We start from the raw sequence: 144,179 nt of genomic DNA on the forward strand, positions 1-144,179 counted from the left end.
ACAAATATTTGAGTAACCACACCAGTTTTTTGACTGTTAAAGACATTCTCAGATATTTGAGTTATAAAACATTGGGCCCGTTTACATGGCTATCAAAATCAGATAAAGGAAGTAATCAGATTACTGCAATAATCATATATGATGCATCTGCATGTACCTCTGAAATACAGTAGTGACAAAACTGTGTATATTTACTGGTACAGATTTATTTCAGAGAATGTACAGGCATGGTGACGTCACCTAATATTTTGAGAACATTTAGCGTTTATTAAACATGGCGGTCCCATGGTCTTAGTGTTAGCTGCTAATGGGAGAGGTACATCTGAATTTGGGAAGTCATGATAGAGTAGGATCACTGATGTGACTCATAAGCAAAGGTATCAAAGAATCAATCTATAGAGATTTGGGTTACATTGGATTAATAATATATTATTCAATTAAATTAAACCTCGCAATATGTTTAGTTGATTTATGTCATTATCGCTACAAATGGGCCTTTTTTCAAAATAAAAATGCACCTTATTTGATTACAAGCTTTTTTTTTTTTTATCAAGCTCACAAGATGAGCTCAAAAATGATTGGTGGATTTTTTAAAATTAGGTCAGAATCATTAAGTGTGTTTTTGTTACTCCTAAAATTGTTCAAAACCTAAATATTGAAACCAAAAATGTCCACATTTAGAAAAAAAAACATCACTACAAAGTTTGTATGCTCTCATGAAGAGTTTTTTTTCACATATACTGATGTAGAAATAGAAAAAGTGTAACGGAAACACTTTTTTAGCGTTTACATAGCAGGGCCACTTAACCAATTCCTTCAAAATAAAAAAGGGTTCTTGGTGTCTTTTTCATCCTCTGATGAGGACAGCAACGAGATAGCTGCTCCAAACCATAAAATGTTCCTCATCTCCATCCTCCTCAAAGTGGAGTCTTGCAGGACAATTTTACAAGAATTAAAACTTATTATAAACACCAATCAATAAAAACACCGGCAAATTGCAACAGTACTTTGTCAAAATTTTTGGAAATATTGCTTTTATTTCGTAGAATATTATAATGGAAACGCAGACATTGACACCAAGTTGAATCAAAGTAATGCAAACAATTCTGTTTGCATTACTTTCCCTGAAGGAAAAGGCTTCTTTCCCATATAACCAGCAGTTTTGAGGTTGTACTTAAGCATAGGTGTAAAGTTGGGTGTCTATTCCCCGCTGATCCGCCTTTATGTCCTTTATCATGTAGCGTTTCGCTGGCATTATGAAAGCTCTTGAATTAAGCAGAGTTTGTCAAATGTCAACCCTCGCACTCTTTACAAAGCTGTAGCCCCACATAGTCCTCATCATTGGAAGGCCTTTCTTTATGCAGCGCATTATTCATTGATGAAGAAAGTAGCAATGTGCAGTGACGAAATACAGCGATGCATCGTTGAATCAAAACAAAATGAAAACAAGATAATCATAATCGAATCGTGAGACGAGTTATGATGCACAGCCCTGTTATGCAACAAAATAAAAAAGAGGCAGGGCTGCACCTAAAATGTATCTTTTTAAATGTTATTATAATTATCTATATCCATATATATATATATATATATATATATATATATATATATGTGTGTGTGTGTGTGTGTGTGTGTATGTATATATATATATCCATATATATATATATATATATATATATATATATATATATATATATATATATATATATATATACGTGTATATATATATATATATATACGTGTATATATATATATATATATACGTGTGTATATATATATATATATATATACGTGTGTATATATACATATATATATATGTATATATATATATATACATATATATATATATACATATATATACATATATCTACATATATATACATATATCTATATATATATACATATACATATATATATATATATATATATATATATATATATATATATATATATATATATATATATATATACATATACATATATATATATATATATATATATATATATATATATATATATATATATACATACATATATATATGTACGGATTCTGGGCCTCTCCACTCTTCCTCCAGGCTCTGGGACCTTGGTTTCCAAATGAAATGCAGAATTTGCTTCCATCTGAGAACCAGTCCAGTCCTTTTCCTCCTTATCCCAGGTGAGATGATTCTGTCATTGTCTCTGGTTCAGGAGTGGCTCGACACGAGGAATGGGACATTTGTAGTCCATGTCTAGGATCTGTGCGTTGTGGCTCTTGATGTACCGAGTCCAGCTTCAGTCCACTTCTTGTGAAGCTCCCCAAATTCTTGAATGGATGTTGCTTGACAATCCTCTCAAGGCTGTGGTTCTGCCTTTTGCTGGTGCACCTTTACCTTCCACTCAACTTTCCATTTATATGCTTGGATCCAGCACTCTTTGAACAAGCAGCTTCTTTAGAAATGACCTTTAATGGCTTTCCCTCCGTGTGGAGGGTCAACGGTCGTCTTCTGGACATCTGTCAGGTCAGCAGTCTCCCCCATGATTGTGTAGCCATCTATACAGACTGAGAGACCATTTAAAGGTTTAGGATACCTTTGCAGGTATTTTGAGTTAATTAGTTGATTAGGATGTGACACCACGACTTTCTAAGATTTAAGTTTTTCACAATATTCTAATTTTCTGAGACGCTGCATTTTGGGTTTTTATTATCTAAAAGCAACAATTGTCAAAATTTCAAGGATTGACTATTTGAAGTGTTTCACTCTATGTGTAATGAATCTATAAAATATATAGGCTTCACATTGTGAAATGGGTGACAAAAAATATGAAACTTTTTTTTCTAATAATATTCTGATTTTCTGAGATGTACCTGTAAATAAACTGTAGGGATTGAACAATTTTTTTCCATCAACAAATGTTTACGTCTACAATATTATCTGTGTTCAATTCCATATTGATTAGAATACATCCTCTATATTCTGACTAAACTGACTAAAAGACACTTCTGCTGCAATTGTTGCCACTAGAGCTGATTTTCTGGCAATAAAACAAGAAGTTAAATAATGAAGTTGAAAATAACACAATTGTTTACATGTTTATGGTGTTTGTCAATATCAGGACATTAAGATAGATTTCTGATAGAAAAACTCGGAGTTCAGAATTATCTGACTGCTTTTGTTCATTGATGAAGAAATATATTGTGTAGTGATGAAATACAGCAACGCATTGTTGGATCAAAACAAAATGAAGACAAGATAATCATAATCGAATCGTGAGAGGAGTGATGATGCACAGCCCTGTTATGCAACAAAGAAGCAGCAGGGCTGCATCTAAAATGTATCTTTTTAAATGTAGTTATATATATCGATCAATATTTATTTTTATTTTTATAGTTTTTCTTTATTGTGCAGCCCTACTTGTGAGTTAATAAAAAAAACAAAACCTTGAATTGATATTAGGCTTAGCAATTAGATGATTAAAAGTTTTTAATATAATCCCTGTTGTTGTTACAGACTGTACATTAAAATGTTTTTTTCATTGCAATCATCAGTCTGCTGTAAATTTCTCTAGATGACAATTTGCTTTCACAATTTTTAACCTTTCATGGCTATTTTTCCAAATTTCAGATATTTAACAGCCTAAAAATGGTTCAGACCTGATGCACAATTAGCTTTTTAGCTGTAATATTAAGCATATTGTAAATATTATTATTAGTAGTAAATAGATGTAATCATTCAGCATCTTGCAAGTGTGTGTAGCACTCACGAGTTGTTGTCAGGAAATGTTTGTCAGTGTAAGATCAGCAAGTTAATGGGCTAGCAAATCCCCTAGTGAGCAGCTTTCACTGCAGTCTGACAGATGGAGGAGCAGTGCTCTGCTCCCAGCTCTGCAGACCTGCTTCCACTGACGGCCGCCTTGCCACGGCCATCTGTGACCCACCAACCCCTTCTCTGCGACTCCCCAATCAGTGCAACCATTTCTATTAACCCCAGGCAGATCACAGCATTAGCCATACTGGGAATCTGCCTTCACTCCTGCTGTGCCCCATCTCCATCGGGACAGTTGTGGTTTGAGCTCATATTACAGGGTAAACATGAGACATTACCCTCTCTGGCTTATCTTTATTCTTTAATATTCGATTCTGCAGCAAAAATGTACATTCATGCACATTGGTGCACCATCTGCTGCCTCTTAATCTAGTATCGAACACGTTGAGGGTTGCAATGGTTTACCAAGGTAACTTATAATTCACCGTCTCAGTTTAGTTGAACAATTAGTAGTTAATGAAGCTCTAATGAAAATAAATTGACTCATTATTCTGAAGCAGAGTATTTTAAGAACATTTTTCATTATAATAAAATGCAAATGCTCACATGTAACATTATGGCACCTGTTAAGCCCACCTGGTCTTTTTAGAGTATCTGCTTTGAAATGACCCTTATAAACACTCTTAGTATTAAAATAAAGCTAAAGTTTGTAAGATTTCATCAGATGTTACTGTATTAAAGTATTGGATGTTTGATTAGTCAGCATTAGTATCAGTATCAGTATGTTTTTGTTTTACATATTAACATCAGTCCAATACATAAAACACCGCCGATATTAACAACCAATATTTATTTCCAGCTGGTTTTGTATGTGTAGGAGGTGGAGGGGCCCGTGCGGTATTTGTTTGGCCAAGTGAAATGATAAATAAAATAAAAAATTTGTTTTTAAAGTGCTTTCCATGCACAGGGCAACACAAAGTGCTTTACATTATAAAAGCAATGTATTAATTAAAAATCTTTACTTCACACACAATCACACATACATACACGCTAACACAGCACATGTACATTCCCGTTACCCCTCTTTAGCCCAATTTGCATGAATACAAACTCCCATTCCTCAATTACTGTCTCTTAACTGAAGGCAAAACTATCGATAAGACACTCGGAGAGCGCTAACCTCCGCCAGGGGCAGCAGTTCTCCCCATATTGTGACATGTATAATAAATATTGGCCCGACATTTATTGTATCCAAATTTGCATTTTTTATTATCTTTTTTTGCCTGTCTTTTTTTTATTCTGTCACTTTTTTTCTTACTACACATTCTCCACAATAGATGAAATATTACGATGTTTTTTTCCAAAGTGCTCCGACCATTTTCGTTGGAGTTACGCGCACAAATGTTGAAAAACTGGCCCAATGTCACAATGTTAAAGACTTTTTAAAAAATTCCTGGATCCAAACAGTGATCCAGATCACCACCAAAATTAAATCAGTTCCTTCTTTTCACATTTCCAACAACTCCTGAAAATTTCATGAAAATACATCCATAACTTTTTGAGTTATTTTAAACACAAGCAAACAAAACGCCAGTAAGAACATAACCTCCTTGGCGGAGGTAATAATATAATAGTAATAATACTATGATATTAATGCTGCACAGCATTTTGGGGTGTTTAACTGACAGAAACAACGTCAGCAGTGTGGCTACTTATTCAGGGAGCCAAAAGACGACACTTAAAAAGCAGTAAGCAATACTTGTAAAAGTAATGTGAGAAGGATGCCACGTCTAATCATTTAACACCACCAGTTTGATATGTCGTCTAAAACTCCAGCATCTGAAAGGTCACAAACAATGGCAGGAAGCTAATGCTGCTAATGCTAATGCTTTTTGTACGATTTTATTCAAATTAACATTTAGGGGGAAAATATCACTGTCTGTAAATATCGATTACCAGCCTTAATGACAATTTTAATATTGGTAAACTTTTCATCAGTGCATCCTTTGTTGAAGTAAATAGGGATGGAAAAAAGGCAAAATTGGAAAAATGTCTTCATATACATATGTAACCTCTTTAATATTGTGCTGCAAAAACCTGAAGAAAACCATGAATCAACATGTGGACATCACCAGTGTCAATATTCATGGCGCTGAAGTGAAACAGAGCAAAGTTGAGATCCTCGCCATTCGATGAGGAATCTTGGACACACAACTTTGTCCCGTTGTCTTTAGAATAATCACCAGTATGTCGTCAGCATATACTGCATCAGCAAGTCCGTTTGTTCTGAAAGTCAGCTTTGTTTGGGGTGTTGTGAATATGCAAACAAATCAAAGAGGTGGACTCAGTCTACCTACAAACACAGGTCTGTTACAGTAGCACCAAATACTGGAAGTGGACTACAAAGCAAAGTACACTGTTAGTTCAGCACACGGCATTGTGGGTAAACACAGCCAGAACATAAGCACATGCGAGATGACAGACTCTTTCTGGGAGAAATAACTCATGGTGAGACGTCAAAAAGGTAAAGTTTTGATAGAATTACAATCAACCCAATACCGCTAGGATCTGATGGAAGTCCATTTTAGGTGTTTAGTACTAGAAACATTAACCAAAATATGAATGTTGTGTTGCGTTTTCTGTTTCAGTAACTCTGGCAGCGAGTCGAACATGTTATGTAAAAGGTCTGATGAGTTTTAGTAGTACAGTGTAAATGCAATCTGAGTACCAAAGAGTGTTGCTTCTTGATAGAAACGTTATTGGTAAAGACATCCGATGTTATCGACCAATATCGGCTTTAAAATGTGATACTGGAAATTATCTTTATCTTTTTTAGTGACAAATTTTACACAATATGCATAAATTATACATCAAACTCTTCAGTTATGTCTCGTCTCACTCAAAATGTCAAAATAGGAGCAGTATCATGTTATGTTTTTGCGAAATTGTTTGCATTTTATCCATTGGCTTCTACATTTCTGAGTCAACCTCAAACGTTAAGGTTTGACGTCAGTGAGCGCACACTTGATGACATTATCAATCAATATCGTCACGTGCTGCATAATCTTGTATGTGGACTCATCCACGTGTCTTTGAGTTGGAATTTTTTCAGTGTCTCCAGACATTAAATTTGCTGCTTGTAGTGACTGAAAAGTGGACGTAATGCAAACTGGAACCAAGACATCCAAACTGGTGAACCATTGACGGCTTTTTTACCTGAAAAGATTTGTTTTTTTCTTTTTTTCCCCCCACAAATATCAATATCAATTAATATAGGTATTAGAAATTAAGAATCAGTATATCAGAAAAAAAGAAGCCAACATCGAACAGCCCTAATTATTGATAATAAAAAGTAAAAGTTGGACTCACATTAGCAAAAATAAATGAGAATGCATCTGCTGCTGTATCAACCAATAAGCAGAAAGTGTTACATGACTTGTTGACAAAACCAACACCTGCAGGTGTGTGTCATATAAAGTCGATGCCTCAACAGGAGCTTTGATCCTGCAGGTGTAGCTTACATACATCAAACATGGAGTCGTGTGAAGGTTTATCAGATCCACATGGCAGCAGGGCGGCTTGTGCTGAAATTTCAAGTCTGCTGAAATGTCAAGTCTGGAGTCAACCTTTAAATTTTAATGGAAGCTTTTGCTTCTCAGTCCATCATGTGGCTTCTTTTTTCCTCTCACTTTTGTCATGAATTTTATATAGAAGAGCAGCAACTTAATATTAAATCAGGATTACCTCCATTATCAGTTGGAGGTGATGTTTTTTTCCGCAGTCCATGTTAAATATGCAACCAAAATGAAATAAAATGGAAAATAAATACTATGAAAAATACTTTATTAATCCCCAAAGGGAAATTCAGTAAATAAATAAATACTAAAGGTTAGGTTTTACAATTTATTCTCCGACTCAGACCAGTTAATCTCTTTTTTTATATATTTCTACCAGGCAATTTTAAATGATCTGATTTTTGAAGGAGCTTGAGGTCAATTAGGTTGTGTTAGTTTGGTTTTACAATCAGAGCTGGGATGAAAGAAACTAAAGGAGACAGATTTCCTCTGCATAGTCTTACATTTATGAATTATTTTGATGATAAAGAGCAGACTGTAATCGGGTGGCGGTAACAGATTTTAACCTTTCCTACCAGTCTGTGGTAACTAAGCCACTTTCTCCTCTTAAATCAGAGTTGTAGCGTACCGGAGGTGTCCCTTCTCAGCTTTTTAACCTCAGAAATTATGTGATCGGAGATAACTGATGGATACTCTGTTAGCATTGTCGTATGAAATAAATATCAAAATCTGGCTTGCTGCTCCTTGTCCACAGAGGCCATTCATTATTCAGAATTCTGCCCTATCTATTCCTCTCCATCAGGTCTGATCAGATAGCAGATAAAGGTCCCTCCTCCTCGTCCTCATCTTTTTTCTCCCATCTTGTGCCATCTGCCAGCTGCTGGTGGAGGGATGAATGTGGTGCAGATTAAAGTGCACTGCTTCCCAGGGGATTTAAATTTTTGGTATTAGAGGTACAGAGACAGGGAGTGGCCATTGTGATGTTCATTATCGTTAAAATTTCCTTTTTCAATCAGTTGTTGCCCAAAAACTTTCTAAATAAAGGATATATTATTTAAGTATCTATGAAAACAAATTTGAAAAGTCTTGGATATCAGGTAAACACCAGTATGTGGCCTAAAAGTGATGAAAGTAGCTGTGTAGTTGGTGTTTTATTGCACTCCGGGGTTGGTACCGATGGAGCTTCCTATAAAACCTTTTTATTTTCCCAAACTAATGTAGTTCAGGCCACTGGAGCCAACAAATTGGAGCACTTTGGGTTTTCTAGAGGGGCTCATTGTCATGGTTTGATGGAGGTGTTGCCCCAAAATGCAGAAACTAGATGTTTTACTCAAAAAAAAAATGTAACTTAACTGAGAGCAAGCAGACACAGGAAGCAAACAGAACTAAACACAATGGACCAGCAAACAGAACTGAAACCGAGGGCTATAAATACAGAGAAAAACCAAACAAGAAACAGGTGGAATGAATAAACTAACGAGACCAGGTAAATCTAACTGGGACAAAGGCTACACAGGAAACGAGACAAGGGAACTAAACAGGGAAAAACTACAAAAAAAACCCAGGAATCTGGAACTCAGAAGACAAACAAAACATGACAATCATACCTTCCTTTTTTTTGTTTTTACAGTAATCTATAAATATGTGCAATCAGACAGCACTCGCATTGTTGGAAACCAGCAGGTGAGGTTGTTACTAACATATTTTCCATTAATCTGTTGGGTATAATGGCCTGTCTAACAATATCTACAGAAAAAGACGTTGATACCTGCTTTTAGCTGAAAAACACATTTTGAAAGGGGTTTTTATGGGCTGTGGGATGCGCCAGTTCATGGAATCTACATAGTTTTATGCGCACACAGTGTGTACATGTATAGAAATTCAATCCCTGCACAGACAGCAGAAATTGACCTATGTGCTGATGAGACAATTCTTTGACAAAACAAAACAAACAGAACAACAAGAGCTGAGATTACCCCGGCCATGAAATGTCACAGCAATACAACACGCCATAATTAACTGCAGTGTTTCACAATTAACCACAACACAAATACAAAAGCCACAATGATCCACAAGCAGCAAAACAACAGAATTACCCAAAATGCTCTACAATTAGCTGCACCACATCTGTAAATGTCCAAGCATATTAAGCAGGTTTCAGTTGTTTTTATTGAGCCGTTTCGAGCAAGCAAACAACTGAACCTTTCTTGCCTCCTGCTGCTTTTTCTCCTCTGTTCTAAGATTTAAGAAAAAGAAATTAAACCTACTTCGACGTATACAAGTCTAAGACCTGTTTACATACTTGTAGATATGGTACCAGTAAACATCTAATCCAGGGGTTTCCAAAGTCACTATTTGAAGGCTGCTGTCCTGCAGGTTTTCAATCTATCCCTGCTCCAACACACCTGGCTTCCATTAAATGGATCCAAAAGCCAATAAAGTTCTGCACTGATTAGTTTGAGTCAGGTGTGTTGGAGCAGGAAAACATGGAAAACCTGCAGGATTGTGGCGCCCAAGGACCGGAGCTGGTCACTTCTGGTCAAATGCCTCATATAACTAAAGAAAAACAAATAAACTTAGATAAATAAAGATCTAAAATAGCCTAAACTGAAATGATAGATGATAAATATTTAATTATTAATGAGAGATAAATAACTCCTACACATGGATTCATCCAAAAATCTATCAGTAATAATGCTAGCGCAACAGACAGTAAGATTCTTGAACCAGAAACCGCAGCAGATTTTACCACAAAGAGGTACAAACAAAGAACTAAGAAGCAGAAAGGAAATCAGGAAATGGTTTAATTTCACTTCAGATCGATATAGCTTCTTTATTTTCCAAGGATGATTAACGGCACATAAACAGTGAGGTTTGCCTGCATTTCTCACATATCTCTAAGTAAGCTCACGTGCATCTGAAAGCTGTGTGAAATACCAACCAAGGCAAACTTAATGATTGTCTCCCAACCCTCCATGCTCCTGTTTCTGACCTTCAAATGCTCCCAGAGGAGAGAAGATGAAGGAGCGTGGAGGCTTTTCAGAGGAGCAACAGGACGTCTTAAGGGGATATGGAACGCCAATCCTGCACTTGGAGTTGATTTAGAAGTAATTATTTGTTTTGTCACACATAGAGTTAATTCTCGTCTTCCAAAAATAAGAAGATAAATTGAGAAAATGGATGTAAACAGCCGTGATAATGATGTGGGTTTAAAATGATGCCTCTTAGCTCTCTTCCTCTGCATGCCTCTCTGGTGGAAGGAGTGAGATAGATCACGATGATGTGATTGTGTGCAGGTTGTCAAACCGGATTAGAGGCGACTTCATCAGGTCCACTTTGCTAGTACAGGCTTGGACTCCCTTTTTCCTTCAGAACTCGTATTCCTCAGAGATTTTGCTCCATATTTACATGAAGCATCACACAGTTGCTGCACATCATGATGAGAATCTCCCGCTCCAACACATTCCAAAGCTGCTCTGTTGGATGGAGATCTGGCGACTGTGGAGGCCGTTGGAGGACAGTGAACTCATCGTCATGGAGATGATGTGAGCTTTGTGACATGGTGCATCAGGCTGCTGGAAGTTTCCATCAGAAGATGCTACACTGTGCTCAGAAAGGGATGGACATGGTCAGCAGCAATACTAAGTTAAGCTGTGGTGGTTAAACCATGTTGGTACTAAGAGGCCCAAGGTGGACCAAGAAAATGTCCCCCACACCATTACACCGCCACCAGCCTGAAGCGTTTTCACTGGGAAGGATTGCTGTAATGTTTCCATCAAATTATATCCTCCATCAAATTATATTGTCCAGTTCTGGTGAGTCTGTGTGAATTGTAGCCTCAGTTTCCTGTTATCAGCTGACAGAAATGGCACCCGGCTTGGTCTTCTGCTGCTGGAGACCATCTGCTTCAAGGTTGGATGTGTTGTGTGTTTAGTGACGCTGTTCTACATACTGGTTGGAACGAGTGCTTATTTGCTTTTCTGTTGTCTTTCTATCATCTCCAACCATTTTGTCCATTCTCCTCTGACATAAAAAATATATTCTGGTCCAGACAACTGTTGTTTATTGGATATTTCCTCTTTTTCAGACCTTCTTTGTAAACCTTTGAGATGGTTGTGTGTGAAAATCCCAGCAAATCAGCCGTTTCTATAATATCAATAACCACACCGTGTTTAGTTACTTAAATCCCCTTTCTTCCTCTGTGTGATGCTCAGTTTGAGCTTCAACAAGTCATCTTGACCATGTGTACGTGACTAAATGCACTGAGTTGCTGCCATGCCATTGTCCAATAAGATATTTGTTTTCCTCATGAGTTAAATTTCTTGTTTTTCTGTCTCTCTGTCTCCCAGGTTGTGTTATGAGTGGGGTTTCTTTGAAGATGAGTGTGTTCTGAAGCCTGGAGTGAAATCACACCTCAGTAATGAGCCACAAATACCAGGAAGACGCAACGGGGGAAGCAGGCGAGGAGCACACGGCGGCCGCGGCCCCTCCCAGGAGCAGGCAGTCTAACGGTACCACCGGCGAACCCCACGTACGTCGGTCATGGAGGCCATGTCAGATGCTCAACCAGGATGGAGAAATGAACCCCCACCATCACCATCATCATCACCATCCTCATCGTCACCACCAACACCACCCTGCAGGTCGTGGACCGCCTCGTCACCGCCGGCGACCTCCATCTGGACAAGGCCAGAGCCCAGGCCAAGCTCAGAGTCCTGGTGTGACTTCTCCTGGGGGCCCTTCTGAGAGTCCGGACGCCGAGCCACGTCCTGTCCAGCAGTTCCGTCCTGCTGTAACCCGCTATCGTCGTCATGGTGACCCTAACCCTAGATTCAGAAACCACAGACAGAGGCAGCACTTCAGAGAGACCCAGGATTCTTCAGCTGGTGTAGAGGAAAGAGATGCTCCAGCAGAGGTACCGGAGCAGCCGTGCTCATCAGTCGACCCTGCAGTGCATCAACCGCAGGATAGCGCTTCTCCTCACCAGACTCCTGTTGCCGTGGTTACCCCGACTAACCTCTCACCCGGTCCTGCTGCTCAAAATGAGCATCTTCACTCTGAAGACGCTCCTCCTCAAGCAGAGGAGGACCTCCATGAGCACGAAGCACCGCAAGTAGAGGAGTCAAACGACAATAAAGAGGATGAGGGCGAACGAGAAGACTTCCAGTCAACCGCAGCATCCACCGCCTCCAACCACGACAATGCAGAACAAGCTGAAAGGGTCGAGGTGGACCGGAAACACATGATGGACAATGTGGAGGAGGATCCTGCTGCTCAGGGAAGCGAAATCACAGATCTCTGCTCGGACACGGAGAGCGTTGCCTCTTTCAGTATGGACGGACCCCTCCACAGCCCGCCACCGCTCCAGTCACCAACTCCTCCCTCCTCCCCTGACGTTCCACCATTCCCCCAGGTGGACCACTTCAGCGAGGACATCAGTATGAGCTCTCTGCCAGACAATGATCCTCTACCTGAGGAAGAAGAAGAAGAGGATTGCTCCGAGTCGTGTTCCCTGTCCCACTCCACCTCCTGCTCTGAGTCTTACCCAAAAACCTATGCAGACTTCTACACAGAGTCCCACCAAAAATCTTATGTAGAGCCCGTCTATGAGTCGTACTCCGAGCCCAAATCCCATCCTAATTCCTTTCCTGAGCCTCTAAAGACCTCCTACCCCGAGTTGCACAGGGAGCCTCGTCGCCAATCCAATCGGAGGACTGAGCCCAACAAAGCCCAGCAGGAGTCTCGGCATAGACTGGACAACGTACAAAAAGGAGCCCCTTCCTCACCAACGAGGCAGGTTCGAGATCGCTGCTCCCGCCAGTCCCCTCCAGACCGCTCTGTCGGCTGCCGCTTGCACCATTACGACGGGCAGTCTGACGGCGAGGGGGACAGCGCAGATAAAAGCCCTCTCGCTAAAAGTGGTAGGCAGGCACTCAGACAACCACAAACCCAAACCAAGACCCCGTCCCCCGGGCAGATCAGCGTGAGCGAGGCCCATCATGAGCGGAGCGCGGTGGGGAATCCATCAGGCGAAGTTCCAAAGGGCTCCGTAGACGCCATCAGCTTGGCGATTAAAGACATCAAAGAGGCGATTGAGGGGGTGAAGACTAAAACTGTGCGCTCCCCCTACACGCCGGACCAGCCTGTGGAGCCGATCTGGGTGATGAGACAAGAGATCAGCCCAACGGAGGATGCATACGCCACAACTGGCCATGTTAGTACGACTCCACCTCACTTTAGTTTGGTTTCTGACTATTTTCTTCGCTTCCATTGTCTTGTTTGTGGTATCTAACCGGACATTTCTTCTTATCTCTCTCAGTCTTCTCCTCAATCCCCTTCTCAGTCTGCTTCAGAGTCACCATCCCGCTACACCTCCGTTCCCCTTCAGGATCAAGTCAGTCCTCTGAGAGCCGAGTCGTCCAGGAGCATCAACCCACAGCACTACCACCAACAGCAGCCCCAGCATAACCATCAACACCACCACCAAGGCCACCAGTCCCAGCAGCGGGACGCCGCGAGGACGTACACGCAGCCGCAACCGTACGCACCGCTGAATCAGCACCAACCGTGCCAACGTCAGCAGCAACAGCCTCAGCAGTCGCAAACACAAGCGCAGTCCCAGTCACCCCAGCAGAAACCATCTGTCCAGGAGGTGAGTTTGACTGGAATCGTCCGCGCAAAACGCAGATGCGGAACATAAATGCCTGAATACCAGAAACTTTAGAGGAAGCTGACATGAATTTAAATAAGTTTGGAGAGTGATGCGGTGTTTGAGCAGAAATATTAAGGATGTTTTTTTGTTTTTTTTTTACTCCTCAGATCCGCAGAGCTCTTCCTCCCTTTCCCACATTTGTCGACGGTGAGTGGAGTCAATAAAAATCATACTTTGATCCTCCCCTGATCTTTTAATCTGAGAGGATCAATGAGAAGACTGATTAGCAGATGTGATGTTCACCAGTCAGGACTACACCTCAACCATGTGGGTTATGGGTGGGGGGTCTGAATTATTATCCTCCCCCTGCCACCCACCAGATGGTGTCTGAAAAATATAAACAATTATAATATGCGATAAAGTGGATGATAGAAGGATGGATGAGGGCGATAGCAGGATGGAAGGATGGAGATATGATTGAGGGGTGAGTGATTGAGAAAGAGAGGGAAAGTATGGAAGGATGTTGAAGGGAGGAAAAGGGTCAAATGGGTAAGGAAGAGGGAGGATGGAAGGATAAATGAATGAGAGGAGGAACAGCAAACAGATGGATGGATGGATGGATGGATGGATGGATGCAGGCATGAATAGATGGATGGATGCATGGATAGATGGATAGATGGATGGATGGATGGATGGATGCATGGACGGACGGATGGATGGATGGATGGATGGATGGATGGATGGATGGATGGATGAATGGATGGATGGATGCATGGATGGATGGACAGATGGATGGATGGATGGATGGATGGATGCATGGACAGATGGATGGATGGATGAATGGATGGATGGATGCATGGACAGATGGATGGATGGATGGATGGATGCATGGACAGATGGATGGATGAATGGATGGATGGATGCATGGACAGATGGATAGATGGATGGATGGATGGATGGATGCATGGACAGATGGATGGATGATGGATGGATGGATGCATGGACAGATGGATGGATGATAGATGGATGGATGGATGCATGGACGGATGGATGGATGGATGGATGGATGCATGGACAGATGGATAGATGGATGGATGGATGGATGCATGGACAGATGGATGGATGGATGGATGGATGCATGGACAGATGGATAGATGGATGGATGCATGGACAGATGGATAGATGGATGGATGGATGGATGCATGGACAGATGGATAGATGGATGGATGAATAAGGAGGAAAGTAAGGATGACATTATCCCTAAGTTAACAGGTTAACTTCATTAGTTACCAAATCAAATCTAAACTGTAGTATCCATCTGTATGTGTGTGTGTGTGTGTGTGTGTGTGTGTGTGTGTGTGTGTGTGTGTGTGTGTGTTCATGTGTGTGTGTCTAACAACTACCTGCGGTCCTAACAGTCCCAGGACCGTGTGACCCCGAAGACCTCATCGATGGCATCATCTTCGCAGCGACCTACCTTGGCTGCACTCACCTGCTGTCAGAGAGAACGCCCACAAAGAGCGCCCGCATGCAACAGGCGCAGGAGGCCATGAGCAGAGTCCGGGTGAGAACCAATGAAACGAAAAACTCATTCTGTGTTTGCATCACGACGGCTGGAGAAGAGTGGAGGCGAGAAAGAAAGAATGAAAGAAAATCCTTTTTCCAGGTTTTCTGCTCAAAAGCAACACATTTTACATTGTTTGTTATTGTTAACCAACAACAGTTAATCACTGCTTAGTTTTTTATAAAAACAAAGAGGTCAAGATGCACATTGAAGTTCATCTTATCAAAAATAGCTTCACTTGAAAAAAAAAAAACACCGAGCAGGTTGGACGTTAAATATCACAGCTTCTTTTTGCTTGGAGGGTTTGCTTTTAGACCCCATTATTCCTGGCTGGAGCCAAGCTTCGCTTCACATTGCTCTTTTCAGGTCCAAAACCTCCTCAGCAGGCGATGCCGCCAGCGGGCGAAACCTCTCCAGTTCAGAGTAGAATGCGTCATCTTCGGATCACTGCTTCTGATCCAGAGTCTTACAGCAACGTCTCCTCGGCTCCACCGGATCTTACATAAACTGCTGTACAGAGCTCGCTCCTGCAGTCACAGTGGATGATGTCAAACACACATCACGCAAGAGGGGAGATGTTTTTAACTTTCATTCTCTGAGATCAAATGGAGAGTATCAGAGACACGGTGGAGCTGAATCCAAAGGGATTTTTGTTGCTTTTTGCATGAGAAGAAGCGGCAGAGATGATATTAAACACATATAAAGAACAGCTTGGAAATCCTGCTGAAAATTCCTGTTATTGTTACGTCCAAAAGGCATAAAGTTAAAGGTGACACTATTATTTTTTATACACTTTTAGAGTGATAAATTATAGGTAGTAGGTAGCACCCTACAGAAGAACGGGACAACTGGATACGTCGTCTTTTCCAGCCTCCTTTAAACATCTGAAACCCAATTTGAGTTGTTGTTTAAAAACAAGCAGACATTGTTAAAGCAATTTCTGCTCGCAGCGCGTCCCTTCTGCTTTCTGTCCAGAGAATCCTAATTTCCATCCGGCGAAGTGACAGAAACGCACACACAGCAGCCACACGGTGAAACGGGCAAAAGAAGTGCATAAAAAATATGTTATGACAGATGAGTCAAAGTGTGTAAGCTGTCTGCGGAGCGCAGCGTGAAACACTGATGCGACTGCTCGTCACAGAGATGCACTGTTGCATCCAGCACAGGTCAGAGGTCAGGCGTGACACCGCTGCGCTCGACCGCCAGAGCTGCGCCGCGTCTGGGTGCTCGGACTAAAACACGTTTAATCATTTCATACATCTGATGAAACGCTGAAAATGGACATTTTACCACTTTCAGACACACTTAGACGACTTTCAGAGCGATGGAGGAGAAGAACGTCTGGAATCTGCTGTTGGAGGTTTGTTTTTTTGTTTTTTTAACCAAAACAGACGTAAGAATTCTTCACCTCAATGATCAGCTGCTAAAACGGGATATATTGATCATCCATCCATCCATTTTCTTAACTGTCTAGTCCAACTTGGGGTTATATGGAAGCTGGAGTGTATCCCAGCCATCACTGGGCGAGAGACAGGTACACCCTGTAGGGTACATATTGATCAGTGCTATTATATTTATTATATAAATGCTATTATATTATATATTAATGCAGTGTACCCCGCCTCCTGCCCAAAGGCTGCTGGGATAGGCTCCAGCTCCCCCACAACCCTTGATTGGACTGAGCGGTTAAAATAAGAAATGAATAAATGAACATTAATAAATAACGTTGAATTATTTAAGTTTTTTCAGTTATTTCACTTTTTTGCAGAAAATATTCGAAGGTTCGGTGTGTAAATACAGTAAAGTCAGATTATCCTGGTTATTACCAGTGCTGGGGTAGTTCATCAAATCAAATCAAATCAAAAGATACTTTATTCATCATTCAGGGTGGGGTCTGGTAGAGGTCCTACATGAAGCGACCTTGAAGCAGACGTATAAATCAGCCGAAGGGTCACCAAGCCGGACCTAACTGGAAGATTTATCACAAAGAAACGTTTGATCATAAAGAGAGTAGAGGCGATCTCTGCTTCCTGAACCCAAACTGGGAGCTTCTCCCACGGATAGAAATGCCGCCTCTGGTTTTACTTAGAGAACCTCCACAAACCAGGAGAACATCCATCTGTAGTCCTGCTGAATCAACGAGCATGTATGTCTCTGAGAAGGCGCCGTCACAGCCTCGCTGCGATCACATCTTTGTTGCATCCGACTCCTAAAACTTCCCGTAGAAGTAAAAAGGAAATAGAAAGAGACAACAGCCTCCTGCAGATCTGGCCCAAAACCTCACACCGTCATACTCTGCATCTCTACTGCACAGTGTTGTGAAGAAACAGAGGCAGAAACACACACACACACACACACACACACACACACACACACACACACACACACACTTGCAGCAGACGGTGCTTTAGCTGTGCAAGCATGAAGCTGCTGCAGAGTTATAATGACTCTGACAATTATCCGCTGTAGTATCAGTCATTTTATTGTCCCTGATGGGAGACACGGTCTGCCGAGAAGAAAACGTTACGACAAACTATAAAAAAAATCTCACAGTCCGGTGAAATCCGCCACCATAAAAAGCTTTTCCACTGAGTGCAGAGGAGTTTCTATCTCTTTACTCCCCCTCTCGTGAGGTTTGCGGTATTAAACCATCAAAGCTGCAGACTTAAACTCTGATCCTCAGCAGGGCTGCAGCGTTTAGCAGCTCCCAGACGGTTTCTGCTCTGACTGTAATAATGTCGAGGTGTCGTCGGGATGAAATCCAGCTGCTTTGGCTTGTTGAAGAACAGCTGCAGATCTACTTCAGTCTCAATGTTACTGATTGCTTCGTATGTAACCTTCGTATGTTTTTAGTTTTAGTTCGGTTTCCTCATCTGGGCTCGTTTTTGATTGGTCGGGTTAACGTAACGATCAACTTGACCACTAGATGTCAGTAAAGAGTCTCAATTATGAGAATATCAGACAGTCTGGAAGATAAACCCTCAATTGTTTGATATTCTCTTAACTCATCCTGTTATTCATCTCATCTTGTCCTCTTTCTCTTTCTGGAGAAGCCATTTAGTCTTTTTATTTCTTATTTCAGATGCAGGAACACAGAAGCAGTTAACATATAATAATTTTTCTCCCATTATTCATACGTCTCCATTTAAAGTCCTTTTTCAAACAACATGCAGATTCTCAATATTATTGTTTTACAGCTAATTCCAAGAAGTTTTTAAGCACTCCTATTTTCACTTACAATTGTGTGTCATTTAAAATATCAGGTTTATAGAAAACGTAACCTGTAAATATCCTGAAACGTCATCACAAACCATAAAGCTTTTGGGTTTTTTTAAAGCCTGTATTTCTTGCATACTATGGTATCAGGTGCGCTGAACAAATGCAGAAGGTTTTAATTCATTTATAAACACACAACACATAATAATCTCCTTCACACATGCACGCCACCATGACCAGCAGTGAAGAGGCCCGTACCAGAGGACCTCAGAGTCTGCGAGGGCTCATAGTTTAAGAGAAGGTGTAGCGTTTAACATCTACAATGCACTACTGGTTGTTAATGAACTTACTACGTGTTCTTCCTCAACAGTGATCACTCCTCTCTGTTGTCCTTGGGATCAAGTCGGTATTTATTATCTTTCTGTTGGTTTTGAGATATAACAGAGTCAATCAACGGTGTCAAAAACATGAATCGTACAGTAGAAGAAATGTTTGCCTCTCTCATTAACAACAACCGTGCAGGTAAAATCATGACCCTTAAATAACGCCCGCTACAAGCGTCATGATACGTGATACGACCCCCCTGGTGGATGGCAAACTTATAAAAGAAATATGGCTCCTACAGAAGGTCACATTTTTATGGTGGAGATTAGTCTTTTTACCATCTGTATTCAGCTTTTTGACTCTCTTCTCCATTATGGAGTTCCTCCATGAAGCTCTTTTCTCTGTCTATAACCTCGTTGGAGCAACAGACTCTAAAACATCTGTATCTCTGGAGCTGAACTCATCTACAAGCTTGTTAGTTGTTCCAGAAGAAAATGGAGGCAAAGAGGAGATGGTCTGAGGGAATGACTGGTAGTTTTCATATTAAACATATTTTCCTCAGTTTTAGCATCTTTGTGAACTGGAGCAGTACTGTGGTTTTAGACATTTTAAAAGCCTTAAAAGTGATGAAGTCAAGCTTGTGCCTCTTATTGTCCGTTGGCTGTGTGATCCACGTAGAGTCAACTCATAGTTATGACACAATATGTATGTATTTACCATAGACTATATATGAAAGATGGACAGAGCCTCTGGTGGGTAAAAATGAAACCTATGCGGAAGTGTGTAAAACTGCAGTTCCCCCTTCATCCACTAGGGGCTCCAAAACAGAGCAAATCCCCATAGACTCCCATGTTAAAAAGACCAACTTCACAGCAGAAATAAACATGTTTACAGCCTGGTTCAAAAATCCATTTTAGGTTTAATAGTTCAGGTTTACCTTCATGACAACTGTGGAGGGAGTGAATTTTTTTCTAAAAAGTAATTTAATCTTGAAGTTCGGCATATTTAAAGGCGTGTCCTTTTGATTGACAGGTACCCAATTTCCCGCTTCAAGTAAGAATAACGTAGAACAACCGCGGTTTTTAGCCAGTTAACAATGTGAATTAGCTTTAGCCCGCTTACCTCCGTTAGCTGGTTAGCTCCTGTTATCTCCGGGTTAGCTCGGTTAGCTCTTAGCTACAGAAAGCTTGGAGTTCGCTCGATGTCAATCATCCACCATGACGCTCCCATCCCCCCTCTCAGCTCCATCTCTTTGCCCATATTTGTATTTTCCTGGCGAGACGACGCACATGCCTCTACAAAGATGGCGATGGTCGGAATCGCCCACCGAGCTTCAATTCAGCTCTTCAGAAACCTATGGGTGATGTCACAGAGGCTCCGCCCATCTCTTTACATACAGTCTATGGTATTTACACACACTAGAAATGATGCGCTGCTTCTGAGTTTAAAGTCTCAGCAGACCGGTATGAAATCAGAGAGCTAATGGTGGCACAAGCCTGAAACACATGAGGTCCCTTTTCTGTCTTCAGGGAGCGTCGTGTCACATTGATGATGAGGAAACTTTTGATAACGGTTGTTGCTGAGGCCTCTGGCTTCCTGCTGATGTCAGATGTGATAGACAGCAACATCACTGTCTTCCCACAAATACACTCACACACATAAACACATTGCATACACCTATTTGCTTCTTTTGTCCCTTTATTTGGCATTTGGAGACGGTCGGCGGTGACCAAGCTGTGTCTCAAAGCGCTGCCTTCGTGTGTGTTTTTCTGACGTGTTCTGTTTTCTAAACCCTGCAGGCGGCTCAGAAGCAGGCGAAGAACAGGAAAAAGGTGAGTTGATTCATTCTGCTTCTCCGTGATTGCATGAATCACGTCAAAGTTGACTCGGCTGTATGGGAAATTATGGTTGAACGATGATGTGGGTGGAAAATGGCCACGCAGCCCAAAATAGCCTTTAGACTCTCCCTAACCTCAGTCTGTTGCTTCTTCTTTCTTTTTGTTCCTTCCGGCTGCAGAGCCCCGACGGCGAGGCTCCGTCCACCGCTGAGGTCGACCTGTTCATGTCCACGCAGAGGATCAAAGTCCTCAATGCCGACACGCAGGTATAAAAATAGTGCCTTCCGTCCCTGTGACAGGGTATGCCATGATAATTCTCCTTCAACAAAACACAAAGCACATTATCAGGATTGTGTGTATAGGAGCCAGTTGTTTGACTGTAATTCACCTTGATGCTGTTATGGGGGGTGGGGGGGCGCGGTTAAAGTGCTGTTAACGGGAGACGTCACTGGATCATCAGATGTTTTGGCCCGGAAAGGTAAAGGGTTTTAGATTGCAAGTGTACGAGCTGATGTTTGTTTCCCACAAAGACACTTTAATGCGCAATCAAATGGAAAAACTGACAACTGAACTGGCAACTAGAGGGAAAAATCAGTTATTACAGACAGTTTACAGCGAAGTAGTGCATCGGTAGCCGGGTATAGACTTAGCTCCTTTAATAGTGTGTGAAACTGGTCCATTTAGAGCCTCTCATGTGTTTCTGGCCACCAGGAGTCTTTGATGGACTTGCCACTGAGGACCATATCCTACATCGCTGACATTGGTAACATGGTGGTTCTCATGGCGAGAGGCAAAATGGTCCGTTCCCGCAGCGCCCAGGAAAACCTGGACCACACAGCTGAGCAGACCACCATGACCAACGATGACAGAAGGCTGTACAGGATGATCTGCCACGTTTTCGAGTCTGAGGATGTGAGTTTTGGCTTTTTATGTTAGAACTGAGTCACAACATCTGGTACGAAACGGCTGTAAAAGTTTTATATTTGAAGTTTGGTTGATGGTATTAAAACTACCTGGTCACTGTGTTCTTGGAGGAATGTCAGTGTCTCATATCTGCACTGGGTCTGCAGAGAGGTAAAGGATGTGTAGTCTTGCTTGTCACAGATTTAACCACTGCTTCAGGTACGTCCAGACCACGGCTGTTACTTGTTCGATAAACATACATAAAATGAGGAAAATGGCAGCCGTTGCTATTAATTGTTCTTGATAAAAAAAAAATATCCTAGTTTATTTTTTATTTCTAGTACATTACGGCTGTTTTCTGATCGCTGTTCACAGAACAAATGGTAAGTTTTCTATAACGCGATTAAAAAATGAAAACATTTTAACCTTTTCAGTAACGTCACAGACCACTTTTATTGTACTGGAAAAAGAAAATTAATCATTTCATGTCAGCAACACAAAAAATGTAAAAAAAAAACCCAAAACAACAAGATGTAGAAGATACAGTTTTCTGAAATATCCAACTGGTGAGGGTGTCATTATTAGCTATAAAAGCAGCATACAGCATAGTCTCAAACTCTAATGTCTCATTGCTCACAAATATGTGCCAATCTTTGTCAAACAACGTTAACAATAAATTCCACCAAAAAAACCCTAATTTGAAAAATCAGTTTTTAACCCCGTCAATGGAAAATTATAGGAAAAAATTCAGGGACCCTGATGACATCTCAGCATAAGAGCAGAGGCTATTGTTGAATAGCCTTTCAGTAATGAAGCTATAAAATGAGAAACCATCACCATTGTTAGCATCACCACATGGACTCAGGAAGACCTTAGAAAATCATTTTAATCAATCACAGCTCACCAACACATCCACAAATATAAACCTGAAACTTTACACAAGAAAGACGCCATATGTTACCAACAGGTCAGGACTTAATGTCTGGCCTTCAGGTCAGACTCCTATTGAAACTATATTATGATCAGTGGCTGGAATCTTGTACCCAGGAATAATGGAAACAAACTCATCTGAAAAACTGTAATAACTAGAACCAGCTATTATTGAAATAATACCAAATGTGAATGCCCATTTATTGAACTATGCTGAATGATTAAAATGAAATTGCATAAGTATAAGAAATTGACAAAAAAAAAAAAAAAGTCAACCGACATTTTGTCTAATTGGCCAAATTTGGGATTTGAACCCATAACCTCCTGTTTTGAAGCACACTGACTTTAGTCACTACACCATTAGGACTCACACTTGCATTTAGGAAAAAAGTGTTGAAATTTTTTCCTATTAGCATGGGCATGTCTTTTTTTTCACTTCCAGTAGGGTGTAATTAGCAAAAACATGTGCGAGGTTGAATGCCTCCATGGACATTCACATTAATTAGTATCCTCCCTCCATAGACTGTATATAGAGATGCAAGTAGCCTCCGTGACGTCACCCGTAGGTTTCTGAAGAGCTAATTTGAAGCTCGGTGGGCGGTTCCTACCATCGCCATCTTGGCATGTGCGTCGTCTCACCCGGAAAATACAAATATGGGCAAAGAGATGGAGCTGAGAGGGGGGCTGGGAGCGTCATGGTGGATGACTGACATCGAGCGAACTCCGAGCTTTCTGTAACTAAGAGCTAACCGAGCTAATCCGGAGCTAACAGGAGCTAACCAGCTAATGGAGGTAAGCGGGCTGAAGCTTAGTCACGTTATTAACTTGAAGCGTGAGATCAGGTACCTGTCAATCAAAAGGACACGCCCCCTAATGCCGAACTTCGAGATTAAATAACTTGTAAACAGGCGGGTTAGAAAAAAAATTCATACCCCCACACATTGTCATGAAGGTAAACCTGACCTATTAAACCTAAAATGGATTTTTGAACCAGGCTGTAAACATGTTTATTTCTGCTGTGAAGTTGGTCTTTTTAAAATGGGAGTCTATGGAGATTTGCTCTGTTTTGGAGCCCCTAGTGGATGAAGGGGGAACTGCAGTTTTATGCACTTAGGCTTCACTTTTAACCACCGGAGGCTCCGTCCATCTTTCATATACGGTCTATGCCTCCCACACATTGTGTTAGTTTGAAACTCTGAGTCTGATAAACTATACGCAGGAGCTCAGTTGTTCCACAGGGGAAAGATTTCAGTCCAGTGATCCCCACAGGATGACTCACGACAACTGTGACTGTTGTCAAGCGTTGCTAAGCTGTGACTGTACCGAAAGTGCATTCAAGTGAGAATTTGTCTGAAAAAGACTGCAGTGAAGCTGCATAAGCTCCCAACAGACTACTGCTGAATGTTTTGTTTTTCTTTCATCTCTTTTTTAAATTGCATTCAGAGGCTGGAAAGAAAATCAATAAATTTTTCCACTGTTCAGCAAAACTACAGTGTTAGAAGAGAATTTTTCCTGACAGAGAAAGCTGAAAAAGGTTTCTGACCAGGATGAAAATGCTTTAAAACCCTGGTGAATAAAGTCCATGGAGTCAAACACCTTTTACATCTGGACAAACCAGTTCAAATAATCAATTATAATAATTTAAAACCACTTTATATTCCCGAAGAGCAGTGAAAATGTTGTAGTAGTTTTATTTTAAAGAAATAATCATTCCTTTTCTGTACCCTTTAATCTAATTTGGGTTCACGGGGAAGCTGGAGCCAATCCCAGCAATAAGCAGGCCAGAGGCAGAAATAATATAATAATCACTCATATTTATCATTGACAGCTGTCATCTTTCTGTCTGGCAGCTACTTAAAGAAGCCTCTGACTGAACTCACTGTTGCTTCCTTATTCTGTCATGTAGAGGATGTGAAGAACTGTCCATCATGTCCTACAGCTTATGCAGTGGTCTTCTACGGGCAGTCAGCTCCAGAAGCTGCAGACCAGTCCCCAGCACAGAGCCAGCCAGATAGCAGACATGTATAGGCTTAATCTGGACTATTTATGACTCAGGTATGGCAACATCTGTTGAGTGGACCAGATGTGGTCCAGATGTCAGTTTTCAGCCTCTACATTGGTTACTGTGGGCTACACATGGTTGTCATGTAGCTGACCTTTAGTAGCTACACTCCAATGGAACCAGCACCATAAGCCAAGGCCACATATGGGCCAAACAGTACTGCAGATGTGGGCCATGTTTGGACCAAATTTATGTTTGCTATCTGGAAACTCTACTTTCTTACACGTAAACTCATAGCTCAGAGTTTAATGACCCTTTTCTGTTATGTCCAACTTAAAAAAAAAAAAAAAAACACTATTAGACCTTCTTCTTTTTGTTTCCTGCTAACTTTGTTGTCTCAGTCTGCTCCTAAACAGTGTAAGCAGCGTACAGACATGCTGGAGTCCAGGAAATACTCCTTCACAGTGAAGCACATAGTTATACATTTTCTGTATTCCTTATTAGCGTCCTACTTATTAGCTTAGCGCACATTCATTTTGTTAGCTACCAATCTCATGTGTTTCATCTCATTGTTCATTCATCAAATTTAATGAAAAACACTGTATTAATTCATAATTAATTTCCAGTCATCATCTAGTTCTAAAGAGCAATGGCTGCTGTTGTGTAGAGGATGTGAGGGAGTCTATAGTCTATATTAAATATATGTTTGTGTATATATATATATATATATATATATATATATATATATATATATATATATATATATATATATATATATATTTTATTATAGATTTTATTATAGATTTATATCTATCTATATAATCTATAAATAAAACTAAAGAATAAATATACATATATAACATATGATTATTACTATTAAATAAAAATAATAATAATGATGATAATAATAATAACAAAAAATACTGTATATATATATGTATGTATGTAGGTGTGTATATGTACACAGCAGCAGCCTTCTTCATGAGCTTGTTGAGTCTCTTTAACTGGTTCTGGTCCTTCTGGCTGCAAAGCTGCTGCACAGCCTTCCTCCGGGGTGAAAATATCTCTTAATGATCAGACCAACAACTGTTTGCTGCCACCTAGAGGATCCTTTTAAGATGAATCATCCTGTCCTCCCGTTCTCAGGCCCAGCTCATCGCTCAGTCCATCGGGCAGTCCTTCAGCGTTGCCTACCAGGAGTTCCTCAGGGCCAACGGCATCGACCCCGAGGACCTGAGCCAGAGGGAGTACAGCGACCTGCTCAACACTCAGGACATGTACAACGACGACCTCATCCACTTCTCCAAGTCAGAGAACTGCAGAGACGTAAGTCTGCCAGCAGGTGGCAGCACGCAGGAGGGTTTCATTCACCTTTTCTATTTCTAGAGCTGGATTGCAGCACATTTCTGTTCGGGTCAGTTGGATTTTACCTTCCAGCTGTTTCAAATGAACATCTGGTTAGGAGTTTTCTGCACAGCTGTGTGACCGCTGTGCAGAAAATCTCTTAAAAATAACCTTTCTAACTTCAGCTTGAAGGATGAGACGCTCATCCTGGTCTGACCCCAGACCTTCCTCCTCGTCTTCCCTCTGCACATCTCATGTGGATTTTACTCTTTAAAAACAATCTCTCTGCATCCAGATTTCAGTCTTCGTTTCTGCGCAGGTTTACATCGAGAAGCAGAAAGGCGAGATCCTGGGTGTGGTGATCGTGGAGTCGGGCTGGGGCTCCATCCTCCCCACCGTCATCATCGCCAGCATGATGCACGCCGGCCCGGCCGAGAAGTCCGGGCGGCTCAACATCGGAGATCAAATCATGACCATAAACGGGACCAGTCTGGTGGGTTTGCCTCTCAGCACCTGCCAGAGCATCATCAAGGTGAGCGGCTGATCTATAAACTCATCAATCAATAAACTGATTCTGTTGGATAAATGAAACATCGACCATGATTCACTTATTCATGAGAAAAATCCTCAGAATAAAAGTCGACCGCTGTCTCTCCAGGGTCTGAAATCTCAATCCAGGATCAAGATGAACATCGTCAGGTGTCCTCCCGTTACCATGGTGCTTATCCGCAGGCCGGACCTCCGATACCAGCTGGGCTTCAGCGTCCAAAACGGCATAGTGAGTCCAGCGCTGGTTGCTTAGCAACAGGGACGGAGCAGCATCATTCCCCTCGGATGAGGGTTGATCTAATCACGCTTGTAACTGCAGATCTGCAGCCTGATGAGAGGAGGCATCGCCGAGAGAGGAGGGGTCCGCGTTGGCCACCGCATCATCGAGATCAACAGCCAGAGCGTCGTGGCGACGCCTCATGAGAAGATCGTTCAGATCCTGTCTAACGCCATGGGGGAGGTAAAGGGACAATCCGTGAAGTTTATCTTCGCATGTCTGGCCTCCGTCTCTTCTTCTCTTAATGTTATTCATTGTTGAAGCAAATTGAGCTTCATATCCGGGTAAAAGCGAAGCTTCTCTTCTTCCTCATGTTGAAGAGACGAATGTTGCTATGGACCATCTCAAACTACCACAGAGTTTTCTGATATCAGCCTAAATTACAGATACATATTCCCAAATGAAACGAGTTTTATCGACACCAAACAGGTGTGAGGGTGAAGCTGAAGCTGGTTCCTCATCACACCGGTGTGACCGCAGATCTGAGGATCATTTCTCAACACTGACGCTCTGCTTAATCTGTAAATTCAGACTTAAGAGGAAGACTTCTCCTGCTCTAATAAAAACAGAAGGATGCATGGAGGGCAGATCTGAGACTGAGGCTAACGTCTGTTGATTCAGGCACCATGTTCCCATCAGGGTTATTTGCTTGTTTATTTACTAACTAGCTGGTTAATGTAACATGATTTTTAAGTAACCAGAAAGTTTTCAGATAGAGAAGTTTGCATACGCAATGCCACTAGTTATATGTTATATATCATGTGAAAGGAAGGAGCTGTTATCCTACAGGGATCGGATGTTGCTGCCGACAGCTCCATGGGGATTAACCCTTTCAAACATACCGAAGAATAAACAAATATAGTCTAAAATTTCATACATAAATACTAAGTTTCCTGAAGTCTGTTTTTATAGAATATTTCTATTATAGAAATACGATAATTTATTATGTATAAATATTTCTGTAGAATAGATGGAATAAATAAACTAAATAAAAAGTCAAATAAAACTAACAAGTCTGTAACATGTTGTTTAGAGATAAAACTCGATTGCAGATTGTTTTTCTTTTACATCCACCTGAATAACAATTCAGGCTAACTGGGAAGCTTACGGGTGTGGGAGGAGCTTTCGGTTTATCAGGAGCTCATTCTGAGCTAAACAGAGTGGAGAGGTAGGAGTACAGAGTGGAGTGTAGAACGAAGTGTGGTTTTTTTTTTAGCTGGAGATCTTTTGGAGGCAAGATCAGTGTAAATATTGTACATACTGTACATATTTTCTCACTGTAAGTATTACTGCACTTTGGTGGATTTACTGGGCGATTAATAAGCAGCCTCAACCCAAGATCCAACTGTGCCATATTTTTGGGGAACAAGTCAAACATGAACCCCACCACATCAATGTTTTTACTGTGTTAGATGTGTCACTTTGACCTGAAACTACTGAGATTTATTAACGTTTGGTTGGGAATTTTAAAAAAAAAAGGAGGGGGGGGCCTGAGTTTAGCACAATATAAAATTTAAAATGACATCTTCAATTCAAAGATCTGAAATGGTTCTTTAATTTCATTGGGCAAATTTAATTCTGTCCCTGTTGCAGGAAAAAAAAAGCAATCAGTATCAGTTATCATATACGGAAGATGAGAACAGCCATTATTGAAAACTTTTTTTTTTTTTTTAAAATATCCAGACAAGTTTTTAAACTTTCTATCTAAAACTCAAAAGATCTGTCGTTAAGAAAGAAAAAAAAAATTGGTGACAGCCTCTTATCAACTTAACATCAACTACGAATGAAACCAGGTGCTAACTACTATGTTTTTAATCTCATCTTGCTGTTTTCGAGCAAACAAAACTCATTATTCTGTAATAACCAGCCACACTTAGTAGATAATGAAAAAACAAAAGGCAAATTTCTTGAGATAATAACAAAAATTGACAAATCATTTGAAAATTAGCTTTGAGATTGAAAGAAAGTGAAACCCCATCCCCAATCTCAAAATTAAAGCATCAAAAACTAGAAAAGCACTCGGAGAGCGCAGACCTCCGCCAAGCATATTGTGATCAACACCAAACATAACTTCAAAGTGATTCAGAATCCAGGATCTCTTCCAGATCTCCACCAAAATGTAATCATTTCTTTGTCAAACCCACAACATATCCTGAAAATTTAATCAAAATGCATCTATAACTTTTAGAGTAATGTTTCTAACAGACAAACAAACTCAAATGAGAACAAATGTATATCGCTGCTCTGAGCTTTTCTCTTGTAACTCATCATTATAAAAAAGTTATCAAACTAAAAAAAACTGATTTTGTTTCTTCCTGCTGCAGATCCACATGAAGACGATGCCTGCAGCCATGTACCGTCTCCTGACAGCGCAGGAACAACCAGTCTACATCTAAACACACACTTCTCTCTCCTCCCACCGTGTCACTCAGTTAGTCTCTCCTACTGTCCACCCCTATCGCAGTTGTTTTAAATCCCCTCCTCGCTGTGTCCTCTTTGATATCACTTGACTTGCCTTAAATCTGTACATTTGACTGTCATGTGAACATGTACATCTCCAGTCTGACAGCAGAAGGCAGATCATCTCACTAGGCCGAGTGTTAATGTGGCATTTTATGTTTGACCAAAGAGACTTTTGTGGGTTTTTTTCTTGTGCATATTTAGGTTGCAAACAGTCAATATTAGCTTTGGTTAAATCGCTGTAATATCTGAATGTACTCTAATCATGATGGACCTATAAAATGTCAGGGTGGCTCGAGTGACAAAGACCTTTGAATGGGAGCGGTGAAGGTAAAGAGGAATGCATGTAATATTCTGCTGAATAAACTGAGGAAAAGGCAGTAAAACTGGTTTGTGTTGTTTTTTTTTTGTTTTCAAATGGAAAAATAGAAAATAAAAACAGTTCTATGATGATTGAACAAAAAAAAAAAAAAAACTCTGAAATGAGCTTCATTAAAAAAATAAATAAAAATAAAAATTTACAACTCTTCATAATCTACATTCCACACCCTTTTACCTCCAGAACAGTTTTATTTTTTGGTTTCATAGATTCAACAAGGCACTAAAAACATTCCTCAGAGATGTTTCTACATGTTGACATGAAGCATCACACAGTTGCTACTTGCTGATTAGAATCATTAGACCAGCATGTTTTTCCATCTTCTATTGTTCAGTTCTGGTGTGTGAATTGTCGTCCCAATATAGCCCAATTGTAGCTCCTATTCCTGTCCAGTTGGTTTCTGGAAATTCTGTATTTGATCCTAGTATATATATAACACAGCGTCATAGTGTGCACAAATACAAACACACTGGGGTTAATCTGGATGTGGAGATGAGCCTGCTCCACGCCACATGAACATAGTTTATTGGGTTTTGATCATAGTCTTCAGATCATCAGGTGTGCCCTGAGAAATGACCCAATTTCACCTAATTGGTCTAAAAAGCAGCTCTGTGTTCATCCAAACAGGCCCCAGTGAAAGATAATAAAATTCCATCTTCTCATGTTTATCAGCTTTCTATTAAAGAGGCTTTGACAAGATGGACTTTATATTAATATGGACTTTTTTCTTTAAAAAAAACAAAAACAAAACACATTTAGGTTTGTGGTGTGCCTTGGCTCAAAAATGCTTGAAAAACACTGGTCTATATAGATCGATTGCTGATTGAAACCAAGCAGCAACTTCTGGCAGCAACAAAAAACTGCAGTTCCCCCATCGTCCACTAGGGGCTCCGACACGTTTAAAAGACCATTTTCACAGCAGAAATTAATATACAACCTGATACAGAAAAACCAGTTAAAATCTTAGATGTTTAATCTTGAAATTTGTCATAATCCTGTTGATTGACAAGTAACCGATATCCAGGTATTATGTGTAGCACAACCGCAGCTATTAGCCGGCTAATAGCGCCTTAGCTTTAGCCCGCCTGCTTCCGTTAGCTAGCTCTTAGCTACAAGCAGGTTGGAATTAGATGTCAGTTATCCACATCATGGAGGCTCCAACCATCTTTTTATGATTGTTTTAGATGTACAAATATAATGGGAGTTCAAAACCACATGGAAACATAACCAAAACCAAACCGAGTGTCAACATAAATGAGTAAAATAAATGTTTGATCATAAGTTATGACAAAATTAAAATTCAGTTTAAAAAATATATATAACAGAAAAGCCTTGATTCCCCAAAATACTTCACTGCAGCTGATTGGAGTTTTATTATTTGGGGATCAACAAGGCCAAAAAAACAATTACAAAAAGTCAAGATTGCAACCTTTGGAGGCACATCTGTTCAACTTCAAGGTATCACTTAACTTCAGAAGTGTAAAACACATCAGCAACATAAACCCCTTCCTCATCATCACTTTAAGCAGTTTATACAGCTGTGATGTTTCAACACTTCAGATGCGTTTAACCTACTGCTAAAGAAAACAGGACTGAAGCAGAAACCGACACGATAGAGACAACAGTGTAAAAAAAAAAAAGAGATTTATTTACTAGAATTTTCCAAGAGTGAGCTGTGAAACACTCAGATCACAAACTAGAAAATAGAAATCACAAACTAGCAGATATTAAGAAGACACACAAACCAACATGATTGTCACCACATTCCCAATACTCTGGTGTACAAAGACCTGACTACTGTGGGTGTGTTCAGTATAAAAATATAAGCAATAAAAATGTGATTGTCTCTGGTTGAAAGCAGCTAATCAGGACAAGCAGACCGTGGCCGCACCATTTAAATCCACCTCAAAACTCGTCCCGTTCAGGACTTCTCAGTGACTTTAATTTAGAGACACTTAAGACTTTGTAGTTAGTAGGAACCTTTTTGGAAGAACTTTCCTGTCGTTTAACTCCAACAATATAAGTTCTGTAACAGCAAAAATTTGCTCTGTTTAAAAACCTAAAAGTATTTAGTTAGTTATCATCCAATGTTTGGTCCATTTTCCAGTTTGCTTCCGATCTTTGAGAAATGCCTCGCCTGGATACAGAGGTATTATCCTTAGCTGAAACGTGAGCTACAAGGCACTTGACAATACGCTGTTTCCCAGAACACACACATCTTTCGTAGGAACAGTGCACTGCGGACTCGGGTGGTCCGGTGGGGAATGTGGAAGCCAGTCAGAGACATCCGGGCAGGAGTGACCAGAAGAGGACGGTTAATACCCAACGCAAAACTTTGTACGTGATTCAAGCATAAACAAACAAAAACAGAAAAAAAACAAAACCAAGTGTTCGGAGTTTCCCCAACCACTGCGTTATATTTGGAATTTAAATTAAAGCTGCGACAGAAATCGGATTTAATAACTGTGCTTCAGAGCTTTTAGATGCAACGATGTCACTGCCTGTTGTCATGGTAACTGTACTTACACCACATCTTACAAACCTTTAGTTTGCGGCTTTGTCACAACACCAACAATCATCGCATTATTACATAATATTATTTGACGTCAATTTATAAAAACAAACATCGAGTGTAAATCCGACATTTGGTCTGATAAGAAATGACGGTCTGCAACTTTTTCGCAGAATATCAGCATCAGGAATAATCCCAATAGTTAATTAAAGGTAATTATTGTGCTGTTAAATGTCCAATATTATTTAATCTGAGCCAAAAAAAAATCTAAACTGCTGAGTGGAGACCTAATATTTCATCGTAAGGCTGGTTTGTAGTTTTACCACAAAACATGAGCATAAATGATGATCACTGACATATCTGTATATCGACATGTTGATTGCTTCGTAGTATCGTTATTTAATCTCAATGTTTGGATGTTATCAGCCGAGTGGACACCTGACGTTTTATTGTACATGGTTAGCAGTTTCGTGACGATACATCGGCAGTGGCGAAAATCACGATACTAAAATAAATACTGACAACGTGCCGATGGCATTATTTGATCTCGGCTGATAAAATCAAAACATTATTGAGTCGAGACCTGAGTTAACCTCCTACTTTGATCTTTATTCAAGGACCAAACTAAAAAGATGAAATTAGTTTGGCCATAAGTATCGGGATTACATCATTATCGCGCAGGCTGTGTGGTGACAATAATTAGTGAATACTCGCAATCTCAACCCTGCCTTACGAGTGAGCTGCGACGGATAAAGTTTGAAGGACTAATAAGTGAAAGTTAAATGTGTTTTCCTTTTTAATCATCGCTCGGTGGCTTTTATTCAGTTACACTGTTATTATGGAGCTTTTGGCCAATAATGGCAAAAAAACAGTTTGATTCCTAACAAACAGGGAAAATCCAAACATGCAACTTTTATTTGTTAAAATGATGGCGACAGGATGAACCAAGAGGAACTTAGAACTACTGAGTTTTGAGAAAGTCTTATAATGAGCTTGTATTTGAAATTTGTCTTTGTGAGTTCTGGAAACACTTAAACCCAAACAAAGTGCTTCCCAACAGCCTACTGGGATTATTAACTGAGGTTCTGACGGATGTTCCCCTCTCTGGTTCCATGGTAGTGGTAACACACGAGGGTCGAATGAGATCCGAAGCGTAACGGAAGAAAGCAAAAAGCTCAGAGACAAAGACAGAATATGTACATCAGAACATCACTTGCATTACCAAGAAAAAAAAAAAAAACAATAAGAAACAAAAACAAAAACAAAATCCGCCATTTTTCCTTCAGGACATAGCTGGACGCTTGTGTTTCTGTACAATATTTAGTAAACGACAGCAGTGTGAAATCAGACTTAAAGCAGACGCCTTGGTAGGAAATGTGAGTACGAAGAGTTCTGAGGGTTTACGCCAACCCAAAAGCAGCCAAAGCCGTAACCATGACGACAGGCTTGTAACAGCAACGCAGGAGAGTGAGGGTGAAGCCGTCATGTCCTGGGACCCTTACAGCTCAGTGTCTTTGTATTTCTGAGGATTGTAATATCCTCTCTTGGTCTGTTCGGCCAGCTGGCGGCGGTAATCGGCCTCGCTGTCCTCGTGTCCTCTCGTCTCTGAGTACATCGGCCTGGACATGGTCTGTGGCTCGGCGTTTGAGCTTGAACTGAAAACACACATGAAAACAGCAGCAATCCAGCAGTTAAACACTCCACCCAACGAAACTTTACATCCTCTACGGTTCAACTTCAGAGAAGAGACGGAGGCTCTCACCCGATTGGCTGAGGGCGGTTGAGGTTGGGCTTTGGTAGTTTCATTGGGACGGCGTAGATGTCTGGATGCTTCTGGGCAATTTCCAGCTACACAGAGAAACAGGGGACCCAGATATGTCACAGTTAATACTATTGGAAAAAGGAAAAACAAAACACTGTCTGACATTGTGACTCATAAGAACAACTAGGAGAATCGTGTTGGCAGCTAAGCCCGTCTACCTTAAAGCACGACCTGTCTGCATTTACAAGCACGTCACAAGTTTATAGGCTGCCTGTAGCTCAGGTCCTTTTCTATAGTAGATAAGAAGATCACTTCCCTTTCCAGGTCAAAAGACAGTGAGAGAAAAATTCCACGGTCCGACATTGTTCTGCTCTGACACAGTCAGGTTCTACAACTACTTCATCGATGCTCCGACAACTCTGTGTGGAAACTTTGACGCCTGAAGAGTTTGGAAGTTTTATGAAGTGTACTTCATAGTCTGCATTAAATGTTCAACAGATACAAACAGCAGTGAGTTTCTTTTTCTCACATTATTAATCAAGTAGAAAAATAAATGTACATGTCAGCAACATGCAACAAAACTCAGGAGGAGACACAAAGAACTTTGGAAAACTACAGAAAATACCATAAACGGCTGAACTGGTAACAGGTGAGGGTGTCAGGATTGGGTATAAAAAGACAATACTTAAGTCACTGGCTCCCAAACACGTTTGATGTCTTTTTGAACCCAAACATTCACTGCAAAAAACGGCAAAAGAAGTCGTCTTTGTTTTTGTTGTTTTCTACATTTGGCTGATTTGACCGAATGTGTTTGTCAAAACTAGAGCTGCACGATATGTTGTTTGAGCATCGTTATCGCAATGTTTGTGTGTTCAGTGGTCACATTGCGGGTCCTGCAATGTAGGAGGCAAATTAAGTACAGTGTTCATTCACGATCATTCACGGCAAACGTGGATTGGAGCTCGTCCATTTTGTTCATGACGATTTCAATGCGGGGAGTCGTTAACAAACAGGACAGAAATGCTACGTTTACATGTTTTAATTCCTGTTTAATTCCAAATAAAAAAATAATTCTGCTTTAAACTGATGAAAAACGACCATGTAAACACTTAATTCTTAATGCAAATTTTAATTCCAAATTAAACTTAATTCCGATTTACGTGGCTGGTTTATTCACATCTTAATTCCAAACTATTTAATTCCACTGTCATATAAACCTTAATTCCACTCTAAGTTAATTCAGGTCGCCTTGTCCTGTCCTGATGTGCGTTTTTTTGCCTCCTTTGTTCGGTGGTCTATCTTTCTTCACCTTCTCAGTTGCTGCTAAAAGTGAAGTAGTATGCTCGTGTTGATCTGGTACTTCAAAGTTATAATAAAAATAGCAGCAAAACTGGTACTTATCATGTAGTTTTTACAAGTTACGACTGAAAAGACGAGAAGCAGGCAGCCAACTTTGTTTATTTCCATCACGTGCGCCCTTTGTCCAATCAGAACCCTTCCTAACCCGCCGCTCTAAAGAGAAATTAAGTGAGGACGTGTTTCATGTAAAACTTCATTCGGAATGAATATTTTCATGTAAACTCGTAGGAGAATATGTTTATTCCGAATTATTTAATTCCAAATTAAAAAATATCATGTAACTGAGCCAATGAAACGTTTCCTCAGGACCAGGCACAATAAAACAATCAATAAAAGATTAACTATCAAATAACGACAAAAACCAGACTTGTATCATTTGCAAAAAGAGGTACTTGACAAAAAGATTATCAGGAGTACAACAAAACTTAAAGTCACTTGTCACCGGGGTCATGTGACCAGATAATTTCCAATAAAGACGGTGCAGTATGGCAGAAACAGCAGCAAAATACAAAGTTGTACAGTGAATTAAAAAAAGGAAATGAGGGAGAAAGGCTTAAAAAAGCCCTGGCAAATCCTCTGCAGCAAATAACGTTACATTGATACCTTCCATAATCTGCAATTCTCGTAAAATCTCATCAGCCGATTGTGATTTTACAAGAACTGTGGCTTTTGTGCTAAACATCGTTCTCTATAAATACCTACAAATCGCAATTTTTTGTTGAAATTTTACAAAAAGTGCTTTTATTTTGTAAAAAAAACTCATGGAAACACACTGTGTGACGGTGTGGGAATGAATCAGAACACCCAAATATACTGAATTATGAAGCTACACGAATCAGACAAGCTGAACTGTGTTCTTACTGACACAGAACGTAGCACCATTTCACATCTTCAGTTCCCAAATGATGACAAGTGTGTTATTAAATACGCCTGTTTCTCAACATGTGTTGCTAGCATCAGGTTTCCTGTTTGTTCCTGTATTCTAACAACGGTGAAGTTTTCAGATGAAGAATACAACACTTCTGCAGCTGAAAGATTAAAAAAACCATCACTGACTCGAGCATTTTCAGCCTCCTGCAGCTCCAGCAGCCTCTGAGCTCGCGCCAGGTGGTCCATCTTCTCAAACGCTTTAATCTGGGAGAGGAGAGGTCTGCGTTAATTAATGCTGCGCTCCAGATAAGAAGACATGAACACATGCTGCACATCCATATGGTTCACATGAAAGCTACACGAGATGCCAGAACACTGTTACAACTGATGAAGAGCAGTTATGGGATTTTGAAGGAGGGTTGCGAACACACGGTGAATACAGACATTTACCTGATTACCCATTCTCTAGTTCGTATTAGGCAGTGAAAGCAAAAGAAGAAAAAGGAACAGAGATAATTCACTAAGTACAACGTAAAGGAGAAAGAGACGTAAACGTAGGAGAAAAAGAAAGAAAAACAAGAAATCTGTTGAGCGGCTTCGTTACGATTGGTCGGACACCAACCTTGCCCAGGAAGGATTTGTTAGCAGGGTCTTCCTCCTCTTCCTCGCCCTCCTTCCCTGGGCTGTGGTCATCAGATGAAGGGGTTAGACGGGCGATGGAGGGCTTCATGGCTACTGGTGGGGGAAGCGGCCTGTTTCCGCCTGCTGCGTCGCTGCTGATGGTGCTGCTGGAGTGCGACTCGTAGCTCCGTGTTGAGTCGGTCCGAGTCTGAGGGCGCACCTGCAACAGGAAACGACTTTTGTTGCAACTCATCATTCGTCCAATGAACTTGCTTCCTTTACAGGCGGTCCACTGAACGTCCCTCAGGAGGTTTTAATTCTGTAAAATTTTAGGGTCCTTGAAACTAAAATGATGAACATCTTTCTCCATTGTAAGGAAAAGTGTTGCTGTGACTTGATCTAACAATGTTGAGCCAACAGAGGACCTGTGCTGGGTGGTGGAGAGAGAGAAGACACTAAAATCTTTAAGTTATCTCTCTTTTTGTATTTTATTGTCCAAAAATATTTTTTTTTAATATATGTCAACTGTTAAATTAGCCTTATTTTAAGTTAGCAGAAAGTTCAAAGATGCAGGTTCTGCAGTGCTTGTCAACAGCAGACATGTCTCTGTTTGTCCAAATTATCCACCCAGAGAGTTTACATCTGTTAAGTCAGCTGTTTATGTTCTACCAGGTAGGCGTTGCTTTCTGAGCCGTTGCTAGGCTACAGCCGCAACAGCCCAACTCTTTCATGGCTTCATGCCTTCAGATACAAATTCTCATGTTATTGCATGTTGTTGCCACTTGGGGGCAGTCTGAGAAACACGCGGAACGACCGAGACGGTCTTGGCTGCAGCCTGGAGAATGAGGTGGGGCTGGATATTGGGCGGGGTTGGATGTCCAACTTAACATTTAGCCTCCTCAACATTTTGATTGGATAAACCCTAACTCTAACCCGAACGACACCCATTTGACATCCGACTCCGCCCATTTTATTCCAACCACGCCCACTCAACATCCAACCCCCTCTCCTCAACATTTTGATTGGATTAACCCTAACTGTAACCCTAACAACGCCCAATTGACATAACCCCGCCCATTTACATCCAAATCCGCCCATTTGACATCCAACCACGCCCACTAAATGTTCAACTCCGCCCAATATCCAGCCCTACCCCATTCACCAGGCTACACCCGGGGGTTATTGGAACGACCTGACGTGGAGGAGGAGGTGACTCCTGGTTGTTTTGAAAAACATTATTGGCTCTATTAGCGTTAGCATTTAGCAAAGATACAGAAGATCATTCCTGCCAGCAGCCATCAGCCTCCGTAACAAGACCTCCTCAATTTAAATATTATATACTACAATATTGAATTTCCCTTTGGGGATTAATAAAGTATTTTTCATTCATTCATTCATTAGGTGGATGAGTGCAGCTGCTGTGGCCATGCCGCCTGTAGGTAGCGTCCCCTCGTCGCCATTGACTTGATGTGTACAAACAAATGGAGATGGCTTCCTTACAGACAGAACAATATTTAGCTGGAGGTAAGGGGGGGAGGGGTTCTCACCTTTGGGGGTTCAGGGACAAAAGAAGGGGGAGGGCTGGGCTCTCTGTTGAGCATCTCTCTGCTCCCTGACCTCCTTATACGAGCCTGGGGTACAGGGTGGGACCTCTACATGAGACAGACGCAGGAGGGTGGACGGGTTAGGTAACCACACACAGCTACAGCAGGCGAGGAACGTTAGAACAGAAAAGGCGGCGTGCTGAATCGACGTGGTCGCCCCACCTCATCCGGCATCACAGGCTCTGATGACCGACTGATGGCCGACACGGGCTGAGGCTCGTCCAGCGTCTCGTCCAGCTCGTTGTCAGTGTACGCCCCGCCCTCGTCTGCCGTGTCCTCGTAGTCGCTCGTCATACGGCTGTCCATGCTGAGGTAGTCAGCGCTCATTGCAGACAGGTAAGACATGCGGTCGTCATGGAGATCCAGGTCCTCCTCTGAGCCGTCCAGCTGAGAAGAGGAGAGGAAAATGAAGAGAGTACAAACAAAACAGCAGATCCTCTTTCCTTCAGTCTGACGGCAACGCTGCTGGACTCACCTTGCCCTCAGACACCCACACAGCTCTGCCCTGCTGCTGCTGGATCGACTCTTTCACGCTGCCATACCACGCGTCATTGGCTGAGATAAGATCGATGGTTGCTAGGGGTAAAGAAAAACAAAACAAGCAATAAGTCTTGTAATCTCACTTCCCGCCAAAATGATCTTCTAAGAGCCATAAATTAATCACATTTAAGATTATGTGTCTTTGATTTCTTACTCAGTCACTTAATCCTAAAAATGAGTCATTTTCCAAACATATTAAATTAGATTATCTGACTGATTCTGCATCTTTCATGTTAAATCTCCAAGACCTTCTAGTAGCAATTTACACCACAGCAAAAGTGAACCATCTTCAAATAAAAAGGGGTTAAAAAAAAAAAAAAGACAATAATCAGGTAAAATAAGTGTCAGTGCAGGGAGATGCTGCTGAGATTTGCTAAAATAATATCCAGGCAAGTGAGGAATATCTTAAAACAAGTTGCAAAACACTCATTTAAAGTCCACTATTATACGTAAAATCACTCAAACCAGCCTGTTGATGCCTCTGTCGGTCTTATTTCTGTCGCATTAAAAGAAAAGAAGCTTATAACATGAGAAACTAAACAAGAGTTAAAAAAATTGATCTCGTCGTGGAGAAGCGGTTGGCAGGAACTGTGTGATGCTGCCGCTAAAGGCTAGCTATGTTTCCATGGCAAATTTCGCAAAATATAAGCGATATTTCTAAAATTTTGTCCAAATACAAATGTGATTTGCAAATGTTCTTATTGAATGCTGTTTAGTACTGCGAGCTTCCACTTTGAGGACGATGGAGACACAAAACGTTTTGGAGCAGCCAGGTCAGCCAGACGCCATCTTTATCTGGAGTGAACTGGTCACATGACCCTCTATGTCAGGTCTGGTGATGTGTAAACGTTATACACTTTTATATCGACACATCTGAAAAACCACCATAATGAGAAGTAAAAAGGTTTTAGCGATTTTTCTAAATTTAGTTTCCATTAACAGTTTTTTGTGATATTTGCAGATACATGCAGACTCTAACTCAAGGAGATGCTCATAGTTAGGATAAGAGCATCTCCTGAGGTGGAGTCTGCATGTACGGGACCCAACTATCCAGGTTCTGCTCATTGCTCTTATAGTTATGGGTAGTCTAGCCATCCATTACTTATGTAGCAATGGGGATGTTACCTGATGCACTGAGAAGTACCTCGCTCTATTTCTCTAATGTATAAATATATTCCAATATTGCCGTCTCTAACTTATTTCTCCTTTTTTCCGCAGGTCTTCCTAAATAAGTGCAGTTGTACATGTTGTTCTGTCTTTCCTGTCGTCTCCACCCCAACCAGTCGAGGCAGATGGCTGCCCTCCCTGAGCCGGGTTCTGCCGGAGGTTTTCTTCATGTTAAAGGGGAGTTTTTTCCTTCCCACTGTCACCTCGTGCAGCTCAGGATTAGGGAACTGGATCGAAGTCATGACTCGATGCAATCAGTTGGTTTCTATTATAGGATATGTATGAATTGGCTTGAAATGATGTGTATGTAAAGTGTCCTGTGACAACGTTATTTTTTTCCTGCGTACTTCCATTGGGAATGGAAACGTAGCTACTGATGGGCATCCTGCCATCACCAGTGTGGAGTGAATGAAAGTGGCTTCAGTGGGTGTCTTGAAAAGGGCTGCATAAATCTAACCCGATATTATGTATTTCATAACCAAAGCAGAAAAAGTATTATGAGCAATGACTAAATAAAACCGTCTAGTTTGTCGTTTTAACATCTTTCCCCTCCAAGCGAGGAAGAAGCAAGACTGAAAGAAGCATGATCTCATTTCAGGAAATCTCATCTAACTGCACCAGCAGATCTTTCCTTTTGGTTCCAGTCCGAGTCAACAAAGAAATTTGTCTACCTGTGAAGAGGTGAGAGCAGGTCTTCCTCAGCTTGACGGCCTGTTCGTACAGCTTGCGTGCGCTTCGGTTGGATCCCGGTATGAGGCGGTTCCTCATGGCCTTCACTCCTTGTTTGCTGTCGGGGTTCAGGAATATGACGATGGGATACCACTGGGTGTAGTTTAGGGTGTCCACGGCTTTGGGAGTCACATCTAGCAGAGCGTGGCGGTCCTGGAGACGCAGCAGGAGGATGGTAAATGTTACACGACGTGACGTATCTCTTCCTGAGTGGATCAATCCTTTATTTTTACTGTACCTGCTCGATGATCTGTCGGATGGTGTTTAATCTCACCACGCCGGAGCTTTTCTCACTTCCTGCGTCTTTAGGCTCCGTTTCTGAAAGGGGGAAAAATAAAAACGGTCACGTAAAATGTTTTTCTAGACGATTTTTTTTTTTTTTTTTAATCAACATGCAGGTGGAGAGGAAACTTACTGGCAATAACAAATTCGCCTGGAATGTCGTTGGATAATTTCTCATTGACAGCATCAGAAATTGGCCCAAATATCACCACAGGTCTCTTGAAACCAGCTAAAAAATGACAAACACAGCATTTACAACTGGTATCTATGGTAACCAAACCGGTAAGAGCCGGTGTGTGTGTGTGTGTGTGTGTATACGATACCTTCACGCAACACCACCCTCTCGTAGGCGGGGAATCGTGTGGCGACTGGAGCGGCGCTCAGATCCTCTCGGCTCTTACGCAGGTCTTTCTTCTTCATTGCTCTCTGACCTCTCAGCCTCCAGAAGTCGCCTCTGTCATTCCCCGACGCAGCCCGCGCGGCGTTCTGGACGTTAGCCATTTGTTCCGCTCTGACAGACAGAAAGCATAAAACTCTGAAAACTCTGACCCGACGTTCTGGAAGAAGTTCAGGAATCTCTGGTGTGGTTCAACTACTGCTGTAGTTACTACTGCATCCACCTCGTAGGCTCTGCTTCCCAGCAAGTCGTGGTGCTTTAGAGGTGTATACGTTTCTGCTTATTTCATTTAAAATCTTAAATCTGAGCCGGGTTTCATTAGTGTCGATAAAAAGCAAAGAATTTTACAAAAAGATGTCAACATTCATTTTCTCACTTCACCATGCCAGAACAGAGGAATCTAAATGTCGTCCTTTCTCACCACAGAGATGACAAGTTCATGTAAAAAATAAATAAAAATAAAGTGACAGTGGACTTTCTAAATGTTCAACGTGCAAGAATTGGTTCATAAGTTCTTATAATATTTGCAGTCAATGGAAACAAGGTGAGACAAACAGTTAATCCACTAAATCTGACCTTTATATGGGCCGTGTAACAAAACCATTTTGTTTTGAATCTTCAACTCAATTTAAAAAAATTAACTTACAAAAGCTGCTTTAAGATAATATGACAACTTTGCATCTAAAATATCACAATTTGTAGAAGGTAGTTTAATTCTGTTAAAAAAAAAAAAACCACAACCAAATAACTATAACAATATATGTATATAGATATCTATATAGATATATATATATATATCTATATCTATATATCTATATAGATATATATCTATATATATATATATATAAGGAATCATATATATATATATATATATATATATATATATATATATATATATATATATATATATATATATATATATAATAATACCTATAAAAACCTCACAACTGCTAAACAAACTAATCCTTTTGATTCATGAATTACTGAGAAACTGTCATTTAAAATTTTTTTTTATTTATTTATACACACTAAAGTTATTTATTTTGTAATCACAAGTTATTTAAAATTTTTAAAACATATTTACATACATTTACTTACATACATTTTAACAATAAATATTCTATAGAAATAAAGCTTTATCTTTATATTTTCCTGTTTAATCGCTGAAGCAAATTTAGTAATTAAATGTATGTCTACATACAGAATTTATCATATTTATCAGTTTATTGGATGACTTACTAGTATCTACAGAAGTGGTAAATGTACAAATACTATACACATAATAAAACAACTACACAGCTGAGGTGCCCGCTGTAGTGGACATGATGCATAAAAGGGTTAAATGAGACAACTTTTGGTTTAATAACAGCACAACTGGAGTTTTTTGTACAAACTTTAAATAAAACTTTCCAACAAGCATTCAACACACCTGCTCTTGTTGGGGATGATTCCTTTCTCCAGCAGCTGGTTGTCTTTGTCCGTCCGGATGGCCAGCCAGTGGCCCAGCTTGCCGTCATAAAGTGTGTCGGTCACTTTGAAGATCTGTCCTCTGGAGAAAGGAAGACTCTGAGGAGCCTCCTTCTCGTACTCGAAGTGGGTCCTGATGAAGAACGAGTCGCCTCGGCCAGACGCCAAAATGTCTTTGTACACTGAAGAAAAAACAAAAATCATTCTAGAATAAAAATAATTATTAATAATAATGATAATAATAATATTATTATTATATCATTATTATTTTATATTTATCACATTATAATAATCATTAGAATTATTATTTTGTTGAAGAGTAAAAAAAAATATTTTTTCAGAATTTGTGACTAAATTTCAGAAATATGTTGTTTTGTTCATGTTTTTTTTTTCAAATAAAACAATTTTTCAATTTTTTTGAATTGACAAAATACATAACATAAAAATAATTGTGTTTTATCTCCAACAAAAGTTTGATGTGCTCAGCTAGAGGTAGTAATGAAAATAATGTTAAAAATGATGAATAAAAAAAATATAATGTATAAAAACAGAAGAAATTAATATTTGAGAAAAGATCTCATTAATTGTTTGTAAAATAAAAATGAAGAAAAGCAGCATGGGTTATCTCCCTACACATCTGCTACTCAGTCAGTGAAAGTTTTTAGGTTTTCTGAGAATAAACTGATGAATAATCTCGTGACTCTCCAGTTTTTCACCTTCAGGTTTACTCTGAGCCAGAATAGTAACATCGTCTCCTTTTGGGATCTCCAGCAGGAAGAGGACGGCATCTTCACGCACCATGCCTCTGAAGTCCACGTTGTTCACCTGAATCACACAACAAACAGAATAAAGTAAAAGATCATAAGAATCCTTAAAAACCTTCAGTGTGAATAAACCACGTCCTGATCGTCTCTTTATCGTCTCACATCTTTCATCCTTTATATTTCTGACCATCATCTTAAACATTTCCAGTGTCTGGATGTCAGTTTGCACCTTCATGATCTGATCTCCTGTGCGGAGACCCTCCTGCTCGGCTGCACTGTCCTCCTGAACACCAGCGATGAAGATGCCGACATCATTTCCTCCAGCCAGCCTCAGACCTACGCTGTCTCCTTTCTTGAAGCGCACCATCATCGTGTTCGGTCTGGACAAGTAAAAAACACAACAAACTAAGTCAGAAAAATGCTCCAAACTACCAGTCTCTCTGAAAAAACCTTCTTTATCTTGTAAACAACCCACCCGTATACTTCCTGGTCCTCTTTGCTGGGCTTCAGTGGGACCTTAGGAGGTGCGTGAACCTTGGTAGCCATGGCGACAACTGCAGCTACACAAACAACAGGAAGTTAACTACTGGTTTAACTGGGGAACTTCAGGAGCAGAACAATGTTTACCAGGTGGCGTCTCGGGTCGATGCTCTTCCCGCTCCGCCTGCACAGGCGACGAGTCCTCAGCCAGTCGGTCTGATCCTCTGAACGGCGTTGGCATGGCACCCATTTTCGCCAGCCTGTTAGGAGGCTCCTCTCTGATGACACAAAGTCAAATTTATGAATGAATCTTCAACAAGAAACGTCGTTAACTGGTTTTTAGACACAACAGCAAACAGAGGTGATCTTTAAAAGGACCAAAGGCGAGCAGATCCGTCATTAAACCTCAGACCAGGAGGAATAATTCACTAGTATCATTATGCCTTTTTTCAATATTCACGAGGTAAATCAGAATAATTCAGCTTTATTTTCCTGCTGTTTGTAACAAAATAAACATAAACCAGGTGGAACTTGTTTCTTTTGTGTTATTCTGTTGAGATTTCTGCTAAACAACATCTAAAGGATGGTTTGTTTTCTAAATAAAATAGTTAAACTCTACTCAAAAACTTTAAAATAAATATGTAAAATGAAATTAAATGAGATCTTTCAATTCGAAGGTTTTATGCACGAGGACATTATCAAAATAAATAAACTAATTTATCTGACTCACCAGAAGCCTGTACTATGAAGTCTCTCTGTTACCTGGTAGACTTCCCCAGACATCCAGGGTCTGGATAAGCTAGGCTGGTTATCAACCCGGTAATAAACCTGCGTTTTTCCATCAATATCAGAGTGCGCGCTCATAAAAGGGGTGGAGTTTGCAGCCTCTGACCAATCGCAATCATGGAGAAACCCTGCAGAGCTGCAACGTCACCGTGGAGGAGCAGACATTCAGAAATACGAAGAATTCAAACACATCATCCAGGCCAAACGCAACCCTATCGCCGTAGCAACAGCCAGGACAGAATGCAGGCAGAACATACGTCACTGTTAACGTGTCAATTCAGCAGGTTATATCATAATTTATAATAACAATTTACAGCCCGGACGTTTCGGGTGGAGCTTCCTCAGTTTCTTCTTTATATCAGGTTTTAGGTTCAGAACCACCTTCTCTGCACATTTTATGTTGCCATGACGGCACAAGTGGCTGCTTGTGCGTTCCATAAATTCATGGTTCTGCAGTTCTGCTATGTGTGAAATTTGTAATTAAGCTTGATAATTCAGATGCATTCCTTGTGGAGCTGAAGGGACTGGTAACAAGTCCAGAAGAAGAAGAAAAACATACTTCAAAGCTCACTGACAACACTGTTTCTTCATCAAAAGGATGCGTCTATTCCCTAAAAACTCTCTCTCCCCTCTCCAGATCTCCACCAACCGCGTAAGAAGGGGCGGGGCACTTTTCAAGAGAACTGATTGGTCAGGAGGTTGTGCTTTTATACTCATTGATCTCTTATTCTGAACACAATCTGCTCTGGAGCAGCTCAATCGTTCCGCATCGCCCCGGTTCAGGTTACCGTGGTGATGTACGCCAGTGAGAAGCGAACCAGCATCGTAGGAAGGAAAACCCAGCGTTAACCCTGAAGTTACCTCGATAGGAGAAAATCCAGCTTTGTAATGCAGGTCTTTAACAGTTTAAATAAAACCTCAGATGGACATGAAACATCACATCATGTCCTTATTAAATTCCGCCAACTATGCAGAAGCTGCAAGTAAAAACTACCTTTTTATGAATTAACATCTGAGAGAAAATAACTGAGCAGCGAAACATTCAGTAAGTCATGAGAAGCAGGAACTTTTGTCCATAATGTTGCTTCAGTTCAGTGAATTTTTCACAGCCCTCTGAACGTCCCACCACAGCGGGCCGATCAGGTCCAGGTCTGGACTCTAACTGGATCACGTCAACATCTTCATTCTTTTATCTTTCTGCTGTAGATCTGATTTTCATTTTCATGTTTCACAACAGTTTCAGCCAAGCTTTATCCGCCATCGCTTCACTAACTTTTATCATCCAGAAGAGTTCATGGTCCTGTAGCTGCTGAACTCCACATCACCATCCCTCCACCACCGTGCTGGTACGAGGCGTTTGTGCTGATATGCTTTGACGAGGTCGCCTTAGGACCTAACATGTCTGCTTCAGTCTCTCCTGTCTAAAACACATTCCTCCACAGGTTCAGATGCAGCTTTGCAGACCTAAACTTTGCTGCCATGTTTTGTTTTTAGCTTTTTGAGAGAAGATATTTTTTCTGCATCCTCTCTAAACAAGCTAAACATGTTCAGTCATGAACTTTAATATCCAACAAGCTGAACGAGGCCTGGAGAGTCTGAGATGTAGCCGTTAGGTTTGTTGCAGTTTCTGAGTGTCCTGCAGTCTGAACTGGGAGTGAACGTCCACTCCTGGGGAGACTGGAAGGTGTTTTCAATGTTTTCAAAAATCACCTTTGACTTTTTATAATGATGGACTCCAAAGTCTGAAAATGAGCTTATAATCCTTCCCAGACTGGTGGGAACCAATCGTTTCTCTCAGATCAGTGCTGATGTCTTTAATTCTTGGCTTCTCGCACCTGAATTCTGCAGAGCAGAAAACTGAGAAAACTGATCCTGCAGTGATCACAGACGAATGATGATCAATGATTTGTGTGTATAGATTAACAGCACCTGGCCACTACCTACCATGTCTAATCACTGCTTCTGCATCTTGATTCAGATCTGATAAATTATTGACAACAGGGTAAATATGTAACACAAATAGGGATATCAGTATCGGCTCAATACCAAGCCTGCATACTCGTACTTGGTATTAATAAAAGTGTACTGATACCACAACCGAAACCACACTAGTCGAGCCAGTGCAGATGTGTTTGATGAAATGCTTCAGACATGTTTTAAAAGAAATAAATGCCTTAAATGCTAAATGTGACATTTTTTGTTACACTAAAAGCCAGATCTTTGTTTCCAAACCACACATTTATAGTTGTATTTAGGTAAAATGTTTTAAAATCAAAATAAAACTTGTTGAAATTGTTCGATCTGTAATGTTATTATATTTGTATTGATGAGGTAACTTAAGGAAGGATGGGTCATTTATTACAACCTAATGAAATCTTACACAGTTATAACAGCAATAATAACCATAGTCACAATAATGTTCACATAAAACAGATTTGGTATTGGCAAATATCGGTATCGGCAGATATTCAAATTTCAGATATCGGTATCGGAACTCCCAAAAAGTGGATCGATGCATCGCTAAACACAAAGTTATTAATTAGGGTCCGAGCCATACGAAGTATGGCAAGGCCCTATTGTTTTCCAAATGTTTATCATTCTCCTCGTTCTCAGCACAACTCGGCCATTTTTGACCCCCTTAGCCCCCGTGAAAAGTTGCGAAACTTGGCACACACCTCAAGCCCGGCGAAAATAGCAATATTCTAGGGTCCGCATGCACGCCAATTAAAAAATGCCTCGACGGCGCCCCCTAGAAACACCAAAAATGGCCCCTAGAATGGGGTCAAAAAAGTTTAGTTTGATGTAGGACAACGAAATTCAGTACACATGTCTACCAGGTGAAGACGACTAAAAAAGTAAATGAAACACCTGTTTTCATGGCAACAGGCTGTCCGCCATCTTGGCGTTTGCAGCCATTTTTTTGCCCGTTTTTGTCAATTTGGGCGCATCGCATTTGAATGAACTAGTCTGAGGGGATTCATGCTATTGGCTTCACATTCGCCATGGAGCTTCGTGACAAGATGGGGACAAAAAGTTATTCAAATCTTTCTGATAGGAAAAAGCGCGTTACCGTGGCAACCCATGGAAAAAAGTGTCATGAAACACGGTTCACTCATATCTTCGCAGAAATACATCCGATCGGAACCAAAATTAAAATAATTCATGTTTGGTAGGTCCTTAACGCATTGTCATATGTATTGTCGGGGGGGGGGGGGGGGGGGGGGGGGGCCTGATCATCTACTTTGACCTAGGGCTACGAAATTCGGTACACATGTGTAACAACCCAAGCCGAGTTAAAAAGTGCATTGACCACCTCTTATCATGGCAACGGGGTGTCCGCCATCTTGGTGTTTATGCTCATTTAGCACTGTATGTGCATTGTTTTTTAACAAACTAGTTTTGGATTCGTGCCTTTTATTTCACATCCACCCGGAAGCTTTGTGGCGAGTTCAGGTGGAGGGTTCGGCATGAGGCGAGGACCCGATGGATGCCGCTTGCGTCTTTAATTATATTTATTTTTCATTAAAACCAGGTTGTTGTTTTTACGTTGTATCCTGTTAAAATGTTTACTAAAACTTGCAACTTTCTTTTTTACCATAAAAACAGGCTTAAAGACACAAACTTCATTCTAAGATGTAAACTGTATAAAGAGATAAAAGTAACGTCGTAATGTTTAATAATCTAAGATACCAGCTCAAGAGCTGCGACAGGGTTTCCCTTTCTCATTTCATCATTAGATGTAGGAGCTGTAAACACACAAATGCAGCTTAAGCAGCTGAAACTGGTCGTCCTGAGGCTGCAAAACCGAACCAATCCATCAGAGACGGCAGGAAAAGCAGGAGTGGAGGAAAAATAACAAAGCAGCGGGTTAGCGCTGCAATATTAAATACCTCAAGCGTCCACAGAGGAGAAGAGTTTTGCTTTCTGCAGGATCATTTCCATGATACACAGATGCTTATACATAAAACATGTTTTGCAAGTTGGGAGTTTCTGAAGGCTAAAGAGTGGAACATTTATCAGAGGACAAGTTGACGTAGCTACGCTAAAGGTCTGGAAAAGCATCTTTTTTCAGTTTAATAGGGACGAAAATTTTAACAACCTTGTCTTGTCTTGCTGTGCATGAGATACGTGCATGAGATACGTGCAGTACAGATGATGTTTGCAAACACCAGGAAGCAGCAATCCTAACCCGGCTAAATGCCACAAAATAAATGTGATTTAAACCAAAGTTACTAAATGGGAATGTATGAAAAACACCGTCCACTTCGGAGCTTCTAATCCTAAAGCACGCGCGCACACACACACGCACACTCATGTGAAAGCAGAGACTCTGCTGGTTGCAAAGACGTCGCTGATGGATCAACACTCTGGGAGCTAGCAGCCCGAAACAGAAATCAAGTCTTGTAGGGGTGTGACGATATGCTTTTGTCCCGATTCGATTACGTTTTTTTTGGGTGCCGATTCAATTTAAATTTCGATTCTCACAATTTTTCGATATTGCTGATTTTTGGAGATTAAAAACAAAATAAATGTATAAAACTTGTGTTTTTGCTCGTCATTTTTCTTGATTTTAATTAGAAAAAAAAACATCACAGAAGCCAGATCACCATTCTGCTACTATAATGCCCAAGAAGACAAGTAAAAAGATCAATAAAAACAATAAAAATGACAAATTTTATAATGGATTATTTTTATTTGTTTGAAAAGAAAATCAATTTTTTTAACTATTTTAAAATTGTGAAGCAAAAAAAATCCCAATTTTCGATTTTTTGATTTGATTTTTCCACCCCGAATGTCTTGCTTTGTCCTTTTTGTGGTCAAAACTTTAATTCAAGCTCTAAAAAAGGACTCTTATTCTCCTACGACTCTGCTTTTGTTTGTAATGAATCATGAAGGTGCTGCTAGTTTCCATGGCGATGAAGGATGTTTGATCGTGAAACATTTACTCTTCCTTTCATATTATAAAAGCCTTCCCTTCTACCTGGATCCTCAGTGTTTCTAAAGGGATTTCTGGGTCTATCCATGGAATTTATTGATGCTGAACACTGACAGGTGTTCAACTTCAGCATCGGCCGATGCTTCCTGAGACATTAAGAGATTAGCATCTATTAAAACACCTGGAAAACTGCTCAGCTGCTCTTCAGACGTCACTTTACTCATTCCTACATGAACCGGGCTGCTGTCATCTGGTTTCAGTGACACTTGAGAGGTTTTCTTTCACCACACAACAAATATCTGTTGCGTTTCAGGTGAATTTACAGACTCAGTAACACTTATCCTGATTCTGGTACTTCTGCAGTAACGTCACCCCGCTTTCCATTTAGACCAAGATCACACACTCAGCTCTCATAGATGCCAAGATAAAATTTCAGGGAGGCAGATAAACTAAATACCTGGGTTTGTCTCTCAGCCTCTCCGTTGAGGAGTGGGAGGAGAGGTCAGAGTGGTGTCCCCGTCTGTCGTCCTGTGGAGAGTAAGAGCGGTACGACTCGATCTCAGAGATATCTGCAAAACACGACAAACCAGATGAAAAGTGTGACCTTTCTGAGGCCGAATGAAAGAAAGGAACCCAGTAAAAACACTCGACTTTCACCTTGATGCTCGTGTTTAGTAATATACATGATAATTTACTCCACATTGACGGCCCAAAAGCAGATAAAACAAGGTGGTTCCAGAGAAAATAAGGCCAGATCGCTACTTACAATTAAAGTACTCCGGGGGAGCTGTATTCATTACCAGATCCGAGGATCTTAAACGTGACAAGGAGAACTGAAACTCAATGAGGTTTTTTAACAATTTAGCATCCAGGTGGAATATCTCAGTCACATATCAATGCAAAACAAAATGCATACACAGATGACGAGTCATTTAATGCTTAAATTCTCTGACATGCTCCATGATCTTTACAAAGAGGGATGCTGAAGCCTCCAACCAGCAGAAAGCAGATGGCTGCTGCAGCAAGAACCTGAACATAATGAAATTCTGTCATATCCAACAGCAGGATTATGATTGGGGATTAGATCACCCTGCTAGAGGCCAGTGAACACTTTCACACATGAAAACACACACACACACCAAACCAAACGAAGTGGGTCATAAGTCTTTGGGCTATTCCCCCCCCCCCCCCCCTCCCCTCCCTCCCTGCAACGAACAATCCACTCACACCACTTATCTAGATTGGTTGTGACCAATCAGAGCATGCCATGTGGTCATGTGACATTAAAACCAGGTATAAAGGAGTGAGGAAACCATGAGGGTGGAGGAATTATGATGATCGTTGGTGAATCTCTGGTGTTAGTACTGCTCTCCACATGAAATAATATTTAAATACAACTAAAAAGTGATGTGAGTAAAACCTTTATTTAATGAGCTTAGATTGACAGATACAGCAAAATTTAATTTCAACAAAGATTTTTTTTTTTTTTTTTTAAATCAGATGATTTCATATGAAGTTCACATGCAGTGGGGTTTTCTATATGATGATGAAGATGATGATGATGATGACAGCCACTCGCCAGGTGTGCTTTCACACTGGATAGGTCCTGCTGCTTTTCAGTTTCGAATGTCTCTCACCATCGAGCTCCGAGTCGCTGTCCACCATCGGCGGGACTCGGATCAGCACCTGTCGCCTGTCTCTCTGCACTACCAGCTGCAGCCTCCCGCGGGACTTCTCGATCAGCTTCCCCGCGTCGCTCAGAGACAGGTTTTCCGTCACCGTGCCGTTGATCTGAGAACAACAGGGTCACATGATTAGGATCTTGGAATTGGCTGCAATGAAATAAGGAAAATAATTAAGTGCTGAGCTACCTTCAGTATGATGTCACCCTCCTGCAGGTTGCCGCCTCTACCAGCGAGGCCGGTGCTGGTCATCTCCTTGATGAAGAGCTGGCTGCCCAGACGAAGACCATATTCTATAAAAACAAAATTTTTGTTAATTTTGCTTTGTATCAAAGATTCATTCTGACAGAAAAAAATTAATTTTTGGTCAAAATTTTGTCATAATTTACTCATCTGACTTAGTTTTATCCAAAATCTACAGTGGATTTAGTTTAGTGTATTATTGTAAGTATTATAATAGTGTAGTATCATAAGTATTATAATATTATTATAAGTGTATCTAATATCTTTAAAGGTTTTTCTAGATTTTCTGAAATCATCATTTACAGCTGGACAGAATGACATGTTAAAGTGCCAGAGTTTTGCGCCTCCTGAAGACGGCTGATTCAGAACCAGTTCTGCATGCTGTCTCTTCTCTGAGTGCTCTCCAGACAGTAAAAGTCAGTCCAATGTTGACTCGTTTCATCAGTTATTCTGTCTCTTCTCTCTCTCTGTTTTCTTTAAGTGATAAGTGTAGTTTTTCAGCCTCGGGACTCCAGGAATGTGCAAAATGAAACATTGTAACTTGAGAAAGAGTCGAGTCACAGATGTTTAAGGTTGGAAATGTATTTAGTGTTGCTTTGATGCTTGATGGCCTGAATTCAGTTGTTATTGTTTCAATCCCAGTTTTCTGTAACTGAAGAAAGGAAAAAAAAAAAAAATTCCTGACACTGATGTTTTTAAAATTTGTGCCATCACTAGCTGACAACTCTTTCCTGTACTCTCCTCTCCCAACTGGTCAAGTCAGATGGTGATCCTTCCTGTTTCTGGTTCTGCTGGACGCTTTCTTTCCTATTAAAATGGGAGTTTTACATCACTGCCAAGACGTTTCTCAGGATGGGGGATTGAATCAGAGAAGATTTGATGCAATTTGTTGGTTTCCTTACTTGGGTAGTTAATTTTTGTGGATTGGCCGATATGATATATAAAAAAAAAAAAAAAGCAAAAACCCTGAAAATGAAGGGAACTTAAAAAAAACAAAAAAAACAACAAAAAAAAAAACTTGTCATTGTTGTTAAGATTATTTCCATTCAATGATTTTAAAATCCATTTAAATCATTTACAAAACATTTAATCTTTGTAACACCCTTCATCATTTTATAACCCTTAAATGATCTTATGTATTCAAGGTTCTCCATTGGCTTCCTCTTTCTTTAGATGTATTTCTTTCTTTTTTTTCTTCTTTTTTTTAAAAAAATAAACAGAGGCCTAACTATGGTAACGGGACCACCACCAGACAAGACCTTGTGGTATCTCTTAGGGTGCATTCACATCAGAATATTCCACTTGACTCAGTCCGGTTGGGACTCGGCTCAGTTGTAGGGGGGGTGTATCCATGCAGGCCGAGGTCACTTTAATACTGTATTAAACCCACCTTTAGTCAAACGAGCCAAACCATTAGAATAATATATCTTCATTCTCGCCAGAGGTGGCGCTGCTCGAGTATTTAGCAAAGAGAGGACAAGACCTGGATGAAGAAGAAAAAAACTTCCTCCACTTGCAAGCTAAACATGGAGATGAAACTATCGCTGTTTTAGGTTTTTTATTTTGTCTGATGCAAGTATCCTGCAGAAATACACTGAACAACGGACGCAGTACGAACACCAGATGAGGCAGAGGACCCTTAACGCCATTGATGAAATACGACACCACATACAAGAAGTGACTTTCCACTTCTTCCATAAATGGAAGTAAATTAATTTTTTTGTATTTATTTATTTGGTTTTTAGCACTTTTGAAACTATGACAACTACTGGTAGGTGAAATAAAACTAAAAATAGCGGTGACATTATTTACATCTGATGAAGTCGATCCCAAAGCGAATCAGTTATTGATCACATGATGACTGATGACCTTAGATCAGGGGGGTCAAACTCCAGTCCTTCGAGGGCCGGTATCCGGCAGGTTTTTGTTGTTTCCCTCCACCAACACAGCTGATTCAAATCAAATGCATCCAGCAGCTTCTTGTCAACCTGTTTTTAAGTTTTGGGCAGGTGTGTTGGAGAATGGAGACAGCAAAAACCTTCAGAATACCGGCCCTCGAGGACTGGAGTTCGACACCTGTGCCTTAGATGCTCGGTTTGCGTCTCACCTTCGTTGGGATGATTCTTCAGCAGAAGCACATTCAGAGGTTTCTCCAGAGGCTCCAGGTCCCGTCCGGGGCGGGGCAGAGGGATGGGTGCGGCAGCAGGAGATGGCGAGCGGTCCAGGCGGTCCCTGCTCCCGCTTCTTTTCATTGGATCGTTGTACCTCCTCGGGTCGCCTGTTGCGCGGTCACGTCCCCGTTCGAAGCTGTGGTCGCGCCCATGTGCTCGTCCCGGGCTGTGGCCGTCTCGACCGTAGCGCAGGTCAGGGCTGTGATTGCGGTCCAGAGCTCTCTCGCTGCGATAGCGGCGGTCTGGACTGTACTCCCGGTCCAGAGTTTGCTCACTACGGTACCTTCTGTCCGGGCTGTAGCGGTCCAGCATCTGGTCGCTCCTGTAGCGGCGATCGGGGCTGCGCTCCTTGTCCAGAACGCGACCTCTACTGCCGTCTCTTCTGTACTGCCGGTCCGGGCTGAGGTTTCTCTCTGAGCTCCTGCCTCGCTCCTGCCGGGCATAGTCGCGCTCGCGGGTTTGGTAGCCAGAATCCCCGTAGCCTCCCCCGCCTCGCTCTTTCTCCAGGCTGTGGTCACGCCCACCGCTGCGGGCGCTATACACGCTGCGGTGGTCCTGATCGTAATAATCGTCATTGTAGTCATTGTTGAAGACTCTGTCGTCGGGGGAAGAAGGTCGGTTCAGCAGGTTGACAGGAACCTTCCTGGGCCTCTTGACGGTCTGAGTTTGTTCACAAAGATTCAGAAGAAATCAATGCAAGATGAATCTTTTATACTTTATAAATAAAAACAAATGTTGCACTTACAATTTTTGCCACTTTGCCACACTTCCTGAGGGTCTGGACCGCGACGGCGTGGGTGGCCCCCTCCATGGGTATGGCGTTCACCTGCACAACTCTGTCCTTCTCACTGGACACAAACACACTGACATGAGCTAAACTAACAGCAGAAACCTGGTTTATTGTGCTTTGGGTGAAAACTCACAACAGCAATCCATCACCAGGCCCTCCTTGCAGGACGTCCGACACCACAATGGACGTCTCACCAGTCTCTTCATTCGGGTTGTCTCGACCTCCAGACACGGCGATGCCAAAACCCATTTTTGGATCCTGTGAAAAAGGAGGGAAAACATAAGGAATCTAGTTGGAGTGAAGCAGTTCGGCACATATAGAGCGCCGTAAAAACATAAGAGACCACTGGAAACCGATCACTTCATCAGGTTTCATCGTTAACAGGTGCAGGTACGGTCAACTGAACAAGTTTCCAGATAAAACTGTTGTTCTTTACAGAAGAACTTGAAAGGAAATGACTGGATGTCAAAATAAAGGGGTAGCAGTGGCTCAGGTGGTAGAGCTGGCCGTCCTGTGACCAGGAGGTCTGCGGATCAAATGCTGCTCCCCTTTGCTGTCCCTCCAAAGGCAACAAAAGCCGGTCACTAGTAGAGCATTGCATCTGGCAAGAAACATGTGCCCAAGTACAACTGTGCCGATGATTTGTTGTGGCAACCCCACTGGTGGCAAAAGCCAAAAGGAAAACAACTGTATTTGAAAATAAGGGAATGATCTGGTGCTTGCAGAACTTGATTAAAAAAAAAAAAAAAAAAACTGATAATATTTTGAGTGAATAGTATTCAGAATCGATTATTGCATTTGTAATCACGGCTCTCCAACAGCTTCACGTCACTGTTGGGAAACTTTCTATCGCTCTTTCTGCAGAAGAATCAAATGGCTCAGCTTTACTTGATGGTTTGCGACCATCCAGCTTCCTTTTTTCAAAAGGAAAACATTTTTCTGCTCGTCTGGGTTGGAAAATACAGACTTAGCAGAAGTAAGCCAATATTTATCCAGGATAACTTTGTTTTTGGCGCCCTGCGATGGACTGGTGAGCTGTCCAGGGTGTACCCTGCCTTTCGCTCAAAGCCTGCTGGGTTAGGATAATGGGTGAACTTTATAATGCCAAAAACAAACACCACCCATCTCACCCATCAAACCAGACACCATCCTAGCTGGTGTCTGGTTTGTAGACCAGTCCATGTCTCCGCCTAACCATGAGACAACTGGTTGTTGGACAAAACTGAAAATTGGACTCAAGAGTAGACAGTTTTACTCCAGTCCTCTACAGTTCAGTGTCACAGCTGTGGTGGAGGGGTGGACCCAAAGGCAGGGTACGGAGGCAGGATGAAGACGTTTTAATACAGAAAACTTAACACAACAGTAAACAAACACAAAGGACCAGCAATGGGAACAGAAACCAAGGGGTATAAATACTGGGAAACCAAACAAGACACAGGTGTAAAGAATCGACCAATGAGTCCAGGTGCAGCTAATGAACAGGAACAAAGGCTAAACAAGAAACAAGACACAAGGGAACTAAACAAGGAAGAGTACCAACTAAAACAGGAAAACAAATGGAACCAGCGAGAGGATTTGTGAAGCGCTGGATGCTGCAGGTTTAAAGCCTGGATCCGATGCCATGCGTCGCTCCTTTGTGATTTGCTAATTACAACATTTTGAATCAAAATCTTGATTAAGTGACGATAAATCGTTTAGCTCCACGTTGGCCTCGGTCAGATGGTTGTAGCCAGCAGAACCTTTCTATTGCAAAGTTTGGTTGAGGACAGATAATCTGAGCTCGCCGTGACTGGTTATGGATTACAGCAACCTGATTGGTTCTTCAGAAGGCATGTCAAATGTGGGACAATGGTTTTTACTCGTCCATCTGACTTATAGTTTCAGACTTGCCGAATTAATCCATGCATGCAGATTTTATTTGTACCCGTGTTAGTTGTTACAAAATGCACGTCTCAATTAGCTCCCACAGTATTAAACTTTTTCATGCGTGAATTAATAAAAGAAACAATGCAACATTTTTTTTTTTTTTTTTTTTAAATACAGTATTTTACCTCTACGGAATAATACCTTTGTTTATTTGTGATATTTAGAATTTATCATGATTTACGATTTATTTTATTGTATTCTATAATATCTATAAGATAATATATAATCATAATTATATTGTGTACATCTTCTATAAAATATAGCTGTATATATTTTTTTTATTTATCATTGCGTAATTACATTACGTTCAATTATATCATATTTTTTTACTCTCCAATGAGTGGAAACTTATTGGATGACTCACTAACATCCACTGGAGTGGTGTATTTACAAAAATACCATCCTCATTCATGAATATGCAAGAAAAAAGCATGTAAATAGGTGTCCACTACAGGGCTACTATGCATGAAAGGGTAAACACACACTCTGATTCGGTTTGTTTCACACTGACAAAGGCGTTTTATGGCTTTTTCATTCATCGGTTTCCAACCGTTCTCACCGTCCATGCCACTCCACTCTCAGTTCGCCTCCATGTTTCTCCTCATGTCAGCCTGCAGTTCTGCAGAGATGACTTTGCAGGACGGATTTTATTTTGGGTGATAATATTCAGATGCTGATTTAAGTATTCTGGTCATATTCCAGAGTTGAACGCAGGTCTTCATCATGTCAGCAGTGATTCTTCATTAGCATTCATCTGCACTTCACTTTTCCTTTTTTTTACAAATAATCCTCATTCTGACGGCTTCTCGCTTCTTTAGAAATAAATTATTCTACCTGCTTCTGCTCCACTTTGCCCAGATGAGATTAAGTTAGAGATTTGATGACCCTGTCTCTTTATCCTCTCCCCTCCAGCCGTATTAAAAAAAAAAAAACAAAAAAAAAAACACAATTCACCACTTCCCTCTGTCTCTAGCAGATGGCTGTGGAGGCAGAGGGGGGGTGAAAGTCGGAGCAGACAGGCAAATACCAGAAGATGAGCGATCCTTTTTCTGCTAATACAGTAATAAAATAACCATTTAATGTTATTAAAACGTTGGAAAACCTGGATGCTGCCATAAAGTCCATTTAAAGTGACCTGAAGGTTTAATTGCAACCCGAGAACAAAGCCGTCATGAGTCAGACAACTTAAAAAAATTACTTTTTTATTAAAGTAAAATGATGAAAATCTCCAGTGTGAGGTAAAAGCAGCTTTAAAATGACCCAGAAGTGAACCAAGAAAGGCCGGATTTCAAAGTGCAGCGCGTTTCATTTTATCACTTCTCTCACACATCATTTTCACATGATATTAATTTCACAATTTTCACCTAAATATGGTTTGTATGGATAAAAGACCTGGTTTAGACCAACCATTTCACTGGTACACCTTTACTGGCCACTCACTGATGTAACAGGACTGTTTTTGTTGCAGAATCATCTGCTGCTGGAGGAAATTACGGCTTCTAACAGTAAGTGGATTTGCAAGTGGTCTGGATTTGCTGGATCTATAGTAGGGGTGGGAAAATCAAATTTAAAAATAGAATATTGGGATTTTTTGCGTCACAATTTTAAAGTTGATTTTTTTTTTTTCAAGTAAAAAAAAAACCATTCTAAATTTTTTGTCATTTTTATTGTTTTAACCTTCATCACACTACATGAAAAAATAATTTTTTCCTTATAAAACTGCAATATTTTTCACTAACAGAAAAAAAACATGCCTACCTGTTTCAAAAGCACATATCTTTGTTTATTGTTGTAATAAAGAATGAAAAAATATGTTCATAATGTCTTTTTCATTGTCTTTTGCATATATTTCTTGTAAAAAAAAAAAAAAAAAGAAAGAAAAAGTAACACACAAACAAAACTTTATTTACAGTTTTTCTTTGGAAGTTTTTACTGGTGAAGATCTGGGGTGTATTCTACCAACACGAATCGATCGTCCTGCTCTGTCCACCTTTGCATCTTTTACATGGTCCGCATATCGATTAGTCTCGCGGACAAACAGAGCAATGGTCTCTTTGTTGAAGAAGAGCTCAAACAGTTTCCCTTCAGACACATCAGTGTCTTCTAAATGTGGCACTGCAGGTTCACCAACAGCGAACTGTGTTGCTGTATTTTGGTGCATTCATGCGCCGGCAGCGTGTTGAAGGATAATTCATCTTTTTTATTGTCTTCTTGGGCGTTAAAGCAGCAAAATGACGGTCTGGCTACTGTGTTGACTTTTCTAACTGAATTCAAGAAAAACGACGAGCAAAAGAAAAGTTTTGTACATATGTTTTTTTTTTGTTTTTAATCTACAAAAATCAGCAATATTGAAAAATTGAGAGAATCGCAATTTAAATCGAACCGGCATCCAAAAAAAAATGGGAAAAGCATATCGTCACAGCCCTGATCTATAGCAATAATCGCAACCTGAAATGATTATTAACAGCAAGAATCTTTGTTATCCTAAAACAACACTGAGGAGGGTAAAGCAGTGACAGAGGCCTAGGTTGAAGTAAATAAAAATAAAATAAATCTACCAGGGTCTCTAGAGTCGAAGGGGAAACAACTTATCAAAACAAAACGGAAAAAACAACTAAATATTGAAATATCTCAGGAAGTTTGGCATTCTGAATGAAGAGCACAGCATTCATCCACAAATACGAAGAAGTGGAAGACATTTTTGTTGGAAAAATCCGATCAGTTTCTTCGTTACGCCTCGAACCATCCCAGACACGGGAACAATCTGGAAGCCACCCCCCCAGATGTTCTGGCTAAAACCTGAAGCCTTTAGGGAAGATGCGTCCCGAACTGTGCATCATTCTGGGTCACCAGATCTCCAGTAATGTTTAACCAATTCTGGGTCTACAATGAAAATATTGTTGTAAATAATTATATAAAATACTGTAAGTGGCCTGTAAAACAGAGCTGGAATGAGCTCTCCATCAGTAGATGGATGCAGTTACGGATGTTTATGCAATGGAAAAGTTGGCTTTTTTTGAAAAAAATAAAGTTTATTTTTTAAAAACATGAACAAAAGATGCTTTCCACCAGATTCAGCCTTCGCTAGTTTCCATCTGCAGCCCTTTCCAGCCTGAGGACCAAAGGACGTTCCTTTCTCAGGACATAGGAGAAATGGACGACCTTCATCTTGAAACCTGAAGACGCCGCGAACTGCTCACATCGACGGATCACAAGACATTAAAAACTCTACATTACGCTTCAGAAACATCGCACATGATCTGTCTGATCCGTCATTTAAAAGTTATTTGGATTGAGATGCAGCTGAACCTGTTTTTCCCCCAATCAGATCATAGAGGAGAAGAATTAATCCAGTTTTCTGTGTTTACTAAAAATAAAAGCAACAGATTTCTCCTCCTTATTTGTCCACATATGACCTGTGAGCAGCTTGCAGATCCCCGAGTCGGCTGCAAACTAAACGTGTGAATCGTTTTCTGGCTTTCTTTGCTGGTAACGTCATGAAGTCCAAAAGTTCCTTTCTGCCTCCATTTATATCCTCCGTCACCGTTTCTCCTTGACGTCTGAATATGATCACACTGCTCAAATACTCTGCAACCAGAGGAGATTTAATCTGTTGGTTCAAGCCTTTATTGGTAAATGGACTGCAGTAATAAAGCTCCCTGATCAAAGTGCTCTATTGTACACAGTTCTAGTTGATGCTGCTGCTCGTCGGTGTTCGACTTTAAGCTGCAGAGAATCACGATCAAACAGCACAATGAGAGTCCAGCAGGTGCTCTCAGCAGCAGAAGCAACACATTATCTGCTGGAAAACGGCAGAAGAGATGAAAAAGTGGCCGAACGGAGCCGAGTGACAGCTGGCTGCGGACGGGTTGACATGCAGGGGTCACATGTCTGCGGTAGGAGGACATTTTTTTTTTTTTTTTTTGCACTAAATCTGCTTTTCCAGCTTCAGCGAGCTGCAGGAGAGACAATGAGCTCATCAGGGTGATTACCTCAGCTCAACTGGTTTCTGCTCACACAGTCGCACACGTGACTTTAACAGCATCAGACCTGGATTTGGATTTTGGGCTGGCGATGAGATGTGGTGCAGATTCCACATGTTTAAAGTCAAGAGGATGTTAAAGCACGTCAGTGGAGACGTGGCGGCTCCAACCGTCTTCATCAGGTTACGATGAAGCTGTTTTTAACCATGGAAAGCTGATGATAAATGTCACGGTTGATGGAACGACTCCTCGGTCTGAGCAAAGATGTTTGTTTCTCTTAAGTGAATAAAATGATCATTTATCTCACTTATGAGCTTCTGCAGGTACAGAAATACAGAATATTTATACAAGCTGCAGAAAATGTCACATTTTACTCTACAAAAAAACTTATTTTTGCCTTTTTTTTTTTTTTACTTGTCTAACTTCTAGATGCTAAACTTCTATGAGGATAAAACTTATTAACTTTTCCTTTTATACATTATTTTATTTGAGATTTTTGACTGGAAATTGTTAAAAAAAAAAAATATCTGCCCTTGTGACTTTGGTGCCTTGATGTTTCAATATTTTTTAACTTTTTAATGTTGGCACTTTGTTGGCACAAATTTTTTTTTAAAATTTTTCTTCTTTCTTTTTTTTTTTAACAATAAGAAAAAGAACTAAAATTTTTTTAAACAAATGGTTTAGATAATAGTTTATAATTTAGTAAAAATAGTTAATTGGTCAAAACTAAAGCAGTTGTGAGACTACGATGACTTATTTTAAGTATTCTGAAGATAAACTAAGAGAAAACACGGTAGGTTTATTTTAGTATTTTTCCTCACAAGATTTATTATTATCACTGAGAAATTTATTCTAAAAAATAAAGGTTTTAATGGATAATCTAAAGAATTAATATATAATAAATCTAATAATTCATTTAATTTTTTTAAATTAAAATAAAGGACATCTAAAATCTGGTGGCTTTCCATTTCCCTCTGCTGTCTTAACACACAAAAATATTGGTTTAAAAGCTCTGCAGAGCGTTGGGGCCAACAGCTCAATGTTTTTACGTTTGGGTTGGGTGTGCAGGTGCAGGAGGACTCACCCGGTGCAGGGTCACCGTGTACTGCTCCCACACTGTCTCCTCCATGACTGGGTTCTGCAGAGAGAAAAGGAAAAGATTACTATGGGTGGTCTCATTTCTCAGAACAGATTAACAATGTATTATGTGATGTAACAACAAAGCCTGTTCATTAGCCTATGCTTTTGTTACACAACCAGGAACCACAGGAACAATGACAGGTCTCTGGTGGGCTGCAAACGGCAAGTCTGTCAGTATAAACTTTTTGTTTTGCTCATTAAATATTCATTTGAACACTGAAACGTCATCAGCCTTCTTTTAAAAAAAAAAGAAAAAAGAAAAAGTGTTTTAAATAATCCAGGATGAAAGCGCATCTTTGTTTCATGAAGCCGACAAGTTGCACGAAGCAGAACCTGCTAAAAGTAGTTTGTTCACAGATGACTAAAGCGAAAAGTCCTCCTGCATGAAAATCAATGCAAAAGAAAAGAAAAAAAAAGGTTTCTTTCATCTTCACAAAACTCCTGATGTCATCCTCCGTCCTTTGAAAAATGAAGTCATTTTAATACCAAATAATCTCTTTTCCAACACTTCAAAGCATTTCTACATCCCACATTTCAAACAAAACTAAATACAGCTCAAACAAAAAGGGTCCATTACAGTGCCAGTCGGGTCCAGCTGCCCGGCCAAGACCCAGATCTGATCAAATCTGCGCGACGGTAGCAGAATCTCACTCACGAGTCCCTGCAGGATGCGGATGGTCTTGACCGCGTGGGCCCATTTCCTGTGCAGGCTGAGGACGGTCTTCATTGCCGGGGCGCTCTTAGTTTTTTCTCCCTATCTCCGTCTGTCCCTGCTCACCGCCAGCGGTGCTCTGGCAGGCTGATGTGCGCCACAGCCTCCTCCATGGCCACAGCTGCACAACCACCAGCAGCTCTCTCCCTGCATCTGCCCGCCTAACTGCCTTTGACGTAAGAGGGATTCTGCTGGCCTACATTCAGCACAAATCCCACCGTCTGCAGGAAGTGTAAACATGCAGACGCACCGAGTCCTGCGCAGCCACGCTCTGATTAAACGTTTACATGTTCTACAAATACAACAAAACATGCGGTTTGTTCTGGGTTTCTCCGTCTGCTTGGCGCTGAAAATCCATCTGCTGCGCCGCGGACGTTTAAAACCCTGAAAGCAACAAGATCAGAGTTCAGATCTGAGTTTGTACAACAATGAAGGTTTCTTCTGATGTGGGTTTTTGGGATAATTAGATTGGAAAATGAAGTGCTGAGACGTCAGGCTCAGGCTTAGTGAAACAAGGGCATGAGTGGTGCTGGCAGCACACCCATCATAACCCATTTTTTTTTATCTTCTGAACAACATGGGGAAACATTGGGACCAGTGCCAGGAGCAGACTGCAGAGCGCCAGCAGGGCTGTGCACACTGGAAAACACTGAATATTTCCAAAACAATTGCAACTAAGTGTCACAAAAACACCCCACAAGAGAAAAAATACAAGGCAGGAGAAAATATTAACTCATGAAAATAAAAGAAATCATTTTGAATAACGCTTTGCACAAGGCCAAAACAGTTTAGCCCAGTCTGTCTCCTTGTTCTGTGCGATATGACTGTGATGGCTACTCGCAGGCAGGCCTCCTGGATAAGTCGTAGTCTCCTGAGTGTGGACCATTACATAACAAAGCACAAACATTTCCACTAATGAGGAGAGAGACTGAAATACTGGGTCATACTCGCAGGATGTGACTTAGAAAAACAATTCTTTAAAGGCAAAACCTCAGGAAGCTGCAGAAAAACGAGCCTTGTTTACGTGATAAAACATGCGAGCGTCGGATTCGGGTGGAAACTGACTGGAAAGGTAGTCACGGATGTAGATTATATTTCCACACGTTTAATCCTTTACATCATTGTTTAATTCAGCGCCGTTTCCCTGACAAACAGAACAGGGGAGCAAATGAGGCGTTTTTTGTTTTTTCTTCTTCATTTAAGAGATTATAAACACATCCATGTCCTCAGATCAGGCTGAAAAACGTTTCAGCTCCATTTGTCGTCCATCAAGTAATTTGATATTTAAATAACCTTTTCAGCTGCAAATCTCCATTTCTGAAAAGTCAGAGTAGGGCTGCTCGATTATGACAAAATTTATAATCATGATTATTTTGACTGAAATTGAGATCTTGATAATTTAACACAATTATCCAGTATTTATAAACAACGCTGTGCGTCATGGTGTTCCTGACTCCGTCTCGTGCATTATAACCGTCTAATGCACGGCTCAGAGTTGTTTAATCCGCTTTTACCGTTTATATAGGAACTATTTTACGTTGGCCTCGATGTACGTTTTATACCAAACAACCGCTGTCAGGCGTTTCTCTCATTCTCCTGTTAAAAGACAGCTGATCTGAACCAGCTGGTTAACGCGTTGCTATGGCAACGCCACCTGACGGAGGGATATTACAGTGTTTAACTTGCTGAACTATGTATAGGAAAATAATGCAGCCAGTTGTCACTGACAATGGTATAAACTATGTTTAGGTGAACTTCCACAACCTACTGCAGTTATTCTACATTGACCTGCAGCCGGAGCCGACTGAGACTGGCCGCCTGGGAGTGCTTTAGGACGGGAGAGGCTCCCGCTGCTCTTTCCTTACAGTAACTGCAGAACAATATGTGTCTTCAAGTCAGTCGCCAAAACACCAGAAACGTCTCTAATAACTCCAGTAAAAGTTGCTAGATTTGTCGCTTTTAACAAAAAAAGTTGCCAGATTTAGCGAGAAAGTCGCCAAGTTGGCAACAGTGTCTGAATGAAAGCGGCTGTGGGAGGAGTTTACAGCACAGCGCTGCAATGCCAGAGATGCTCGATTAGCAGCTGAAGACAGCAGGAGAGGAAACTGCAAAGAGAAAAATAATCACACCCTTTTATTTCGATGATCATTGAAAACCAAGATCGAAACTGAGATTACAAACCGATTAAATTAAAGCAAAAGCCCACGTGGTTTTCCGACTCAACCATAAACTACACATCAGTGTGAACATTTCTCTCCCCTGAATAACATGCTACACATCTAAGAAAGCTGAAAGAAAAAAAAACAAAAAAAAAAACAAGTCAGTGTGAAAAAAGAGAATAAAAACAGAAATCCAGATGCTGAGTTTTAAAACATTATGCAGAAAACTTAAATAAACGAATAAATACAAAGTAAAGACAGATTTTTCATTCCGAATCTTAACAACTCGAGTTGTTTACAAAAGAAAAAAAAAAAAAATCAGGGTATTAAACATAAACTGTGTATAAAAGATGGGCGTAGACTCCGTGTCGTCTCACCCGTAAAATACAAATATGGGCAAAGAGGTGGAGCTGAGTGGGGGGCTGTGAGCATCATGGTGGATGATTGACATCGAACGAACTCCAAGCTGAGTTAAGAGCTAACCCAGAGCTGGCTAACCAGCTAATGGAGGGAAGGTGGGCTAAAGCTAAGTCACGCTGTTAACCAGCTAAAACCCGCGGTTTTTCTACATTCCTCCTCCTTGCAACGGGATATCGGGTACCTGTCAATCAAAAGGACACGCACCTAAATATGCCTAATCTGCAAATAAATGCTGAAAGACGTGAAAAGGTTCATCACATTTTGCTACGTTTACACAACAGGCAAAAAGCTAGCTTAGCGGTTTGATAACACCGAGGCTAACAGAGCGGGTTTTACATCCACACTGATCTTTCATCAGAGTCCGACCAGGAAATTCTTCACCTAGGTGGATTTGGGTCCTTCCTCTGGAGCGACCACTTTCCTGCTTTCTCCTTCTGGAATCCACCGACACCATTTTCACCTCTTTGCCTCATTCAGACACAACAAACTTTGATTGGAAGGAGGAAGGAAAAGTAGCAGAAAGCAGAGCCATTGTGTTTACAGAGGGGGGCGGTGGGAGGGCGTGAAGAAAAGCGTCTCAGGTCACATGACCCCATAAGAGACGGATCCGCTCCTGCAAGGTTACAATGTCTGGTTTCTGAAGAGGGCACCCCCCCCTCGGAGCACGTCAAGATCTGTACACTGACCCCAGATATCATCCATTATCACTCAGATGAGACTCATGTTACCATGAGTAACTTTTACACCCCTTATATCCCTTTAATATGTAATAAGCTTAATGCAATGATCTGCAAAGTATTTACTCTCAATGTTTCACTGAAAACACCCCAAATACAGAATAGATGAAAAAACTGAATTCTGTGATGTTTTTCTCTTTTCATAAATAAAAAAATGCAGGCTGGTTTTAACAATCAGAGGCAAATAACTCGAGACAGACTGAAAAAAGTCAGAAAATATGCAGTGGCGTCATAAAGCATCAGTCTTTCAGAAGTAAAGACAGTCAGGTTCACAGCTCTGATACGCTGATACGTTCAATAATTACAGTAATATTGATAAGATTATGGCTTTTTATCCTCTGCAGTATATAGAATAAAAACTCAAGAACAAAGCTAAAACCACCATGAAATGGCGTAAATCTCACGTCCTTATTCAGTAGTTTATTAACAACAAAGCATAAATCTGAAGTGAAAATATCCCACATTCAGAAAGCAACCATTAGTGACACAATTTATTGCTAAAAAAAACAACAACAAATATGTGTTTGGATGCAGATACACACACCTCCATCTATGGACCTTGACTCATTTCAGATATTATTGGAAAACTGTTCTGGGATCTGGCAACCCCAAAATAAAAACACATCTGATGCAAAACTTACACTTTGGAGCCAAAGTCAACATCAGTGACGATATGATGGGACATCAGGTCGCGCATGAGAAAGTCTCATTCCTGCTAAATCATGTTAAGGTTTCAGAGGAACAAACCATCATAATGGCTACGGTTACATGATGTTTTTTAAGAGGGAATTAAATCATTCCAAATAAACTGATTCTCCTACAAGTTTACATGAAAATAATAATTCTGAATTAAGGTTTACATGAAACACATCCTTATTAATTCCTCTTTAAAGCGGCGGGTTGGGAAGGGTTCTGATTGGACAGAGGGTGAACGTGACGTATGACGTATACCGGAAATAAACAAAGTTGGCTCCCTGCTTCTCGTCTTTTCAGTTGTAACTTGTAAAAACTACATAATAAGCACCAGTTTCGCCGCTATTTTTATTATAAATGTGAAGCATCAGCTCAACACCAGCATACTACTTCACTTTTAGCAGCAACTGAGAAGGAGAAGAAAGATAGACCACCGAACACGGGAGGCAAAACAACGCGCGTCATCGGGACAGGACGAGGTAACGAGCATGCTCAGAACGACCTGAATTAACTTAGAGCGCAATGAAGGTTTACATGACAGAGGAATTAAATAGTTCGCAATTAAAATTGTGAATAAACCAGACACTTACATCGGAATATGTTAAAATTCCTATAGAAATTAGCATTAGGAATTAGGTGTTTACATGGTCGTTTTTCATCAGTTTGAAGCAGAATTAACTTTTATTCGGAATTAAAATTCTCATCTAAACGTAGCAAATGAGACGACAGTAAACCAGGGGTGGGCATTTCCAGTCCTTGGAGGTTGCAGTTCCGTAAGTGTTCAGAGTTTCCCTGCTGCAACACACTTGACGCACATCAAATCTAATTAGCGGACTGGTACGGAGTAGGGTTGCACAATTAACTGCGTTTTGCTCGTGATCACGATTTTGGTGGCCATAATTAAATAAACCTGATAATCAATATATTTACAATCAAAACAGGAGCTCTGCTGCATGTGTCTGATCACTCAGGTTCTCAACCAGTAGTCTGCCCACCACCAGGAGGCAAACGCGTGGTGAAGGCTTCATTTAGCTGCCTAAATACCAAGCGCGCACACCTTTTACCCGCAGACAGTTCAGTATCGTTGGATTGGTCAGACATTTGAGGTGGGCGTGGTTAACACAGAAAAAGCATGAAGCGGTAAGATGCAGCTTTCGCATTTTTCCTGTTGCAGGTAAAACGGATTGTTTTGGTTAAACAGCTGATCGAGGTGCTAAAAAAATACCAACATTTTTACAACACATGGAGTTAAAATACACAAACCCCACCGCGTGCACAACCTGCTCTGCTGTGGACAAAGTTGCTCGTTAAATATGATATAAGCAGCTTCATTGCACAAAAAGCAGACATCACCGCCCGTATTGAAGCTTCAGCTGAAGCTTCTTGCGGAGGATGTAACAAGTTTCAGACTGATGACAGCTAGTCATTTCGAGAATGGAAAATACAGCTGCATCAAAACACTGCATAAGAAATATGAGAACCCTTCATGTAATTATTTCTCTAAAGGGGCGTTGCCTGCGCTGTATGAACAACGTATATAATCCATTATAAATTCATTTTTATTGTTATTATTAATCTTTTTACTTGTCTTCTTGGGCATTATAGCAGCAGAATGATGGACTGGCTACTGTGTTTTTTCCTAATTGAAATGAATAAAAATGACGAGTAAAAACAGACAGAAAGCATATCGTCACTGCCCTACTATACATTTTGTAATCAAGAACAATAAGAAATATAGTCAGTCCCCTCAGTTTACTGTAAATCTGTAAAAACTCTGACCAACCCAAATGTTCAGACCCAAATGGAGTTGTATATTTCTTGTATTTTGTAAGTTTCTTCTCCCCTAATCCCCCTCCTGCAGCGCATACCTGATAGCCACACCCTGCATATAAACAGCGTGTGAGGATGAAAATACAAAGTAGTAAAGAAGAAACTTGGAAGGATTTCTCAGACTCTGTTTATTTGCCTCCTCCTGCTAAACAACTGAGAAAGAGAAAATTGTTGGTGGGAAAAGTTGCAAATAAAAAAAAGCCTTAGATCACGCAAGGAGCAAAACCAGGAGGAGCCAAGACAGGGTGCTATTTACAGATCTTGCCAGCTCTCCAACATTACCTACCTCAGCTAGTGCAGCTCTCTGCACCACTCTGCTAATCAGTCATTGATATGAGTCAGCAGGGATACTCCTAACACTTGTAGGACTGCACCCCGGAGGACCGGAAATGCCCACCCCTGGTCTAAGCTCATAAACATTACAAAGTACAGTTTAAAGATTACAGGCATAAAAATAAACATGACACAAACAGAATATTTAGATAACACTACGTAAACATACAGATGCAATCAAGTCAGTTTTGTTGTTTCTCCCGGGAATATCCAAAACTACTCACCAACAAATCCCCATCCCTTCTACTATTTATTATATGAAGGTTTGGTTGGATTTGGTGTAATAATAAGGAAAAAAATTAAAATAAACTGTCATCTTAAATTATTAAACCCCTAAAAGTGACAAATTTGGTTGAGTTGAGCAAGTCTTATGTTATTCAAGTGGTTTATTTCAAATAAAAGTATCTGTAATTGATGTAGGATGATTTTATAGCAGTGATTTGAGCCTTGAAGGTCACCAGATGGTGCAAATGCATCAGTTTAAGACATGAGAGATAAAAAAAAAAAGACAGTGGATTGAAAAAAATGGCTAAGAAAAAAAAAATCATACCACTAGTCATAACAAAGCCTAAATAATGAGTAAATACAAAACAAAAAACCTGATAGAAATGTGCCCTAATGCCTAAAAGTTGACAGAAAGCCTTCATCAACCAGCCTGCATGTAAACCTGCGTGGAGACAAAGGTTGATCAATCATGCCCTCTACTGGCAGGATGGCGACATTACACCGCTTAAACTGGGAAAATAAATAAACAGGCAAACAAAGTAATTACTGCGAGACTGCTGGTTTTAGACTGGGAATGGACTGGGAATGGCTGACTGTTCCCAGATGACAAGGATTTATCATTTAGAGAAAAAACAAAACAAAACAAAAAATAACAACAAGACAATAAAACCCAACAGACGATCAGCTTTTTGTGAGAATGAGACAAAAAAAAAAAATCATAAATAAAAGCCAAACGGTTCTTATAAAGAGTAAAAAATAATTTTAAAGCAGATTTTTATTAACTTTTATTCCGTTTTCCCCCCCTAATTAAAACATTGATATAATCGACGGCGACAGCAGCAGCAGGTGCGGCAGGATGCAACAGGCTTCAGCAGGGATTCATGGAAACTCTCCAACACCCGTCTTTCTCCCCATTAACACACACACACACACACACACACACACACACACACACAAAACTCCACTAAAACCAGCATGTGTTTCACAAACATTTCCATCTATCCCAGCCCTTTGAAACAAGACAACATGAACGCATACTTACGGTGAAATAGTGAGTAGCGTATCTGCTCAAAGAGAGCAGGCCCCCTCCGTTCACTGGCATCACGCACTTTGAACTGTCCCGGACTGGTACCAAAGATTTCACCCAAACAGACACAACTTCAGCGCTTCCGGTGCGTCAGACAAACTTATCACGTAACCAATAAAACAAAGTTTTTAAAAAAATAAGTAAAAAAAATTTTTTTAAGACTTTACTGACTCACTTTATATGACGCACTTTGGTCCCTTAATACATTAACATTAAACATCCGGGCAAAAATTAGCGCCGAGCAGCTCCTAGCTTGGTCAGATTATACCAAGTTTCAGCACGGGGGGGAATCATCTACAGCAACAACCACAAATCACAGTTTTGTCCAACAACACCTTATCATTTTTATACTAAGTAGTTGAATAAATGCCACCGTTAATACTGAGATAATAACAGTGTATATGTAGTTTCATAGCAGGGTGGAAGTTTTGATACAGATTAAATGGATCCGTCCAGAATTCCCATTGATTTTTAGTGAGCCTGCTGTGAAGCTCTGAGACGGAACAAAAACAACAATATGACGGAGAAAAACAAAAAGAGCAACCTAGCATTTCAGTCTATTTCTGGGAAGATTAAAATACATGACTCATAACCGACAGCAGCAGCTTTTTAAAAAGGCAAAAATAATGTAGATTCAGTGTGGGTAAAATAAAGCACTTTGAGCAAAGAGATAAGAAAAAGACAGGAAAAGTTTATCTTAAATAGGAAAACGTTCCTTGATTGCTGCCACAAATTAAAGCTTGACTAAATCCACTGTTTTATGACCAACTTATGTTAAAATATGTTTAAAAACTGAGAAGACTGTATAAAAACAGCATTAAATCAAATGCACACAGTGGATGAGCTTCAGCTATTACTGTGTAAAAAATAGTTAAGACACCATAAAAGTCAAGAGAATTACGGGAAATTATTACATAATAACCTACTGGAAACTGTCCAGTATCTCCAATATGACATGAAACATTTGTTTTCACGTCCTTGAGTGTTACCGAAGAGTCTGACCACACCTTTGACTACCTCGACAGCAACAAATTGCATAAAATGACAACATATTCTCTGAACAATGAGTCAACGCAGTAAAACCAGCACATTCCCACATTCCACATCCACTAGAAAACTGCTAAGTTGGCCTTAAAATAGGCCATCCTCATGCAAAACAGCCCTGCTGACCTGAATATTTTGTGTGTCCAAGTCATTAAAACAATGAAGCTTTCTGGATGCAACATGTTTCTGTGGTTAATCATCATCCCGGACGCATGAAAGGGTCACTGCAGTGTGGCTGCACTCAGATAAAGAAGTCTGGGAAACTGAGTCACTGAACTTTAAAAATAATCACCCCGAAGCAGTTTTACTCACGATTTCCCAACTATTTTTAGAATTTCATTGCATTTTTAATGATGAATATGATGCTCATTTGAGCTCATTTGAGTTCAACCCGGCTGTTTTATTTGACAATCTTCATCGCTCCGGTACATGTAAAAAGGCTGATTGTACTGCATGATTCACAGGAAAAAAAAGCAGACTGTGTGAGAATTCATCCAACTATCTCTGTGGGAGATCATCATCCATATATGTCCAGCTTTACCAGATGAGGCTGCTGTGGTTTTATTACAGCAAAGTCTGGAAATGTCACTACAAGTAAACACAGTCTTCATTTTAGTGTATTTCTGCCACATTTAGCTCCCCTAGTGAGAGGACCTACAGTGAATTTACCTGCATAAACAGACTGAAACATACAACAACTTAAAATATACATAAACTTATATCACTATATATAAATATGTACTTAAATGACTAAGTTTTGACATAATGATTTATCACTAAGAACAACTGAGCCCATCGCAGTGTGGTCAAAAGCAAACAGTAGTTATTTGACTTTAATGTTTAACATTTGCATGTATTTTAACATGTGAAATCCTTGTAATAGTGTCAGAAAAACACCTAAAACACACATAACCTGAGTAAATGAAGAATTCCTCCACAACAGCGAGGCTGACATGAATGCTGCAGGGCATCTACAGACATGTAGAGACATCAGAGACATCTTTTCAGCGTCAAAAATGTTCTGTGTTTCTATGCTTGAATAAACTGGATGATAAACGTGAAATTTTGATCCCCACCTGTTGGTTTTCCCCTCTTTTATAGAAGACCATACTAACAAGGATTCAATGCACATACATGCTATTAATCACCTTTAGCAACAAAAATAATTTCTAAACATTAAATGTTTGCACCAAAACACACTTTTACTCTTGTTTTGTGGGCATTAAAGGTATAAACGGACCCTGGTCCTGCTTGACTGTTACGTTTTTTTATTAAAGCAGGTGATTACGTGTCTTTTTTCAGCCTTTGTAAAGTTTATATGGGACTACAAGAAATAAAAGATGGGTTTTTGTCTTTAAAAAAAAAAAAAAATGGCATCCTATTATATTCCAAAGTTTTCCAGAAATCTTTTTTCCTTTCTCCTGGACATTACGGGTCTAAATAACAAATAATTCAATGTAAAAAGCCTGAATTAAAGCAAAAGCAAAATGGAAGGTCAAGTATTATTGAGCCTTGGTGCCTTTTAAAACCATTAGAAGTTTATTTTAAGGAATGCCCCTTGAGATGTACCATCTCGTTTTCGAGGGGGTCCAAAAACCTAAAACAATACATTATAAAATCAACAATTACACAAATTATACACAAAACAATATTTAAGATACAGACAAAACAAGACAAACTTGCTCACTTCTACAAGGTGAGCGTAGGAGTTAAACTCATTAAACTTATTCTGGATTAGATCAATAACGTTCTTTATAAATATCAGAAAGTAAAAACTAGAAGAAAGCGCCGTGAACCAAGCCAGATGCTGAAGATGCTGAAACTCCAGACGTATGTGCTGCTAACAGAGAAAGTTGCACGTCTGCTTGCATCAGTCTCACCTGAACAGGTTTTATTGTGCTCGGCTGTAATAACATGCTAACATGCTGTTAGAACTCCGCACAGCAGCTAATTCCACACCCTAAACACACCCACGCTCCCACTCCAGCACCTGTTTGCAAACCATCTGGCTCACATGATACTTTTACTTGCACTGCTATTTTCAGGTCTGTTAGCTTAGCAGCTAGCAGTGAATTCCCTCCCATTTCTGCCTCCCTCTCTCCCTCCTGCCCATCAACGTCTAGAGCTTCAGTCCCTCCTTTAGCAACAATCAGACTTTTAATAAGTGTTTTATCTTGGTGCATTAGAGGGAAGGTTAACTCAACTGGAAGCTTTAGAAAGTGCCAGAGGCCTGAGAATTTGGGCTTTTAAAGGCCTGAGTGTTTCTCTGGGTGGAAAGCACGGCGGGAGGGAAGAAAAAAACAAAAACAGAACAAAAACATACCATCATGATAGCGGAGCAGCTTCTGGACGAGAGGCGGCGAAGATACAAGTACTGGGCTTCTCTGGACCAGCAGAACTTGCGGCTGGACTTGAGCAGGTCAGTGCTGGTCTGGTCAGAGCACGCCTGGTCCCTGTGCACAGAAGACAAACCAGACTGTAAATCGTCGCTAAACCCTGCAATTATACGTTTCCTAAATGATGCGACCCGGCCGGTTCTATCAAATCAGCTCTATACAAATCGTTTCTATAATGCATGCTGCCGTCTTCAAAGTTTAATCTGCAGAGGGGTTCTGAAATATTTAAAGGGCACGTCTCAGCGGTCATGTTGTCAAGTGTCAACTCTTCAACACAAAGTCTGGGGGGTTTGAGACACATGGGCATTCGCCAGGCAGAGCGGCTATTTTTAGAAGCCATGAAAATGAGTTGGACTCTTTAAAACTTGCTGGAGTTGTGTAATCCCCGATTCAAGCCTGCGTCCACTTTCATTATCACTTTCTATGGTAATCTGTTACTTAATTCACAAGTGATGCTAGATGAGAGATTATGCACTTCTGCAGAGATTAAAGGATCTTCAATCTGATGGAAAAGCTAAAAAACTGTACATGAGGCATCTTAACCACACAAGGATCAGAGAAGAGATGAAGCTTCAAACATTTAGGGGGGAAAAAAACAAAAAAACAAAAAACAAACAAGGCACATGTTTCTCACCCGTGTCTGGCTCGGAGTTGGACCAGACTCGCAGAAGGAGGCCAGACTCGTGCAGATGATAATCTCAAACATATTCCACAGATTATAATCTGCAGTCTCACTTTAAGAGAAGCAACTCTGACCGAATCACTGCCAACATGTGGCAAACATGTTCTCTCCCAACGCTACACAGCCTTTATTCCATCCCCCCTGCCTCCCAGTGTCATGGCAACCACTCAGTGATATGGTGCTGTAGGAGTCAGGAGAGCATGACTAAACCTGCTGCTGCGTCTGCTTCAGGCGAAGATCCCCAACCATGAGGAAGAGCTCCGTTTCTCCAGAAACACCTGGGCGAAACGCCGTCTCTGTGCAGCATTTGCACAGAGACGGCCTCTTAAAGTTCCCGTGACAACGGCAGTCGAGCGTTTTAGCGCTGTACTTGAACAAGACAGTGGCCAGGCAGTTGGAGAAGGAGCTGTCCTGACATTTACGCCTCCTTCCATTTGCCTCGGAGGTCTGGACTCGGAGCTGGGAATGACATCACGCCCATGGTGACCGCGTTGCAGCGGCGACTCGGAAACTGGAAGGATTTTCCTCACTGACCGCGCCACTATCATCCTGCTGCTAACATGACCTTATGCTGAGTTGTCTGTAGCAGCTTTAATGATGTGTGGGACTAATTTAACCCTTAAACTCCAAGAATTTTCCTCCTTTTTTAAAATTAAAATGGAAAAATACACGTTGTGGTTCAACTCTTGTCAGATTATGAGGCTAAATATGATGTAAGATGAATATTAGTGGTCACTGAACCATAACAGTCAACAGGAAACAACCAAACTGAAATTATTACTAACCTTTGTAGAAATAACACACAGATCAAAGGTGACCAAGACTTTCCTCATCTGCACATCGTTCGCTCACATCGTGGATTTCAGGGGAAAAATATTTGCATTTTAAAAAAAAATAACACACACACACTCCTGAAAGTATTTACATATTTTTACCATTTCCAGTTATATGCTAACATTTACCGACTGTCCTCACAACTCCACCTCGGCTGGTTTTTGGCTCCTTCTAAATAACGTTTTCACTGTAAAACAGCCGAAGAGGAACAATATTTCTCATGTTTTCAGACAAAGTTCTTCCTGCTCGCTTGTTGATCTTTGGCTGCTCCTGATTGGACATGACAGTCTGTTTAAGTGATCTGATTGGACTAAAGTTTGGCAGGAAATAGTTTAACCATGTAGAGATAGAGGTCTTATAGCAAAATGATGCGGATCAAGCCGATACACGTATTTTTATGATTCTTGCCCATTTTGAATAAAGACTTTTTATTCAATCCACTTTGAGTGCCTGGACCTGGATTTTCTCCATTTTTTGGATTCAGTCCTTTCTCCATGATGATGGGGATCTTTTTTAATTTGCCAATACAGTAAATAATGTATAATGTTATCTTGCTTCACTTATTGTGGATCGGAGTCTCTGCATCAACGCTACATTTCACAGCTGGATAGCAAACCTCCTGGACACGACAGAAATGACTGAAAAACATACGTAGATCAATGAAAGTGTAACTTATCGATTAAAATACACACCACAGAGTTACACACTACTGTTCCTGACAATGTAAGCACTAGTGCTCAGGAGAGCCGACGATCTAGCAGAGTTTTAAGGGTTAAAGTGACAAAGAAGGCAACAACAAAATGCTTTTTACTGCAAATATCACCTCTTTATGAAGGTTGGATCTGGTGTCATTCCACATCAGGAATCTCACTTTACAGGGAAGTTTTAGCTGATTTTTTCCATCTGAAGAGGGGAAATGCCATCTAGCCATTTTATTTTAATGAGCCAAGATCCAGAAGATCCACAAGCTGTAAAATTTCTTCGTTTGTTTAAATAAATGTCATGAAAAGTAAAATAAACAGTGCGATAAAAGCTGAAACAAAGCGCTAGCTTACGTTACGCCGTACGGATCATTTCTAACCCGGATTTATGAATGCCGATTAGAATAATCAGCATAACTTGTGCATAAAAACCAAAATTAGAGTTTGATCTGAATTAGTGTGTTTGGATGAGAATCTTTCTACTGGACTGTATGACGCCTTTTCCTTCTGATCCGGCTTTTGATACGAACCTCCCAAAGCTAAAGAGGCAGAGTGAAACGGCCTGGAAGCATCGGCCTGGCAGCCATGACGAGAACTGACTAAACTCTCTTTACGTGCTGAGAAAATGCTGTCCAACAACTCTGTGCAGCAACAACACTCAAAGTGAAGCTGGAGTTCAAGTGGAAGTGGAATTCATGCAGATAACCAGGTTCATGGTATTACTCATAACATTTTATCTCAGGCATGCTACGGTAAGTTGTTAACAGCGTAGAATAAACATGGTGGGAGTCTTTTTGGTCCATTTTGGCTGATCCATGCCGACTGTTTCACACTCTTCCTCGACCTCATGAGGATCCCCGATGAGGCGAAGAAGCAGCATTTAGGAAAAGGCAGGATGCAGTTTCTCTTATTTTTTTCTGGTTACAAGCTTACTGTCTCCACCTCCATCAACCAGTTCATTCTGGTTAGACATAAACAAGCCGGCTCTTTTCTCCCTTTGTTGTTCAGCTGTTCGCAGTATTTACATGCTGTAATTATGCGAATGCATGATGGTTTCCATTGTCAGCTGCTTCCTTTCCGGAGCAAAGAGACCTGACAGGAAACAATGCAGCATGTCAGCCTTATTGTTTGTAATCTGATTTTCCTCCAAGCAGCATTTCCTACTGCAGCTACTTCATGTTACACACAGACACGATGGGGAACTGGAACCTGGAGTTCACCGAGTATGACCACAACAACATTACTGGCAAGGTTTGGTGTAGAAGCGTCCATCTAAATGCAGCATTTGGTTCAATCAGAAGGCGATTAAACAGCCCAGTCGAACCTCTGAGGAAACTGATTTTAGCTGATTGGCAGGAGATGACGTTTAAGCATTTAATATCCAGAACTGGGCAGGAAATCCAACCCCGAGTTGGATGGCATTTCAGGTCGTAATAGGTTCATGTAAAGGTTACAGAAACATTTAGTATTTAAGTTGTTGTTTGCAGGCTTTTCATATAATTTAAAACTTCAGTTTGGTTTCCTCAAACCAAAACAGGAAGGAAAAAAAAAAAAAAAATCTTGTTGAAAAGTTTGTTTCAGAGTCACAAACTCAATGTGTGTAATGAATTTACTTAATACCAAAAAAAAGTTACATGATTAAGAATATTTCCATTTACAACCCTCGTGTAAAAGAGACCATCATCCCAAACCAATATGTTAAACTGGTCCAGTTTAAACAGAGGACTTGTAAAGCCAGATAAAACAAAAGAAGAATTTAAAACATACATTTAATTTTAAAAAAAAATTAGATTAAAATAACTACAACAAATTTAATATAAAAAAATTTGATTAAAGAAAATACTATAATATTAAATATTTAAAAATAATAAAGCAAAAAAAATTAATTTAAAAAATCGGTTTTGTTGATATAAATAAAATATTTACAGAACACAACTGAACATTTTATCTATGATAAAAAAACAAAAAAACATGCATCACATATCTGGCTTTCCTACTTTGTGGATTATCATTTTTCAGGTTGATTTTTAATGCAGCGAGTAGAGCCATTAACAAAATGACATTCACTCCTCTACTACGGCAAAAACTGATGAAAGCATCTATGTGGCCGACAACTGATGTGTTGAATCCACCTGTTCCCGTCCAGACGTCGGGCTTTACAGGCTAAATCTGTCCTGATCAGCATCCATTTCATTTCTACAAAGCAAACTCACCCCGGGGGTCTCCAGAGTTTTCTACCAGGTGGGAGAAGCTCCCGCTTGTTGAGGGGTACAACCCCCATCGCTGCTTGCATGATCGTGATGAACTTCTTGAACTTCATCTTTCAATTCTCCTTTAACAGCATCACTTGGACTTCATCGCCATGACAACTGCCTCGCTTCCATCTCTTTCAACCAAGCGCAAAACCAGAAGCGTCTCCAAACGTCTACTCATCTCCTCCTGAATCATCAAGACCGTATGACTTCTCCGTTCTCACACCTCAGTGCAGCAACATCACCATGACAACAAGCGGCGGCTCCAGCATCCAGATCCGCTAGGTTCCCGCGGCGTGGCTACTACGAGACCTGCGTCCGAGCTCGACTGACAGATGTCCTTTTGGCTTCTGCGAGCGAAGGAGGATGAAAGGAAAACAGAAGCGGCCACGTTGTTGCCAGGGGATGGGCTGGCCGAGGGGGGATGACGGCACGTCACTCTTACATAATTCTGAAGCTTCTCTGGGCATTACACTAATGAAAATTCAGCTTCTGCCGCCGCCACCACCACCAGCACCGCCGCCACTGTCACTGCTGCGGCTGCAGCTGCCGGGATAATTGTGGTACTAAGCCCTGACAGATCATGCATGCTCCCCGCCCCCTTCTCCTATAATCCCCCCCATCCAGGCTTAGTCTTCTCCCCACTTACACACGACCCATCTACTTCACCCTTGCACCCCCCCTCTTTGGACCATGACTAAACCCCTTTTGGAAGCCTAAACAACCGTCACTCAGCACTCTGAAGCAGTTCTTCATCATGCCGTTCCTTGACTACATCCACAAGAAACAAACTGTTCTGCTCCATCTTTTTTTGGTTTATTTATTAGTTTAAAAAAGCACAAAAAAAAAATCAGCATTTTTAAGCATAGCTGTCAGATTATGGGGCTAAAATGAAGCAAAATTAACATATTAGCTATAAATTCGCAGATCAACACTGACAGTCATTCATCATCAGCGCGGCGTTTTTTTTTTTCACGTCTTGTATTTTGGTAGAAAGAATATCTGCTTTGGAACAAACAAACATATTTACATATTTACACTATTTCCTCCAGGAGTTTTCAGCCTTTTACAGTATTTAATGCTACTATTTACAGACTATCCTCAGCTTATTTCTGGCACCACTGTGCAGAGAAAACCTCTGGTTTTATTTATTCCAGACATCAGGAGCATTATTTTTCACCTTTTCAGACAAAACTTTCTGCTAACTTGTTGAAATTTTGCTCCTGATTGGACGTTACCGTCAACTTCAGCTCTCTGATTGGTGGAAACCTTGACAGGAAGTGGTTTCATCATAATTTCCAGGTTGAAATCGAGGTCTCTTACAATACAATACAACTTTATTTATAACGCACTAACCCTAAAAACAACAACGTTGACCAAAGTGCCACATTGTGGGGGATTAAAAAAAATAAAATAAAAACAGAATAAATAACATACATAAGGACAACTTAATTGTAGATATCTAAAAACAATGAAAAAAAAAAAAAAAGCTATCAATTTGAAACAATCGAAATAAAATCCGATCTAAAAAGTCAACTTATTGTGCAGAAAAAAACTGCTTAAACAAATCTTCAGTAAAGATGTAAAAGCAGATACGGTGGAGGCCCGTCTAACGTGTAAATCAAATCAAACTTGATTTCTATAGAACTTTTTGTGCTTAAAAACAAAGTGTTTTACATAAAACAATTTACATCAAAACAAATAAAAACACACACACACACATACACTCATAGTCCCCTTTCACCCACCCACAACAACCCTCACCCATGCCCTATTAGCCCCTATAACAGTTAAAAGAAGATGAATAGCCAGGTACATGTGTACCAGATGTGCACCAGTGTAAAGGAAGCTCATTCCACAGTTTAGGTGCTGCAACTGCAAACGCTCTTAGCAACAACGTACAGATAGTGATTTTTTTTATTACCAAAATATAATAAATAATGGGGATATCATGCATCAGTGTGGATGCATAAAGTCACAGAATACCTACATTTTCCAGGTGGATTGTAAACCTTCTGGACGGGATATAAATGCCATAAAAGGCATTTATAAAAGGCAATCTATTGATCGCAGTTGAACCAAAGAGTAACAAAATATGGTTCCTGAGAAGCTGAGATGGGGGATTGAAGGGGGGATCGAAGTCATGACTCGATGCAATCAGTTGGTTTCTATTACAGGATATGTCTGAATTGGCTTGAAATGATGTGTATGTTGAATTGTGTATGTAAAGTGCCCTGTGACAACATTGTTGTGAAGTGGCGCTAAACAAATAAAGTTGAATTGAACTGAATTGAAACTGTTGACAATATTCGCGCCAGCGCTCAGAAGTCTCGGCGTTCTGGTGGAGTTTTACGGGTTAAGTCCAGAAAGGAGGAAACATTCTGCCAACCCAAATGCAGAGATGAACACAAACGCTTTCACATGGATTAAACATGCACACAAGTGTCAACCTAAATCAGGCCTCTGGCTTCCTCTCAGTTTCAAAATGCATGTTTTTTTTTTTTCTCCCACTGCAAGACAATACACTTCAGCTCCACTTGCAGCTTATTGCAACTTCGCTCTGACCTTGCATACCAGCTTACCTCCATTTGTAGTGTTAACATTTTCACACATTTTGCAACTATTCGCATTTCTAAACAAACTTCAATAATGCATCTCCAGCTCGTGATACAAGCGCGCTCCTCCTCTCCCAGGCTGCTGAAAACTGCCTGTGTGCATGGCACGCCACTGCACGGATTAAATGTCTGCATCTTGTCATCCTCCTGAGTCACCAGATGACAGCAGGTTACCATGTCCTGAGAGGTTTCAAATGATAAAAAATAAAAGATAAAAAAAAAATAATAATCTTTGTGCTCTCTTGATGAGCTGCCAGCCAATATAACTCTGAACAGGATTTATATATCCGAGCAGCTTGGATGTCTGGATTACGGGCTCTGGATGGTTGTGCCATGAGAGCTGCTGCAGATTTCACTGAGCAGGAAAAATCCCTCAGGGAGGGGGGGCGGAAAATGGCAGCAGCACAGTGGGGGAGATGCAAAAACAAAAAAAACATCTATTTTAGAAACTCTGGGAAACAGCAGCAAAGGGGAGACGATGCTCGACCCTGTGCCGTCTCCGTCGGACCGCTCCAGATTAATGAGCAGCCAGCAGATACAGCAGCAACAGGTTTTATCACCCCCCCCCCCCCCCCCCAACACCTCGCAGTGATCTCACAGAGTATCAAAGCAAAGAGGCCTCCAGATCTCCAGGCAAACCTGTGCAGACCTGATCCCACATTAACACTGATGAAAGAACACTTCTTTATGGCTCATCGTCAGGAAGTGTGTCAACCGATTTCACAATGAGACACTGAAATTAAACCAATCAATCATTTATTTTTATTTTTTACACTTCAGAGCAACTCAAAGTGCTTTATATTAAATAAACTAGAAAAGCACTTGGAGAGCACAGACCTCCACCAAGCAGCTCATTTCCACCATACAGTGATTTCCAGCTGATGTTCTGGTCCTACATCTTTTATGGATCCACTATCAGATTCCAGATACATTGATAATGGATTCACAGTGTCTTTGCTATGTTGTGATGTTTGTTGCATGTTTATATCTTCATGTCTTCTCTTGCAGAGTTGAAAACTCCAAAGTCGCAATTCTTCCCTGTTCTGGATGGTAGTCTCCAGATTGTCACTGGGATCCACATCTATCTTTGATATCTTGTAAAACGTGTTGGGAACTTCTCACCATTTTATATGCAGATATAGTGAGAATGGTCCTATCCCATGATGAGGAACAATCCTTTAAAACATTCCTGGATCCAGATGGTGATCCGGATCATTCCCACAATGGGATCCAAGTCAGACAAAGACCCGTTGTCAGAAAACCATCATGAAAATCTGTCCAGTAGCTTTGGAGTAAAGCTGCTGACAGACAGACGCTGATCTCTAGGGGTGGGAAAATTGAATCAGAAAAATTGAAAATTGGGATTTTTTTTTGCTTCACAATTTTAAAATCAAGTTTTTGTAAAAAAAAAAAAAATAAATTAATTAATTAATAAATAACCCATTATAAAATCTGTCATTTTTATTGATCTTTTTACTTGTCTTCTTGGGCATTATAGCAGCAGAATGATGGTCTGGCTACTGTATTGTTTATTTTAAATATAATTTTTTTAAAATGAGAAGAAAAAAATTAAATTTTATACATTTTTTTTGGTTTTTAATCTACAAAAATCAGCAATATCAAATAAATTGTGAGAATTGCAATTAAAATAGAATTGGCGCGGACAAAAGCATATCGTCACAGTGATCTCCTTGTTCTAAATTAGTATAAATAAATAAATGTAAAAAAAGATTTTACATACATAAAATAAATGAATATATTTTATAGATTGAATTTGATCCTCCATTTATTTCTGTAGATTTTGCTTCCGGGCAGCCAGATCTCTGTAAGAGGACTAACGGTTTTCCAAGATTCATGAAGGTTTTGTTTGCAGCTGTTTTACAACTTTTCAATCCAGTTCATTTTCTGAGGAATTTTTTTAAAATCTGAGTGATGAATCACTGAAGCATAAAAAGACACCAAACACAAGGGATGAACAAGTGTTGTGGACACACACACACACACACACACACACACACACACACACACACACACACACACACACACACACACACACACACACACACACACACACACACACACACACACACACACACACACACACACACACACACACACACACACACACACACACACACACACACACACACACACACACACACACACACACACACACACACAAAATGTCAGCAAAGAACCCATTTTAGATGAGCACGTTGCAACTTTCTGACCTTAAAAATACACGTTTTACTGCTTTTGGTGATACAATGACATTTATTATGCAGATTCCTGAAATCACTGTTGACCTGCAGCTTCCTGAGGCTGAGAAACTGCAACACACACGCATACGCACACACAGGGCATTTTGAGCGTGCACGGTGGCTCATCCATCAAGTAAACACAGGAGGAAATTATCTGAGGTTGAGAGAAAAAGGAAGACAGAGCAAACTTAACAAGAGTAAAGATCAGATTGATTTTTACAGACTGGAGAGATCTCAGAGAAGAGACAGGATGAAAGACAGATGCTGTATTAGCTGGTATTATTCTTTTACTTATTTCTTTTTTCTTTTCTTTGTTTTTTTTTTTTTTACTTTTACTCTTCCAAGTGAATCATACAGGCATAGATGAGTTGAAATGAAATGAAATACTTTATACGAAGGGAAATTGTATTGTTTTAGTAGCCCTTTTCTCATGTGCTAAGCTAGTTTTGCGTCTACTTATGTTTACATCAGCCAAAGGAGTAAAATATCAGCATATCCAGTGATGTTGCTAGGTACGCGTCCTGCATCTCTGACTTATTTTGGACCATAGACCGTATATGAAAGATGGATGGAGACTTCGGTGGTTAAAAGTGAAGCCGATGCTGAAGTGCATAAAACTGCAGTTCCCCCTTCATCCACTAGGGGCTGCAAAACAGAGCAAATCCCCATAGACTCCCATGTTAAAAAGACCAACTTCACAGCAGAAATACACATGGTTACAGCCTGGTTCAAAGATCCATTTTCGGTTTAATAGGTCAGGTTTACCTTCATGACAACTGTGGGGGGAGTGAATTTTTTTCAAAGTCGCCCGTTTAAAAGTAATTTAATCTCGAAGTTCGGCATATGTAGGGGTGTGTCCTTTTGATTGACAGCTACCAATCTGCAGCTTCCAGTCAGAAGAACGTAGAACAACCCTGGTTTTTAGCCAGTTAACAACATGACTTAGCTTTAGCCCGCTTACCTCCCTTAGCTGGTTATTTCCAGGTTAGCTCGGTTAGCTCTTAGCTACAGAAAGCTCGGCGTTCGTTCGATGTCAATCATCCACCATGATGCTCACAGCCCCCCACTCAGCTCCACCTCTTTGCCCATATTTGTATTTTCCGGGTGAGACGAAGCGCATGCCTCTGCCAAGATGGCGATGGTAGGAACTGCCCACCGAGCTTCAATTCAGCTCTTCAGAAACCTATGGGTGACATCACAGAGGCTCCGTCCATCTTTTTATATACAGTCTATGTTTAGGACGTAATAAACTCAGTATCGATGCATCCCGGTGACGCACCTCATTTTGTCTCTGAATAACGGCGCATCATGAACAACAACTTGTGTTTAAAACAGTAACTTGCAAAAGAAACGTTGTCAGAGCAGACAAGCACTGTGTCAACCCTCTGCTCATCTAAAGGACGCACAAGCGTGATCCCTGAACCCACTGTGCTGCGACATGCGAGTATAGTCGCTACCATAACAACCATCCAGTCGCCACGGATTTCATTTCAACAATGAAAGATCCAAACTTCATGGTAAATAAACTCACATTTATACTACTTAATGAGCTGTAATGAACAATACTTTGAAAGTACTCATTTTGTTATGCTCAGACGGCACCCGCACATACACCCCACTTCCCACGAGATCCAGTTTTTCTCGACTAAGCATGAAAACAAAACCACAAAAATGCTGTAGAAGAAAAGATCCAAATCGTTTGCTGGTCAGCAGTTGGATTTTTCCGCTTCCACGACCTCTGCACCCCCTCAGACTCTAATCAGCCTTCAAAGACTTTAAGAAATAGAATGAGTTTTTTTGTTTTTTTAAATTGGGAACCCATTGCTCAAACCGCCTGTAGGTCCCCATCAACATCGCTGCATATCTGATATTGGATCAAAAACCAACATCATGCAACCCCAGTTGCTGACATCAAACTGTAACTTTAAAAAGACATTTTCATGCTCTACTTCTATAACCATATCATTTTCTCTACGTTGAATGAAGTGTTCACTTACAGCTAAAGCTGTAACACTGACCTTGGGTTCAGACTCTGCAAACACACACTGCTGCTGGCAAACTAATTCAAATTAACGCCACAGCAGGGAGGAGACAAATGCAAAACCAGATCCAGTCACAACTCCACCGCTGGGCCATGGCTCTGGTTTTTCCCCTTCCTCTGGGTTCATGCAGGTAAAGCTTGTTGCATCTTCCACTAGGAGAAAGAACTGTTAAAAACTAAATATAAAAAAAAAAAAAGAAAGTGTTGAATTCACCCAGATTTTTTTTTTTTTTATTTTTTTTATTTTTTTATTTTTTTTACAAAGGCCTTAAATTTAAAAATCTGAATTTAGACTTTTTTTTAAGACCCCGTGGGGACCCGACTGCCTTTACCAAGTAGTTTTTTCAATACTTCATTACCTTTTCAGATCAATAAGTAGTTCTTAACAAATTATCTCAATCAGGTATCATTTTTTTTGCAACTAATCCAAGTAAAAATAAAGCCCAATGATAAAACAGCTCTAATCTGCAAAGCAGGCCAGTTTTCGGAATTAATTTTGCAATAACTATGAAATAAATACATCTGCTTCAGCTTAATATCAAAACAAAAATAAAAAAAACATGAGCAATACAATCCCATGTAACCTGCTGTTAAGATGTAAATAAAAATAATAAATGAAAATGAAATATAAATGACTTATTTCAGATAAGTGAGCTAAATTCAGGCTAAATTTGGAAAAATATTGACAAATAATAAAGATGTAAGGGATTTAAATTGTCGGCACGTTTAATTCACTTCAAATATAATGAAGCAAGTCTATTTCTGAGTTGAGATGTGCATTATGCATGCTGCTTGGGGCTTTTTTTTGTTTTAACAAGTTCCACATTATTAATTATAGAGGAACAAGGATGACTCACCCTGAGGGCTAATTCTTTTTGTCACAGCACATTTTCACTTTTTAATGACTTCTGAGAATGCCCTCTTTCTCTTTTTTCAACAGGGTGAGCAAATTTGGTCGGAGTTGTTTGGTCTTCTTAATGCTTTTACATAAGCAGTTTGTTTCTCTGACCCTTGTCACTTCCCCACGTGTTGTAGTAATGCAGCGCTACAGTGCTACTAAGGCCCGAGGCCATTATGCAATATCCAAATGCAATGCATGTGCAAGCCAGATGGAGGGACACATGCCAACCACAAATCTGTGACATGGTTTGCAGAGAGACGGAGATTGACAGGGATGTGAATCGGTGCACACATGCTCTCTACAAGTGTAATCTGGATCATCAGTCAAAAATGGGAAACAATAAAAAAAAAAAAAGAAAGTAAAAATAAAGAAACAGGCACATTTACGTGGAGACAGAAGCCATTTTTTCCGTGGCAGGTTTCCGTCCAGCAGTGAAACGTGCAAGCAGAGGATTAAGAGCACAGCTCAGCTTCAACACATTTAATTTAAGTCCCACTCCAGCAGTTTCCCCAAATGACTCGTATGTTTGACATGCAAGTGAATCCTGGTTTAAAGTGTGAAAGCAGATGGATCATCTAGCGAACCAAAGGGACGACGGCTTCACAACAACGAGTCAGATTTCACCAGGATTCAGAAGAATAAGCAGAACCACCAAAGATGTCATGCTTATTCCACATGTGGCCGGGCCGTCAGAGGTTCTGTTAGCACAGGGATGTCCAGCTCCGGTCCTCGATGGCCACAATCCTGCAGGTTTTCCATGTATCCCTGCTCCAACACACCTGGCTCAAACTAATCAGCCATTGTGCAGAACTTCATTGGCTGTTGGATCCATTTATTGGAAGCCAGGTGTGTTGGAGCAGGGACACATGGAAAACTTGCAGGACAGCAGATCCTCAAGGACCGACTTTGGACACCCCTGTTTTAGTACAGTATCCCTGTGTATGTTAGGAAACATGTACGTCAGCCTTTTTCTGTTTGCTCAGAAAGTCTGCTTCATTTTGGGAAACGTCAATTCATCAAACGAATTCTGATTTGGATAAAAGAAGCGGACTAGATCCGCCTACAAACACAGGTCTCAGTCCATTTCAAACAGACCAAATTCAGGAAGCGGACTACAAAAAGTCCCTTCCTATATTTGGCCTAGCGTTGCATTGTGGGTCAATACATAGCGATCGCGATAAGAGTCCTCTGCCAATAAAACTAAAATAAAAAAAGACAAAAATTTTATGATTATTTTTATTTATTTGAGAAAAGAAAAACCTTTTTTTTTTTTAAACAAATAAAATCTATTTTAAAATTGTGAAGGAAAAAAAAAATCCCGATATTCAGTTTTTTCTATCAGATTTTTCCACCCCTAATATTTCTAGGGATGTAATTCCTAGTATTTGGTAGATGTTGGGATCATCAAATCAAAAAATAAAAAATCTGGCTTTTTTTTGTTTTAAAATTTTAAAAGCGAATTTTTTTGTTTAAAAAAAAATTTATTTATTTTTTTTTTTTCAATGAAATAAAATAAATCTACTATAAAATGTCATTTTTATTGGTTGTACTGATCTTTTTACTTGTCTTCTTGGGCATTATAGCAGCAGAATGATGGTCTGGCTACTGTGTTGTTTTTTAAACTGAAATCAAGAAAACTACTAGCAAATAAAAGTTTTATGCATTTTTTGGGGGGTTTTTAATCTACGAAAATCAGCAATATCGAAGAATTTTGAGAATCACAATTTAAATCGAATCGGCACCCAAAAAAAATCTGAATCGAATCGAGACAAAAGCATATAGTCACAGCCCTAGTATTTGGTGTTGTATTGCATTATGGGTAAATACAAATTGATGACATTAAGGGTCCTCTGCCTCGTCTGTTGTTCGTACTGCATCCATTGTTGCAGTGTATATCTGCAGGATACTTGCAAAAGACAAAATAGAAAAACCCAAAACAGTGATAGTTTCATCTCAATGTTTGCTTCCAAGAAGAGGAAACAAAGTTTTCTTCTTCATGTTGGTCTTGACACCTTTTTTTTTTTTGCTAAAAATACTAGTGCAGCGCCACCTTTAGCAAAAATGGGGAAATATTACTGTAAAGGTTTGGCTCGATTGACCAAAGTGCAGTGTGAACGAGACCGCATGGATACACCCCTCTACAACTGAGCCGAGTCCCCAACCGGACCGAGTCTAGCAGACTATCCTGATGTGAATGCACCCTTAAATCTCAAAATCTGCTGGTCCAACTAAAAGACCAGATTCCCGAGCATCAAAGGAGCAACCAGTGTATGTGGTGAAATGAGCGGAGGAGTGGAAATCTGATGTCGTGAAACAGCCGCTCCGCAAACATGTCTCAACACACGGGGAGAAGTCTTTAGGACTTTAGTTTACACCCACCTACAACAACAGCATCACAGTTATAAGGATTAAATGTTTCCATTCCGGACAGAGAGGATGGATGGGAGAGGCGTCTATGTGTGACGTTAGTGGTGCCGCTTCGGTTTTGTTGTAGTCTATTATGTTTTATCTATTTTGTTGATTTGAGCAGCACACCTGCCCATCCCTCCTGGTTGTTTTGTCCATCTGTCAACTCCATCTTTCCATCTGGCATCTTTTATTTTGCATTGCGCCCTCTAACCCCAGCATCCGGGTTGTAACAATGTGAAGGAGGGTCACTGAGCCAACGGCCACATTTACATGAGTTTTATTTCCTCTTTAATTCTGAATTAAAGTTCAATCTGCTGTAATGAGATGAAAAATCATCATGTAGACACCCAATTCTGAAAGAAAAAGACTATTCAGAATTAAACCTATGGCTGGTTTATTCTCATTTTAAATCAAAACTGATTAATTCGTCTCACGTAAACGTTACTTCTGCTCCAAGTTATTCCAGTTCTGCGCATGTTCGTTTCTTGCCCCGTCCTACTACACCGTCCCCGGTGTTTTAACTTCATTCTCCTCCTAAACTGCTGACAAAAAAGTGAAGCAATATGCTTGTGTTTACTTCAAAATTCTGCAAAAACGGTTCTTATTATGTGGTTTTCCATGTTGTGTCTGAAAAAGACAAGAAGCAGGAAGTGGAGTTTGTTTATTCCCGGTAGACTATGTACATCACATTTGCCCTCTCTCCAATCAGAACTCTTCATTACCCACTGATCTAAGGCAAAATAAAGTCAAAGCGAACCAACGTGTTTTTACGTCGACCTCAATTTGGAATTATTTCAATGTAAACCCAAAGGAGAATGCTGTAATCCGGAATTATTTTATTCCCAATGAAAAAAAAACTTCATGTAGCCATTAACTGTCCTCATCATACAACACTGGTTGAGAATTTAACCCTGGCACTCAACCAATCAGCTCACAGGTGGAGGGAGGAGCGTCTGTTCACAACCAGACTAACATCTAGATATAGTCATGTGACCTATGTCACATGACTCCTTTTGTTTCCACAAATGCCAGCGCGGCGTTCTGTGCACCAAACAGCAGCAGGTCTTTGGATGAACACCAACATGTCTTGTATTTCTTTAAGTATATTTTAAGTGTTTTTAGAATACAATCCTTTTTGAAGAGAGAGGACCCGTCATGCCGCAACACGTCGAATGACTCGCTGCCTCTCCTGCTGCTCATACCGACAGATTCTGATGCAGACCGCATGTTGTTTGAACACCAAAGTAAAAACATTTCCCTCACATACAACGTGGTTTTCCAAGAAAATGACTGGAGAAACGGGTTGCATTCATCACTGCTTGAGGTTTTGTCTCATTGCATTTTTGGGACTGACAGAAGGACACAAACATATTTGGAATAATGTCATCTTCATAATAAATCTAGTTCTTCCAGGAGAATAAATTGCTTTCTCCAAGTCGGCAACAACTGGGAGCTCTGGTTGCTTCCTATTAAAAGGAAATGTCTGATCTGGTAGTTGCTAAAAAAGTTGTAAAAAATTAATGTTTTGTTAAGACTTTATGAAAGTGGCAGGGGTTCTGTTTGAAATATTCAGACATGGAAGCTGTGGAGTCACAGCATCCACAGATATGAAGCTCAGCCGGTGGAGAGAAATCTGTCCCGGCATCTCCAGAGAAAACACAGTAAACATCAACTTAATGGACATGCCTGCAGACAAAAACAACGTCACACCAGGAGTTTTCAAACTATTTCCAACAATGTGCAATAATTTGTCAGCCATTATCCCTCCTGAACCAGAGATGTCAAACTCTTCTGACACCTCATTTTAATCTGTGCCGTGTTTCCGGCACCATCTCTGAAGCTCTGCAGCTACACTGATCTTCACACTAATACTTCTGTAGGTTTTTGGTTGAATGAACAAATTACAACCGAAGGCCATATTTTTTCTCACAATCAAATAATTCCATGATTTTTCTTCTACTTGCTCAGAAAGAAATTAGACACATTTTTCCGACTGTACGGTTATTTCATCGAGACTGTGGAAAAAGTCCAAAAAAATATGTTTCTTTCTACAAGCTTGTTTGTCAAATGGTAAAGCAGCACAAAAAATGTGTCACACTGAAACTCGCTGCTCACCCTCCCATCCACGTCTATCAGCATGACTCATATCTACATGACCCTGAAGACAAACAGGTTACTTTCATGAAACCACAAGATATGATTCTAAAACCTCTGAGTCAGTATTCACCGACAGGACAACACTGAATGGGTCTCATTTACCTTTTCTACTGTCTTAAACCTGCTTTTACTGCCTCCTGTAGAAAATGACCTGCCCTAAATAAAGAATGTATTCTATCTATGCAAGTAAAAAGAACAGCATGTACAATCATGGTCTAAAAGAAAGCCAACATATACATCAGATCAGTACAGAAGTGCCTGTCAAGATATGTGATGCTGGGTTGTAGTAATTAATCTGGAACACAGATTAATTTAATCACTATTATTTAAAACCATCTTTGAAACACAGACCAGTGGTCCAACTCATCTGGGAATTTCTTAAGGAATATCAGAAATTAAATCCTAAGAAAAAAGTGAAGCTGAGCAGTTTTAGCTTGTTTTATCCAGACAAACTCCCCACATACACCATCTAACCCTTCAGGGGTACCAGAGTGGAAAACTTATTATATTTCACAGATATATTATTTATCCACTTAGAAGGGGTTCTCACCAAGAGCTTTAAAAAACATTTGGCTGTTTCATTTGGTTCTTGCTTTAGCATGGGAGGGTTCAGATCTTCAAAAAGGTCAGTAATGAAAGGATGAACAAATCAAATCTCTGAAACTTTAATATTTAAAATAATGAATTTTGTACTTTTAAAAAAACTGCAACATCACTGTACAAATACTTTGAGTTCATTTAGTAATAAAATGAGAGGCAAAAACCCAGTGAAAGTGTATTATTTCTGCATCCAGTGTCATAATTATTGTAGCCTATCAAACGTCATCTATCATCATCATGAAGGATGGTGTTGGATTTAATATTTTAATACAAGTAGCTACAATAATGTTTTGACGGTCTTTTTGTTTGTGTTGTTTTTCATGTTGTTGCAATTCATGTCTCCAAGGGGGAGAGGTTGCGAGTTTATTTTAAAATGTTTTCTTGTGACAAAGAGGAACACAAAGTTCACCTCTACGTCACAAAAAAAAACCACGTCCTAGTTTTACATAAGGGCGTTTTGAGCCATTTTTTAACCAGAAATTATTAAATTATAAAAATATATATAGAAATTTTAAATATTATGATAGGCAATTTTCACCACAATTAAGTAACACTATGTTGTTTACAACTAAAGAAAAAAAAAGGTAGTGTGCGCTACCCCTTTAAGTTTACAGTTTTTCTGTTTGGGTTGTTGCACTTGCTTTTTGTCTCCATCTTGCTTTGTTTTCTGATCACACTCCCTGTTCTCCTGTTTCCCCTCGTCACGTCCGACATTAAAATTTGACTTAACAGGATTCAAAATAAAAAACACAAAATCAAGTTTCAATGCGAGCCTGACAACCTCCATTAAGCTCTCTGTGGCAAAGCAAATTTCAGCACAATGATCTTAGATTTGTAGTCAAACCATGATACGCATTACTCCTCCTACAAATATAAGAATCCACAATCATATTATCCTTTTAAGGAGCACAAGTATCACCACCAGTATCAACATCAATAAAAAAGAAAGTACCATAAACTAATGGTGTCGTATTTCCAGGAAAAGTGTCAGTATCGACCATCCCTAGAGGGATGGTTGTCTTTAGATCTTTTTAAATTCAGTGGTAGAAATATGTTCTGCTTACTGGTCTGATATGATCAAATCAAACCATACTTTTTTATGTACTGATTTATACTTATTTTACAGGTTGTAGATTGTGTAATAGTAGAAGTTTATGATGCTTTAACCTGGAAAAACCACAAGGAAGAAAGTTCAGTCTCTTGCTTTTAAAACTGGGTAACTTCATTAAAAGGTTTCATGTCTAAATGCCAGTCTGATGGCTGGAACTGTCAACAGGTGAAAAACACTCCTGCCAACCAAGGCAGGATTATCCAAAAGGAATTATGGGCACAGGACCAGGGGCCCACGCCCACCTGGGGCCCATGTGGGGCTAACACCAGCAGTTTGGACATGAAACAAATGTAAAGAAAAGCCAGATAGTTACACCACTACCAATAGTGTGTTGCTATTGATACCACTGGCTGAGAGATGTTAGAAATGTGGTTTCACACTGTATCATTCACAATTTACACAATGTTGCGGTGAGGAAGGAGGCCCCTGGAACACTCGGGCCCAGGGGCCTGTGCACTTTTAATCCGGCCCTGGTGTCAGCTCACAGACACGACAGTACAAAGCACGTCCTTGTCTTCGCCGTTCACACTCACTCACTCTCTCTCGCTCTCTCTCTCTCTCTCTCTCACTCACACTCACACACTCACTCACACACTCACACACACACACACACACACTCACACACACACACACACACACTCACACACACACACACACACATACTGAGGCCTGAACACAATGTGGGACATATCTGGAGTCAACAATTAAACATAAAGTCAGCACAGCAACCTTCACCTGTAAACTGGCAGCGCTGTGTTTCCTAATATGGCAGCGCGCGCGACTAAACATGGAGAAAAGAAGATGTCGTTCAGGTGAACAACACAGGATCTACTTACCAGGTGAAACCGCGAGCTTATCCTGTTGTTATGAGGCCACAGCACACTTATCCAAATACCAGAGCTGGATAAGGGGGAGAGGGACCAAACTGCGGTCTGTTGCCGGGTGGATACTCGGTGGGTGTCGTGGTGAAGTCCATATAATGTTATTTCCTGGTTCCCGCAGGTATGTGGGCGTGGCTTAGGGTGTGCAGGTGTGCCGTGTGCATTGCTGCAGCAATGCGGGAGTTTTTCTTTAGGTGTGGCTGACAGTGTTCTTCTGAGTCATACCTACTGTGATTTAAACGGGACATACCGTAAAACTTATAAATATTTCTTAAGGTCAAAATTGCTTTGATTTGTTTTTAATTATTCGTTTTCAATAACTTAAAAAACTTATATGCGAAGGATTATAAAGTATTCAATTACTTGATGCAGGAAATTAATTAATCAGGCATTAATTTGATCGTCTGCACTCACCGCCCACTTTATTAGAACTCCCTTGATACATATATATATATATATATATATATATATATATATATATATATATATATATATATATATATATATATATGTATGTATGTATATATATATATATATAGAGAGAGAGAGAGATTTAGATATTCAGAAAGGCTGTGACTAAACATGAATAAAGCTGCTGAAATAAATAAAGCTGCACCTCGCAGTCTTTCTTCTTCAGGAATGGAGCCCATTTATAATATTGAGACAAGGCTGCTTCAGAAGCTCTCAGATGTGTTGGTGTTGGATGCAGTGGGGGAGGGATGTGTCTGAGTTACACACTGTTACAGAGGGTAGAGGACAGTTCTATGAACTGATGAGATCTGAACTATCTGTATCTCAACATCAGCCAAACCAACAACAAATTGTGGATCTCAGGAGATTCAGGACTCCATCCCCTCCTTGTTCCTTTAGGCAACAAGATGGAGGAAAAGATACTGGAGAACAAATGCTTGAGAGGTTACTTGGAGATTTTTCTTGGACCGGAAACTGGAGCAGGAATTTGTGGCTATGTACAGGAAGGGCCGGAGTCGCCTCCTTTTTCCTGTGAATTCTCGTAGCCTGCAACATCTTGGGTGTTAAATTGAGGATGTTTTACAGGTCTGTGATGTCCAGTGTCTTTTTTTTCTACGATGTAGTACAGGGGGCAGAGACGCTTGACACCAGAAGACTGAATAAACTAATTCAAAAGGCCAGCTGAGTCCTGGGGGTGGAGAAGGACAATCTGCATGCTGTTGCAAAAAAAGAAGATGTCAAAACTCCTCTTCATCCAGAACAATGCCTCCCTCCCTCACAGTGTTGTTATCGGCCAGATGAAACACCCAGATAAGACTAAGTATTATACAACGCTCCACTAAAGGTCAAAGAAGGTCTTTCTTTCAGTGTTTGTTTGTTTTTTTTGTTTTTTTTGCTGAATCTTAATTTTCTTTGCATTTTGATTCCATTACAAATGTATGCCTTGATCTTTAAAGAAAGCTCATTCATTGTCTGGTGATGCCACCTGTGCTTGCACACTATTACCACTCGTGCAGCACATACTTTGTGTTTGTGGTATAAAAGAAACTGGTTTGACTGGCTCAGCCTGTTCAGGATAAGACCCTTTGGCATGACTGCTGAAAATACATGTCACTCTCTTGGTGCAGTAAGCAGAAAGTCGCAGTTGCTAGTACACAGGGATCACTTTACATAGGCTACTGTATTATAGCAAAACACTAAGACCATAGTAACCTTGATTCTTTTGTTAGACTTCATGGAAGTACACTATTCCTGAAAAGCCACTTATTTTTCTGCTGTTCGGTTTACTTTATACATGTATTATTCATAAAGAAACCTGTTTGAGATTGTTTGAGATTTTTGCTTTTAGTTTTATGAATACAATAACTTGCCCAAAAAATACATAGAAAGACTAATAAAAATGTAACAAAGGTCAATGTAATAACATTAAATATGAATTTATTTACCATTTATAAGCTGTTTTACAATTTTATGCCTATAAACTTACACAAAAGCATATGAAAACAAACAAAACAACAAAAAATAGACACATACATGATAGTTTAAATACATAACTTATTAGTTTGCTCAAGCTCTTGTTTTGTCACAGGAAATAAAAAGTAGTTATAATCAATATGTAGAAATAAAAGAATATAATTACAGTATCTACACACTAAAATATTTGTTTATTATGTTATTTTATGTTCTTTTTTCATATTAAAAAGAATAAAAAGTTAAACAGACGTTTTACTAAAGACACCGTGGTACTTTGAGTTTAGCTATGACATCAGTAAGCCATGCTAACTTGTTGATGTTTGGCTAGTTTAAATTAAGCTGATTTCCTTAGGTGTATTAGCATGGTAGCATTTACTAATATGCAAATATTTGTAATACAGTTGCAAAGTTCAGCTCTGGCAGTTTAAAAAAAAAAAAAAAAAAAATGCTTACAATAATTACACAAACTTGCTGGTGTGTAGCAGGTTTTTATGTTTGCCTTAGTTTAGCTTGCTAACATGCTAACAAACATAACTTATGACCAAACATGAAAAAAAAATTATGCTAACAAAAGTGTAGGTTTAAAAGTTGTTTGTGGATGATTTTTAATTGTTTAGGTCTTTTTGTATCTTCAAACAAGTATCAAAAGTTAAACAGAAGCACCGAGAAGCTTTAATATAGGCACTATGGTACTTTAAGTTAAGCAGACATTAATAAGCCATAACATGTTGATGTTTGGCTACCGGTAGTTTAAATTAAGATGATTTCCTCAGGTGTGTTTGCATGGTAGCATTTGCTAACATGCAAGTGTTTGTCATACAGTCACAAAGTTCAGCTCAGACAGTTGACAATAATTACAGAAACATCATTGTGTTTTTAGGTTTTTATATATTCATCCTAATTTAGCATGCTAACATGCTAACAAATCCAAGTTGTCAACTGACATAACTACAAACTAAGTTTTAGAAATGTGGGGTTGAGAGTTTATGGATCATTTTTATTTACTTATTCATTTATTTAGTTGCTATTTAAACTGTAATTTTCTAGCAATTAAGACATAAGGTGTAAATATAAAGTAGCTACACTGTAACACATTCTGATTCATTATACGGCGATGCACAGCAGCCACATTGTCACATATTTAAATAAAACCAGAATCACCTCTAAATATGACTTTATATTTAATGGTAACAGCAAATAATTATTTAATGTTTGGGAAAACATTTAAAATCTTCATGGATCCAGCCACTAAGAAATCTTAACAGAGAATAAGGAAATGCCTAGAAGCTGAAGAGGAACAACGGAAACTCAAATACTAGCAGCAAAATGCACAACATCAGGAGGCAGAAAAAGCAGCTTCATAGTGTTTTACAGTTGCAATAAATGATATTTATACATTTAAAAAGAAACTGGTAATAATTATGGGTATTTCAGTGATTTGGTACATTCACCATGTTTGTAAAAGCGAGTGAAAGAGGCAGAGTGAAGCTGATGGGTGGAGTTGTTATGAGGTCCCAATGTCTCCATGCTGTCGGTTCCAAGTATAGGTGGATTCTCACTGAAAAAAAGAGAAAAAATAGAAATAAATGACATTAAGATAGTGTTAAAAACCAAATAATGACTTATGTCTAGTGTCTTTTTTTTTTGGATATATCTATGTCTCTAGACCTAATGTCTCATAACCCCCTGTGGATTTGACAATATTGCTTTTTATAATTCTAATAATTACTTTAAAAAAAACTTAAAAGTCTGTTCAATATTCTGTATAGTAAGCAAATTCTAAAACCATAAGAACAGTAAATAACCTAAATATATTACACCCTCTTCACTCAGTTTGGGAAAAGGTCTCCCCCTGGTGGCCTAGTGTTTTGTTTTCTTCTACAAATGTACAACTATTGATCAATTCACTGTAATTTATTATATAGTACATGACTTTAACTGTAATACTTTCATGCAAAACAGGATTTTCCTGCACACGGGTGTTTTGTTTTTGTGTAGCAAGTTGTTTGTTCTCTTAGGTTATTTGACATATAATTTTATTACATACTAAATTAGAAGAGAGAAATAAAACAAATATAAAAAAGTAACAACAAATAAAATATAATGAAGCTTCAAATTGAAAACAAAAGCAAGACTAATTAGCAGTAATCTAGAGTACAGTTTATGGGTGCAATACCTAAATCAAATGTGTTGATGGAGTAAAAAAAAAAACCCAAAAAAAACCAAACAAAATTCATGACAGCTAAAGTCTAAAAACAGTCGGGAAAATGCAGGTTATTTAAATCTATATACTAAATTTCAGTTACAGATAAGTTAAAAAACCCAGTTTCCTTTTTTCCTCCGTTCTTTTGAATCCCAGCACATTTTTCAAAGGCACTGAGATCAGATTAACTTGGACATCTGCAGGCTTCCCGCAGAGCCTGACTGCTTAACGTGGGCTGAAGAACAGCTTCATATAAGCCTGAATTAGGATTTTGTGATTATGTAAGAGAGAGAGCTTTGGAAATGGCAATTCATGGAGGTTTCTCAAACTGTCACGGATGTAAAGATGGAGGGTGCAGAGGCTGGAAAAAGACAAAGATGAGTCATATGGTGCTGGATGTCATCACAATCCGGCGGGGCTCTCAGGGCCCTGAGGACACCATCAAAGACCAAAGCTGACCAACAGGATGAGATGAAATGCATGTGACAAGGAAGAAGATATGTTTGAGGGCAGCTTCTAATGTTAATGATTCAGAGAATGATAAGAACATGTTTCTATTTTTGCCACAAAGCGTGTTCTGATGTGGTAAAACTGAGTCATTATAAGAGTTTTCAGCTCAGAGAAGGAGATTAAATTTATAAAAAGGTATGTGAATGAAATTTTGCTGCTTACATTTTAAGGATGCTTGGACCCAGACAAGTGATCAGCTCCAGCTGGGTCGCCTGGGTGAGTCTGTGTTACGCTGAAAATGCAGAGACACCCAGTGACCCCTGAGCTCTGAAAAACATTTCCAAACATGCCGCTGCCCCCAAGGACTAAGGCCAGACTTTTCTGAAATACTGAACTTTATACAGATTAATAAAACAAACTGTAATGTTGCCAAAATGTAGTTTTGAATTGGGAAAAAAAACATCATAATAGATTTATATGGGAGAACAGCCTGTCGGCTCACATGAAAAATGAAGGACACACAGATCATGTCAGATGAGACTTGACATCTCTTACATTATGAGCTAATTCAAGAAGCCTCATAGCAAGTCTTTTCTTGCTTGTTTTTGCATTTGAGGTTTAAAATATCATTAATTCGTATGTTTACATTCTTGCCTTAAACAGGAAGAGATGGTATCATTCTCTTCCTGTTTAAGACAAGAATGTGCTCTCTTTCTGTTTAAGGCCTCTTCCTTTAATGGGAAGCTGTTGTCAATATTTAAAATAGATGTAGCCATCCATCTGAAAAAGGAAACCACCGCAGTACTTCCTCATATAGACATTTGGTTGAGAAATGCGAGGATCGGGAAGACGAGCTCCTGTACTTGACAACAGTAATGTCTATGGTCCAACATGAATAGGTTTCAGACAGCTAGCTTTGCGTACTGCACACATAAAGTGTAAACGTAGTTTTGTTTAGCAAACAGCCGGAGATAGTTGTAGCAGTTAAAAAAATAACAACAGAATAAAATATTTGTTTTATGTCTATTGAATTGGACAAAGACCAAATAATTATTTCCGGCTGCTAACACTTTATGTTGCTAGCATGCTAAGTTACTGGGCTAATAAAAGTATCATAATATTCAATACACTGAAAGAAAACAAAACCCAAAATGTTGTCCTATTCCTATATATATATATATACATACATATATATATACATATATGTATATATATATATACATATATGTATATATATATATATACATATATATATATATATATATATAATATATGTATATATATATATATATATATAATATATGTATATATATATATATATATATATATATATATATATATATATATATATAATATATGTATATGTATATATATATATATATACATATATATATGTATATATATATATATATATATATATATATATATATATATACATATATATATATAATATATAAATATATATATATATACATATATATATATATATATATATATATATATATATATATATATATATATATATATATATATAATGTAATATATATATATATATATGTAATATATCTATCTATATCTATCTATATCTATCTATCTATATCTATATCTATATGTCAAGATGTGTGGGATATTTACTGCAACACGGCCAAATCAGTGGTTCATTAATGGGAAGGTGCATTAGATGACACGTTTAATTCAATGAACCAATATAATTCAGCTTTGATTGTATAGCGCCACTTAACAACAACGTTGCCTCAGGACACTTTACAGACACATCAGTCCAAGGCAATTCATTAATAGCCTGGCAAATAAAAACCAACTGATTGCATCAAATCTTGACTTTGACTTCGATTTCAGTAAATCAAGTGTGTTGTTCCTGGGAAACACTAAAACCTGCAAGATGACGGCGTTCGAGGACCAGAGTTGGAGACCCATGGTTTAACTCATGACTTGCCTACTAGTTGCTTTCACAAACTGCAAAATGCATTTAACTTATGTATAATCCACTAATGAAACAAAGTAGTGAAATTTAACATCGTACCAAGTAGTCATCCTCCTCAGAGTCTGATTGGGCCGTGCTGAGAGGCGGCAGAGGATCTTCAAGAGCGATCGTTAAACTTGAAGCTCGTCGATCTTCACTGGAACATTAAAATAAGTAAAAAGTGTAACAGTGTACATCATACGAGTACAATCAATATTTTTCTCTTTATTTTTTCATGATTATGATTTCACTGGTGGCATCAGAAAGCCTTCAGAACTTTTAACTATTTGCTTTTAAATGGGCTCATTCTGACCAAAACAAGTCTAACAAAAGTAGATCCCTCTCTGCTATAGTTAACCTTATAAAGCCAAATGTATCATATTTGATAGATACAGTCTGAGACATTTTGCAGCACTTTATGGATAAAACTTCAAAATCAAATTTAAAAGCTCAAAATCCGGTTGAACATGATGATGCTGGTCTTCTGTTCCTAACAGATACCAGGAAGCAAAAGATTACACAATAATTTTGACATCACAGTCATAAATGGTAATTATTCTCTCAAAACATGTTAGTTTTTTTTTTAATACATTTTGGCCAAAAAAGACCTTATATTAGGTAAAAAAAAAAAAAAGGACTTTTCTTCCCATTTTCTCAGGAGTCGGGCTGTAAAGGGTTAATTGTTTAGTATGTATAGACAACTCCAAACCAAACATCATCTTAGAAAAAAGCTTTAATCTCAACCATTTTTATTACTATCTTGTCTTCATACATTCTGACTGAAAAATGATGAAAACTAGTAAAAAAAAGTTTCTTTTTAAAGCATAATTAAAAACTCATGTTGAACATGCTGAAAAGCTGCAGTTAAAAACAAAAACATGAAACAAGGAAAAAATAAAAAATGGTGTCCAATCAGGAGGATTAAAGGCTGGTGAAAAGAAGTGTTTTGAGCCTAGTTTTAAGAGTCAGTAGAAGGGACATATCCGACAGATTGGTGGGTTTCTGAGACCTCTGAGACTGAAATTCGAGTGTGGTACCACTAACAGTCCCTGGTCAACCGACCCGCCGGACCTGGAGGAGGAGTACGGGGTTAAAAGATCCACGATGTAAGTGGTCGCCAGTATATGCAGGACTTTATAAACAAAAATAAGTTTAAAATCAATTCAGAATTGAATTGGCCAGTGGAGGGTAGCTAAGATGGGGGAAAAGTCTGTGTGCAATGATCTGAACCATTTATAAGCAGCTGAGAGATGACTGATTAATGCCAGGGTAAAGTGAGTTGCAACAGAAGGAAATAAAGGCGTGGATGACTGTTTCAAGGTCCTTGAAAGTGAGAAACGGTTTGAGTTCTGTGATGGTGCAGAGTTGGAAAAATAAGCTTTAACCACTGATTATAATTATATCAGAGGTGGTAGTAGTACTGGTATTCTGGTAATTATTGTAATTATTGCTGTGTGGATATCTCATTGTAACTTATTGTTGTACTTAAAGATGGTGTATGTGTATACATGTATGTGTGTGCATACATGTATACACATACACCACTGCTTATAATCTTATAAGCAGTGGTGTAATGGTCCCTTGAGAAGTGGGTATACTCCAATTTTTTTGCCCTTGTTTTAAAAAACAAAACAAAAAACAAACAAAAAAAAAAAAGCCCAGAAAAACATTGTTTCATAAAAAGTGACATTTAAGACTTCTCTGTTTAGTTTACCCCAAAAATCCACCAGTTTATTTGCTCAATGTCACATAATTTCTTCCAGGGAGGAAAAGTTATGAAATTACTAAACCGATACTGACACATAGAGCTGGTGAGAGACAGGCTCATAGACTTATGTACATATATCTTCATTATGTCTATGGTCAGGCTAAAGTTAATGCAGCTGATGGTTAACTGCACCGTTGTAGCATCGGTAACCTTAGCTGAGCTGCTGGGTAATGTAGCTACATGTGTAGGGACATTTGTAAATGTAAAAGCAGCATCATATGGAGCTTAGAGGTTTAGAAGTGGGTATACTCTATGCTGACCAAAAAAGTAGTGAGTATACTCCGTATACTCACGTATACCCTGGACTACACCACTGCTTATAAGGTTATTATTATTATTACTAATAATGATGTTGCTGTGCTGCTGGCACATGGGTGAGGTTTCTACATAAGCCTATGCTTCTACCCACTCCATTTGAACTTTTGTTTTTGTTTTGTCTTTTGTTTTTGTTTGTATTTCGGTTTTGCATTCAAGATGTTGAAATAAAATTTTCAATCAATCAAACTGATCTGTTAGTCAAACCGATGAATCAAAAGTGATTCCAAGGACATTTTTACTTAAAGTTTCACAAAAGTGGGCGTGTGACCAAGACAGTTGGCTCTCCGGCTGAGAAAAATTTCTGATTTACTGTCGTTGAGTTGAACGAAGTTGGCTGCCATCCAGGCCTTTACATCACTGATGCAGTTGTGAATGTTGGTGATTATGGGTTGGTTGTTGGGTTTAGCCCTATTCTCTTTGTTTTACCAACAAACCACATGTAATAAATAAATTACTCGCCTACATCGGTGCTTTCTGTGTAGCATTTGTACGGGATTACCGAAGTCTGAGAATCAACGATATTTACAAATATCTCCGGGATATGATGTCGGCTAAGTGGCTGATTTAAAAAGAAATCTTACCCAGTAGGCTACAAAGAGTAAAAAGTAAAATTGTCAAAAAGCACATTGCAGTGCTTGAAGTGATCCACCATTTGTACGCTTCAATTGCTCCTTTTGAGCTTTTTCTTTTTGCCACTAAATGTTATGGGCTGATTGGGTCTTGCTGGTCAAGAACCCAGAATGCAGCTCAATTCAATGCAGCCTTCATCAAAACAGAAATAAAATGTATCCAGGAAATAAATACAGCTAAATCAAGCATCATATCCTGCCCATTTCTGACCAAATCAAAGAGATGTCTGTTGGCATTGGTTTATCGCATGTAGGACCTCCGAGTTCAGCAAAATATTGGAGGTAATTCGATCTGGACTAACATCACAGATAATTTCTGCAATTATTACAAACTACATGTGGTTCCTAGGTCAAACTGAACCTGTCAGAATAGGGTTTATCAGAGGAAGATAGAGCTGGGTGTCATCGGCATGATGGTGGACAGAGATGTTGTATTTTTGAATGACTTGACTGGGACCTAGGACTGAACCTTGAGGGACTCCGCTGGAGACAAAATGGTGAAGCAAAAAAACATAGAAGACTGAGTTATGAGACTTGCATAAATAGTACCTGTTTTCAGGATGCAATTCATCCTTTTGGGTAGTCTCAGAGGAGAGAGCTGACTTTGGAAGAAGGTCTGGTTGTTTGGAAGAACTATAAACTATAAACAAATAAACACCATGAGACAGTGAATGAATAAAAATCCTCTGAAAATATGAAACATTCGCTGATGTATGTTGGACTCACAGTTTCCATCCAGGTTGTCCATGCTCTGCGTCTTCTTCTCTTCCTTCTTGTCCTTCTGCGGGGACAGAAACTCCTGGGAGGCGGACTTCCCAGCATAGAGAGAGTTCTTCTTTCTCTTTGAAGATGCTCCTCTCAAAGCTGAGATGCACCAAAGAAAAGGAAGTGTATTAAAAGATGAACGCTAATAGTCAATGCAGGAATTTAAAAGGTTAGGACTTACGATGCAGCTTTTTGAACACAGTCGAGCCCATGAATTTCAGAAATCTGTCTGCGTAAAAGCTCGGCCTGTGAACTGACACGGTGTCCTGACATGCATAGAAAGATGTCACATACAAGTACAATCAGTACATCAGTACAAAGTGCAAGTGAAAAAAAAAAAACGTAAAGAAAAACACACCCCATCGTACACAAGAGCCTTCCAGGAATGTTCCATCTTCTTAATGAATCTGAGAATAGTTGAAAACAGCAACTTATGACCAGTTTTGTTATTTATATGCATTATTATATAGTTCAGTGTGGAAAATTAGTAAAGAAATTAATAAAACAGTTAAGGATAAAGTTGACTTGACACAGAAGATATCTAAAAGATTCCTGCAATTCATGGATGTACTCCCCAGTATCACCAATGGACCATCTGTCACTATGAAATGGCAACAACATCTACTTGTGGCCTCAACTTCATTATCGCATCATCAGAACAATATATGTATGTATATATATATATATATATATATATATATATATATATATATATATATATATATATATATATATATATACTAAAGAGAAAATAGGGATCATTTTACCATTAGAGCTTCAAACTCAAAAATAATACCCACAATAATTGCCAATAAGTAACAATAGCTGAATGGAGGTCTGCATTCTCTGTGTACTTTACCTTTAAATGTCATTAAATCTCATTCAATAACAATACTGCAAAGCATCCCAGCCTGTTTGGAAATTAGATCGCAAAACTCTAAACTCCTCCATGCTTCATGCATTATTTTAACCATTTAGCACAGCTTGTCTAGTATTGTGCCTGTATGACATGAAATTTTCCATCTTGTGGCCAATGTTATCATCATATTCTCAGGAAATGTTAAGTCACAGCCAGCTATAACGCATCCTGACCCCACATTAAGATATTTAGGCCTCAGTAACTGGTGGTCATACAAAAAAGTTGCCAGAGATGAGCTTACCTGTAAGACTGAAGGATATCAATGATTCCTAAAAAGATGAGCAGGTTTTCATCCTTATGTTTGGCAGGAATTCCACCCAATCTACAAGAAAAAACAGCACTTTTTAATAGAAACCTATCAGTTTGATTCAATAATATTTATCTGCCTTTATAACTTCTGACACAGACAGTGTGGTTAAGGTGCAAAGAGCTAAGTTAAGGCTAGGTTAGGGAAGCTAAGTGTCACAAAAAGGTTTGTTTCTGCTTACGTTTCATCATCTGCCACTGGTTCTGAGCCTTTCACGCTCCCCTGGATGGACTCGAGGGCGGTGGAGTAGAGGACCTTCTGTCCTCGCTTGCTGTCACATCTGTTTCCTCTCTCCAGCGGCTTCCTGTCCAACACATGAATCCCCAGCAGGAGACTGTAGTCCATGATCTTGAAGCTCTCCAGGACCTGAAGAAAAGAGACAAAACATAAGCAACCTGATAAGAATGTAAAATAAGAGGCCTCGAGTATAAATTAACAAAGCTATAGCTTCATTTATTTTTTATTAAAAAGAGACTGTTTGACCTTCCAGGCACCCATACCAGCAGTTTATAGAGGTTAAACCTTTTTCTACAAACTAAAAGTACAATATGTTAGAAATCTAAATCCCTCTGACCAAACACTGGGTTACCTAACATAAAAACACAAAGGCATTGGAGTTATTACTCCCAGATGGACCAGTTTGTTCTGTACTACAGAAACTCAACCTGCTCATGTGTCAGGTGCTCCGTCCTGCTGGATGTTAATCCCTCATCAAGCGGCCACTGTTGTTTTTCACTAATGAAATAAACAGGCCCAGTCTATTGTAGTCATCAGAACAGCTCGAGAATGAGTAAGCAGGGTCCAGCTCAGTGTACCGGTCTGCAGTGGTTGCATAATGTTATCAATGTGCAGAATTGTGCAGTGATCATCGGCTTAACTTGGTACAGCAATGAGTAAAGAGTTAAACCCTGCTGTGAGTGATATTAGTCTTGAAATGATGAGTTGATTGGACAACCAAGAGATTACTTTTTAAACTTAATATCTCTGAATATTGAGCCCAGGAAACTTTTAGTGCATTAAAGCCACTGAAAATGGATTGATAATGGGAAAAAAAACATCAGTTTCAGATACTGTTTCATTTCAGATATCCTAACATGACAATGGCATGCCTAGCAGTTTTTAGTGTTATTATTATTTTTAATAAAACTAATGGATATTGTCTCTATCTGCTGATTTTGTTCTGTTAATGAGAATGAGCAGCCAAAAAGCTGATTTTTATTTTTATTATCTGGGTAAGAAATTGTCTTTAACTTGCTGGAGACTTATTTGGTACTCCTGCATGAATCCCAGTGATTTCCATGACTTGATAAAATTCATCACAATAGATCTCTCCATCCAATATCATGTGTTTAAACAATAAATTATTGCATCGGCTCATGTCAAAACTAGGGATTCAAAATGATTTTTCTTATTTTTAAATAGCTTTTTAATCGTAATAAATTAAATAATGTATGTAACAGCACCTGGTAGTAACTCATTATCACCACAAGGGGGCGATAATTTACCTTGCACTTTGCTAACTATGAGGGACAAACAACAGAAATAAATACTTAACTATTGCAGGTGTGGTACAAAGCTGTAAAATTCAATGCTAATGCAGTACAATTATAATAAACACACACAGCCAAAGACAAAAATGTACAAAAAGTTCTGTGTGAAACCTCTTCAAGAAAGTAGATTTTAAAAACAAGGTCCAATGCAACCACGGCTAGGTAAAGGTAGCTTATCTTAAGTCTGCCACAACTATGAACAGTCATTTGAGGGTAAAACATCAACCTGATTCAGTAGTTGATGGCTAACTTTGTCACCAGATCATGTAAATGTTATGTGAGATACACTTTACACTTTTTTTTTCTCATCCCAGTGCATCACTTCACAGCAGCATTATGCTTTCCAGGACCGTATCACTTGTTAGCGCATGAAGCGCATTTGATCATATAATTTGGCCGGTTCAACAAAGAAACACAGGATGATATTAACAAGAGAAATGTCAACATTAAACTGATTTTAATTGGCTGGTGAAGGCTCAGAGAAGATACAGGATGAAAGATGGCACCTCAGTGAGAAAATTTGGCCACAGTTCAGTCGTTAGAAGTGAAGCTTTCGAAGTTTGATTAAATATGTTGAGCCAGTTTACTGTCACATCATAAAAAAGCTGCACACTCAGCTTGTGCTGAAAAGTTACCCTTCACCACAGATTCATGGATCTCAATTAAGTCATATGTAACTCTCACTTGAGATTACTGGTAAGTACTCAGCTTGCAAATGCACAGGGCTGTTCAGTAGACCTACACACTATGAGCTAAATACAGAAGTAACTGCATGGCAACTAAAATTCTTGTAACATGGTGTTAACCAAACCTGAGTGTTTGGCAAGTTGAAGTGGTGGGGCTATAGATCAGAATTTCTTTTTGCTTGATTTGACCTCACAATCAAACTATAGTTCAATTCTCTTGACTGACTATGAATCTTATCAAAGTTATTACACTTACCATCTAGAAAGCTAATATGAGCTTCCAGCAGCAGGTTAGCCTGACTATAAAGAAGATTTAAAGTGGAACTATTATGTGCATTTCAGGCTAATTTATTTTTATTTCTGAGACCAGAAGGGCTGGGATTAATGGAGTTATTGTCACAAATGGCTTTATTTACTTCAGACCGACCCTCTCCGTAGGCTGTCAGATCAGCCTGTGGGCAAAACGAGTGGATTGAGACTCTTCCGCATTAAGCCCCGCCTCCCGCCACCGCGCGCACCGCACCTGTTTTCACCGTCATTGTAACATCTCATAAACACAAGGATTAGGCTAATATGAACTCAATAAAAAAAACAAACTACAATGTCAACACATAGCATACAGCCTTACATGTAGGAACCTGAATCAGACCCTGAAAACGAAGTGGAAAACAGCAACCCACAGCAACAAATGCAGCAGGATGTCTCTCTTTGGTAAACTCACCAGCCATCATTGGAAATAACTTTATCCCACGTTTTCCACCTGCCTGATGTATTTGTACATGCCCTTGTTAACCAGTAGAAGGTAACCAATCACCGAACCTTATCCCCTGGGACGTCACAAGGATTTCCAAGTAGAAAAAACTCTCTAAAACGACGCGTTTTTCGTCGCCATGGAAACCGAATGGAGAGAGTGCTGGAACTCAAACTCAAACACGCGTTTAGGTGATAAAAAACAGTGCCGTTCACATGTCTGATGAGGATTCAACACTGTAACACTGTAGAAAGCTCAGAAAACTCCAAATACCATAATAGCACCCCTTTAATGTTAATGTTTTACTCATTATCCAGAGTGCCAACCTCAAAGTCCTGCTATACTAACAGATAAAAGATCATTGTGCAAACATACTCGGCAGTCCCGCTGCAGGGTCTTCATCATGGCGTTGTAAGTATCTGGATCGAGATACAGCCCCTCATGCATCTCCTGGAAGTCCAGGTCTTTGAAGGTGGGAGAGGACTTGGACCGCTCTTTGCGTGAGGCCCGGCGCTTGTAAGAGGAGCCTTTCAGGTCGTAGTTGTAGTGCATCTTCATTGCTCGTGGCAGCACATTGTTCATAACTACCACGCGGACAGTAATGCCACCGCACTGGATGCAGTAAAGACCGTAGAACTTGGGCAACAATGTCCTCGGGTTCTGATTGAGATTCTGCAACGACAGGTAAATGTTGATATGATTTATTGATTTTTAATAAAGTAATTGAAGCAGACATAAGATAGAAATTGAAATTGCAGCCTAAATGATACAATACAAACATAAAACATGACGGAAGTATGGTGAAAATCCGAAAGGAAATGTCATAATCAGTCAGTTGCATGTTTACTGTAAGGCTATCAAGGTTACTGCAGGAAGTGTTTGGTTTAGCAGCTCACCATGTAGTAACCAGGAAGAAGTTTTTGTAAGAACTCAGCCTCTTTATGTTGCACTGTTTTGATGATGAACTCATCGTCGCTGGTGAGGTAGAACCAAGAACTGCTGGCACCGGGATTGGACAGCTCTATCAGTGGTTCTTTACAGATGGAGTACTGAAATTTGAGGTGAAGCAAGAAAACATTTTGCAACTAGTAAAGTGGAATTTTACAGCTGAAAGGGCCAATTCAGAATGATAATGTGGTTTTTGACTGTCTGAGTCGAGACTCTCACCAGATAATCGTCTGGTTTGATGCCAAAGAGTTCTCTGAAGTAGCGAAAAGCCAGCGGGGCGTACGTTTTCAGTTTGAAATCTGGGTAGTGATGGGCTGGAGTCAGGTTGCTACCCTCACTGAAAAACAGAAAATAATTAGAGTATAATTTAACAATGGTTTCAAGTTTTTGTCATGGTCATGCATTACACTTCAAATTTATGTAGCTTGAAATAACATGGTTTTCAGGAGGAGGGTAATATTCAAACAAACTGGTTGGATTTACGAAAAAAAAGTTCTGTGTAATGAGGCCAGTCTAAGATTTAAAGCTAACAAATCACAAAGACAAAGTGTCATCTAATGTGAATTCTATATTTTTTTTTATACTTGTTGCCATAGAATTGAGTATGAATGAGTACATACCTGGGCAGAAAGACACTTTCCACCACAGAGAAGTCCTGCATTAGAACGTCTCTGTCGGGTTTGGAGCTGAGGTTTCCTACAGCATAACCTATACCAAGCTGGATGGCTCCTTTCAAGGCTGCTGCTGTGGGCTTTTAGAAAATAAAAGAAAAGAAAAACAGTTTAGTTATTCTATGGGTCTTTGTATGAGCTTAACATTCCTTTGTTGAATAATTTACCTTTAGCAACAATCACTTTGATTCAAACCAAAATAACTCAAGAATTAAACAGATTAGCAAGTTTCCTTCAGGATAGATTGCAATGACTTTGTTTATCCCCCTTAGCTGTACTTTCTGTTTACTGTTAATAAGCTTGTAAATATGCTCAGAGGTGACGTTAACCTGCTACTCAAACATGATTGCATTGTTACCGAGTGAGCTGTGCTCACAGAACAGCCTTGTGACACACTTAGTTTTGGACTTGTTGTGTAAAAATGATGCTAACAGATTAGCAGGGTAGCTAGTTAAACCTGTTATGACACAAATAAAGCTCACTTTTGAAGGTAAAGATTCTCTACTTATGTTTGAGTATTATTAGAGGTGGTATTAATACATTTAAGTAAGATAAGTAAGAAAATATATAATTCCTATTGCCATACAGAGTCAGTGCTAGCACAAGTAAGGCTAAGCTTTCAACCAAACTGCACAGAAATCTGTGAATTAACAATACTTTACATATTTCCATCATATTATACTATTTAATGGGTTTGTCAGTGTAAGAATTCAATTATTCAAATAACAACAAAAAACCTCTTAAGAACAACACCTCATTTTTTGGCTAAGGACAGTTTAACCAGCGCACTCAACCAAGAGAGTTGTTTTCTAATGGTTAGGTTTAGGACAAGTAAAATGTATGGCTTAGAATTGTTACAAACAAAAGTCAGAATTTAATTTTTTTTACTAAGAGCTGAGTTTGACAAATTTTCACCGTGCAATGACCATTTCATGTTCATTTTTCAGACTAGCTTGTTTTGCTAGCTCATAGCCAAAAAACTAAAATGCTGATGCTATGCAGATACAGTACACTGTTTAAAGTCAGACTATCATTACAGTAGTGTGTTATAGTAAATACCACTTAAAAATAACAGTACTATAGCACAACTGGTAATATAACCATATTTTAAAATGATAAATTTGCATAATTCATCAAAATAAATCCAGGACCTCTTCGCAATATATGGGTAAAACTGATAGTAGTGTGGCTATAACAAATGTTTGATCATATAAAAAGTCACAACATCCAAATATAGAAGCATACTGCATTTGAAGTTATGAGATATTGATCATAATAAAGCAACTGCCACCCCCCCCCCCCCTCCACCCCCCCCCCCCCCCCATGGCATCCATCATAACGAGAAGTTAACAGTTACTTCATATAGGTAGTAATTATTCAAAATAAGAGTGATAAAACATTCACACTATGTACTGTGAGAAAGAAAGCTGTTTAAAAGTGACACCCAGAAAGTAGGAGAAATGACGTTCTGAAAAAAAAAGTTGTGAGACTCTGCTTGTGGTTCTCTGAATAGTAGAGTTGTCATGTATGATACTAAATGTTACTCATTTTTCTAATGACTCTAAAAGACAGTATGGTCATATAAATAGATGTCTTCTAAATTTCAGAAAAATAGAGAATTAAAAAATTTTTTTTATATATTAAAAAAAACCTTTTTTTTTTGTTCATGAATGTAAAAAAAAATGTTGGGACAATATATTTTTTGTTGAAAATTTATGTTGTCCATTCAGAAAATTGTGAAAATTGGAAAACAATTTTTTAAAATGAATCATCTATTAACAACAAAATGGATTTCTTTTTAAAATTCATTAATTTATTCATTCATCATGAACCGCTTAATCCAATTCAGGGTCGCGGGAAAGCTGGAGCCTATCCCAGCAGTCTTTGGGCAGAAGGCAGGGTACACCCTGGACAGCTCGCCAGTCCATCACAGGGCTTTTTATAAAATTATCTGCTTAACTTGTAAAACTAATTTTTCTCGTGTTACTAAAGTATATTGTGAGTTATCCGGCTTTCAATGGCTTTTGAAAACATACTCAAAGAGAAATTTTCAAAATATTTTTCTATTATTTGGTACCTTACAGTAAATAAGAAGATTAGAAAGAACAAAAACGTCATATCATAAACAACTTAAAAGGTCAACATACACTTTCTTTGATGAATTATGCCTGATAACAAAACTACACATAGAAATTATGACTTACCATTTCAAACTTTTATTTATTTCATTTTGAATCTGATGATGATATAAATGCTCACTAACCTTTTTGTGATCCTTTGATGATTTAGAGGTTTTAGTTCCTCCACTGTTGCCTGTAGCTGTTGACATCTTTAGATCTGGGAGAACTTGAACAGAGGGAAGCTCGGCTATCCTTCCTCCAACTTTGAGGGTGACTTCCTTTTTTCCCCTCAGCGATGAATGTGTAGATGCAGTGATTTACCGTCAATGGGCTTCACCGAAGCTGCATTTCCAAGGTATGCTGCTCCTGTAGGCAAAAAGAGCAGTGGTTAAGCAGTGTGCCACATTTGCATGCATGTCAATGCAAAGCAAATGCCAGCTGATGATGGTGAAAAAAAGGATGGCTTCAACTGATTACTCAAATTGCATTAGCAGCTCTAGGCTTATAAAAAATCTCCTGGAAAGAGAAAAGAAATCTATTAGTCTGTCAAGTTAAATTGTTGGTCTTGTCTAAGATTTACAGTAGAGTCGTACAGACCTATTCTGTCTGTGCTGCTGCTAAGTTCTGAGGTGCCTTGGTCAGTGTTCGAGAGTCTTTAACTCCAGAATCCTCAACACAAAACAACCCTTGATCCCAATTAAGAAGGATTGCAAAAACCATTACATACCTAATCCCCCTCTTTTATAACAATGTACAGTGCATTCGAACTTAGCCAGAACCCAACTTTACACAAAGTCTGATTTACCTAAAACTCACCAAAAGCATTGAAATTATTATATGTTTGAGTTTCTTATTGGTGAATCAGAGTAGCCATTATAGTTTAGCCAAAGTTAAGTTACTTTTCTGGACTGTTAAAGGTGTTTGGACAATGGCCTTTTTGAGATGAATCATAAAGTTTGTTGTGGCCTTCTCAGTCATCTCATCTGCTTGCCAACAATAAAACAAAACACACTGAGAATCGATAGTTTTTCAACCCTCCTAAGACATTTTTTGTGTGTCATGAGCAAACTTGCAAAGAGCAGCTCATATCCTAACAGACAAAGTCTGTTTATTTTAATTCCTGCTTCAGGATGTGGTATTGTGGTCTGACTGGAGGAGCATGAAACTGGGTTAAGGGGGGGTCATGAAATAAACGGTGTTTTTAAAGGGGTCTACGTGCAGGTTGTTTGCTTATCTGAAGGCCGAGGAGACTTAAAACCAAATGACGAGTTTCCTAAGAATGTCTGAATGGAAAAGATCTATTGCTGTAGATGTTCGTAAAATCTTTGGCGAATGATTTCAGGTTTCAGTGCTGATGTCACACCACGGTTTTTGGTATGTTTTAATGTGCATTACTGTTTTTAATCTGCTTAATTAGAAAGATTAGCTGGATGCCATGGCTGATTAGTGGCACTGTTATTAAATCGGATTTGTGATTAATGTTTCGATCAAATACCAGAATCAAGACAAGTAGCTCTGTTGTTTAGTTTGATGGACAGATAAATTATTTTTATTGTATATTCCCTCAATCTTATACTAAAATGAATAAATACACTAAAAACTACGATATATTATGGTAATGCATTAGTCTTTTCCACGTCTGTTCCACGTCTTGTCACCTTTAGTCTCAGTCATCAGTTTATGAGTCAGTTGAGTTTATCAGCCTCATTATTCAAACGGAAAAAATCATTTTCCACATTTTTCCACATTTTTTATTTCTACCAATTATCTTGACGCAACCCAACCCAAAAGTTAAAAAATCTGAGATTTCCTTTAGATTCAACACTGACTCATTGTGACGGCCCCACCACAGTTTTGAGATTGTTTGTTGAGTGTTTGCATAATCAGTGGCATGATCTACACCTGGGGCCGGTGTGCTCTGCCACAAGCTAAAAGCTCCACCAAGCCTGAGCTCAGTGTAGGGCTTTTCGACCAACAAAGAACCGGTGCTGGTGCTAGAGCCAGTGCTTAGGTGGTTCAGCTCCAGCTCAATCAAAGAACCGGTTTTGGTTTCGACCGAAAGAGTCTGGCCGGTGCTGCGTCATTGTTGTGCGTCATGTAAAACATTTTGGATACGCCCCCCCCTAAAGAGAGCTTGGCCTGGGAGATCACCCTGGTTGTGTGCAGGCATGGCACTTTGGTTTAGTTGGTTTTACTTTGTTTGGTCTTGTTTTGGGTTAAGTTTCTATTCAAGCTTATGTTTCTTTAATGAAGTTTTTCTTTATAACACCTACTTTTGTGCCTGCCTCCCATGGTTACAGCCATTGAGCCAGGTTGTAATCCTTACAAAAACATGTTAAAGTCTTCATAATATTAAAAAATTTCAACCATACTTGACTGAAGGTGTCTCATTAGCTTTTTTTCCAATAGCCCTAGTATTGCGCAAAACCTAAATATGGCAATAAAGAATTAAAATGGAAACACCTATTTTAAAAAAAAAACAACAAAAACTCAAAAATCAAAGTTTTTACACTCTTACGTGGTGGTTTTCAAGACATTTCACAAGTATTTGCAAAAGTGTAATGGAAACATTGTTTTATTCCATTTACGTTTCCGCTGACGTGATGTAGGGCGTCATGTGACCAGTTGATTTCCAGTAAAGATGGCGCGGTATAATCCAAACAACAAAATGCAAAGTTTGTCAATTAATTAAAAAGGAAAACACTGGAGACGGGCTTTGATAAGTCATGGGAAATCCTCTGCACCAAGTAGAAAACAATGCTATGTGGCTACCTCGCATAAGCCACAGTTATAGTATAATCTTGTTCCACTAATGAGATTTTAATGGAAACACTTGCAGTTTTTGAAACTCAGCTAATAATGTAGTTGCACTCACTGATATTTTCACTCAGTAAGGATCTGGTCTTTTCACTTTCAACAATATTTAATCCAGAATTCACATAAAAAAAACAGCTCTAAAACTATAAACCATTGTCTTATTATCACTGTGGTACCAATACAAATTAAAGTGGAACTATTATGTGCATTTCAGGCTAATTTGTTTTCATTTCTGAGACCAGAAGGGCTGGAATTGATTGAGTTATTGTCACAACTTCATTTACTTCAGACCGACCCTCTCCGCAGGCTGTCAGATCAGCCTGTGGGCAAAACGGGTGGATTGAGACTCTTCCGCATTAAGCCCCGCCTCCCGCCACTGCACTACATCGGGAGCGTGCACCGCACCTGCTTTCGCCGTCATTGTAACATCTCATAAACAGAAGGATTAGGCTAATATGAACTCAATAAAAAAAAAAAATACAATGTCAACACATAGCATACAGCCCTACATGTTGGAACCTGAATCAGAGCCTGAAAACGAAGTGGAAAACAGCAACCCACAGCAACGAATGCAGCAGGATGTCTCTCTTTGGTAAACTCACCAGCCATCGTTGGAAAGAACTTTATCCTACGTTTTCCACCTGCCTGATGTATTTGTACATGCCCTTGTTAACCAGTAGAAGGTAACCAATCACCGAACCTTATCCCCCGGGACGTCACAAGGATTTCCAAGTAGAAAAAACTCTCTAAAACGACACGTTTTTCGTCGCCATGGAAACCGAATGGAGAGCGTGCTGGAACTCAAACTCAAACTCAAAGATGCATTTAGGTAATTAAAAAACAGTGGCGTTCACATGTCTGATGAGGATTCAACACTGTAACACTGTAGAAAGCTCAGAAAACCCCAAATACCATCATAGGACCCCTTTAAAATGAAATGAAAACAAAAAAGTATTGGAAGTTTTGTTATGATTTATGACAAAGCTCATGCCTGTTCATATTCAAGAGAAAAGAGAAACTGTATAAGTAAAACACTATAATCCTCACTGTATCAGTTTATTACTTATTTTATTGGCTTGTATTTTATTGTGCATTATACATAATGTACTTGTGTCTTTTTAAGGTCATTGTTGTAAACATGGAAATTACACAATGACTAAAATCTGGCACAATTACAGATTTTTCAAATGTCCTGTTTTAAAAAATAATAATTTTTGTTTCAATAAATAATATGCTTTACTGTCAGATTGTTAATCTACTTTCATAAAGTTGAGAGTAACAAAGATGCAAAATAACTTTCCATTAGCAGTGTTATGATGATGCTGGCACTATCTTTTGTAGTTCTACAAATGTGTGATTGCACTGGGACTGATCTTGGGGTAAAGCTGTGTCCAGAATTAATTTTCTGAGGGTGAATTTTTTATGAAATCACAAATTGTTTTTCTGATTGGAGAACTTTTCATTTTCAAAGGAACACAAAGTTCCAAATGTAAAGATGTCTGTGCCCAGTACCAATTTTCCTTCAATGTTGATTTTATTTGATTAATCTAGTATGTCTTGTGTCCATTATATATTTAGCTTTAATTATGGATGGTTGTTGCCAAAATATTTCATGTCCATACAATATCTTGAGCTTATGGTACTTTTTCTTTCGATTTTTGATAATATTGATACTTTTGCCCTTTCAATGAAAATCATGAGCATACAGTGTGTATTACTTGCACACAATGTACAATTGCAAATGCATTATGACATAAATAAAACTCATGAACATCAATACCTAAAAAAATAAAAATGAATAAATAAAATTAAAAAAAAAAAACAGTAAGAAAAACCTCAATTATACTTACTATACTTGTTATTAAAATTATACAGTTATAAGTAAATGTAACTCAGATAAGATCAAATAAATATTTTTAGAAGGATAAAATAATTCCATACATCCATTTTCCTAACCACTTAGTCCAATGAAGGATTGTGGGGAAGCTGGAGCCTATCCCAGCTGTCTTTGGGCGAAAGGAATGTGTCTCATTAGCTATCGTTTTATTACTTCTAGTATTGCACAAAACCTGAGTATTGCAATAAAAACTGCAAATGGAAACACCTGTTTTTCAAAAAACTTCTCAAACATTGTAAAAAGTTCTTACGCTCTCATGACACGGTTTTGAAGACGTTTCACAAGTATATCGTAAGTGTAATGGACACAGTGTTTGGATTTACAAGTCTGCGGACGTGATGTGGGGGGGTCATGTAACCGGCTCATTACCAGTAAAGATGACACTGTATGAAAGCGCGATATGATGTTGTTGATGCTTATAGTAGCTATTTTGAAGGCGTCCATTTTTTTTTTTTTTGGTGCAGCAACGACAATTACCTGGTGACAACATGACCTACTTTCTGCTGCTTGAAATCATGAGACAATGTGAGGACCATTAAACTGCCTGAAAGAGTAAAGGACACAAGACATTTTCCCATGGACCTGGTCAAGAACATGTGTGGCAAACTTTTTTAACATATTGCCAAAAAGAAGACGATCACCACGGTGGTCTCCTACGGCTCATTGGTTTGGACCGCATACAGCACAGGTGTCCACCCCAGTCCTCGAGGGCCGGTATCCTGCAGGTTTTTGTTGTCTCCATGCTCCAACACACCTGACCTAAAGTCATAAATAGGTTGACAAGAAGCTTCTGGATTCATTCGATTTGAATCAGCTGTGTTGGTAGAGGGGAAACAACCAAAACCTGTCGGATACCGGCCCTCAAGGACTGGAGTTTGACACCCCTGGCATACAGCATTTTCAGGTGGTGGCATTTATAAGAGGTCTCAGTAATAAACAAGGAAAAATTGGTAGCCAATCAGAAACCAACCTTTGAGGAAGAAGAAATAGACAAAACCGGTCCCACTGTAAGGTTACACGGTTCAGGAAGTTGCTTTAATTTTGCCCTCATGACAGCTTTATGGATATGCATCTTGAGCAATGAGCAACAGCATCATGACAACAAAATTCTGTCTTTTAACGCAAAGCATAAACAGTAAATTTAAACAACACCCTCCTTAATCACCACACGGTTAAATATAAAGCTCAGAGCTAAACATTGCAGAATTACCGGATTTACTTTGAGCTGTGTACACACTGCATGGTGTTTACCTTGAGGCTTTCCGGTGAAGGAAGGTAAATACTTTAACCTCCACTCGTGGCACGAAACGCTCTATAGGTCTTTTGCATGTATGTAAACGATGACGGCTTCTTTCAGGTTCGTCACAGACATTTTACTTTCTTTCTCTGGCTGCGGGGAAGTTGAGCTGGTTTCCTCTTGTGATATCATCTTCAGCTCATCTTCCCCTCTGAACGGCACGCAAACAGACCCAACTGGCTGTACTGCGCTCTGTTCCTCACAACTTATAGCTTAAACATCCGAACTGAAATAAAAAGTTGCACCTAAAACAATGTGGACAAACAGATGTCTTACCGAAGTGAGCATGATGATGTGAAGATGCCTCGGTGAAGCGCCGGCGCCAGTGTGAATGTGGCTGTGGTGAAATGAGGAGCAAAGTGCTGCAGCATCTTCACCACTTCCCTTCTCTCTCTATTTTCTGTCTTTGTCAGCTTTTTACTCTCCGCCTACCTGTTGCGTTTGTCCTCAGCAGCTACAGGAGCCTCTGAGATCTAGTTTCTCTTGCAAACAGCAGCACATGGAAAATGCTCCACAGCAGTTTGATCAGCTTGTAACACTCCCTCTTTTCTGAAATACAGAGATGCACATGTTTAAAGGTAAAAAACAAAAAAACAAAAACAAGATTTTTATTTTATAAAGCTAACAAGCAGAGTTAATTTGACAGAAAATGATGCAAGAAAGCACTTGCATGTGGCCCACCGCTGTATTCCTCTCAGCTGTGGGTCAGTTAACATGTAAAGTCTATGTATAGACCGAAACTCATAGACGGTGATGCTCTGCAGCCGATTCTTGGTGTGCCTAGATGACGCAGCGCCAGCTAGCTGTTTGTTAGTCAAATGTTACCTACTTTTAAACCCAATCTTGTGTACAGATTTATGTGTTGATTAGATGTTTGAGGGTGTATTCACATCAGGATAGTCCTGTACACTTGGTTCGATTGGGGACTCGGCTAAGTTGTAGGGGGGTGTATCTGTCACACAGAGTCCTGGTTCCAGACAACTTCCCACTGCTAAGGAAAAGGACATCGGACAAGTGTCAGCGAGAAAAACACTCTTATTAAAAGTCCCTGGGTAAAAAAAAAAAGAAGTATTTTTTCCTTAAAACAATCCTTTAAAAATGGTTCTGCTCAAGGTCAAGGTAGTGGGGTCAGTCTTCGGTACTCCAGTCCCCTGTAGGGGGGGCATCAGCTGCAGCCAACATGGGGGTGTGTCCTCCTAGATGCACTCTACTATATGCTCCACTGCCTGCCTTGGTTTCAGCCATGCAGCTTCTGGGGAAGACAGACAAGGAGGGCTAAGACACACTTCCGTATGGGGATCCACCCCACCCACACACAACAGCTAGGAGTGTTGATCTTCCTTTAACTTAGCTGTTCGTTAGCATTGGGTTGTTTCTCTTAAGGCTGGTGATCCCCGCTCCAAACCTGATGTTCCTGTCGGGCTTCTGTAAGCAGCCACAGTTGAGTTTGTCGTCCTGTGCAGCAGTGCTGTCCCTCCTTGTTGCCGGTGCCGGTGTCAGTCTGAGTCCCGGTGTACTCCCACACCTGCTCCCGTTTATCCAGTCCTCTGCCAGTCTCCTGGCAGGGAGGAGGAATGCCAGCCGTGGCTAATTGTTAATCAGTAACCTTGCCCACAAAGTCAAATCCACAACACTTAAGGTCATGCATAAAAGATAGAACAATAAAACCAAAACATGAGGGCAAGGTTTTCTGATAAGTATTAGCTCTGTCCACTTTGACATATCCATGCGCACCGAGATCATGTTTGAAGCGCCAAACCATTAGAATAATATATCCCCATTCCCACCAAAGGTGGCGCTGCACTAGTATTTAGCAAAAGGGAGGACAAGAAGAAGAAAACCCCTCTTGCGAGTTAATCATGGAGACAAAATTATTGCTGTTTTGGGTTTTTGTTTTTTCTTAAGCCAGTACACTGCAGAAATACACTGCAACAAAATGGACGCAGTATGAACCACAGATGAGGCAGAGGACCCTTCGCTACCCAGTTGATCCCGCTTCTTTGATCCGAATCAGAATTCGTTTGGGGCATTCACATTTCCCCAAACAAAGTAGACTTTCCGAACAAATGGACTCAGATTCGGATCAAAAAGGCTGATGTGAAAGTGCCCTTTAACGTCATTATGGTTTTAACAATTCCTGAAAAAGATCACATGTGAGACAAATCAACGGCACAAAACCCTTTTATCTCTCCTCAATGTAACACTGTATCCAGACATCAGTGGCCTTCTTCTCTTCTCTGTTATGTACTTTGTTTGTAGGACTGCCTTTTTGTGCATGAAACATTATTTTTAAGCTGCCGGTTTCAGGATTAATGTAAATCAAACATTAGATACGAAGACGAGGCTTCATTGTTGCGATCTGACATATTTATAGTTCAATATTCAGCACCTGTAACAGTGAAATGCTCCTAAATACACTAATCCAGAGACTTAGTTTATAACAAGGGTCTGCAACCTGCTGCTCCGGAGCTGTAAAGTAGCGTAAATGTTGATTTATGTGACATGTTTAAAAAAAAAAACCTCACAAATGGCCTTTTGGACCATCTATAAAGGTTCTTGATAACATTTGCTGAAAAATAAAGAACTAACAAATATTTTTAATTGTTTTTTTTTTTTTGTTTTTTTTTAGCAGTTTTTGTGTTTCTTTCGTCTTTCCTGTCATTGAATAATTGCATTCATTTTCTGCACACTGAGATCTATTTTTCCTTCCAGTAGGCTGGAAACTTTTATTTATTTGTTTTTCATTTTAAAACCTAAACTAGAATAAAATTGTGATTCTCAACAACAGCAAATTTGCTTCAGAAGATTTTTATATTGCTGCCTTTTTTGAAATTATCACACAAAAACTCAGATCACTTTCAAGATGTTAAATCAACACCACAACAAAAACTATTAAATATTATTTTGTCATATTTCACCCTTAAAGGTCCCATATTATATATTTATTTAACCATTTCATCTGGGTGTCAGAACCCCAACAACATTGTTTGCAAAGTGTTTTGCCACAAATTCAGCTTTGGTCTTTAATTTCAGCCTTTCCAGAAGTGTTTCTCGTGAGTACCACAGAAATCCGTCTGTTTCTGTGTTTGAACCTTTAAACGTTCATTAGTAGTGTCTGTCCACGCCGACTCCCCGCCCACTCCCCGCCCACTCCACGCCCTGCCCAGAAAGAGGAGGCGACTTTGCCTGGAGCCTGCTTGGTGATTTTGGGTTGCAGGCTGAGCTAGCTTTGGGAAGGGTCAACGGCAGTAGAGATAGACTGATGTGGTTTCTTCAGGGCCAATATCGATACCGATTATTAGTTGTCAAAGAGGCTGATCATCATTATCTGAAGTGAATTTTCATTTGCAATTAAAGTGAAAATATTGGCACCGAAATTTAGAATAACTCATACTCCAACACCCCCTCCCTGAGCCGTCACCTTATCGTGGTGGAGGGGTTTGTGCGTCCCGAAGATCCTAGCAGCTATGTTGTCGGGGGCTTTATGCCCCTGGTAGGGTCACCCATGGCAAACAGGTGTCTAGGGGAGGGACCAGACCAAGCACGGCTCATCGACCTCTACGATGACGACCAACCTGGGCATGAATGTTCCCTTTCCCGGACGCGGGTTACCGGGACCCCCCTCTGGAGCCAGGCCTGGAGGTGGGGTACGAGAGCGAGCGTCTGGTGGCCGGGCCTTCGCCCATGGGGCCTGGTCGGGCTCAGCCCGAAAGGGTTACACGGGCCCCACCTCCCGTGGGCTCACCATCTGCGGGAAGAGCCGTAGGGGTCGGGTGCAATGTGAGCTGGGCGGCAGCAAGGGGCGGGGACCCTGGCGGTCTGATCCCCGGCAGCAGAAGCTGGCTCTAGGGATGTGGAACGTCACCTCTCTGGTGGGGAAGGAGCCTGAGCTTGTGCGCGAGGTTGAGCGGTTCCGGCTAGATATAGTTGGACTCACCTCAACGCATGGCTAGGGCTCTGGAACCAGTATCCTCGAAAGGGGCTGGACTTTCTTCCACTCTGGAGTTGCTCATGGTGGGAGGCGCCGAGCAGGTGTGGGCATTCTCATCAGCCCCCAGCTTTGTGCCTGCACGTTGGGGTTTGTCCTGGTGGATGAAAGGGTAGTTTCCCTTCGCCTCCAGGTGGGGGGACGGGTCCTGACTGTTGTCTGTGCTTATGCGCCGAACAGCAGTTCAGAGTACCCACCCTTTCTGGAGTCCTTGGAGGGAGTGCTGGAGGGTGCTCCTTCTGGGGACTCCATTGTTCTGCTGGGGGACTTCAATGCTCACATGGGCAATGACAGTGAGACCTGGAGGGGAGTGATTGGGAGGCATGGTCCCCCCCCTCTGAACCCAAACGGTGTTTTGTTATTGGACTTCTGTGCTCGTCATGGATTGTCCATAATGAACACCATGTTCCAACACAAGAGTGTCCATATGTACACCTGGCATCAGGATTCCCTGGGCCGCAGTTCGATGATCGATTTTGTAGTCATATCGTCGGACCTGCGGCCACATACCTTGGACACTCGGGTGAAGAGGGGGGCGGAGCTGTCAACTGATCACCACCTGGTGGTGAGTTGGCTCAGGTGGTGGGGGAGGAGGCCGGTCAGATCTGGCAGACCCAAACGTGTTGTGAGGGTCTGCTGGGAACGTCTGGCTGAGTCCCCTGTCAGAGCGAGCTTCAACTCCCACCTTCAGCAGAGCTTCAACCATGTCCCGAGTGAGGCGGGGGACATTGAGTCTGAATGGGCTGTGTTCCGTGCCTCTATTGCTGAGGCGGCCGGCCGGAGCTGTGGCTGTAAGGTCGTTGGTGCCTGTCGTGGTGGTAATCCCAGGACTCGTTGGTGGACACCAACAGTGAGGGATGCCGTCAAGCTGAAGAAGGAGTCCTATCGGGCCTTCTTGGCCTGTGGGACTCTGGAGGCAGCTGATGGGTACCGGCGGGCTAAGCGGCATGCGGCTTTGGCTGTTGCCGAGGCAAAAACTCGGGCATGGGAGGAGTTCGGCGAGGCCATGGAGAAAGACTTCCGGACGGCTTCGAGGCGATTCTGGTCCACCATCCGGCGGCTCAGGAGGGGGAAGCAGTGCTCCATCAATACTGTGTACAGTGGAGGTGGGGAGCTGCTGACCTCAACTCGGGACGTAGTGGGCCGGTGGAAGGAATACTTCGAAGACCTCCTCAATCCTACCAACACGTCTTCCGATGAGGAAGCAGAGCTGGTGGACTCAGGGGTGGACTCTCCTATCTCTGGGGCTGAAGTCGCTGAGGTGGTCAAAAAGCTCCTTGGCGGCAAGGCCCCAGGGGTGGATGAGATCCGCCCGGAATTCCTTAAGGCTCTGGATGCTGTGGGGCTGTCCTGGCTGACACTCCTCTGCAGCATTGCGTGGACATCGGGGGCAGTACTGCTGGATTGGCAGACTGGGGTTTGTGGTCCCCCTTTTTAAGAAGGGGAACCGGAGGGTGTGTTCCAATTACAGGGGAATCACACTCCTCAGCCTCCCTGGTAAGGTCTATTCAGGGGTCCTGGAGAGGAGGGTCCACCGGATAGTTGAATCCCGGATTGAGGAGGAGCAGTGTGGTTTTCGTCCTGGTCGCGGAACAGTGGACCAGCTCTATACCCTCTTTGGGGTCCTGGAGGGGGCATGGGAGTTTGCCCAACCAGTCTACATGTGTTTTGTGGACCTGGAGAAGGCATTCGACCGTGTCCCCCGGGGGCTCCTGTGGGGGGTACTCCGGGAGTATGGGGTACCGGACCCCCTTGTACAGGCTGTCCGGTCCCTGTACGACAGGTGTCAGAGCTTGGTCCGCATTGCCGGTAGTAAGTCGGATTCGTTTCCGGTGAGGGTTGGACTCCGCCAAGGCTGCCCTTTATCACAGATTCTGTTCATAACTTATATGGCGCAGCCGAGGTGTTGAGGGGATCCAACTTGGTGGCCTCAGGATTGGGTCCCTGCTTTTTGCGGATGACGTGGTCCTCCGCATCGAGAGGAACCAGTTGAGGTGGCTCGGGCATCTGGTCAGGATGCCTCCTGGACGCCTCCCTGGTGAGGTGTTCCAGGCACGTCCCTCTGGGAGGAGACCCCGGGGAAGACCCAGGACACGCTGGAGGGATTATATCTCTCGGCTGGCCTGGGAACGCCTCGGGATCCCCCCCCGCAGAGTTGGCAAATGTGGCTGGGGAGAGGGAAGTCTGGGCTTCCCTGCTTAGGCTGCTGCCCCCGCAACCCGACCCCGGATAAGCGGCAGAAGATGGATGGATGGATGGATCATACTCCAACACTTTGGAGTTTGACTTTTTTTTAAGTTTGAGTTTGAGTTTAACTTTGTTTAAATGCCTCTAACATATTTAACAAACATGTAGAGTCGACTCATCATGCTTAATTTATTAAAGCGTTAATGAAGCATGCAGTTGATTTTATCATGTAAATTTTATATATGTTATCAACACATAATCGCAGGGACCCTCTCATTCAAAACAAGGTTGCTATGTTACCAACAAACAGCAACAGGAGAGCCTATTTATGCCTGACCATCATGTGGTTCATGTAGGATAAATCATGCAGTAACATCTTAAATATGTCAAATCAAAGACAGCTTTAGGACATTTTTATGTCATTCTCCGCTGCTTGAGATTCTCAATCAACACAGAATAATGTCAAGTAAAATAACTTTGTTAACCCTTTATAGGGCATTCAATGAAATACCTAGAAATTTGAAATTTTAACCTAAAATTGTCGTTCTGGTACGTATTAAGACCTCCGTTCTGTTACATTTTGTTAAAAAAAGATTGTTTTGTGCTGAAAACGAAAGAAAACAAATTGATCAAAAATAGTCACTTGCCTGATAAAGGGTTAAAAAGCCAGTATTGGCCAACAGTTTTCTCTGAGACAGATGCTTTTTACCTGCTCAGGGACTGTGAGCAAGCAGAGCTGCTGCTTATGTGTATATAATGTTATCGTGCTTACAGTAACGTTACTAGTTGTGAGTTATAGAGGACTGGGATGTTTAGTCTGCTGCCTTGACTTACCTTTGACACCGCTCACCTTCTCAACATCGACGTTAAGTGTGTAAGCACTGTTCATGGAACAAATATGTTCATTATATTTAATCCATTTTAATTACATTTGTTTACTAGTGTTATTGTATTAATCAGGTTCTCTTCATACTTGTGTGTGATGTATTAATGAACCTAACATGAGTCTCTCTTCACAAAGTTGCAAATTCCCAAGAGTACAAATTGAGATTGGAAATGTTTAGCTTTTCAATTAAATTGATAGTAAAAATAAAAAATTTTCAGCTCAACAAGCTTCACTTGTTTTTTCAGAAAGCCAAGATGACTCAGCAAAACACTGTGCCTGTTACCTTCTCATGACTCATCACTTTCAGCCCTTCCTCTCCCTCCTGCTACATCCTACCATCACTCTGATCTCAGGTGATCCAGCTGCAGGAAAGGAGCAGCGCAAATCAACCAACATTTCTGCACATTCTGTAAACTTGTTTGGGGCACATGTAGTCAAGGTTCAGAGACTTCAGATTGAGCCGACCCACTGCCGTCTGACAACAGGAAGAGGAACTCTGAACCCGGATCTGTATTGGTACAAATGGTTTCTTAACCTGCAATGTTAAACTTATACACCAGTGAGTGATTACTAATTTCCAATGCAAAAGATGTTGCTGGTAACTGGCCGAGGAGAAGGCAATTTCTCAACTGCATGCACGCTGCTTTCACTGCTGATTGGCTGTTATGTGCTGTGGGTGTAGCCAATCAAATGGTGCTGTGAACAGGGCAATGCTGGAGACAGAGTAGTGACTGTGGACAGAGACGCAAACAAGACAGTTTTGAGTTGATCTCTGTTCAGCAGTCAGATTAAACAAAAAGGCAGATGCTGAGTCAAAATACCCACCTGATATTCAGTCTATCTATAGTATTATTGCCAGGGGGAGTGGGGTTTCCCTTCATGAGGTCACAAGGGGAAAGATCTCAGACTCACCTGTTTCAGTGTGGACACTTTTGGCCACAAAGGTCACCAAAGGTACTAAATTCATCAGTAGAGTAGAAAAGATGTGATAGAAAAAGACAATAAATTTTTTAAAAATTGCCAAAAAAAGAAGAGTTATTACTAAAATCCACACCACTGCCTGCAACACTGCTGAAGTAATCACCAAGACAGACCAAATCATCCCAAAGAGGTTTTAAAGGTTATCCTTTTGTTTTGTATTCATAAGATATCGTCATTTATTTTACAGAAAAACAAATCTACATTTAGCTATCAATAAAGTTACCTTGAACTTGATGGGTTATGTTATAGTTTTATGAAGTTATGTCACATAAAACTACCTGACATTTCATACAGCAACAGGTTTATGGATCCATTTAAATCACAAATGGCTGTATTTCCTGGGCATTAGAATTGGATTTTTATGTCTGTTATGTGACCTATGTGACCATCAAGTTGAATTATTCACATGTACATAAAATAAAATGTAAATTAAACTCCAACCTGTGTGTGTATATATAGGTTTTTTTTATTTTACTGAGTGCAAAACGTTACAAGTGAAGTAATTCCAATTACAACATTAGAAGCTTGTTGATTTGTGTTGGTGAAGCTCTAAGCTGTGTTGGTGCCCTCTGACTGGGATGAACTTCTCTCTATTTGGATGCATTTTTGCAAGCTATCACGTCAGCATGTTTCACCACTGTCAACACCATGTTGTGAAAGTCAGAGCCACAACATGACGACTGAAGATCGGGCTTTCCATATTTCTGAACCAATAACAGCTGCGCATCTTCCAGAGAAACTTTCATCACAAGACATGTTTGTTGTTTTGTAACTAAATCCTGCTTTCATCATGCAACTATAAATAAAAAGTAGCATCATGATTTTCTAACCTGAAAAAATTAAAGACCGCGTCAACGTTTCCCTTTATTCAATGTTTATTTCCACTTTTCCATTGTAGAGTCTAAATGTGAAAAGTAGGATTTGCTGTAATGGAGCAAGAAGTGACATTCGTCTGAAATGGAGCACAACTCTGAAATGAATGCAGAACATTTATGATCGTGACCTAATTTTTTTTTCATTCCTGGGACTTTCAAAGCTCTGTCAGCTTTGAAAACAGTTTTCATGGCAGCTGGTGAGTGGTCTCCATCACTGTGTTGATGCAGCTGTGCTCCAGGGACACAGTCAGGGTGAAAACATGGCCTCAGGGCTGCTGGGAGGCTCTCAGGCACCTGAAACAAACATCAAGACAGGATAGAAATAAGTAGAAATGTTTGAGAAGCTTTACACTAGAATAAAAAAAACCATATATTTAAGGGTGAAAGCTATAATAGGCTTACAGGATGAGGTACTAGCTAAAGTTAAAATATGTCAAAGCTAAATCACAAGTTTATAGACATGAAGAAGGATTTACATACTCATATAAGCATCAATGGCATTGCTCTCTTCAATTAGGAAACAGTTTGCATTGCTTAATGACATTTTTAGAAAAAAAAGACAAAGCAATAGAACAGTTGCTTTGCTTTGCTAGCTTAGCTTAGCTTAGTTTGTGGGAGAAAAGTGCTAAACTTTTCATGCAGCGGAGACACCCATTAAAAAGCTGGTCTTAATAAATATGTCTTACACCTCACAGTGTTAAAACATTTCTGTTCATACTGAGTAACAGCATCTTTCTCTGACTATATTATTATATTCTGTAGCTACAGCTACTCTTAGCATTTTTAATTCAAAATGCTAGCAATCTATTGTTATTTGTTATTATGTTACATGCTTTCTTCCAGATTTAACTGTGAGCTAGCTCTCATTTAGGTGAACTTAGCTCTTTACAAACATTTACCATTTAGTTTATAGGTGCTATTATGAGCTAGTTGTTTATTTTACACAACCACCATGAAGGTTTTCTGAAGAAAAGGCCAGATAGTTTCAGTTAGCAACATTACAGCAGAATCAGTTAATATGAGAGCTAATTTCACCAATCAGATGAACTAGCTGGAGTCACCATTATTGAGTGTTATCACATATCAAACCACATCATAACGATGGAGTGAATCAATATTTGATCCTGTGTATGTTATTGACAGGAAGATTTTTGGTATCACTCATCCCTAAGGGATAGGGCAGAAAGTAAGTTTTCCATGAAGGGCACAAGTTCATAAACCTTTAAATATTACGTTAGTTTTTTTTAATAGAATAAAGTGAGCATTTTAAACCTGAAGACAGCTGTTTGTCCAGGTTTTGGATCAGCCGCAGGTGCTTGTTGATAATTCTGTCCTGCTTTAAAACCTCTGAGTAGAGATGAGTGAGCCGTCCGGCCTGTTCATCAATGACAACCTGTAACACATCCAAGCCATCTGGGTTTAAGATACAGCACATCTAGAGATACTAGAGGTACCAGAGAACAAATAAAGCAAAGCCAAGGCAAATTCCTGAGAGTTGATGTGATTCCTCTTCACCTTGATGAAGCTGGCATCAGGAGGAGTGCGACCCCCTGGCCTTGGCTCAGACAGGCTCTTCACAGTCCAGATGACCCGGTTCATCTGGTGCTGCATGGCCTCTTGTTCCCTCCCCAGATCATCCATCTCCTTCTGCAGATCTGCGACAGCCCTCTGCAGCCTGTCTCTCCTGGCACTCTGAATCTGCAGGTCCTTCCTCATCTGCAGAGCAGCTCAGTACATTATATTACACTAATGACAGGCTAATGCACGCTAATAAGGCTTCATATGTGACTACAGCTGACTGAAATAAGAAAGACGGAGAAGAAAAACAAGATTTTAACAACCAAAGAGAAAAAGTGAGGCTAGAACAGATTAAAAAGTCCAGTTTTTACAATCATAATAGATGTGCTGGGCTCTCAGAGCAAGATGAAAAAGCAGTTGTGACTCTTCCTCACCTGCCTGTGAATCTGCCCTGCCTGTAAACTCTGCTTATGAAGGCTCTCCAGACCCTTCGTGGCGCTGTCCACCTCTGCTCCTACCTGCTCAGTCTGCTGCTCCAGTCGCTGGACATTCTCCTCCACACCCTGCAGCATGTGACCCAAGCCCAGAGCGAGCATCTTTAGCTGCAATGTAGGGACCTCACCGGGTTTTTGTGACGCTGTAGGAGCCCCACGGGCCTGACAGAGTCCCACCAGCATAGTAATCACTTGCAACACTCTACTCAGCCTCATATTAGAAAAAGATCCTCTTCTGTGGTGATATTTAGGTCCTGTGAAGCAGGAACCAGATGTGATCGACAGCTGTGGAGAGATGACCTGTCATGCGAAGGGCCTGCAGAGTCCGGATGTGTCGCTGATGTTCCCTGAGGAGGTCTGAAACTTGGGAATGATGAAAGAGAGAGGAATAAGGACAAAGAGGAGATACAAGGGGGGTGTTCCCAACCTGACATGTTAACCAATCTGAATGTCCAAAACACAGCAGTATAAAACTGTTTAGTTTGTTTTATCTTAATGTAATTAGGGCACCCACACATGTCTACACAGAGATTTATCATATCGTCTCAGTAAGGAGGGTTAACTCCTGCTGATTAACACATGATTTCAACTTAAAGCTGCATTTTAAAAAGTTTCTGGGCTGAACTGAGACGATCTGGCTGCTGGATTTCTGTGCGAAGGTAAAGTGTGACACCTGGTGGCTGTTTGCTTCGCTGCAAGGCAGGTCGGATGTGCAGGATTTCATCCCTCTGTTATGATCAGAAAGAAACCTCTTATTCATCTTATTCTTTTCCTTTTCAGATACTGTTTTATCTGATTTACATCTGTTTTTAGAAATGATACTTATTATTTATTTTCTGTCCAGTTTACGCCATTTTTCAAGGGCAACATGCTGAGACTTGCCAGTTTTTTCAGCTTTTTTGGGAATCATCATCTTGTTGGGGCAAAAAAAACTGTTAAATCTCTGACAAACTGTCTTATTTTTGGAGTTTTTCTTTTCTTAATTAAGTCTTTGTTGAGTAGTCTGTTGTGTGTGTGGTCACATGGTTCATACCTTGAGTTAGGTGCCTTTTTTAAAAGTTTAAATTATTAAATTATTCATAGGTCAGGGTTCCCATGTGGCTCACAAAACAAGTAAGAAAAAAAAAACCGAATTCCCTTGAAAATAATACAATAAAAAAACTGGACTGAAACTGTGAGAAAAATGTTTTAAAAGTCCACAGAAACTGTGTGATCTGATTTGCAAGTTTGTTTTAAAAGATGACAAGAAACTGAATGGAATCAGAATAAAGTAACAATGGGAAGTTTGTAAATGTTCGATGACAGAAATAGCTGCGCACAAAAGGAACAAATTGTTGTCATTGTCAGAGCAAAACAGGTAGCTCTTATCGACATGAAATCAAGATGGTATGGACACATAACATCATATAAACAATGACTTGCTGTTGCTGCTAAGCATCTTAGCTATCCTGAGCTAAGAGTGAGCTAAAAAAGGAGGAGCTACATTCATCAGATTAACAAAAATGTGGCTTCAATGGGGGAATTATGTCAACAATCATTAATAATCAAGTGCTGATGAATTTTCAAACTGTATATTAAACATTAGGACAAGAACGTTGGACTATTAATAACAGCTCAATCAAGATAAAACTGAAGTTTTAATCATTTGTCCAGATGAATAAAGAGAGGAACAGCCTTCAAGTGGAACATATTTTCTTTCAATCCTGCAAAATATATGAAGAATCTTGATTTTTAATGTTTAGTCTGACTTAGCTCATATTAGAAACATAAGAAGGACACTGAGATCCACACTGAGGTCCATGCAGATAAACTGATCCATGCTTTTATGTCCTGCAGGAAGGACTACTGTAACGCTCTTCTTTCTGCTAAAGAATAAAAAACCACTAAAGCTGCGACAAAAGCTGCTCATGTGCTCACACAGACCAGAAGTGTGACACCCCCTTAACATCTCTGCATTGGCTTTCTGGCTTCCAGACTGATTTTTAAAGCTCTCAGTCGTTATTTATCCGACTTGCTTCAAGTTTCTGAACCTCTCAGGTCCTCTAATATTTTATTTATTCCAGCAGTTGAGACGCAGACACAGAGACAAGCTTTCATGGTCCTGTTTATTGGGACAGCTTTCTGGGAGATGAGCGATGTGCAAATTAACATGCAAATGCAAAGAGATATTTTTTAATGCATTAATTTAATAATTAATTAATTTTTTATTTTATGGTCTATTAAAACTTGAATTATGGATATTCTCTGTGAAACTGAAGTTTGGGCAGGCAGATATCTTGTCACTGTGGTGAACTTACTCCACCCGAACCCACTTAATTCACCAAGAAAAATCAATAATAAAAAGAGAATTCGATAAGAGACACTTTTAAAGAAGTTTTAGTTTTGTAAAATAGACGTGACAATTGAAATGCATTAATCTTTTACATGTTGAATTTTTGTTGAATAAGCTACCAAACTTAAAAGTAAAGCTTCATGCAATGAAATACTTCTTATATTTCATCCTATCAGACAACCAAGCAGACTTTATTGTGAAATGCTTGTTTTTAAAGCTGTATTCAACTGATTACACTACAAAAACAAGATATTTAATGTTAAAACTCATTAACTTAATTGTTTTATTGTAAATATTTGCTCATTTTGAATTTAATGTCTGCAACAAGTTTTTAAAAAAAATGACAACAAAAGACTGAGAAAGTTTAGAAATGATAAAAAAAAAAAAACCTCTTTGCCTCATTCCACAAGTTCATTGGGTAGGAATTTCATGACTGAGTATAAAAAGAGCATCTCTAAAAGGCTCAGTCAGTCACAAGCAAGAATCGGCTCAACTTCACTACTCATAGTCCAACTGGTCAAGAAAATCTCAACTTGTTCAGCGTTTTGGGTTTAAATTATCTACAGTCCATAACATCATCAAAAGATTCAGAGAATTTGAAGGAATCTCTGCATGTAGGCAGTAAGACTGACAAGCAGCATCTGTGACGGTATGGGGGGGTGATTGTACATCTGTGAAGGCAACATTAACGCTGACAGATACATACAGGTTCTGTAGCAACATATGCTGCATCCAAGTGACGCCTATTTCAGCAAGACGATGCCAAACCACGTTAAAACAGTCTGGCTTTGCTGTAAAAGAGTGCAGGTACTAGACTGGCCCGCCTGCAGTCCAGACCTGTCTGTCACTGATAATATCTAATGCATTAAGAACAAAACACAGCAGCGGAGACCCCACATTGTTGAGCAACTGAGGTTGTTCGTTCAGTAAAAATGCTAAAGAATTCCACCTGAAGCTTCAACAATTATTGTCCTCAGTTCTCAAACGCTTGATGAGTGACCCTGTCCCAGTTTTTCTGGAATTTATTGCAGGTTTTAAATTCAATATGAGTGAATATTTACAAAAAAAAACAACAATAAAATGTATTAGATTAAACGTTAAATATTTTGTCTTTGTAGTTAAAAAGGATTTGACAATTGACAAAGCTAATGTTACATTGTGACCTAAAGGGAAGTACTTTGTGACCATATGTCTATGAAAAGTGCTATTTAAACAAAGTTTTTCTTATCTTATCTTATCTTATTTGCAAATAACTGTATTCTGTTTTTATTTGTTTTACATAAGCCCAAATTCCACAAAATGTATCCTATTAAAGCTAATCTTACACTGGGGGTCCCACATGATCTATGTATGATCTGACATTCAGAAACAGGTTTCTATTTGTAAGAAAGCTGAAAAAAGAAGAACCGTTTCGTCATCTTCCCACCTTCTCCTCTCTTGTTTTGTCTAAAAACACCACGCCAATTAAGTTGTGTCCAAATGGAGTGAACTGGGAGAACTGGGGTACAATACATGACTTCCTACACTCAGCCTCAGACTGAAAGACGGCTTTGTGTCAATAAGGGACAAGCCAACAAACTGCTCTTTGAATTGTTGTGGAGTTGGGGCCGGCCTACCGCACAAACGGCACTATGTCAACTCATAAAGCCTGATTTATAAAAGGAGAGGAAGACGTCAGTTTCAGCCCACTGCTTCCTCCTGGCATTCTGCATGAAGGAGAAAGTCACAGGAAGGCAGTGTCACCGGGTCAGCGTGAGGGAGCAGACACACCACCTTACACAGTAAGTCAACAAGCTTTTGTCTGTTGCGGAAATGCTTGAATAGTTAAAGACTCGTGAGAATAAGGGATTTTTTTTGCGCTCTCTTCTTCTGCACAGTCACCAGAAGTAAAAGATGACATTTCTTATTCTGTCCTTTAAATTAGGCCGAATGAGGTGATTCTGCTTAAATGATGCTCTGAATGGGGTTTTTCCTTTGTGTGGATGGCTCAGCCCTCTGCATGCTGGAAACACCAGGAATAAGATGCAGCTATCATTTCATGCAGCACATCTCTGTCATTTGCAGAATTCTCATGAGAAACTCCATGTAAAAAAATACAATATATTATCAAATACTAAATGAGTAAAAAACAACTTGTTTTAGCTTGATGACAACCTGTTTTTACATATTTGGTTAAAGTATTGAAAATATTGTAGTTTTATATATTGTTTTGTTCTCTGTTTTCTTTTTAAATGATTTTTATTCTTTATAGATAAAAACTTCTGAACCGAAATAGAAACAACTCTTAATTTTTTTAATATGTTCATAATGATGAATGAATAACAAGACTAATTCTGTGGCACACTAATGTGTTTTCTGTAACTCAGTCAGACTTCTGCACCTGTCAGCAGGTATTCTGGCCCACTGGTCATCAGAAAGTGCTATAAATTGTCTAGGATGATTTAAATATATATACATATTTTTCTTATTTCTTCTTCTTATTTTTTTTTTTAACCACAGTTCAAAAGCAGTGTTTCAATTTAACGAAATTAGAATTGAGCAAATTTTAATTTATTTTTACTTTTTTCTAGAAGTGGGACTTTAATGTGTTAATTAGGATGAGTTAATGACAGAAACATTAACACGTTAAAAAAAAATAAACGCATTTAACCTTTGTCAGAGCAAAATTTACTGGTACACCAATTACACTGATGTACACAGTACCTCTGCTACTAACTTAGCTGCATTGACGCTATATTTAGGGATGTTTCAGACCCTTCAGTGAGTCTATTTAAAGACAAAGTGAGCATTAACAGGTCTAGTGTCTTTTTCTGGTGGTTTGGAGGACTTTTGGTAACAATAAAATAATGTGTAGTTTTCTATTCTCCATTATGTTTTGACTTGTTGAATAGGAAAAGTGAAGTGTAGTCAATTGATAATTCTAACTAATAATTTAAATGATCAAGACATATTGTCTTTATGTTTTGAAACCCACCAAAACTGATTTTATTATTTACAGTTGCTGTTTTCCCTGCAGGAAAAAAACTATTTGATGTAAAAATGTATCTATCAAAATATCTTTGGCAGATTTCATCAATCTGTGTTCTTTTATGTGTTTTTTCATTTCTACATATTTTGACAAGTTTAGAAGATTGAGTGTTTTTGCAGCATTTAGCAACAAACTAATACAATTCAACTTTTTCCATTTTAGCTTCACCCTAGCTTGTAGCTGCTAGCTAAATGCTAGCAAGCTGAAAAGATAAAGAACAGGTTTTATCCCCTGTTTTGACCTGTCAAACCAGGAAAATTGGAGAGTACTGGTAACTAATTACTCAAAATATGAAGAATGTTGTTGTCAGCTAAACAAGACCCAACCGTCACCGGTTTTATTGTTTATGCCTATGCCATTCCCACCGGGCCACATAAAATTATTCAAATACCTTTGGCAGACTCTGAAATGACACAAGCTGCTGAAGCCTGGCAGGTTGACAGCAGGGTGTGTGCAAAACGTATTACATTTTTCCTTCATTATTGTTTTCTTTAAAAAAAAAAAAAAAAGATATAATTTGGTTTCTATTTTTATGAAAAACGGAGAAATTCACAAATAAAACCAGAACTGATTTAAATCAGAGGAACAGCAGTGTTTCTCAATCCTGGTCCTCACTGCCTTGCATATTTTTGAGGTAACCCTTCTTTTAATACATCTCAAATAAATGTGTGTCTCATTAGCGGGCTTGGTGAGGAGGTTCATTAATGTGAATGGGGTGTGAGTGAGAACACGTCTAAGACATGCAGGGCAGTGGTAGCGACTTGAGGAACAGGACTGAGAAACACTATAGGATGACATTAGCTAAATCTAGTCAATCACTTCATAAATTAAGAAAAGCGTTGTGAAACTGATTGTGTCACTGCTTTTAAAATATCAGCTGCTCCATATTTTTTCCAGATAAAAGCAGTTCTATTAATTTTTATTCTAAATAACTCAAATGATTTGCAAACACAATACCCAATATATGATGAGATGATGGATGAAAATCAGCACTTCCAAATCCAAGACCATGGTCCTCCGCTGGAATGGGGGGGGGGTGTAGCGTGAGATTGACAGACGGATCGATGCAGCGTCTGCAGTAATGCAGACTCTGCGCCGGTCTGTCGTGGTGAAGAAGGAGCTGAGCCAGAAGGCAAAGCTCTTGATTTACCAGTCGATCTATGTTACTACCCTCACCTATGGTCATGAGCTGTGGGTCGTGACAGAAAGAACCAGATCTCGTATACAGGCGGCTGAAATGAGTTTCCTCCGCAGGGTGGCCGGGCTCTCTCTTAGAGATAGGGTGAGAAGCTCAGTCATCCGGGAGGAGCTCAAAGTAGAGCCGCTGCTCCTCCGCATCGAGAGGAACCAGTTGATATTTGCCAAAGCATCTGGTCAGGATGCCTCCTGGACCTCCCTGGTGAGGCGTTCCAGGCACGTCCCTCTGGGAGGAGACCCTGGGGAAGACCCAGGACAGGCTGCTTAGGCTGCTGCTCCCGTGACCTGACCCCGGATAAATGGATGAAAATCGATGGATGGATGGATGGATGGATGGATAATGTACTGCAAACTTTATATGATAATTTGTGATTAATTAAATTATACAATCCCTATTACCCCCATAAAAACACAGCGTGTTGTGTAAAATACAAATAAAACTACAATGCAATCATTTCAAATATTAAATGCTGAGAAGTTTGATGACAGATAAACATTTAAACAAAAAAGGGAAATGGGTAACAACAGGTTTGGCACTGCAAATAAAAACAACTGGAGGAAAATTTGACAAATAATTTTGCATTACCTGGCAACAGGTGAGTCATGATTGTTCATAAAAGACCCATACAAGGCGCTTCTCAGAGAGGCAGGCTCTTTCCGGAGTAATGATGGACAGAGACTCATCAATCTGCAACAAACTGCTTCTAAAGGTTGTGGAAATAAGTTTCCGTATGTGAAACTAAAGAGAAATCCAGAAAAGCTGCTGTCTTCTGACTCAAAATGCTCTGGAGCAAAGCTGAAAACTATTTTGTGGTCAAAATATGACATTCTTTGTGGAAAGCATGGAGCATCCAGCTTGTTGAGGGGATGGGGTTGCATTTGTGTCGATGGCGTGGGCAGCTTCCACGTCTGTGAAGCTCCATCAATGCTGAAACATCTGCGCCCATCCAGACGTCTCTTTCAGGGAAGACCTTGCAGATTTCAGCAAGACGATGCTGAACCACATCCTGCATCCATCACAGCAGCATGGTGGGAAAGGAGAACTGGTCTGCCTACCAGGTCTGTCAACAATACAACCTGGAGCATCATGGAAGCAAAAATCCAGCAAAATGGTCCAGAACTGGGACCAGAATGGGATGACATTCCTCTCCTAAAACTCACTTCCCAGATGTTTACAGACAGATGTTAGAAGAAGAGGAGATGCTGCACAAAGCTAAACATCATCCTGGAACTACTTCAGAAACTACTTTAAATATTAGAAATGATTTTAAAGATCTCATGAAATGGTAAAAAAATCTCATTTTAAACATCTGATATGCAGTTTGCGTTCCACTGGGAGTAAATGATGGGCCTATAAGGTTTGCTGATCATTAATTTCTGTTTTTATTTACATATTACCCCGCATCCCACTTTTTCTGGAATTGAGATTGTATATGTCACAATTATAAAAATGACTCGCGATTCAAAGAAGGAACGGGAAGAAGGCCAAAAGGTTTGAACAAATTTGCATAAGGATCCTAATCTATGTAAAAAAAGTGAAGCAATCTCAAACGAAAATGTAATTCATGTGCTGCTTCACATCTTTAAATCAGCCCTAACAAAAACATGTTGCCTTAATATTGGTGTCATGTGCTGTGGCAGGCTGGGAATTTTCTTTTTCTTTCCACCAAGTTGCTCTAATGCGTTTGGTACAACCTTTCAGTCACCAGGTCTCCACCTTGCATAAATGCCCTAGCAAGTCAAGCATGATCGTGCTCTGACTCCCAGAGCTTTGGAGGTCAAAAGAAGAGGGGCCAAACAGCTGGTGGGGGGGTCACATGCCGAGATCACGCTTGGTATGTCATGCTTCTGCGGATCAAACATGTAAAAACTGGAACCCAAACAGGCAGGATTCAGTGTGTTTTCGTAGTGTGATTCCCATTAATTCAGCTCCAGCGGTCACATGTGCTGCACCCCTCTCGCCATGCAGCAGGATTCTGTTATAGTCTGGCATGTTTGCTTTGAGCCGGAGCGCTCCAAAAACTCAGAGCAAGGTATGATTGGGTAAGAGCAGAGGATTTATTAAGAGTGTTTTAGGTGACATGAGAAACTGGGGTGAGTGACGGCTTTAAGAGGCAGCTGCAGCACGCAATCATGAAGCATAAATCAACCACCAGCTGGTTGATGAGACACTCAAGTCTTTCCTCATAGAAAGCCTAGAAAAGCTGAAAAATCTGAAAATACGCCTGCAGAGCTGACAGAGTATGTTAAGTGGCTGACATTTCCCTTTAGGCTCAGTGATTACTAGCTGAGGATTTACCAACTTCCCTGCAGGATCATGTCTCCACAAGCAAACCTACCAACACAACGTCTCCCTATTGTTATCAATTTCTATCAAACAAAACACATAGGTACCTTTTAATGAAAGAAAAATGTGCAAATCTCTTTTATATTTCCATTAAAATGAAAAAAGTGCAGTAATTTCCTCAAATGTACATGCATAAACTGAAATAAACAATTTAAAAAGAAGAAATGTGCTTATATCACTTGTAACTACCAGCAAAGTTTATTTGCAGTGTCTATTTCATTGGATGTGAATAACTTACATGCCTTACATAGAGGCGACTTGAAGAAGCTGAAGGAAGCAGAATTATTCTATTTGTTCGTTTTTTTTTGTTTTTTTTTCTGAACCACTTAGTGTCAAGGTTGTGTCGGAGGTCAGGACCAAAATGCAGGAACAGGAGCCAGGAATAAAGAATGAAGAAGCTTCAATGATGTAACTCTAAACTGAACTGAAGGAAACCAAACTCTAACACAAGCATGAGCGAAACACAATGAACCAGCAAACAGAACTGAAACAAAGGCCTATAAATACTGGGGAATAAAACAGTTCACAGGTAAAATGGATGAACCAACGAGACCAGGTGAAAACTATAAACAGGAACAAAGGCTACACAGAAAACAAGGCAAAGGAACTGAAAAGGGAAAAACTACAAAATAAAACAAGAAACTTGAACTAAAAACACAACATGAAACATACCCTGAAACATCATATCATGACATCAGTCCAATTAAGGGTCGTAGGAATGATTAGAGATTGCCAGAAGTTATTCTAACCTGCCCAAGAAGTCTTTAAAACATCTTTAATCTCAAGTTTTTTTTAGCTAAATCGGTACTAAACATGGTGGGTTCCAGTGCTTATGTTGATTTCCTGGCTGTAGACTCGTTGCAGCCTCTAACTGTCAACTGTCCCCTCATGTCCACAGACGATGTCTTTGGAGTCATCAGATGGCCAACCATAGATTAAATTAGCACTGCACAACCGGTTCCAGGGCCAAAGCTTCTAGTTTGTGAAGCCAACCACACAAATCTGGGCTGCTTGTTGGTGTTTCTTCACCAGAAACTGATGGAAACTTATTCCCAGTTTACATGACTTCTCTCCTCTTTGACTGGAACGGTCCAACACATAACAGCTCTCAGGCATTGTACTAACTTTTCTGGTAAGGATGATGCTCTATAGCTGCGTGTCCATTACACCTAGAATTGCGCAAAAGTTAAATATCACAATAAAAAATGCTGATGGCAATGTCTACATTTCGAAAAAAGTTTCAAATATTGCGAAAAAGTTTTTAAACTCTCATGAGGTAAATTTTCAGATGTTTTGATATAGAAATTTAAAGCAAAAGTGTAATGGAAACACTTTTCGCATTTACGTGTGGGGCGTTGTAGAAAATAAGGAAGAAAAGCTTCAAAAATCTGTAGCAAATTCTCTACAGCAAGTAAGAAAACTCCAAAATATCGCTACTTTTGATAAGCCGCAGAGGCTTATGCGGTAAATACTTTTTAATGGAAACACCCACAAATCGCAATTGTTTTTTTAAAACTAACAAATATCACTTTTATTTTGCAAAAACATTTAACGGAAACACAGCTATTGACTTTCTGTAGCGATTCCTGGAGACACTGAAGTTTTCTTGGGTATTTACGAGCATGTGTGAGTGATGTACGCATAGATTAAAGATAAATAAACAAAAATATTGACCACATTTATTCCTCACCACAGCCTGCAAAAGTTACAGACATTTCAAAGCTCTTCTTTGGATGTCTGCTTTCTGTGTCTGTCATCCGACTGCTTTAATAACGTTAAGTTCTCTTCTCTTATCTCTGGAGTTTTCATAAATGCCATAAGAGCAAATTAGTTCTTTCCTTAAAGACGCACTGTGTAACTTTCTGACCTTCATATGCTGCATTTTGGACTTGCTTGATGGCACAGTAACATCTTTCATGTGCCTCTCTGAAGCTGTTGCTTTCCAGCAGCGTCCCAAAGCTAAGAAACAGTGCTCTTGCTTTTTTTTACCTGGATGCTGCGTGTCATTTCACTTTACGCACTGTATTAAGTGCTAGTCCTACTTTATTTCCAATCCTTCCTTTAAAGTCCCAATCTCACCAGTCTAATCCTGAAGAATAGATCTGAACACGCTTCGACCCATTGATTGGTTGAAAGAATCGTCTCGAAGTGACTTGGCTGATCCATAAAAAGAAAATCGTAACAGCGTCATATATTGTGGATTTTTTTATGTTGTTGAAAGCGTCATGTAAAGAAGAAAGGACACAAACCACTGGATTTTCTGTTGTTCTTGTCATTTGTTTCTTTTGTGTTCATAGACTGTATAGACTGTATAGAGGTGGACGTAGCCTCTGTGACGCCACCCATAGGTTACTGAAGAGCTGAATTGAAGCTCGGTGGGCGGTTCCTTTCATTGTCATCTTGGCAGCGTCATGCGCGTTGTCTCGCCCGGAAAATGCAAATATGAGCAAAGAGGTGGAGCTGAGAGGGAGCTGTGAGCGTCATGGTGGATGATTGACATCGAGTAAACTCCGAGCTGCCTGTAGCTAGGAGCTAACCGAGCTAACCTGGAGATAACAGGAGCTAACCAGCTAACGGAGGTAAGCGGGCTAAAGCTAAGTCACGATGCTAACCGGCTAAAAACCGCAGTTGTTCTACGTTCTTCTGACGTGAAGTGGGAGATTGGTACCTGTCAATCAAAAGGACACGTCCCTAAATATGCCGAACTTTGAGATTAAATTACTTTTAAACGGGCGAACAAGAAAAAAATTCACTCCCCCCCACAGCTGTCATGAAGGTAAACCTGACCTATAAAAAATGGATTTTTAAACCAGGATGTAAACATGTTTATTTCTGCTGTGAAGTTGGTCTGTTTAACATGGGAGTCTATGGGGATTTGCTTTGTTTTGGAACCCCTAGTGGATGAGGGAGGAACTGCAGTTTTATGCACTTCCGCATAGGCTTCACTTTTAATCGCCGAAAGATCCGTCGATCTTTCATATACTGTCTATAGTTGTATTCTTCTTTTTGTTAATGGCAATGACCGACAGCGGAGGATAGCGGTTGAGTCACGTGTCTGCCATCTAGTGGTAGAAAGCGGTAACAGGTTTAAGGTCTCCTGGCCGAATGCTTGTTGTTATACTGGGCCAGTGGTCCTTAGAGGATTGACAGAGCTGAGTAGAAACCAATCTTCAACAATTTGAAATGAACATTATCAGGAAGAGTTGAGCAAAGAAACAAAAAATCCACCACAACGATGTAACACACCTATAAAAACCAACAGAAGAAGCTACTTTACATTACTCCAACTGGAGGTGGTTCTACAAGCTGTTGTGAAAAACGGTTTTTCACACAATGCTTCTCTACTTTGACGCCAGATTTGTCTCATATCGTGGAACATAATCAAGCATCATATTTCTCATGTCATTCATGTAACTGGCTTCTCTTCATCTACATTTATGTGAGTTTTCGTAACTTAACTCCTCATCTAGGGTGATGAATAACAACGGGAAGTAATAGATGGTTATTTTTGTGCTTTGTAACAAACAGGCTCCAGACAGTGTTATTATGAGAAATGGCAACGATGCATGCTGTTTTCAATAATTAAAGGGTTAAAGAGTAAGATTTGAAAGGAAATACTCTTTCAGTGTTTCTATTGTAGACATTAATCAAAGTTAGAATCTAAATGGTCTACATGACTTCCTGTATCTAAGGAGGAAAGATCCACACAGAAAAGAGAGCGGTAGGAATGTTTTCCTTGTTTTAGTGTAAGCAGTTGTGTCCCAGAATGCCCCCACACCTGCCACGAGGGCGGCTCAGGAGCGACGTGGGGGCGTGATTATTGTTAGTTACTATCAGAGGAGCATGTTGTCATTTTGTTTCAGAGCCAAACTTCCTCGGGCCTCTCTGGAGTCCCTCACATAGGCGTAACAGTTAATGAGGGAAATACCCGAAGTTAAACCGAGCATGGGAGCCTGAGAGAGGAGGGGGAGCTGGAGAGAGAGAGTGGAACGTGGAAGAAAAAGTAGCAGAAGTTGACTGAGATGACTTCGCAGAGCTGTGGCTTTTCACCCCTGGATGACCGAGGTGTTTGCCGCGGCTGTGAGGGTCTCTGGCATGATGATTTGAGACGTAGTTTTTAAAAAAAAAATCACATTGCCAGGGATTACAACACGGCTGCGGCGTCTGCTGCTGCTTCTGGAGATTTTCTACCAGGAAGATTCTCACATTTTTCTGCTCTGATTCCTGAGATGGGACTTTCCTCCAGCGGCGGATGGGTCTGAAAGGAGAGGTCATCTGAGGCAAGATCAGCGTGGTGATGCTAGGTGTATCTGCTGTCTCTGATCAGGTGCAGAGCTTAGCCGACTGCTGAACAGGAAGTCTTAAATATGTGTTCACAGTGGCCAAGTTCTTCACTTGTGCAGAACTGATGTGTGTTTTGTGTTTGGATTTTTGATACTGTCAGATAACATATTTACAACTCTTTAAAAGCTTTTAAACTAAAATCTGAAGACTGTGTGGATATGACCATCATGTTTTACTTCCTGTAAACAAGTAAGAGAGAGACAACACGTTCATATGTAAACTAATTATTAGTGGTGTGACCAAACCTTAAGTTTGTTCCATCCTCCATGAGAAGCGAGAACTTTTTTCTTGTTCTCGAGGCTCAGAGAAGAAAATGATGTCATTTTGTTCTCGTGGACGCGTTTGAAGACAGTTCTCGACACATCGGGCTGGCAGAACTTTTTTCTTGCGGGGCTCCGAGAAGTATCGTGTGATTGGTCGGACATGTGAGGTGGGCGTCGTTAACACGGAGAAAGCATGAAGTGGGGTTGCTGCTTCCGCGTTTTTGCTGTTGCAGGTAAAACGGATTGTTTTAATAAAGCAGCTGATCGAGGTGGTGAGAAAGTACGAACATTTTTACATGTAGCATTAAAACACTCGGACCCTGCCGCGTGCACAACCTGCTCTGCCACGTGCATGACCCACCCTGCCGCGGACGAAGTTGCTAGTTAAATATGAAACTAGAAAATCACGCGGAGAGCGGAAACCTCCGCCCAGTTCAGTTCTTCATTTTTACATTTCCAACAACTCTTGAAATTTTTATAAAAATTTGTCGGTAACCTTAAATTATCTTAAGCAAAAAGACGCCAGGAAAAACCTCCTCCTCGGCGGAGGTAACAACCGGGTTCATTGCACATAAAAGCAGACATTGCCCCCCCCCCCCCCCCCCAAAGTGATCCCTCCCCGTTGCAGACGTCTTTCTCCTGGAGGATGTATGGACCTGACGAACAAGAAGTTTTTTCTTGTTCTTGCAGCCTTGAGAACAAGAACTCAGTTCTTGCCTCTTGTGGAGGATGGAACAAGCTTTATGCGTGAGTCTCCCGGTTTGCAGGAAGTTCCCAGTGAAAAACATCACTGTTATCGTAGAGTTGGGCCGATATTGTTGCTAGCATGGGAAATACTTGCCAATTCTGCCAAAAGGAAGAGCATCGCGATCTGTGAGTATTTCTGTCCAAACACCATTTGACACCATCAAAACAGACACATAATACGTTTTCTCTGCTCAAGCCCACCACACACACACACACACACACACACACACACACACACACACACACACACAAAAGAAGCTACACAATCTTGCATTTTGAGTTGGCAGGCAGAGAAGAAAGTGCACGTGAGTCACTGTTGTGCTAACATTTAGCATTAGCATGATGTTAGCAGCATGGCATCATTACTCATTGGAAAACCCTACGAGCAAAGCAGCGACATGCCGAATATGCAGGGCGGAAGTTTCCGGAGGCAGAGCGAAGGCTGCCAGATTTACATCTGCCGTCACGTGAAAAAAGGCATGGAGTTTGTTGCCTTAAAGGAAAATCACAGCGAACAATGAACACTGCCAAAAGTTTTTTTTTTTTTAAAAAACACAACGAGTTTGCAAACAAAAGTCAGAAAGTCACTAAAATAACAGACAAAGTGTCAGGATTTATTGTTCTGAATGAGCAGGCTCTGTCGATGCGGAAAACGTTCACTGTTTTATAGTTTAATATTATTTGGCCATTATAGCAACAACAACATGCATCAAAGTCTTTAATAAATATATTTAAATGATAAATTTAATAGACTTAATAAAATAGCACATATATTGGATTGATGCTCAGTATCGGCAGATACCTAAACCACAGGTATTGTATCAGACAGAAAAAAATGGTATTGCTACATCCCTGGAGTAAATTACATTTTTATCATTATAAAGTACGTATATTTGATTCAAGAGGTTGGTGCACACACGTTACCAAACATATTGGCTCTTAATCTGCAGGTAAAAAACACTCCCAAACCAAATACAGTGTTAACTTGTTAGCTTGAAGCTTCGACATGGACAAACTTTCCCACTGGATTTATTGGGAAAGTGCGTCCAAACTTGTGACTGGTAGTGTATATCTCCTTCACTCCTCTCAGGTTAAAGGTAATCTGTTGGCTAAATGGAGAAAATGATGTTGCTTTTTAGTCTTGAGCTATTTTAAGGTTCGTCTGTGAAAGCAAACTTAGTTTATTGCTGTCCAAGTGTCTGTATTTAAAATAAAATAAAATAAAATAAAATAAAATAATTAAATATTCTTTTGTTGTTATGGGATATTTAAACAAAAATAGATGATAAATACATTTTTAATTAAAAAAAATGTTGTGAGTTATTTTGGCCCACATAAAAGAAATAAAAAAAAAAAAAAAAAGTAAAAAATGATGCCTAACATCAGCTGGTTCAAACTTCTTGTCATTTACCCGAAAGTGAAAAAAAAAAAAAAAAAAAAAAAGCACAACCAACTTTCTGTTACTGGATATTTGACACATTTGGTGTAATTAATGGTAATATACCACTTGGAAAAAAATTGTCCTCGTCCAAACGATTATATCCTCTTCTTCTGACTCTTGCACCGTATTTTGGTTTATGAGAGGACTTTTTAAAGCATCTGATCCTGTCTGAGCAGGATCATTATGTGATGATTCTGTTACTGGTTTGGATCTAAGCTGGAAGTTTGACATGGAATTCTACTTTCTGGACCTCATGGTTCAGGATTATCTGTGGCTGCTCCCAGTTTTTGCCCTGTAACAGCTGCATTATATAAATATTGTAAATGGTTGAATTTGCTCCTGTTTTTATAAAATAATAAAACAAAAAGAAAGAGGACAAAGTAACTGCTTCAGATGTGGCACAGCCCTCTAAAGCCCTCTTTGTTAAAGTATCTTTATTGTCTATTTCAGCAAATGTTCAAATTTAATGGACGGCTTTC

The 144,179-nt window shown here is 39.9% G+C and overlaps 3 protein-coding genes across 4 annotated transcripts; 1 reads left to right on the plus strand and 2 right to left on the minus strand.

The window, feature by feature from the left end:
- Window positions 1–11,741: 11,741 nt before the first annotated feature.
- Window positions 11,742–29,316, plus strand: LOC306768468 (amyloid-beta A4 precursor protein-binding family A member 1-like; the record flags this gene model as incomplete). The annotated part of the gene is made up of 12 exons (XM_079256841.1): window positions 11,742–13,535; window positions 13,641–13,973; window positions 14,141–14,180; window positions 15,392–15,537; window positions 20,877–20,909; window positions 21,095–21,181; window positions 21,627–21,827; window positions 25,897–26,076; window positions 26,414–26,626; window positions 26,753–26,872; window positions 26,963–27,103; window positions 29,245–29,316. The coding sequence occupies 12 exons, from the start codon at window positions 11,742–11,744 to the stop codon at window positions 29,314–29,316; spliced, it is 3,360 nt and encodes a 1,119-aa protein (XP_079112967.1).
- A 2,229-nt stretch (window positions 29,317–31,545) lies between these two features.
- On the minus strand, window positions 31,546–70,357 carry tjp2a (tight junction protein 2a (zona occludens 2)). 2 transcript variants are annotated; one of them, XM_079256603.1, is made up of 24 exons: window positions 70,122–70,357; window positions 61,915–61,968; window positions 55,055–55,179; window positions 54,877–54,979; window positions 54,068–54,791; window positions 51,907–52,010; window positions 51,673–51,826; window positions 50,493–50,604; window positions 44,461–44,591; window positions 44,309–44,393; window positions 44,063–44,213; window positions 43,786–43,894; window positions 43,032–43,251; window positions 41,529–41,716; window positions 41,339–41,434; window positions 41,162–41,241; window positions 40,866–41,076; window positions 38,963–39,063; window positions 38,650–38,874; window positions 38,431–38,535; window positions 36,885–37,103; window positions 36,449–36,526; window positions 34,034–34,119; window positions 31,546–33,926 (listed from the first exon to the last, which is right to left on the minus strand). In XM_079256603.1, the coding sequence occupies exons 1-24, from the start codon at window positions 70,179–70,181 to the stop codon at window positions 33,770–33,772; spliced, it is 3,678 nt and encodes a 1,225-aa protein (XP_079112729.1). In that variant the 5' UTR covers window positions 70,182–70,357; the 3' UTR covers window positions 31,546–33,769. The 2 variants fall into 2 exon arrangements, with proteins under 2 accessions (XP_079112729.1, XP_079112730.1); XM_079256604.1 differs by lacking the exon at window positions 38,431–38,535.
- A 27,544-nt stretch (window positions 70,358–97,901) lies between these two features.
- pip5k1ba (phosphatidylinositol-4-phosphate 5-kinase, type I, beta a) lies at window positions 97,902–111,270 on the minus strand (the record flags this gene model as incomplete). The annotated part of the gene is made up of 13 exons (XM_079257145.1): window positions 97,902–97,940; window positions 99,690–99,786; window positions 102,894–102,984; window positions 103,071–103,208; window positions 103,291–103,375; window positions 103,468–103,516; window positions 104,270–104,350; window positions 104,517–104,701; window positions 107,698–107,994; window positions 108,219–108,371; window positions 108,490–108,607; window positions 108,891–109,021; window positions 111,205–111,270. The coding sequence occupies 13 exons, from the start codon at window positions 111,268–111,270 to the stop codon at window positions 97,902–97,904; spliced, it is 1,530 nt and encodes a 509-aa protein (XP_079113271.1).
- Window positions 111,271–144,179: the final 32,909 nt, after the last annotated feature.

This window comes from Telmatherina bonti, assembly GCF_933228915.1.
Source record: "Telmatherina bonti genome assembly, chromosome: 17".
Taxonomy (NCBI): Eukaryota; Metazoa; Chordata; class Actinopteri; order Atheriniformes; family Telmatherinidae; genus Telmatherina; species Telmatherina bonti.

Bases quoted from the DNA above. Each gene is read 5' to 3' on its own strand.
- tjp2a (XM_079256603.1), bottom strand. From the start codon at position 70,181: ATGCCAGTGAACGGAGGGGGCCTGCTCTCTTTGAGCAGATACGCTACT. The intron at 43,252-43,785 runs GTGAAAAACTGG...TTTTTTCTTCAG, and splicing joins GGCTCAGAGTAAACCTGAAG to TGTACAAAGACATTTTGGCG. The intron at 38,875-38,962 runs GTGAGTCCAGCA...TCCTCTTCTCAG, and splicing joins TGTGGGTGTCTGAGGGCAAG to CTGGACGGCTCAGAGGAGGA.